At 43.6% G+C, this 144,179-nt stretch overlaps 3 protein-coding genes and 1 non-coding gene across 8 annotated transcripts; 1 reads left to right on the top strand and 3 right to left on the bottom strand.

The window, feature by feature from the left end:
- Window positions 1–1,158: 1,158 nt before the first annotated feature.
- LOC137233206 (U6 spliceosomal RNA) lies at window positions 1,159–1,270 on the bottom strand. The gene has a single exon (XR_010947368.1). It is a non-coding gene; the product is annotated as a U6 spliceosomal RNA (small nuclear RNA).
- A 4,603-nt stretch (window positions 1,271–5,873) lies between these two features.
- On the top strand, window positions 5,874–8,685 carry IL17A (interleukin 17A). Of its 2 annotated transcripts, none has more exons than XM_067755819.1 (3): window positions 5,874–5,900; window positions 7,033–7,229; window positions 8,448–8,685. In XM_067755819.1, the coding sequence occupies exons 1-3, from the start codon at window positions 5,874–5,876 to the stop codon at window positions 8,683–8,685; spliced, it is 462 nt and encodes a 153-aa protein (XP_067611920.1). The 2 variants fall into 2 exon arrangements, with proteins under 2 accessions (XP_067611920.1, XP_067611919.1); XM_067755818.1 differs by having other exon boundaries at window positions 7,027–7,229.
- A 38,791-nt stretch (window positions 8,686–47,476) lies between these two features.
- IL17F (interleukin 17F) lies at window positions 47,477–60,088 on the bottom strand. 4 transcript variants are annotated; one of them, XM_067752727.1, is made up of 6 exons: window positions 59,515–60,088; window positions 55,968–56,033; window positions 54,208–54,310; window positions 53,771–54,028; window positions 49,450–49,655; window positions 47,477–48,265 (listed from the first exon to the last, which is right to left on the bottom strand). In XM_067752727.1, the coding sequence occupies exons 4-6, from the start codon at window positions 53,795–53,797 to the stop codon at window positions 48,001–48,003; spliced, it is 498 nt and encodes a 165-aa protein (XP_067608828.1). In that variant the 5' UTR covers window positions 53,798–54,028; window positions 54,208–54,310; window positions 55,968–56,033; window positions 59,515–60,088; the 3' UTR covers window positions 47,477–48,000. The 4 variants fall into 4 exon arrangements, with proteins under 4 accessions (XP_067608828.1, XP_067608830.1, XP_067608827.1 ...); XM_067752729.1 differs by lacking the exon at window positions 54,208–54,310; XM_067752726.1 differs by lacking the exon at window positions 59,515–60,088 and having other exon boundaries at window positions 55,968–58,105.
- A 9,034-nt stretch (window positions 60,089–69,122) lies between these two features.
- MCM3 (minichromosome maintenance complex component 3) lies at window positions 69,123–86,878 on the bottom strand. The gene is made up of 17 exons (XM_067752725.1): window positions 86,567–86,878; window positions 85,455–85,567; window positions 84,821–85,029; window positions 84,220–84,350; window positions 81,798–82,036; window positions 81,225–81,333; window positions 80,384–80,537; window positions 79,913–80,044; window positions 79,102–79,310; window positions 76,937–77,111; window positions 76,469–76,595; window positions 75,515–75,665; window positions 72,938–73,078; window positions 72,343–72,446; window positions 71,751–71,836; window positions 71,252–71,321; window positions 69,123–69,876 (listed from the first exon to the last, which is right to left on the bottom strand). Exons 1-17 carry the CDS (start codon window positions 86,642–86,644, stop codon window positions 69,678–69,680), a joined length of 2,427 nt encoding a protein of 808 aa, XP_067608826.1. The 5' UTR covers window positions 86,645–86,878; the 3' UTR covers window positions 69,123–69,677.
- Window positions 86,879–144,179: the final 57,301 nt, after the last annotated feature.

Below are 144,179 nucleotides of genomic sequence, written 5' to 3'. Positions count from 1 at the left end.
CTAACAGTGTTGCCCTGGAGAGGAACACTGACACTGTCAGGCTGGTACTAAGATGATATTTCTTATTTAATAAACCATGGCAATGTCATAGACAGTAAGTCCTGATTCTTGAAAAACAACAGCTTTAACCTCAGAGCTGAGCCTCTGGTATATAACACTATTAATACTTTGAAGTTGGAGATATTATAGATGATCTAGATCTTAAACAACTAGATCTAAATCTGGATATCAGCTAAATCCTGATTTTATCAATGCCCCAAGGTCCTCCAGATGACTCTCTGTTGCAAACGTTCTCCTCTCTCAAAACCATGTCTTCCTATTATCTGACATTGCTTCTTGTCCGTTGGCCCATTTTCAAAATATCAGCCCCCAGATTAAAAACCCAAAAGGATTCTCTGCAGCTACTCATTACCTTCTCTATATTAAATCAAAATCAAGAGAAAAGGAGTTTTCCTTGTGATGTACACAGCATGAGATAAAATGATACCCATTTCTTTGAGTAGCCATTGTCTTTAAACTATAATATACAATAAGTCCCCTGCATATGAACGAGTTCCATTCCGAGAGCGCATTTTAAGTCCAGTTTGTTCTTAAGTCCAACAAAGTTAGCCTACGTACCCAGCTAACACAATCAGCTATATAGTACTGTACTGTAATAGGTTTATAATACTTTTCACACAAATAATACATTAAAAAACAAACACAAAAAATAAAGAAAACATTTTTAATCTTACTGTACAGCACCTTGAAAAGTACAGTAGTACAGCACAACTGCTGGCATACAGGCGCTGGCATCGAGTGAACAGGCAAGAAGAAAGAGTTACTGACTAGAGGAGGGAAAGGAGGTGGGAGATGGTAGAGCTGAAGGATTGTCAGCAATAGGAGACAGAGGGCAAGCTGCAATTTTACTCACGCCTGACGTTGATGGAACGCACGTTCACATCTCTGAAAGTTTGCACCTTGAAGGTTCGTATGTAGGGGACTTACTGTACATAAGTCATTAACGGTGGCACAGGGCCTCCTCCTCTACTGAGACCATTGTTTGTTTTTTAAGGCTGTAGAGTAGAAAAGACAATAGTGTCTCGATGGTAACCCCACCACCTAAGCAAGAAGTTTTTTTTACTTAACTTATTTACTTTTTTTTTTTTTTTAATTAAAAAAAATATGGAACGCTTCACGAATTTGCGTGTCATCCTTGCGCAGGGGCCATGCTAATCTTCTCTGTATCATTCCAATTTTAGTATATGTATTTAGTATATGAAGCAAGCACTATTTATTTAATTTTTTAATGACAGTCTTAATTTAAGGGATATATGTTCTTCTATCTCCCACATTGTTCTCTACTGTAAGTACAAGGGGATGCTGTTTGATGACCTAATGAAGTCAAGGAGCCTTGAAGATCATTTCCCTAAATCAAGAAGCCCACAGACACTTCACTAGGAGCAGATGAATGCTTGGCTCCCAGGAAGACTTCCCAGCCTCCACTGCTCCTCCTCTGCTCACCTCACCGAGCTCCCAGCTCCCAACTCCCAGGATGCAGTTCCCCGTTACTTTGTGAATATCTGTTTCCCAAGTCCTCCAAGAAGCAAGACTGATAAACTGGGGAAAATCGCTAAGCAAAATCATCACCCCTAATTTACTGTCCCTATTTGTTCTTTCACTATTTTCTTTCTCCGAAAACTCAGATAATCAAAGATTACCTGGTGCAAAAACTCATTTTATCGAGAGGGAAACTGAGCCTCAAGGATGTGAAATACCTAAGGGCATGGGTAGTTAATGGCAGAACCACAGTGAAAATAAAAGTGTCCTCTCCTCTAGTGTTCTGGGCACCTAATTTCCAGTCCAGCATTCCTTCTATCTGAACAGACTGCGGTCCAAACCTGAACCAGCTGCCTCTGCAGACAAATACCCTCCTTGCTCTGCACACCATCTTTGTGCTTCTGACTGTTCCTCCAGCTCAAGAGTGTATCTGAGAAACCAGTCCTACTCAAGACTGGGCACACTGAGCTCCAACCACCACCTCAAAATGGCCAGTTTTACACTTTTGTGAAAACCCACCTTGTTTCCCATCCTTATTTCAAAGCTAGGGTTGGTATTTCAAAGGACAGCACACAGGGTGTATTTCACTGGCACAGGAGGCGGGCATAGGCAGGACAACTAGAATCAGCTTTGACCCTTTGGCCAGCAAACACATTCACCTTGACCTCATCCTTACCAGACAGCAACAAGCAAGAAATCTTCTACTTAAGGATGGTCCAGAACAGGCCACAACCTTGTCACACTACCTTCAAAACGATCAGCTGGAGAGTCAAGGTGTTAGCTCAGTACGGTCACTGGCATGCAATTGGGTCCCAAAAGGAATATTCAAGATTCCAACCCACCCAAATAACATTATTTGTACTTTAATTCAGTCAAAATGTTGAGCACTTCCTATTTCCTAGACACTGTGTTAGATGATACAAAGACTAATAATAACTGTCTCCAGGTAGCTTCACAGTCTAGCAGGAAAATCAGATACATAAACAAATGACATGCAATATGATAGAAACATGCATGGACAGCTGTGTCCCAGAGAAAAACCAGCAACACAGAAGCACTCTGTGAAGACCGATGCTGTATAAAGCCGCACAGGAAGCACCAAGGGAGTTACGAAGATGAATAACACGCTGGCCTTGAAGGGTAACAGTAAAATCTAAAATTGGAAATAAACATATGTCTTAGACATACTTTTTCCAGCCAAATAAAACACAGTACAAAATGAAGCAAAAGTTACTAGAGAGGCAGGTATAAGCTATGTGTTATGGGAGCTGCTCATTTCAGCTAAATGATCAGGAGGGACCTCCAGACTTAGAAGACACATTTGAACCGGAGCTGGAAGGACAAGGCACGTTTTGATATAAACTGAGGATGGGAAAGGGCATTTCGGAGACAGTACCTAACAAAAGGCATGCAGGCATTACAGATCTTCCTTGACTTAAGATGGGATTACATTCCGACAAACCCAATAAATTCAAAACATCATGATGTAAATGCATTTAATACACCTTAACCTACCAAGCATCACGGCTTAGCCTAGTCTACCTCAAATGTGCCCAGAACATTTATCTTAGCCTACAGTTGGGCAAAATCGTCTAACACAAAGCTTATTTTATAATAAAGCATTGAATATCTCATGTCATTTACTGAATAATGTACTGAAAGTGAAAAATAGAATTGGTGTCTGGGTACAGATGTTGGTAAATATATCGGTTGTTCACCCTCATGATTGCATGGCTCACAGCCACTGCAGCCTCATGAGAGAAGATCATACCACATAGCACCAGCCTGAGAAAAGATCAAAATTCAAAATCTGAAGTACAGCTTCAACTGAATGTATATCACGTTTGCACCGTCGCAAATCTGAAAAATTGTAAGTCAAGCCATTGTAAGTTGGGGACCGTCTGTGGAAGGAGAATAATCAGGACCCCATGAGCCCAGGTCATGGAGCGTGGTGGCAGGTAAAGCTGTAAAGGTTGAAGATTTCAGATACTAAGTCAAATAATAATTTAAATGCTAAGGGGTCTGCATTTTGTTCTGAATGCAAGTGAACGATACAAGAAAAGGCACAATCAGAGCCATGCTTTGAGGATCATTATTGCAGGAATGTTGAAGGCGGGTGGAAGGCAACAATTGGGAAGAGCAAATGTGGTTATTAAAACAGTCCTAGTACACAAAGGAACCCATCTACGGAAAAGAAACAGACTCACAGACATAGAGAACAGACTTGTAGTTGCCAAGGGGGAGCGGGTTGGGGAAGGATGAATTGGGAGTTTGGGATTAGCAGATGCAAACCATTATATAGAGAATGGATAAACAACAAGGTCCTACTGTATAGCACAGGGAACTATATCTATATTCAGTATCCTATGATAAACCATAATGGAAAAGAATATAAAAAAGAATGTGTATATATGTATAACAATTGCTTTGCTGTACAACAGAAATTAAAACAACATTGTAAGTCAACTATACTTCAACTAAAAAACAAAAACAAAACAGTCCAAGTGGGTGAGCAATGAGTTAGAGGAATGGCAGTAGGTCTGGGAATAGGAAATAGATGTGAGAGACACAGATGCTGCTAAGATGGCTACGTGATCACATGTGGAGGAGGGACGGGGAGCTCACGATGACTCCATGTCTCCAAGGTACGTGGTGAGGTCAACACCAGAACCAAGGAGATCAGGAGAAACTGCATCCCACTTCCTCTTCCATCTGTATCTGCTTCGCCTACCAAGGTCATCCATCTACCATCGCCACTGAGATTTCAGCTGCTCATGGCCTTCCTCACTGATCAGTCAGGGTCTGTCTACCCAAGAAAACACCTCACTGTGGAGAACGGGCAGAGACAGGGTGACACGTCACCAGCCATGTCTGCATCCACTGACCCCTCTTTTTTTTTTTTTTTTTTCTGCAGTACACGGACCTCTCACTGCCGTGGCCTCTCCCGCTGCAGAGCACAGGCTTCGGACGCACAAGCCCAGCAGCCATGGCTCACGGGCTTAGTTGCTCCGCGGCATGTGGGATCTTCCCAGACCGGGGCATGAACCCGTGTCCCCTGCATCGGCAGGCGGACTCCCAACCACTGCGCCACCAGGGAAGCCTGCTGAGCCCTCATTTTATCAACCTTGGGATAGGCCTCAATGTTTCCGAGGAGGAGCCGTCCTCAAGGACCTGAAATCGAAGCTCACCTCACTTAGAAAGTGGAGAGAAAAAGGAGGAACCAGCTCCTTCTGTCTTTCCTTCTTTTTTTTTTTCAACGATTTTTTTTTTTGATGTGGACCATTTTTAAAGTTTTTATTGAATTTGTTACAATATTGCTTCTGTTTTATGTTTTGTTTTTTTTGGCCCAGAGGCGTGTGGGATCTTATCTCCCCGACCAAGGATCAAACCCACATCTCCTGCCTTGAAGGCAAAGTCTTAACCACTGGACCACCAGGGAAGTCCTATCTCTCTTCCCTTCTTATCCCCCTTTCCTCTCCTCCTTTCTTGTTATCATTGTCTGTTCTTGCCTGCCCTCCTTTTCTCTACCCCCACCTTCCTGCAGTCTCTACCTCCATTTTCATTCCTCTCTTTGTCCGGTTACATTTCCCCACTCCTTCTTCCTCCTGAGGAATTGCGTGAGTTAACAAGTTGCTTGGTAACATGCAGTGTTAGACGTGCCTTTGATAGTAAATCTCATGTCTCTTGAACCTAGTTATTTGTTCCTCAAGCAGAGTAGACATTCAACAAAGCAGGCATTAAATCGATGAAATAATATGTCCTGTCATCATGAAATTATGTATCCATTTTTTGTTTGTTTATATGGTGAGACCATGGGTAGTTTCTGGAACGGTCTCCACCACATCTGGCTAGGGAATCTGGTGAGGAAAGGAGTTATCAAATGGGAAATCAAGGCATATGACCAAAGAAGACTTGAATGTGAGGTCAAACTTTTATTTCCCCACGAGCCATTAAAATAGAAGATATCTCTTACGGCAGTTTCACGCACGCTCATAAATAAATGATTTCTGTGTTTCCACTCAGCTTCTGACAAGTCATAGTTCCTTGAAGAATGAAGAGAAGACATAGTCTTTAGAAGCATAAATTTCTGTCCTTCCCATTTTCCTCCAGAAGCAGATTATTGCCCGTCACGAAGGGGAGGTTTTACTCTGACCTCATTCGGGGATGGAACTTTTAACCAAAATGGTGTCACCCCTGAACTCACTCCTACACGCCAACGTAAGTGACCACAGAAGGAGAAAAGCCCTATAAAAAGAGAGAAGGTAGCGCTACACTTTGTCCATCTCGCAGCAAGCACAAGCTCATCCACTTACAGTGAACTGGGAGAAACTACCATGGCTCGTGTGAGAACTTCATCCGTGGTGAGTCCCGCACTAACGTGCAATGCTCTCGTCGATTTGGGCCAGATAGTATTTCTGGACTGCAGGCATGAAATCCTGGATTCTAGCTATGGAAATCCAAGAATACTGTCTACGTAGGATGGGAAATGAAACCCTTGATAGATACTTGTCATTGTATAGCATTTTCAAGAACTGGTACACATCAGTTTGAAAGGTGAGATTAAAACTGAAAGATAGCTATACTGGGGGCTAAACCACACAAGAAGTGTCACACGATGCTGTGCTCTAAGAAAGAACGCTTATTGAAAATCTGTTTCTCTGAGTACAAGGGATTCAATATAATTCTTCCATTTTTCTTCAGTCCAAAATGAGATGGGTCACTATCCTTGAGGATTTAATAAGTTGTGGCAGTGACTTTTCTTTCCATTGTCCTGTTATTATACTATAGTCTTGGTACGCTAACCCTATGTATTCTAACTAGACATAGATGTATAGATGGTATATGTGTGGTTTAGAGTAAATGGTCTTTATGTTTTTAAAATATTTAAGTTAAAACGTCTTTTTTGAAACCCAATTTGATTACCCAATCAGTATATGTAAATTTAGAAAACCTGGGAAATATACCTAAGAAAAACATAAGGGGGGGTCCATTTTGGGTTGGATGTTTGCCAGTGGTACCAACAGAATTTTTAACTGATACCACATGGATTTTCTACAGCCCTTTATTTCTAAGGTGTACATTTGATTTCACATAGGGTTTCACAGAATGCACGGGGCGGGATCGATGGTGCAGGAGGACATTTCTTCCTAGAAAATCAAGGTCATTACCATCCCAATGACCTGAGAGTGATGCATGTACTGACAGGTTGATGACTTGCCATCTTCACTAAAATTACTGCCAGCCGATGAATAATGTGGTTTTTCTAAGTTAGAAAAGAAAAATGTTCAAGACTGGTAGAAATGCCATCCTAATATTATTTTGTTCATCTAACCAGCTTTTCATTTAACAGACCTGAAAATTTCGTATAGATTGTCCTTGTCCATAGCATGTTCTCCACTATCAGCAATTCCATCATCACCACACTTTGTTGACAAAACCCATGTAGCACTAACCCAGTTTCCCACCTCTCTTTCCTTTCCCACCTAGTTCCAGTCACTGCTGCTGCTGCTGAGTCTGGCGGCTCTTGTGAAGGCAGGAATCATAATCCCACAAAGTCCAGGCTGCCCGCATGTTGAGGACAAGAACTTCCCCCAGTATGTGAGGCTCAACCTAAACATCCTTAACCGGAACGTGAATTCCAGAAGACCCTCCGATTACTACAAACGCTCCACCTCACCTTGGACTCTCCAGTACGTAAAAGTCCCAGATAAACTCTCTGTATTCTTCTACCCTGTATGTATCAGACTGCCAGTTAAATCACCTTGAGAATGGTATTACTCAGAATCATCCGTCAAAACTGGAAGGGCCATTGTGTAAACTCATGATTCTCAAGCTTTCATTCTACAGATTTCTTTGATAGAGCACAGCTCTCCCCAGCCCCCATAACACCTATTCTACTAGTTCTCATTGCCCCAGAAATCCGTCCAAATGAACGGCGGTCATCATTCTCATATTTACGACACCCCAAGTCTGTTGTTTATTTATTTTAAAAAGAAATAGACATTTATTGTAGGAGATTAGTGCTTGAATTCTCTTTACCAGAGCTCCCAGAGAAGATTTGTTGAAAATAACTATTAATTAACTGGGATTTTTGTGCTTTTTTGGTTGTATTAACACTGGGAAAATATAGCTTGAATACCAGTGGAAGAAGTATCATGCTGGGTATTTCCACCCTTTTTTGATTTAGACAACATCCCCAACAGACCAATATTTGCTGTGTCCTTAGTACATCTAGTATTTAGATGGATTAAGTACAAAATGTATTTTGATAATTTGATTTTAGTAAAGCAAGTAATCCTCAGTTGTATGGAGCCTACAGATTCACCTGACTGTAGGGTTTCTCGTCTTCTTACTTCTACTTACTAAGAATAGTTCAAATAAATGAATTCAGAAGTCGAAGCAGCTGGAGGGGAGAGAGAAGGTTATAAAGGGGCTTAAGATCTTGTTTGCAGCCCTTCACATCAGCCATGGGCTCTGTTCCATCAGTGTGCTGTCAGATAAAATTTGAGTGCATTCTCTGCTTCAAAGACAGACTTCATTAAGTCAGATTAACAGTTATCTTGTTTCTATACTAGTCCTTTAGTCTTTTTTCATCTATCAAATGTACCCTAAAGAAATTAACCTTTGTGTCAAATTTAAATCCTTTCTGTGGTTTCAGTCTATCTTCTTTTGTGTATGCCGGAAATTGGGGAAAACTAATCATTGTCTTTTTTTCTATAACACTTCATGGGCTTCGAAACACAAGTTTTCCCCAAACTACTTCTTTTTCAGACTAACAGCATTTAGAGAATTCACAATGCCTATCATTTGCTCCCCTGTGAATTTGTCTCCCTCTGTTTATTCCTGTTTGATTTCCTTCCTGCTCTACCAGGAATTCACTTTCTTCCTGGCTTTTGTCTCCCTTGCAGCCGCAATGAGGACTCTGAGAGGTACCCCTCTGTGATCTGGGAGGCCAAGTGCAGCCACTTGGGCTGTGTCAATGCTGAAGGGAAGGTGGACCATCACATGAACTCCGTCCCCATCCAGCAAGAGATCCTGGTCCTGCGAAGGGAGCCTCAGCACTGCCCCCACTCCTTCCGGCTGGAGAAGATGCTGGTGGCCGTGGGCTGCACCTGTGTCACCCCCATTGTCCACCACATGGCTTAAGAGCTTCCGGTCTGACCCCCACTCCCCAAATCAGTTAGGCTTTCTGGGGATTAGACCCAGCCCCATTTCTGACACAAATCACCAGGGTTCTTAGTTCATCCAGTGGAAACTTCAGAGGGAACACTGGTTTATAGATGGAATCTGAACCATTTTTCCCTTTCCCCAAGAAGGAAGTTTTAGACTGAGTACCAATTTGCTTCTTGTTTGCTTTTCTAAGGGCTTTAAGTTATTTATGTATTTAATAGGCCCCAAGATAACTTTGGGGCATGAGATTCCATTTTAATGAATTACATGCCTTATTTTGTATTTTTTTAAGACAAGATTCCAGACTTGGGAATTTTATTATTTAAAAGGTAAAACCTATATTTATATGAGCTATTTATGGATCTATTTATGTTTCTTAGTCTTTAGAGAAAGGTGAAATATATGAGTATCTGTACTGCCTAGGGAAATCCTAGATAGGATTAAATAGCAGGTGAAAATTTCTGAGTTTGTACTGCATATGGCTACAAGATTTTCTTCTCATTGTCTCTTAGGAGTGCATGACATGGCTGAAAAGAAAGACTAAACCTAGTTTCATATTTATTACCGTAACTTTGCAAATTGTTCAGGTTTCACAAGAGAGACGGCAGGTCTAACTCTGCTCTGTTAAACTCTTGTAATAAAAACAATTGATAATAATAAAGTTTGGGAAGAAAATTCGTTTCCTTATTTGTTTTCTCATTAAAAGGACTTCCGAGGGCTTTCCTGGTGGCGCAGTGGTTGAGAGTCCGCCTGCCGATGCAGGGGACACGGGTTGGTGCCCCGGTCCGGGAAGATCCCACATGCCGCGGAGCGGCTGGGCCCGTGAGCCATGGCCACTGGGCCTGCGCGTGCGGAGCCTGTGCTCCGCAACGGGAGAGGCCACAACAGTGAGACGCCCGCGTACCGCAAAAAAAAAAAAAAAAAAAAAAAAAAAAGGACTTCCATGAGCTCAGCTCTTTCATATTTGGAAGGGTGTGCAAATTTATCAATAGAGCAAAACAAAGCATGCCTTTGAGTAGCAACAACCTCCACCCACCCCAAGTCCAAGTTCTCAATGTTATTCAAAACAATACAAGATGGAGGCCCGCATACTATTATCCAATGCTGTGGACACGCGCACTCTGGAGCAAATTAAGCAAATAAAAATAATGGCCCTGGGAAAATGACATGTCATTTTTAAAGATCATATGGGGGGAAGAAAAAATCCTCCCGAAGGTATGACCTGAGGTTTGACAGGAACGAGGAAGTTCTGGGAGGAGACATTGTTTTCAGACTAGAATGGCAGTGTCTCCCCAAGCTCAGTCTGCTTTTGAAGATTAATGTCAACCAGAGATCTAGAAAGGAACATTTCTCTCTTGCTCAGGTCATACCCCTAGGACAACCTCTCCTGCCCTCGGCCTCTGATTCTGTGCACCCCAGGACACAGAAAAGAGCCACCGGGGCAAAACAAACTTCAAGCATGAGAAAAGTTCAGCCCAAGTAAAATAAAAACTGAACCATATTCAATTCCAGAGTAGTTTCAAGTTTCAAGTCATAACCATTTTCCCCAATCACGGCCCAGCGTGTCCTACTTGCCCTACTTCTGGGTGCCCCTGAGAACTCTCAGGCTGGACCCACAGGCTCCCTGCTTGTCGAAAGACCATCTTCTGCAATATTTTATTCTCGAAACTCCAGCCGTACCCAGAGGGCCATGGCTTTTCTCTGCTTCTTTTCCAATTCCAAACCCAGGGGTCATCTTCTCCAGCCCCGCTCCTTCCAGTGTTCTTGTGCCCTGAGACCTTGAGTCTCATGACCAACTCCCATCATGGTTTCCACACAAGAGATTCACAGGCAGCTGCCACTGACAGTTTCTCACAGTCTGTGCTTTAAAACCTCTCCCTGCTGTTCATTTCTCACTCTTCCTTGAATGGTAGTGGTGAAAATAAAACTGTGTTTTTCCTTTGGGACGGAGAGCAAGAAAAGGACATATACATCCACAGTCCTGAACCGTGATTTCCCACTAGACTATACTCCTGGGAATTTTGAGGGTGGGAAGAGGCAGTTGCTTTCCAAGCCTCTTCTCCCCTGATGTGGGGTGCTTTTATTCTCCCTTCATTTGCCCCAGTTAGCACCATCATTCACCCCATCATCTCTGCTAGAAATCTGCGAGGCATTCCTGACTCTTCCCTCTTCCTCTCTCTCACTCCCAACACCCACAAATCCCCAACCTCATTGTTTCACTTCCTGAAAATTCTCAAATCAACGCCCTCCCTGCCCAGGTTCAGGACTTCATCTTTTCTCATTTCCCTCCTGCTATTGGGACAGCTTCCTGTCTGTCGTTGCTGCTGATCTATCCTCCAACATCTATCTATGGCACAAAATCAGACATGACAAAAGACACCCTCTGTAACCTGGCCCTGGACGTGCTCCTGCTTTATCTCATGCTGCTTCCGCCTTGATGTTTCACCCTGCACTCTTGACTGCCACGCTGTTCTTGACCTCCGTGCCTGTGTCATGCGGTCTGCTCTACCTGTATACCTTTACCACCTTCTCCCTTCCTGCTCCTCTATTCATACCCTGCTGGTATGGTCTGAGTGTCTGTGTCCCCCCAAAATTCCTATGTTGAGTCCTAACCCCAAAAGTGATGGGACTGAGAGGCAGGATCATTGGGAGGTGATTAGGTCATGAATGAGATTAGCGCCCTTATTAACAAGGCTCCAGAGAGCTCCCTCTCCCCTTCTGCCAGGTGAGGACACAATGAGAATCCTGGACCCAGAAGAGAGTCCTCACTCAATCATGCTGGCACCTTGACCTCAGACTTCCAGAACTGTAAGAAATAAATTTCTCTTGCATATAAGCCACCCAAAATATGTGATATTTTGTTATAGCAGCCCAAATGGCCTAGGACACCTGCCCTCCGCACTCTGCCCTACCCCCACTGCTCTACCCATTCTCTCCACGTAGGTATCATCTCCTTTAAAGAGCCTTCCTGGACCTATCACTCCAGCAATCCCAAATTAAGTCTCTCTCTTCTGGGCTCCAAAAGCACTGTGGGTATCACTTATCACTACTCTTACATACGATAGGAGCTCTTTCTTTTAACCAGTTGGTGGTCCCTTGAGAGCCAGCCCATCAGCACCTGACCTGGCACATAGCAGACAGTCAATATTGAGGTAACCTTTGAACCAGTTGTCCAGAGACACCTCAAAGTCAACAGACAAAACTAAAGTCATGAGCTCCATTCCCAAACTAGCTTCTCTACTGCCTTTTTTATCGACTCAAATGATATCACCTGTTCATCTGAGCGAAAAACCTAGATTTCTCTCTGTCACTCACTCCTCTCATCCAACGAAGGACAAATCCCTCATCAGTTGTCTCATATCCTCTTCCTCCTCCCTAACTCCAGAGTCATGTTTAAAGTTGCACTGTAAAGGGGGACTTCCCTGGTGGCACAGTGGTTAAGAATCCGCCTTCCAATGCAGGGGACAGGGGTTCAATCCCTGGTCAAGCAACTAGATCCCACATGCATGCCACTACTAAGAATTTGCATGCCACAACTAAGGAGCCCGCCTGCCACAACTAAGACCTGGTGCAACCAAAATAAATTAATTAAAAAAAAAAAGTTGCACTGTAATGGGATCCTAACTGGTCTCTCTGCTTAGCTTCTTATAGTTTATAATTCAATGTCTCTCAGCTTCTTGGGGAGTCTAGTCAGGGTAAGTAATTAAGAGCTGTTGCAAGGAGCAAAACTCAAATAAACAATGTTTATTGCTTGCTCATGTTACTGTCCCCCAGGGGTCCTCAGGGAGCTAGGCTCCACTCAGACATTCAAGGACCCAGGCAGGTAGAGTTTCCCCCTCCTTGTAGCAGAACCAGAACTGCACTGTCTCATCCAGTAGCCACCAAGCACATGTGGCTGTTGAAACCTTGAAATGTGGCTCGTCCTAACTGAGTTGTGTTATAAGTGTAAAATACATACTGATTTCAATGGTTTTTTTGTTATTTTTGAGAGTAATTCTTTGCAAGAGCTCAATTATCAGTTTTCTGAGTCATAATTTTAATGTGTGGCCCACATGGAGAGGGTGCTAACAGTACACTTAGCATGTATCTTTCCTAGGTACAAAGCACGAACAGGTAGTGTATAAGATATTAGGGGGATTGTGAAAATATTCTTAATATTTTGAGGGGGTTAAGGCAGTGGAATGGTGAGATACTTGTTTTTCATTTTGGTTCCTTAGTTCTGGGGATCTGACATTTTCCTTTATTTTTAAAAAAACTGAGATGTAATTGACATATAACATTGTGTTAGTTTATTTGATATATGTATATATTGCAAACTGATTACCACAATAAGTTTAGTTCACATCTATCATCACACATAATTACAACTTTTTTTTCTTATGATGAGAGCTTTTAAGATCTACTCTCTCGGCAACTTTCAAATATGCAATACAGTATGGTTAACTATAGTCACCGTGCTATGCATTATATCCCCAGGACTTATTTATCTTATAACTGGAAGTTTGTACCCTCTTACCATTTTCACCCATCCCAATATTTTTTTAAATGTAAAATATCTGGCTAGTTTTTAAGTGAATCTGAAAATTGGGTTTAGACCAAATTAATTAAAAGAGACCATATTCAAATATATTGAACTTTTTAAATTTTTAGAAGTAAAGAAGATATAAGGCTCACACCTAGGAGGAAAATACCAAATCAGGAACCAAAATTATATTGATGTCAAACTTTTCCACACTGAACACCACGAAGTAATGGAGTAAAATCTTCAAAGCCCCAAAGGAGAGAAAGTACAGATCAGACAGCAGCTGCTCTGACAAGCCTTCTTTGACCACTAAATGATACATTTGTGACATGTTATGGAGTTATGCACTTAAGAGTTGCACATTTCTCTGTATGTATGCAATGGTTCAATACAAATTTTGCTTAAGAAAAAAAAATGTCTAACGTGTAGCTTCTCTCTCTCTCTCTCTCTCTCTCTATATATATATATATATATATGGAATATTCTTTATCCATTCATCTGTTGATGAGCACTTGGGTTGCTTCCATGTCTTGGCTATAGCAGCTACTATAGTAGATAGTGCTGCTATGAAAATTGTGGTGCATGTATCTTTTCGAATTACAGTTTTTGGTTTTTTCTGGGTATATGCCCAGGAGTGGAATTGCTGGATCATATGGTAGTTCTCCTCTTAGTTTTTGTTTTTGGTTTTTTGGTTGTTTTCCTTTTTACTTTTTATTGGAGTATAGTTACTTTACAATGTTGTGTTAGTTTCCGCTGTACAGCGAAGTGAATCAGTTATATGTATACATGTATCACCTTTTTTTAGATTTCCTTCCCATTTAGGTTACCACAGAGTACTTTCAGGTTTTTAAGGAGCCTCCATACTGTTTTCCATAGTGGCTGCACCATGAGGTGATGTGAGGACACAGCAAGAAGATGATCCAGGAGGCAGTCCTCTGCCAGACCTTGATCGTGGTCTTCCCAGCCTCCAGAACTGTGAGTTTCTGTTGTTTATAAGCCCTCTAGTCTCTGGTATTCTGCTATAGCAGCCCGAATGGACTAAAACATCACAGAATAGTTCAAGTGAGGGGTTCCTGGTCGGTGAGCATGCCTCCTTCCTGAGGAGATTCAGGAACCCAGTCTCTTTTTCATTTCATGAATATAAGGGGTATTGGGAAATGAGATCCCTGGATGAGCAGATGCATCCCAAATACAACTCTGCACGGGCCAGCTCTGCTTCACTGGCCCCAGCCCACAGCTCGCAGTGTCTGCGAATACTCACTGCTGCCCTCCCCGGATGTTCCTGCAAACTCTCCAGGCAGGTGGAGCCAGACCCTGAGCAAAATATAGAACACGGCTCCTGGGAGCCTCCCGCAACAGTGGGAATGATGTTCTCCCCTCATCAGCCAGGTTTGTGTTCACCACCTGGTTTTCCAAAACTAAGCAATATATCGTCTAAGCATGCAAATATAAGTGTGATACTATAGAGAACTATAGAGAAAAGCAAGACAAAGATGAACACCAATGTCAGGATAGTTGTTCCTTCTAGAGGGGAGGGGAGGAGCATCTGGGCAGCAAGTCCTGGAGATGTTTCACTTCTTAACTTGGGTAGTGTGGTTTTGGGTGTTTGGATTTTGTTTGTCTTTACTGAACTCTTTAAACTGTACACATACATTTTATTCATTCTTTTGCGTACATGATGCATTTCACAATTAAAATTTTTAAAAGGTACAGAAAAAAGGGAAAAAAGTGATAGATGCAGCTACACAAAACTGTAAATCTTCAATAGGTTAAAACATTAAACTGAAAGGCAAACAACAAACTGAGAAAATATTTGTCAGGAATACTGCAAGAGGTTAATATCTGGACTATGAGCCTCAGTACTAGACACACTCCCACCTCTGGAACTTTGCTCTTGCTCTTCCCTTCGCCTGACATACTCTTCCACTGAAAGCCTCACGAACTTCCCTCCCCTTATTCGAGTCTCTGGGCAAATGTCACCTTCTCAGTGAAGGCATCTCTGAGCACCCTGGCACTCCCTCTGCAACTTCCCTGATTTATTTTTCTCCATGGCATTCACCTCCTCCTATTATACTATTTCACATATTTATTCTGTCTTTGTCTATCTCTCCTCACTAGAATGGAAGCCCCTTGAAGGCAGGAATGTTTGTCTGCTTTGTTCAATGCCATATGCCCAGCGTCTGGAACAGTGCTTTCCTCCTTGTAAATGCTCACTAGACATCTGCTGACTGAATGATTATGAAAAGCTCACGTTAAATTTTTTGTTTTATTTTATTGAAGTGCAGTTGATTTATAATGTTGTGTTAGTTTCAGGTGTACAGCAATACATATATATGTATAATTTTTCAGTTATACCTATATGCATAAGTATGTATAATTCAGTTATACATATATATGTATAATTGTTTTTCAGATTCTTTTCCCTTGTAGGTTATTACAAAATATTGACTATAGTTCCCTGTTCTATACAGTAGGCCTTTATTGGTTATCTATTTTATATATAGTGGAAAAGTTCACATTAATTGATAAGATAAGCATTAAGAACATCTACTCAAAAGACAGAAGATACAAACTAACAACACAATAAGGCACCAAAATGTCTTTGAAGCACATGTGGAAATATTTACTATCACTAATAAATAAATTCACATTAAACAATTACCTATCTTTTGCCTATCGAAGTAGCCAAGTTTATCTCTTTAACTATAGTAATGTTGGCAAGAATGTGCCAAATTGAGCAATTATTCACTGCTAATTAGTGTAAAAGTATACAACATCCTGAAAAGCAAGTTTACAATTTCATTCAAGAAACTTAAAAATATTAATGCTCTTTGGACCACTAACTACTCTTCTAGAAAGTTATCAGAGCAAAATAATTTTAAAATATATTAATAAAACTGTGTACAAAATTATCATAGCTTATCATAAATATCAAGAAAACTTTTGAAATGTTTGAAATGTATTCTAAATACTTGGGTAAAAATCAGGATGAGAGAGAGAAAATAATTCAACTATCGAAAATAAGCTGGACTTCCCTGTTGGCGCAGTGGTTAAGAATCTGCCTGCCAATGCACAGGACACGAGTTCAAGCGCCTGGTCCTCGAAGATCCCACATGCCGCGGAGCAACTAAGCCCATGCGCCACAACTACTGAGCCTGCGCTCTAGAGCCCTTGAGCCACGACTACTGAAGCCCGCGCACCTAGAGCCTGCGCACCGCAACGAAGAGTAGCCCCCGCCCTCCGCAACTAGAGAAAAGCCTGCGTGCAGCAATGAAGACCCAATGCAGCCAAAAATTAATTAAGTTTTACAAAAGGAAATAAGGTATTAAAAAACAGGAAGGAAATATTAAAAATACAGGTATAAAAATACAGGAATTACTCTGGGTCATGGGGAATGGATAATTTTCATGTTTTCTTTCTAATTTCTCATTTTAAATGAACATCTATTTCTTTTTAAATAGGGATGCCTTTATGGTCTGAAAACTGGCAACTTTAAAAATAATGGTTAAAAAATAAATAAATAAATAAATAAAAATAATGGTTGTTTGGTAATTTGAATAAATCATTTCCTTTTGTTTTTTTTTTTTTCTTTTGCGGTACACAGGACTCTCACTGTCGTGGCCTCTCCCATTGCGGCGCCCAGGCTCCGGACGCGCAGGCTCAGCAGCCATGGCTCACAGGCCCAGCCGCTCCGCGGCATGTGGGATCTTCCTGGACCGGGGCACAAACCCGTGTCCCCTGCATCAGCAGGCGAACTCTCAACCCTGCGCCACCAGGGAAGCCCAATCATTTCCATTTTTAATGAAATAGCATAATGAATGGAAAACATGAGATTATATGAAAATGGCTCTAAGAGTCAGTATCTGAAACCTGGAACCTCAGACCAAAAAAATAAAATAAAATAATGTAAAATAATATAATATAATAAGAAATAAGGTAAGGTAAATAAAATAAAATAAAACTTTAAAATATCCAGGCCACCATGATCATGGCCACTGAACCCCCTTGTGGCAGGAATGCCAAGTAGGGAAACAGTAAGGTAAGAATCCACTCTAGCTGGGAAAAAAAACTGCAAAATTAACAAATAATACACTCTAAAGACATAGCTCCATGTTCAAAACATCAGGAAAAACATGTCACCCATACAAAGCAACACTGAAATAAACATATGCCTTCATTCTTTTTATGCTGTTGCGTCTATCCCCTGGGATTGAAACCTGCCGCCATAGGTATTGTTTTACACCACCAGGAAGGAGTCATCCATGTTGAAGGCACAAATTATCTACTTTGGGGCATAAATTACCCAAATGGACTATTTATCTTTATCAGTTTAGATCATCACTGCCATATCTCCATCATATGCTCAGCCTTGTGGTATCTCAGATGAAAAATAAATTCGTCAGGATCAAAAACAAGTTATGGTGGCAGTTTAGGTGGAGGTGGGGAAACGAGGAAATTGGCTTCAGAAGCTTTTAAGTATCAAAACATCACAAATCGAAATGCTAAGGTAACAATAGTAGTTTTCCACCTCTCACATCGGGAAAGGGTTTTAAACATTACAACATCCACTCTAATCAAGTTTTCCCTCCCATCATTCCCCCCAAACGGTTCCTGTCACCAACACCGGCCTCAGCTTTAGTACTTTTGTGACATCAAGCAAGTTTTTAAATGTCCCTAAACCTTCACCCAGAAAAAGAAATTTGAGCTGTGCCTGGGCAAAGTTTCAGAGTAGCTGGAGAGAGAAGTGATCAAAGCAATTGAAGGCTTAGGAAACTGATAGACAGGAAGAGAAAGAGAGAGAGAGAGAGCAGGGACATGGCATGGGGTCTTCCTGTTTCTTTTACCACAAAGGCCCATTTAGAATCCAGGTTCAGAAGCTCAGAGCCTATCACAAAAAGAGCACTGAGGAAGGCTGGTGCTAACATCAACAAGAGAGGCCTGGAGGCTTCCAGGGTGGTTGCTTGTCCTTGTGATTCCTCACATCCTCAGGCATCCACTACCACCAGGTGTACAACTTAGGGCAGAGCTGACAAGGTCAATTCTCAAAGGGTGGAGCTCTTTAATGGTGATGGAGGGGAAATCAGCGTATATCTGTGGTTAAGAGCAAGCAGCCTTCAAAGGCTCCTCTCAAAGGTGATTTGTATCTCACTGCCTCCTGCTAGAAGACCACAGGTTGGTTACCCTCATGTGTTCCTGGAGGAAGTAACAGAACACGTGGTTTGCACATACCCAGATGTGTGCCAAATAGGGATGATGGTGATGGTGACAGGGATGGCAATAAGATTTGCTCCTAAACTAACATTGATTGAGGACACCTGGGTCACTGAGCCTGCATTAATATCTTGGAAGAGGAAGGTTAAAGGGCTGACTCATTCACCTTTATCTGCCCAGGGCCTTCCTGGAGGAGAAGGACCTTAGCTGAGACTTACTGGATGATTACAAGGAAAATTATGAAAGCTTATGTTGGAAGAAAGTTTGAACAGTCTTCCAGTCCATTTCTCTGTCAAAAGATAAGAGAAAGTGATACTATGTATGAGCAAAAACATTACCAAGATTAATTTTAGACAACTTCAAATATAGACCTATCCCAATCCAGGGATTATTACCCCAAAAGGCAAGAAGTCCTTCTCATGCCCAACTGAAATCTTTCTATCTTGAATTGGGACCACGTACCATTGTATAAAAATTCATTACAACTGTTACTAAAATGGAGCAGGACCCTATGATCCTTGTCCCCCGGGTCCTCTGCCTGCCTTTTGTCCGTGAAAAACCTTTAGCCAAAGAATAAGTTTAATCAGAGAAGTGAGAACATGCAGAAACAAAGGAAAATAGTCAAAGGAGACCAAATAATAATAGTTTAGTCATTAAGCATAGTCAAGGACCTTTAGTTCCTTCTCAAGGGCTACAGATAATATCCTGAGCCATATCCTTTGAAAAGTTGTCTTATAGACACTGAAACCACCGCCAGGTGGAAGAAGTTAACTACATGATGACCAGACTGTAGCCATGACATAAGCTGCCACAATTCCAAGAACTGGCCTCGAGGAAATGGGAACAACCGACCCTGGAACTGAAGATTAACTGTACTTAAAACTCTCAAGATGACGCAGGTCAGACCACCGATGACCAATTTCAAAATGACTGTCAGAGCCGACTGTGCTGTTTCTGCATATAGCCCCCTCCGTCTGTCTATAAAAGCTCTTGCCCCCTGATTGTCAGGGGCATGGGGAGTCAGCCTATAGACAGGTGTCCGCCCTGCCCCTCCCACCGACCCGGGTGCCATCATCCAAAATAAAGTAAACTTTCCTTTCCACCAACCTGACCTCTTTAATGGCTTTTGAGCGGCGAGCAGCTGGACCCCAATTTTGGTTACATTACCTCATTATTGGGGGGGATGATATGGGATGTCAAATAAGCCACAATAACCTTACTTTTTTTTTTAACCTTACTTTTTAATTAAGAAAAAAATGGGCAGAAGACCTAAATAGACATTTCACCAAGGAAGACATACAGATGGCCAAGAGGCACATGAAAAGATGCTCAACATCACTAATTATTAGAGAAATGCAAATCAAAACTACAATGAGGTATCACCTCACACTGGTCAGAATGGCCATCATCAAAAAGTCTACAAACAATAAATGTTGGAAAGGGTGTGGTAAAAAGGGAACTCTCCTGCACTCTTGGTGGGAATGTAAATTGATACAACCACTATGGAAAACAGTATGGAGGTTCCTTTAAAAACTAAAAATAGAACTACCATATGACCCAGCAATCCCACTACTGGGCATATGCCCTGAGAAAACCATAATTCAAAAAGGGACATGTACCACAATGTTCATTGCAGCACTATTTACAATAGCCAGGACATGGAAGCAACCTAAGTGTCCATCATCGGATGAATGGATAAAGAAGATGTGGCACATACATACAATGGAATATTACTCAGCCATAAAAAGAAACGAAATTGACTTATTTTTAGTGAGCTGGATGGACCTAGAGTCTGTCATACAGAGTGAATTAAGTCAGAAAGAGAAAAACAAATACTGTACGCTAATGCATGTATATGGAATCCAAAAAAAATGGCACTGATGAACCTAGTTGCAGGGCAGTAATAAAGATGTAGACATAGAGAATGGACTTGAGGACACGGGGTGGGAGAGGGAAGCTGGGCGAAGTGACAGTAGCATCGACATATATACACTACCGAATGTAAAATAGTTAGCTAGTGGGAAGCAGCCACATAGCACAGGGAGATAAGCTTGAGGGGTGGGATAGGGAGGATGGGGGGGAGGCTCAAGAGGGAGGGGATATGGGGACATATGTATTCATATGGCTGATTCACTTTGGTGTACGACAGAAACTAACATAGTATTGTGAAGCAATTATACTCCAATAAATGTCTATTTAAAAAAGTAAACGCACACAACTGATTCAGGAATAATGCAGTGTTGGTCATAATGACATCAGATAATGATATAATACTATGTTAAATTCTATTCAGTAAGTGCGTATTGCAAAGTGGCATTACCCTTTTAGGAAGATCTATGGAAATTTAAATGGAGCAAGAACTACAAAGAAATCATTATCAGGAAGAATTCTGGAGCTATAAGTTTGAGTAGGGGTGAGGGGATGGGAGCCGGTGAATGAATGGAGGAGTTGGCCTTAACTCGGAGTACAGTCAGGTCACCCAGAGCAATAGGAGAGTAGCTGGATCCAGGTATGTGGGTATATTTTTAGGACCTATAGAAGTTCTCTTCTGGTTGCTTTTATTTTCTGAATAAAATAAGAAGCAAGGTCATCTACCCAGAGTGAAGGTGGTGAAGGAGGTAGTGGAGATTGGAAGAATATATTTATCAAGGAGATGAGAGGCGATAAATTGGTATCTGGCACCAGAAGGTAAGAGAGAACATGAAATAGTCATGCAGGGGAATGAGGGAGCAAATGGGTGTTTCAGGAGAATTACAGACCCAGCTGAGGTTAACGGTCATACATTTCAAGTAAGATTAGTCAGCAGAATTGCAGGATTTTCTCCACCCACATTCAGCAGCGTTAGGTTCAAGCACAGAGTAAGTAAGTCAAGACTTGAATTTAACTGGTGTTGGGATTTTACCAGTTGAATATGACCAAGTGAGAGAAGCAAGGGACCGAGGTCAGGTGCAAAAGGAGTGGTTATAATAGCTGGCCGTGGGATTTAAGTGGGGTAGAAAGGGAAATAGGACACAAAGGCAAGAGACAGTTAACTGATTATAGGATTTAGCAGGGGCGAGAGAGCAGGTGACAAAGATTGTTGGACCCTCACATCAGTCACTGATGACTATTAACTTTTCCATTCCACTTGCATGTCACTGAGGTGCAATTTAATCTCCTGCTAATTGGTGTAACTCCAATCCAGCCTTCAGAGTAATGGAATTGATCATGGGCAGAGTGGCCAGTTTGGGGGATGGTACGATGTGGGAGTGGAGGAAAGATCAGTTTAGGTTTAGACTCCTAACATGGGGTTTAGTGAGGAATCAGTCAAGAGGAAGTGTCCAAGAGAGAGTAAAACACTTGACTAGAAGCTGAGACCACCTCCTTGAATAGTAGTTTGCATATAACAAATAGTTGCTGAATATGTTTGAAGAATGAAATTGAACGGATACATGAATGGCATTCTCAGCCTGGACGAAGTAATTTGAAGGATATGATTTTCCTGAGGGAGATGGTAAATAGTGGCAGTAGATACAGAGAGAAGGGGTGAATTTGAGAAATATTAAGCATAAAATTAATATGACTTGATGGCGAAGTTGGGGGGAAGTAAGCAGGAATGGAGAAAGTTAATGATGGTGCCCACATTGCTAACTTGTTTAATCAGGTGGATGACAATACCCTGCAATAAGATAAGGAATGGAAGAAAGAAGAATACCAGGCTAGGGGCCAGAGGGAGTGGTGAGCGACTTTGAGCTTATTGAGTCTGAGATATCTGTCGGATATCCGTGTGGCACCGTCCAGCGGGGACATGGAAAAATGAGATCGGCCAAGATCTGAGCTTGAGGAACTTGGAGAGTAAAGCCCCTCGGTCAAAAGCAGGCTCCAGAGCACAGCGAGGGCACATACCTGATTATCAGAAGCCATGCGTTCACTGGTGTCTCCTAAAGAGAAGTCACAGGGTGAAAGGATCCAACAGCGAAAGACTGAACCCTGCAGAGCCCTGATGTCTAAGGATCAAGAGGAAGGAGAGGGCTTCCCTGGTGGCGCAGTGGCTGAGAGTCCACCTGCCGATGCAGCGAACACGGGTTCGTGCCCTGGTCCGGGAGGATCCCACATGCCGCGGAGCGGCCGGGCCCGTGAGCCATGGCCGCTGAGCCTGCGCGTCCGGAGCCTGTGCTCCGCAACGGGAGAGGCCGCAACAGCGAGAGGCCCGCGAAACACACACACAAAAAAAAGAGGAAGGAGAAGAGTCCATGAAGGAGACTAGGAAAGAGCTACCCAAGATGTATAAAGAGAAACGCCAACAGAAGAGAGAACTTAAAGGCAAGGAACTGGTTGAAGGAATCCAATGCCAAGAAATGTCGATTAAGTTGTGACCTGAAAAGCATCTGTTAGATATGAACTATGAAGCCATCAAGCCCTAGAGGGAGATGTTTCTTTGGAGGGGTGGAGGCCAAAATCAGACTAGAATAGTTTGAGGAGAGAATAGGAGGGGAGGACGTGGGAGACGCAGGAAGAGGCTCTTTTTGCAGGAGTTTGGCTGTAAAACGAAAGGTGATGGCCATGGGAACCTGTGACTTATTTGTAGGGTTTTTTGTTTGTTTTGGTTGTTGAAGATTGAAAATTCCTTTTTTTTTCAGGTTTTTATTAATTATCTATTTTATACATATTAGTGTATATATGTCAATCCCAATCTCCCAATTCATCCCACCACCCCCCTCCCTGCTTTCCCCTCTTGGTGTCCATATGTTTGTTCTCTACATTGTCTCTATTTCTGCCTTGCAAACTGGTTCATCTGTACCGTTTTTCTAGATTCCACATATATGCATTAATATGCGATATTTGTTTTTCTCTGACTTACGAAGACTGAAAATTCTTGAGCCTGTTAATAAACTGAGAGAAAATGGCCGGAGGTTAAAGATATAGGAGAGCTGTCAGAAGAGTAAGGTTCCTTGGGCAAAGACAAATCAAATATAAAGCCCAGAAAGATGTCTTTCCCGACTGGAAGCAGCAAAGAATGGTTCAGATGGAGGCATATTTCTATCTGCCATGCTATTGAAAGATGTCTTTCTTTCCCCCACTTTCTCATCACTTAATTCTATGCATTCTGGTTTCTGACTCGACTGCTTTGCTGAAATTGCACTTTCCAAATTCTCAAATTACCTCCCAATTTCAGATTCAGTGGCATCTTCTCAGTTCTTTCCTTCTAAGCCTCTGTGGAACATTCACCCTACTGAACACCCTCTCCTTCCTAAAACTGTCTTTTGCCCTGGTTTTTGTGACACTGTGACATTCTACCTCACCTCCCTATTAATTTCTTCTGTCTCCACATTGGTTTCCCTTCTTTGTCTTCTGCCCTAAATGTGGATATGGTCCGAAGATCTGTGGGTTCAGCTCTCATCTTTATGAAGATGGTATTCACAGTTACATGTCCAATCCCTGTTATATGACTTACCTGTCCAGGACTGTGTTGTTCAGGCCTCCACCCCAAGATATTTGTTTGCAATAGAGCAGATGAATCAGAGTCACTGGGCATTGTGAATAGCACGAAATCAATAAAGAAAATCAATGATGATGGGCCAAATTTTCCAACATATAGCTATGATTGAGTGACGGCGACACAAACATGAAAGCAGCAATACCCAGTATCACCTGCAGTGGGTTTAGAATAAAGACGAACGCCAACCCACCAGCAGATAAGAGAAAGACGAAAGGTGGACCATGAATAAAGGATAAAACTGAGGCCAGATTATTCACTGAAGGACACATGACAAGATGTCATATATTCTATGAAGAGAGGCTCAGAGGAATCCTCCCAAGATCAGGACAAGAAGACATAAAAGGACAGAGGAAAAATCAACTTTCCTGATAAAACATTGACTCAGATGGAACTGCCAGGACCTGGGATCAGCCCCTTGTGCATGCAGTCCCTAAGCAGTGACACCTAAATGAAGGGGCAGGGCTCTTTGGTGGCACAAGCGTGTAAATCAATATAGTGTGACGTGCCAATTAAAAGCACACTGAGATACCCTAACTCAATCACTAGAGTGACTAAAATTTAAAAACTAGCAATACCAAGCGCTGGCAAGGTTGTGGGAGCAACCGGAGCTCTTCTATGTTTCCAGTGGGAATGCAAAGTGACAGAGTCACTTTGGAAAATAGTTTGGCAGTTAAATGCACACTTGTCATAGGCCCCAGAAATTCTACTCTTAGGCATTTGCCCAAGGGAAATGAAGACGTATGTCCAAACAAAGACCTACATGTAAACTTTTCATCATAATAGCTAAAAACTGCAAACAACTCAAATGCCCATCAACTAGTATAGGAATCAATGTTAGCACATACATACAATGGGATACACTCAACAATGACAAGGAGCAAACCACTGACGCCCAGCAACATGACTGCCTCTGAAAAGCATTACGAACATGAAAGAAGGCAATTGCCAGAGAATATAACCTCAAACTACCTGCTGCTCAAACTAAGAAATCGTATTTATATTTGACAACCATACATTCAGTCTACCATTTCACTCTACCTGTGATGAGCAAACAATTTTGCCTGAGGGCAAGTTCCGGAAAAGAAGAACAAAAATATTTGCAAGCTACACATTATTTTATAAATTGTACAGTTATGTTTTCTTTTTGTTTTGTTTTGTTTTTTTATCAGGAGGTACAGTATCTGCAACTGGGCTTAAGCATTTGTTTAATATTTCTTTAACCAAGGGTTTCAGAATTATTTAGCAAAGTTTCTGAAATGACAGAGGCGCACATAGTACAGTATCTGGTTTTAACTTTTGCCCTTGAATAGATGTTGTTGTTCTGTAAAGTATTCATGAAGCTCATCACTGTCCCAGAAAACTGAGCCTTTATTTCTGTGTCATATCCAAGTCAACTCGCGCAAGCACCCTTCTCTCCAGGCTCAGTCTGCCTTGTGTCTCTGTGAGCCGTGTGGTTAACCAGACCGTCTACACCATCCTGAATGGTTGATGGCTCACCATGGTGATGCTTACCACAAGAATGTGATAACTGTATCTCTCAGCTCCAGAGAGAAAAGGTGGGGTTGGGGGAGGGGAATGCATGCACTTTTTTCATTGCAGTGAAGTAGAAATTCTCGTCTTGAATAATGTTTGAAGTTAACACAGACAGAAAGAGCTACTCCAATGCCATTCCCTTTGGAGACTCTTTCTCTTCCTTTTAAGATCCTTTGCCTGTTCTCAGCATCAGCTTCAAGTTCAAGGCTAAAGAAAAATCAAACAGGACAAACTCTTCTCTACTTCTAGAAGTGAAAGATTCTATAATCATTCATGGCTCAACCTGAAATACTCCTGAGTTGTTACCGTAGTTGTAATTTTTCCAGATTTTTTCAAACACTGGCAGTTCAGCAAGTTCAAATGGGTTCTAAACAAAAAGGAAGAAAGAGAGAGAAGGAAGGGAGGGAGGGAGGGAGGGAGGGAGGGAAAAGAGCTTCTATGGAGACACGACTGCTCAACATACATGACATTTCTAAATCCTCATTTTTAATTACTCCTGCTGAATACTCAGATGTGACCAAAAGAATCAATGAGCTTAATCACCACATTCATGTCAGCAGCAGCGCATATTAGAAAAATGGGTGCATCCACCACAAGCATAAGCATGATTCGGCCACAGCGTCCTTCCACTCTCTCATCCCTAGTCAGGTCAGTAGCAACCAAATCTCAGGGCAAATCTCAGAGATGCTTCTCACGCCTCATCTTACAGAGAGATTGTTAATGGACAAGTGCCTATGACTGACTGTATATTGTTTTATAACATGTAAATTTAACCAAACATAATATGTCTAAACATGTAAACTTAAAATAGACAATCATATAAAGTTGAGGTAAATACTATTAAGGCATGTATTAAATTCATCACTACCTCTCAGTGATTCACAAAGGCCATGATTCCTGGGTGTTCTGTCACTCGAACAAGTTTGGGAACATCTGCCCAGGCAATCCCTGTGTCTATGATACCAAAGTTTACCTTCTCTTCAAAGTATCAACCCTACCCTCATTCCCCTCCTACTCCCAGAACCTGCTTCCTGAGCCCAAAGCCTTCAACATCCACCCTTTTCCTCAGTTATAAGCTTTCCTTGTGCCTCAAAGATAGTGATAGCAGTGGGGGGGGGGGGGGGGAGAGGGAGAGAGAGAGAGAGTGAGAGAGAGTGAGAGAGAGAGAGAGAGAGAGAGAGAGAGAAGTATTTGGTGCCCAAAGGCAAACCTTTCCAGTCAGTTCAGGGCAGAGCCACCTGGAAGAAGGAGATAGGCCATGAATAAGATCAGAAGGTCCTGAGAGCAGCACCTAAGAACACAGGGGACTGGATGAACCTAAGATTCTCTCCAGGAATCTCCACAGGGAGGAGGGGAGGGCCCTCTGGCTGTCTGAACCAATTGTCATCTAAATTTCAATAGACAGGAGGACCCCAGCTGACCGGGGCCATCTTTGCTGACTTGTTTCTGTCCCCCTTGTACACCATGAGCATCACAGTGGAGAGAATGGCACCTTTGTGATCTCTGATTCCCCAGTAGCTGACACAGTACTAGACCTTAAAAGGAGGGTTTTCGGAGGATGACTGGAAAATTGAACCTACCTTACCAGTTCAATGTGTCAATCTCCCAGAGGTGTGTATTTTTCAGTAAAGTCCTCAAAAGTGATGTTTCAAAGAGAGGGTTTCAGCAGAGCACAAAGATATAGTTTGCCGGCAGAGTCTCTTCCCATGGCCCACAAATTACAGCACAGGGAATGTAGTCTGTCTTGCTAAGCCTGAGACCCAACCATAGCTGACATTCCTGGAGGAATCCCACATGAGGATGAGAATGAAGACTGAGAGGCTGTGGAAGTGGAGGAACCAGGTTTTCCTAAAAAACAGCATGCCCACAAAGACTAATAATCATCCCCCCAACCATGTTGCCCTACTGCCCTTTAATCTATCAGATTCAAAGAGTTGGATGAAACCAAAGGATTTCAACTAATCCTTAGATTAAATGTGATTGTCATGCACTGTTTACTTTTGTTTAAACTTGAACAGCTACAGGTATAGTGAAGGTCATTTGGGAGGCTGAAAATGTAGGTCGGGTTCAAGTTCGTGGAATGAGCACCCCACCAACACTGACTTCCTTCCCCTGAGGTTACTGTAAGAAGTTGCCTGTTTCAGTCAGATGGTGAGAAGCCAACTTCAGGTCCCAGAATGCTCTTCATGCATCTCCCACACAGGGCACTCAGCAGTCAAACTGAAACAGCATCCCTCTGCATCCTTTCAGACCTACCACATGAGTGAGTCAGAGGCATTTCCCTCCGAGGCCTCCACCTCCTGCTCTCATGGTTCAATAGAACGGGCCACGGGATAAAGCAAATTGTCCAGAATACACTAAAAAGAGGTCTAAGCACATGAACCTCGATTACTGCTCTGAGGCATGAACAGTGGCCAGGAGATTAGAAATGTCTAGATCATAACCAATAATTTCTAGAGTGAATGTTCTCCCAGCCCCGACATGTAATTCTTATTTAGGCTAATCAAACATCCAAGTTGATGAAGAATTAGCCATGCAAGAAAGATGTCAAAGAAAAAGAAAATCCAATTCGTTTCCTATCACTGCTATAACAAATTACCGCGTGCTTGGCAGCTTAAAGCAGCACACATTTATTCTCTTACAGGTTCACTGGGTCAAAACCAAGGTGTCAGCAGGGCTGTCCCTCCAGAGGCTCTAGGGGAGAACAGTTTCTTTGCCATTTCCAGCTTCTAGAGCTGCATTCCTTGACTAGTGGCCCCTTCCTTCATCTTCAAAGCACATCACTCCAACCTCTGTTATCAGTCATCACATCACATCATCCTCTGTTGTCAAATCTCCCTCTGCCTCCCTCTTATAAGGACATCTGATTACATTTAGAGTCCACCATAATAATGCAAGATAATCTCCCCATCTCCATAGCCTTCATGTAGTCACATCTGCAAAGTCCCTTTTGCCATTTAAGGTAACAGTCACACGTTCCAGGTATTAGAGTGTAGATATCTTTGGGGGCCATTATTCAACCTACTATTCCATGCAAGAAAGATTTTCAGAGAAGAAAACAATCAGACACACCCTACCGCACTCTTAACACAATTGAACATAATATCTCTTGATTATTTAGGAAACAATATCTAAGAACATTCTCATTATGAACATCAGTTCATCACCATATTCTAGGAGCACAGAAATGCTCGTTAGTATAGAGTTCTGGCAAATAAACGAAACCAGAGATTCAGCTCTATTTGACTTCAGAATAAATTATGAGGTATGGAATCATTTTCGTTCAGTAAGAGTGCCCTAAAATCTTTGAAACCTTAGAGCAAATAGTAGAATTTGAGAATTTATTTCCAAGAGGCAAGCAAATTTTTTGCTTTGCACTAGAGGTATCTTGAAATCCCCTATTTTTTTCTGAGAAGTGCCAACAGTTGGGCCATTTAATTATGCAAATATAAAATACAGCAACTTAGGAACTATAGTTCCTGGGGATTAACTTGCTTTTTGTAAAAGGTGATTTTAAAGGTCATTAATACTGAAGGCAGAGTTGCATCTTTGCAGACTATGTCCTTTGCACAAAAATTCCTTTCTAACTATCAATATACTTCATTGTTACACCCTGTTGTATTTTAATATACATGTCTGTGTTTGTGAGTTTTTAATTAACGTTGTTGAGGTGGCCAAAAAATGCTGCAAAGCTATAAAGGCACAATTTTTAACTCCTGCTGGACAACAGAACAAAAAATAGAATTGAACTAGGCATAGCTCAGGTTGCCTCGACTCACAGATTTAAGGCTAAATGAACATTTAGAAAGGGTAACAGTGCTGGGCTATTGCAGTCTGAAATCATTGTTTTTGGAGCATATCATAATTACTATGGCCATGTAATAAAACCCCCCAAATTTCCTGGTATAAAGCAACCATTTTAACCCCACAGCTAACATCATACTCAATGATGAAAGGCTGAAAGCTTTTCCTCTTAGATAAGGAACAAGACAAGGGTGCCCACTCTCTTCACTCCCATTCAACATAGTACTGGAAGTCCTAGCCAGAGCAATCAGATAAGAAAAAGAAATAAAAGGCATTCAAATTGGAAAAGAAGAAGTAAAATTGTCTTTGTTTTCAGATGACATGACTTTATGTAGAGAAAGTCCTACAGACTCACCAAAAAACTGTTCGATTTAATCAACAACTTCAGTAAAAGTGCGAGATACAAAATAAACATACAGAAATCAGTAGCATTTTTATACACTAACAATGAATTATCTGAAAAAGAAATAAAGAAAACAATCTCATTTACAATAGCATTAAGAACAATAAAATACTTAGGAATAAATTTAACCAAAGGGGTGTAAGACCTGTATACTGAAAGCTGTAAGACAATGGTGAAAGAAATTGGAGAAAACACAAATAAATGCAACAATATCCCATGTTCATGGATAGGAAGAATTACTATTGTTAAAATTTCCATACTACCCAAAGCCATCTATAGTTTTGATGCACTCCATATCAAGATTACAATGAAATTTTTTACAGAAATATAAAACACAATCCTAAAATTCATTTGGAACCACAAAAGACACCAAATAGCCAAAGAAATACTGAGAAAGAACAAAACTGGAGGCATCCCTTCTGATTTTAAACTATATTATGAAGCCATAGTAATCAAGACAGTATAGTACAGACATAAAATAGGCATATAGATCAATGGAATGAAATAGAATCAAAATCTCCAAATAAACCCATGCATTTATGATCAAGTAATTGACAAGGGAGCCAAGAATATACTAAATGGAGAAAAGACAGTCTCCTCAATAAATGTTGGACTTCCCTGGTAGTCCAGTGGTTAAGACTCCACACTTCCACTGCAGAGGGCATGGGTTCAATCCCTGGTCAGGGAAGCTCCACATGCCACGTGGTATGGAAAAAAAAATGTGGCTGGGAAAATTGGATAGTCACATTCAAAAGAATGAAACTAGACCCCTATCTTATACTGTTTACAAAAATAATCTCAAAACAGTTTAAAGACTTAAATATATTATAAATTTTTAAAAAGTTTAAATGTAAGACCTGAAAGCATTAAACTCCTAGAAGAAAACATAGGGGAAAAACTCCTTGACATTGATCTCGGCAATGAATTTTTGGATGTGACACCTAAAGCACAAACAACAAAAGCAAAAATAAATAAGTGGGACCACATCAAACTAAAAAGCTTCTGCACAATAAAACAATCAACAAAATAAAAAAGCAACCTATAAATTGAGAGAATATATTTGCAAACCACTTGTGTGATAAGGGGTTAATATCCAAAATATATAAGCGACTCATACAACCCAATAACAAAAACAAATAATCCAATTTAAAAATGGGTAAAGAACCTTATTTTGTGTTCCAGTACCACAACTGCACCATCTGGGCATGGGGGTTTCCCCCACATGTCTAATAAGCAATTCTCAGACACCAGCTGGTTGTCCTATAATTCAACTCAATACTGACAACACCTACCCCGAGATAGCATCAGATTCCACAGGGTAGGGGTTCAGTTCTAAATGACTCCCCCCAACCCCCCTTCAGATGACAGTCACAAGCGCTGGTTGTTACTTGTGCTTCAGACCAACTAGCTACAGATTGGGGGTTCCCATGACCTCCTTCTAGGGTTTGATTAATTTGCTAGCATAGCTCACAGAACTCAGAGGAACATTTAACTTACCAGATCATCAGTTTATTATTAAAAAAATGTAACTCAGAAACAGCCAAATGGAAGAGATGCATAAGGTGGAAACAGGGCAGAGCTTCCATGCCCTTTCCAGGCTCGCCACTCTCCCCAAATCTTCACCAGTTCACCAGCCCAGAAGCTCTCCAAAGCTAGTCTTTGGGGTTTTTTATGGAGGCTTCATTACATAGAATGGATTCAATCTCACAATATATACGTATATCAAATCATTGTGTTGTACACCTTAAACTTCTACAATGTTATATGTCAATTATATCTCAATAAAACTAGAACAAAATAAAACAACCATTTTATTTCAATCACAAAAATTTAAGAAGGGCTCAGCTGGGCAGTTTTCTCTTGGGATCACGAGCAGGCTGATTTCCTGGGTGCACAACCTGTATAGTCACATAGGGCCCTCAGCTTAAACAGGTCCTATTGTTGGTTTAACTCTCTGCTCAACATTCTGAATTTTTTAATGAGGAGTTGTGCACTTTGTCACTAGGCCCCATAAACCATGTAGCCGGCCTTGCTCACGAGGTGCCTTCAGATACTGGCTGGGGCTCCGGCCTTTGAAGACTCAGCTAGACAAAGTGAGCAAGATGGCTCCCTCACATGGCTGTCGGCTGGGAGTGCCCTGGGACAGTCACCCAGAGCATCTACACATGGGCTTTCCAGCATGGCATCCTCAGGGTGGCTGCGCTTCTTGAATGGCAGTTGGCTCTCCCCAGAATGGGTGTCCCCAGAGAACCGGGTGGAAGCTGCATAACCTCTTGTGACCTAGTCTGGGAAATTGTAGAGCCTGACAGAAATGACCAGGCCTCCACCTGCCGGTGGCTGGGCGGGGCAGAGATTGGCTGTCAAAAACCAGAAAGTTGATCAAGGTAGTGAGCATCCTCGGGGAAAATTGGAGGGAAATGAGGATGTTGCTCAGAGATTCCCAGAAACCTGTGAGGAAGAGGGCCTGGGAAAGAACTGGCCTTCCTATACACAAGCAAGATGAGGGCCACTACAATCTGAGGTATTTATGGAAGCTGGCACAGTTGAGAATCTATTGGTTACATTTCCAATGAGCTTTCCATAAGCTTAAAATTCTGCAGTTGCATGACTAAGCAAATACTGAAATTAACGTGCTCTCTCTGAACACTCACAGTGAGAACGATCCTCAGAGAAGACGCTGTGATTCAGAGATTCCAGTACAGGCAAGGGATTCCCAGTGGACCGCCTACAGCAAGGCAATGTAGCTGAGGAACAAAAGACAGGATAAGTATTGTCACCCCAAGGAAGGCACTAACTCAGTCTCTGTCTCAGTGTTCCCATCTGTACAGTGACACGAATTAATAATTCCTAATTGTAGAGTTATTACGACAAATGAGTGTGTGAATGCATATAAGTTAGAAGAGGTCTATTCTATTGTAACCATTCAACAAGTGTCAGCTTTCATTAAAAAGGGTTTCAATACTAATGAGAATACTAGGGAATCCTTTGGTATTCATCACTAAGAGTAATTAAATCAATTCTGTTTTTACTTTTATTTTATTTAATTTTTTATTGAATGATTCTTTAAATTCTATAATGCTTTACAATTTTCAAAAGTTTCACACACATGATTCTATATAATCCCATAATAACCCTTTTATCCCCCTACTTCTATATTGCCCCTCCCCCTGCCCCTCTCCCAACTGGTAACCACTAGTTTTTTCTCTGTATCTGTGAGGCTGCTTCTTTTCTGTTATATTCACTGGTTTGTTATATTTTTTAGATTCCACATATAAGTGATCTCATACAGTATTTGTCTCTCTCTGTCTGACTTATTTCACTTAGCATGATGTCCTCCAAGTCCATCCATGTTGCTGCAAATGGCAAGATTTCATTCTTTTTTATGGCTGAGTAATATTCCATTGTGTGTGTGTGTGTGTGTGTGTGTGTGTGTGTGTGTATACATACATATACCACCTCTTCTTTATCCATTCATCTGATGATGGACACTTAGGTTGCTTCCATATGTTGGCAATTGTAAATAATGCTGCTATGAACATTGGGGCGCATGTATCTTTTTGAATTAGTTTTTGGATTTTTCGGCTATATACTCAGGAGTACAATTCTTGGGTCATATGGTATTTCTATTTTTAGTTTTTTTGTGAAACCGCCATACAGTGGCCATACCTAGTAAAATTCATTCTCATATGACAAGAACTTCAATTCATCTAAATTCTCAAACCCAAATCATAGTACTTAGTGGATTTCACAAACCTAAGCAACATAGAAAGAGAAAAGACTTGTTTGCTTTTATACTTAATTCAATGTCTATGTGTTTTCAAATACAGTCACCAGAAGTTTGGCATCCCACATGCAGACACAGTCAAAAGCAAGTGGCTTTCTTAATGGACCTCACTTGAGGTTTGAGGTAACCACAGAAGGCAGTCAGGCGTTTGACAAGTGGTCTGTGGGAAATCTGGGTCTTTTTTCTCTTAGAGGTCTCTTAGGAACCTGGGAAACTCTTGCCTCATGGATTAGTATTTTCAGAATTTTTCATGAATAGCGTGTCCCTTCCAGGGAGGCTCATCGCACACAGACCCCACTCCAGCTTCAGCACTCACAGCCCATCCAGAGCTGTGCCTTCCAGATCTGGTTTCTGTCAAAATCACGAGACCATGGTTGTGGGAAATGGTTACATGGCTTCTGGTGTTGTTACCACCACAAACAAGGTCTGATCCTTGCCTTCAGGCCATGCAAAGGGCTGTGGTATGTCACCTACAGACAGCATGTAAGGAAACCACAGAGGTAAGCTAGTGGAGTAGGAAGTCTCTGAGAGAACAGAGAGAACGCACATAGAATTTTAACATGGAAGGCAGCTATACATATATAAAGACGTACACTCTTCTGTCTGTAGTGTATATATCACATTAAAAAGTTATTAAAACAGGGCTTCCCTGATGGCGCAGTGGTTGAGAGTCCGCCTGTCAATGCAGGGGACACGGGTTCGTGCTCCAGTCCGGGAAGTTCCCACATGCCGCGGAGCGGCTGGGCCCGTGAGCCATGGACGCTGAGCCTGCGCGTCCGGAGCCTGTGCTCCACAATGGGAGAGGCCACAACAGTGAGAGGCCCGCGTACAGCAAAAAAAGAAAAAAGTAATTAAAACAGGTATAAGCATTATCTAATTTTTCTAAGCAAAACTAGTTAAAGGTTCACAAATAAGGAAATACCCAAACAAATTCTGATTTGTCAACTTGAAAGAGTAGTATGTAGCCACATAGAAAACAAACTTATGAGTTGGGGGGGCTTCCGGGAAGATGGCGGAAGAGTAAGACGCGGGGATCACCTTCCTCCCCACAGATACACCAGAAATACATCTACACGTGGAACAACTCCTACAGAACACCTACTGAAGGCTGGCAGAAGACCTCAGACCTCCCAAAAGGCAAGAAACTCCCCACGTACCTGGGTAGGGCAAAAGAAAAAAAAGAAAAAACAGAGACAAAAGAATAGGGACGGGACCTGCACCAGTGGGAGGGAGCCGTGAAGGAGGAAACGTTTCCACACACTAGGAAGCCCCTTCGCGGGCGGAGGAGAGCGCAGCAACAGGGGTGCGGAGGGCAAAGCGGAGAGATTCCCGCACAGAGGATCAGGGCCGACCGGCACTCACCAGCCCGAGAGGCTTGTCTGCTCACCCACCCGGGCGGGCGGGGATGGGAGCTGAGGCTTGGGCTTCGGTCGGAGCGCCGGGAGAGGACTGGGGTTGGCGGCTTGAACATAGCCTGCAGGGGGTTAGCGCGCCACGGCTAGCCGGGAGGGAGTCCGGGGAAAAGTCTGGACCTGCCGAAGAGGCAAAAGACTTTTTCTTCTCTCTTTGTTTCCTGGTGCGGGAGGAGAGGGGATTAAGAGCGCTGCTTAAAGGAGCTCCAGAGACGCGCGCGAGCCGCGGCTAAAAGCGCGGACCCCAGAGACGGGCCTGAGATGCTAAGGCTGCTGCTGCCGCCACAAAGAAGCCTGTGTGTGAGCACAGGTTACTATCCACACCCCCTTCCGGGGAGCCTGTGCAGCCCGCCACTGCCAGGGTCCCGGGATCCAGGGACAACTCCCCCAGGAGAACGCACGGCGCGCCTCAGGCTCGTGCCTCAGGCTCGTGCAACGTCACGCAGGCCTCTGCCGCCGCAGGCCCGCCCAGCACTCCGTGCCCCTCCCTCCCCCCCCCCCCCCCCCGGCCTGAGTGAGCCAGAGCCCCCGAATCAGCGGCTCCTTTAACCCCGTCCTGTATGAGCGAAGAACAGACGCCCTCCGGCGACCTACACGCAGAGGCGGGGCCAAATCCAAAACTGAGCCCCGGGAGCTGTGAGAACAAAGAAGAGAAAGGGAAATCTCTCCCAGCAGCCTCAGGAGCAGCGGATTAAAGCTCCACAATCAACTTGATATACCCTGCATCTGTGGAATACATGAATAGACAATCATCCCAAATTGAGGAGGTGGGCTTTGAGAGCAAGATTTATGATTTTTTTCCCCTTTTCCTCTTTTTGTGAGTGTGTATGTGTATGCTTCTGTGAGAGATTATGACTGTATAGCTTTGCTTCCACCATTTGTCCTAGGGTTCTATCCATCCGTTTTTTTCTTTTTTCTTAATATTTTTTTATTTTAATAACTTTATTATATTTTCTTACTTTATTTTATTTTACTTTATCTTCTTTCTTTCTTTTTTCCTTCCTTCCCTTCTTCCTTCCTCCCTTCCTCCCTCCCTCCCTCCCTCCCTTCTTTCTTTCTTTCTTTCTACTTCTACTAATTCTTTCTTTCTACTTTTTCTCCCTTTTATTCTGAGCCGTGTGGATGAAAGGCTCTTGGTGCTGCAGTCAGGAGTCCGTGCTGTGCCTCTGAGGTGGGAAAACCAACTTCAGGACACTGGCCCACAAGAGACGTCCCAGCTCCACATAATATCAAATGGCGAAAATCTCCCAGAGATCTCCATCTCAACACCAGCACCCAGCTTCACTCAACGACCAGCAAGCTACAGTGCTGGACATCCTATGCCAAACAACTAGCAAGACAGGAACACAACCCCACCCATTAGCAGAGAGGCTGCCTAAAATCATAATAAGGCCACAGACACCCCAAAACACACCACCAGACGCGGACCTGCCCACCAGAAAGACACGATCCAACCTCATCCACCAGAACACAGGCACTAGTCCCCTCCACCAGGAAGCCTACACAACCCACTGAACCAACCTTAGCCACTGGGGACAGACACCAAAAACAACGGGAACTACGAACCTGCAGACTGCAAAAAGGAAACCCCCAAACACAGTAAGATAAGCAAAATGAGAAGACAGAAAAACATACAGCAGATGAAGGAGCAAGATAAAAACCCACCAGACCAAACAAATGAAGAGGAAATAGGCAGTATACCTGAAAAAGAATTCAGAAAAATGATAGTAAAGATGATCCAAAATCTTGGAAATAGAATAGACAAAATGCAAGAAACATTTAACAGGGACCTAGAAGAACTAAAGATGAAACAAACAATGATGAACAACACAATAAATGAATTTAAAAACACTCTAGATGGGATCAATAGCAGAATAACTGAGGCAGAAGAATGGATAAGTGACCTGGAAGATAAAATAGTGGAAGTAACTACTGCAGAGCAGAATAAAGAAAAAAGAATGAAAAGAACTGAGGACAGTCTCAGAGACCACTGGAACAACATTAAGTGCACCAACATTCGAATTATAGGGGTTCCAGAAGAAGAGAAAAAGAAAGGGACTGAAAAAATATTTGAAGAGATTATAGTTGAAAAATTCCCTAATATGGGAAAGGAAATAGTTAATCAAGTCCAGGAAGCACAGAGAGTCCCATACAGGATAAATCCAAGGAGAAATACGCCAAGACACATATTAATCAAACTGTCAAAGATTAAATACAAAGAAAACATAGTAAAAGCAGCAAGGGAAAAACAACAAATAACACACAAGGGAATCCTCATAAGGTTAACAGCTGATCTTTCAGCAGAAACTCTGCAAGTCAGAAGGGACTGGCAGGACATATTTAAAATGATGAAGGAGAAAAACCTGCAACCAAGACTACTCTACCCAGCAAGGATCTCATTCAGATTTGATGGAGAAATTAAAACCTTTACAGACAAGCAAAAGCTGAGAGAGTTCAGCACCACCAAACCAGCTTTACAACAACTGCTAAAGGAACTTCTCTAGGCAAGAAACACAAGAGAAGGAAAAGACCTACAATAACGAACCCAAAGCAATTAAGAAAATGGGAATAGGAACATACATATCAATAATTACCTTAAATGTAAATGGACTAAATGCTCCCACCAAAAGACACAGACTGGCTGAATGGATACAAAAACAAGACCATATATTTGCTGTCTACAAGAGACCCACTTCAGACCTAGAGACACTTACAGACTGAAAGTAAGGGGATGGAAAAAGATATTTCATGCAAATGGAAACCAAAAGAAAGCTGGAGTAGCAATTCTCATATCAGACAAAATAGACTTTAAAATAAAATGAAGACTATTACAAGAGACAAAGAAGGACACTACATAATGATCAAGGGATCGATCCAAGAAGAAGATATAACAATTGTAAATATTTATGCACCCAACATAGGAGCACCTCAATACATAAGGCAAATACTAACAGCCATAAAAGGGGAAATCGACAGTAACACATTCATAGTAGGGGACTTTAACACCCCACTTTCACCCATGGACAGATCATCCAAAATGAAAATAAATAAGGAAACACAAGCTTTAAATGATACCTTAAACAAGATGGACTTAATTGATATTTATAGGACATTCCATCCAAAAACAACAGAATACACATTTTTCTCAAGTGCTCATGGAACATTCTCCAGGATAGATCATCTTGGGTCACAAATCAAGCCTTGGTAAATTTAAGAAAATTGAAATTGTTTCAAGTATCTTTTCTGACCACAACGCTATGAGACTAGATATCAATTACAGGAAGAGATCTGTAAAAAATACAAACATATGGAGGCTAAACAATATACTACTTAATAACGAAGTGATCACTGAAGAAATCAAAGAGGAAATAAAAAAATACCTAGAAACAAATGACAATGGAGACACGATGCCCCAAAATCTATGGGATGCAGCAAAAGCAGTTCTAAGGGGGAAGTTTATAGCAATACAATCCTACCTTAAGAAACAGGAAACATCTCGAATAAACAACCTAACCTTGCACCTAAAGCAATTAGAGAAAGAAGAACAAAAAAACCCCAAAGTTAGCAGAAGGAAAGAAATCATAAAAATCAGATCAGAAATAAATGAAAAAGAAATGAAGGAAATGATAGCAAAGATCAATAAAACTAAAAGCTGGTTCTTTGAGAAGATAAATAAAATTGATAAACCATTAGCCAGACTCATCAAGAAAAAAAGGGAGAAGACTCAATAGAATTAGAAATGAAAAAGGAAGTAACAACTGACACTGGAGAAATACAAAAGATCATGAGAGATTACTACAAGCAACTCTATGCCAATAAAATGGACAACCTGGCAGAAATGGACAAATTCTTAGAAATGCACAACCTGCCAAGACTGAATCAGGAAGAAATAGAAAATATGAACAGACCAATCACAAGCACTGAAATTGAAACTGTGATTAAAAATCTTCCAACAAACAAAAGCCCAGGAGCAGATGGCTTCACAGGCGAATTCTATCAAACATTTAGAGAAGAGCTAACACCTATCCTTCTCAAACTCTTCCAAAATATAGCAGAGGGAGGAACACTCCCAAACTCATTCTATGAGGCCACCATCACCTTGATACCAAAACCAGACAAGGATGTCACAAAGAAAGAAAACTACAGGCCAGTATCACTGATGACCATAGATGCAAAAATCCTCAACAAAATACTAGCAAACAGAATCCAACAGCACATTAAAAGGATCATACACCATGATCAAGTGGGGTTTATTCCAGGAATGCAAGGATTCTTCAATATACGCAAAACAATGTGATAAACCATATTAACAAATTGAAGGAGAAAAACCATATGAACATCTCAATAGATGCAGAGAAAACTTTCAACAAAATTCAACACCCATTTATGATAAAAACCCTGCAGAAAGTAAACGTAGAGGGAACTTTCCTCAACATAATAAAGGCCATATATGACAAACCCACAGCCAACATCGTCCTCAGTGGTGAAAAACTGAAAGCATTTCCACTAAGATCAGGAACGAGACAAGGTTGCCCACTCTCACCACTATTATTCAACATAGTTTTGGAAGTTTTAGCCACAGCAATCAGAGAAGAAAAGGAAATAAAAGGAATCCAAATCAGAAAAGAAGAAATAAAGCTGTCACTGTTTGCAGATGACATGATACTATACATAGAGAATCCTAAAGATGCTACCAGAAAACTACTAGAGCTAATCAATGAATTTGGTAAAGTAGCAGGATACAAAATTAATGCACAGAAATCTCTGGCATTCCTATACACGAATGATGAAAAATCTGAAAGTGAAATAAAGAAAACACTCCCATTTACCATTGCAACAAAAAGAATAAAATATCTAGGAATAAACCTACCTAAGGAGACAGAAGACCTGTATACAAAAAATTATAAGACACTGATGAGGGAAATTAAAGATGATACAAATAGATGGAGAGATATACCATGTTTTTGGATTGGAAGAATCAACATTGTGAAAATGACTCTACTACTCAAAGCAATCTACAGATTCAATGCAATCCCTATCAAACTACCACTGGTATTTTTCACAAAACTAGAACAAAAAATTTCACAATTTGTATGGAAACACAAAAGACCCCGAATAGCCAAAGCAATCTTGAAAACAAAAAACGGAGGTGGAGGAAATAGGCTCCCTGACTTCAGACTATACTACAAAGCTACAGTAATCAAGATAGTATGGTACTGGCACAAAAACAGAAATATAGATCAATTGAACAGGATAGAAAGCCCAGAGATAAACCCACGCACATATGGTCACCTTATCTTTGATAAAGGAGGCAGGAATGTACAATGGAGAAAGGACAGCCTCTTCAATAAGTGCTGCTGGGAAAACTGGACAGGTACATGTAAAATATGAGATTAGATCACTCCCTAACACCACACACAAAAATAAGCTCGAAATGGATTAAAGACCTAAATGTAAGGCCAGAAACTATCAAACTCTTAGAGGAAAACATAGGCAGAACACTCTATGACATAAATCACAGGAAGATCCTTTCTGACCCACCTCCCAGAGAAATGGAAATAAAAACCAAAATAAACAAACGGGACCTAATGAAACTTCAAACCTTTTGCACAGCAAAGGAAACCATAAACAAGACCAAAAGACAACCCTCAGAATGGGAGAAAATATTTGCAAATGAAGCAACTGACAAAGGATTAATCTCCAAAGTTTATAAGCAGCTCATGCAGCTCAATAACAAAAAAACAAACAAGCCAATCCAAAAATGGGCAGAAGACCTAAATAGACATTTCTCCAAAGAAGATATACAGACTGCCAACAAACACATGAAAGAATGCTCAACTTCATTAATCATTAGAGAAATGCAAATCAAAACTACAATGAGATATCGTCTCACACCAGTCAGAATGGCCATCATCAAAAAATCTAGAAACAATAAATGCTGGAGAGGGTGTGGAGAAAAGGGAACCCTCTTGCACTGTTGGTGCGAATGTAAATTGATACAGCCACTGTGGAGAACAGTATGGAGGTTCCTTATAAAACTACAAATAGAACTACCATATGACCCAGCAATACCACTACTGGGCATATACCCTGAGAAAACCATAATTCAAAAAGAGTCATGTACCAAAATGTTCATTGCAGCTCCCTTTACAATAGCCCAGAGATGGAAACAACCTAAGTGTCCATCATCGGATGAATGGATAAAGGTGTGGCACATATATACAATGGACTATTACTCAGTCATAAAAAGAAACGAAATTGAGCTATTTGTAATGAGGTGGATAGACCTAGAGTCTGTCATACAGAGTGAAGTAAGTCAGAAAGAGAAAGACGAATACCGTATGCTAACACATATATATGGAATTTAAGAAAAAATAAATGTCATGAAGAACCTAGGGGTAAGACAGGAATAGAGACACAGACCTACTAGAGAATGGACTTGAGGATATGGGGAGGGGGAAGTGTAAGCTGTGACAAAACGAGAGAGAAGCATGGACATATATATACACTACCAAATGTAAGGTAGATAGCTAGTGGGAAGCAGCCGCGTAGCACAGGGAGATCAGCTCGGTGCTTTGTGACCACCTAGAGGGGTGGGATAGGGAGGGTGGGAGGGAGGGAGACGCAAGAGGGAAGAGATACGGGAACATATGTATATGTATAACTGATTCACTTTGTTATAAAGCAGAAACTACCACACCATTGTAAAGCAATTATACTCCAATAAAGATGTAAAAAAACAACAACAACAAAAAACTTATAAGTTGGGGCAGGAGGAGGAATAAATTAGGAGTATGGAATTAACAGCTATACACTACTTATATAAAATAGATAAACCACAAAGACTTACTGTATAGCACAGGGAAATATATTCAATATCTTGTAATAACCTATAATGGAAAAGAACCTGAAAAAGAATATATATACATACATACATACATATATATATATATATATCTTAATCACTTTGCTATATACCTGAAACTAACACAATATAGTAAATAACTATACTTCGAGAAAAAAAGTGATATGTTGTTATTGTGGGATAATGGATGGTTTTTCCCTTTCTTAATAACACACCAGACAACACATGCCAGGTACTATGCTAAGCACCTTATATATATTATCTTATTCTAGCCTCTCAACAATCCTGTGAAGTAGGCACGGTGATCATCCCCATTTTACAACTGAGAAAAGAGGAACACAGAGCGGTTAGGTGACTTGCCCAAGATTATTAGTAATTGGTGCAGCCAGTAAGTGTCAGAGCTGGCATTTGGCTCCAACACCTACATGCTTAGTCATTATGGTGTGGTTTCCGATATTGCTATGATGCTCATACAACTTAAAAGAAGAGATGAACATTCTGCAGGTAAGAAGTCTTCGTGCTCTTTTTTTTCTTTTTAGTTTTGAAATATTTTCTCTTCACTACTGAGCAAAATTCTCAAAATCAGCACGGGTAAGTAGCTGCTAGTGTGCCAAGTAGGTCACAATTTTTAAAGCATACATTTCACACAGCCCCTGTTATAAAATTACAAGACCGAGGTCACACACCTGCTACTAGCAAACAGAGGTGTGTTTCTAGAAGGACATCAAGAAGTGCTATTTGTAGATCAAGGGTTAATCCTGAGACCCTCCAGTGACCTATGTAAGAAGCATGTTAATCAGTCTTCATTTCCAGATAGGAAAAGGTTCCAGTGAAGAAATATTAATACACTTACCGAAGTTTACCCAGATAAACTGATTAGATGATCAGGCAATAGGAGATCCGATCTGTTGTCCAAGATACCGGAGTTTAAACCTTGAGGCTAATATTTTACTAGCTCTTGTGACCTTGGGTAAGTATTTAATTCCACAGTTCCCTCATCTGTAAAACGAGGATAATAATATTTCCAAACTCACACCACTGTTGTGAGGACTAAGGTGCGTGTAAAACAGCACAGTGACTGACACACACAGCCAACACTCAATGTATACAAGCTGCTGTCATTGTTATCATTTTCATTCTTTTTAACAACCCTCGATAGAATTGTTATTGGGTTTAGCTTCCTGGGTCATATTAATACTCCAGATACGAAAAGTAAGATTCCGTTACAAATACCATTAAATCCTATCACAAACATAAGAAGATGCAGAATTATGACTTGGTAAGTACAGCCCCCCTGATTTTCAGATTCACAGATATAAGGGATAAGCGCTTCTCCCCACTACCCCACACCTGATCTCTCACTGACTGGAGGGACTCTGTTTTCCTGGGTACTCTTTAGGGAAGAAGGAATGTTTTTGTAGTCTGTTATGACACTTGGAGATGCACAAGCAAGGCTTAGAGCTCGTCAGCTTCAGAAGCTACCTTTTTTCCAAAGATTCTTTCCTTGGCACCAAAGAGGGTGCCAAAAAAAAAAAAAAAAATGATGTCTCAGTGTTTGAGAAAATGTGTGCTCCTTTGTAACCTGAGGGGAGTCAGGCTGAACAGGTACCCTTTCCGCAACTTACTGAACCAAAATGCTTTGTATCTGTGGAATAGGCTACAAAGTCCATTTGGGACAAAGGGGAATTTTTTTAATGTATTAAATCTATAGCTTCCTCCATGGAGAAAGAGATCAGATTTGCAGTTACCAGGAGGCGGGGGAGAGGGTGGGAACTGGATGGTAGTCAAAAGGTATAAACTTCCAGTTATAAGACAAATAAGTACTAGGGATGTGATGTACAATGTGATAAGTATAATTAACACTGCTGTATGCTATATATGAAAGTTATTAAGAGAATAAATCCTAATTTTTTAAAAAATTTATTTATTTTATTTATTTATTTTTTGGCTGTGTTGGGTCTCTGTTGCTGCGTGTGGGCTTTCTCTAGTTGCGGTGAGCGGGGGCTACTCTTAGTTGCGGTGCGCGGGCTTCTCATTGTCGTGGCTTCTCTTGTTGCAGAGCATGGGCTGTAGGCATGCAGGCTTCAGTAGTTGCAGCACACAGGCTCAGTAGATGTGGCTCGCTGGCTCTAGAGCACAGGCTCAGTAGTTGTGGCGCACGGGCTTAGTTGCTCCGCGGCATGTGGGATCTTCCTGGTCCAGAGCTCGAACCCGTGTCCCCTGCATTGGCAGGCGGATTCTTAACCACTGCGCCACCAGGGAAGCCCTTAAATCCTAAAATTTTTTATCACACACAATTATGTTTCTATTCCTTTAGCTTTGTATCTATCTGAGATGATGGATGTTCACTAAACTTACTGTGATAATCACTTCGTGGTGTATGTAAATCAAATCTTTATGCTGTACACCTTAAACTTATACAGCGCTGTATGTCAATTCTATCGCAATAAAACTGAAAGAAAAAATCTATAGCTTCCTCTACTCTTTTCAACTTAATTTAAGGTGTTTAAACAAACCATCTTTATAATAATAACATACTAACAATATATAGATCATTGGTTTAAACTACCGTAAATTATATATTGAATACATGTGTACACAGAGAGTAAATAGTATAAATTTAATAACCACGAGGAATATTATAACTGTGGTGTTTAAGCATAAAAGTTGGTTGTGAGTTTCCTGGGGCCAAGCAAAATGGGAAACATAAGTTCTGTGCCTCTTGGGGTAATGACTACCGGTAACTAGGTGCCTACCATTTCCTGGGTACTCAATTGTCTTTTACGTTTTTTGTTTCGATTATATTACACTACTCTTTAAAATAGCTATTATCCCCACTTAACACATGAGGAAACTGAGTCTCAGAACCACTAATTGGCCTAAATTTATACAACCAGAAAATAGTAGAACCAAGATTCAAAATCAAGAGCTGTCTAAATATTAAACGCATTTTTTCTACCTCTCCTATTAGAAAAAAAGACAAACCAATTTCATAACCGTTTTCCTCACTGTAAATTACATGCGAAACTTCTCCCATGTGACGTCATCCATGTTTGGGGAGGAAGAGAGAGGGAGAGAGAAAGAGAGAGATTGAGAACGTGTTTTTCCCCTCAGCCAAGTATGAACTGGATATCAAAAGAAAATTCTATATGCTTTCAAGCTGCCATGTGGAAAGAAAAGTTCCTCTCTCCACATACTATATGGTGATTGGATTTGGACGCCTGAACCATTCAACTTGACCACTTCTCCTACAGGCAAAACAAGACACCTCCAAATCCCAGAAAGCTGGGCGCAAAGCTAAGGAGCACAGGAGGGTCTCAGGTGGCTGCCAGGTCCCCCAGGAGGGAGCCATCATTCCCTAGGCACCTATGCTTAGGGAATCTGGGGACAAACTGACGCAGTGTGCCACTCTGTGAGTGGGAGAAGACCTGCAATTTCCTGAACAGCAGCCAACCGTGGAGGGAAGCTGTAACTCAGGGCTCCAGGCTCCAGGGGGCGCCATGTACAATGTACCTGGAGATGTGGGCTGGGGAGGTCCTTCGTCAGGGCTCCCAGAGTCCTTATTGGAAACGCTATAGAACCAACATGAAAAGTCACGAACTTGGAGTCAGTGAACCTGCTTATGTCACTAACTACCCAAGTGATCTTGAGCAAGCCATCTAATTCATCTGGACCTCATCTGCAAATAAAAAAGGTTGACAGGTGATCTACAGGTGCCCCTCCAGCTCTAACTACGTGTATCTACCACAGGAGAAATTGCCTTCCCTCTGACCTTGTAACCGGCCTTCTGGTTTCCATCCCTTTTATACAATTACCACCAAAATTCTCTTATGAAATACAGCTGTGCTCTTATAACATCTGTAATGGAGCATACAAAACAATCCACGAGGGGGCCCTCTGCCTACTGTCCTTTGCCTACTGCCATGTTCATTCATTCACTCATGTTTTCAATCGTTCTCTCAAGAAATATTTATTATGTATCCTCCACTGTGTCCCCGTGTCCACATTATCCCAAGCATATGCTGTTCCCTTAACACACCAAGCTTTTTTGTGCCTCTGCACTTTTGTTTAGACTGTTCCCTTTGCTAGGAATGCCCTTCCGTCATTTTCCTCTAGAGCAACTCTTATTTAATCCAGTGCAAAAGTCATCTCCTTTCTGAAATTTCCTGGTGAGCTATCATCCGCTGCGTCTTCTTTAAATCTCAGACCTTGATCATGGTACTTAGCACATCGTTTTGAAATTACATGTGACCACATGTAACAAGATAATATCTTGATACATTCAGAGGCACAATTATTCCTCTGCAATGTCCTTCACCTCTATACTTCTCTCACCACTCAGATTGAGGCTTTTCGTGTGTACTACCTTCAGGGTAAAGCTATTACTGCCAAAATGAACAGAGAAAGGAAGATTCATTGCCCAGATTTCTGCACCAGTATGGACTTATGGGATTCACAGCAAACTTACAAAGCTGATAACTAGGAGAGAAAATGGTTTTTAGATTCCAAGAGGCTGAGCATTTTAAGTACCAACGTCAATGTTTATACCATAAGTGAAAGACTCTGAAGCAAAGAGAAGAGCCCACTTACCAGCTCCTCCATCCCCACCCTCACCTACAGACTAGGTAAAAGTTGCCCCCACTAAAGAGTTAAAAATGGGTGCCAGGCTCCTGCCCACTGCCCATCCTCAAGCCAAGTTGCAGGTGGGAGTGAGAACTGATGCCCCATCCCCTCTCCAGAACTGAAAGGCAGCAGAACACAGATGTGCCTAGTGTAGCAGTGAAGGAGAAAATGTGGTGCATCTGGGCGAGAGAGGGACCAGTGAGCCTCTGAGTGGTAGGGAGACCAAAATCTGGAAGCCCCTGTGTCCTCAAGAAGCACAAGAGATTCATGAAAGTCCACTAGTGATTCCAGATGCAGAGTGACTGCCATGGCCCTAGTGACCAGGGGGTCTGCAGGCGGCCACTACCAAGACCATGGCCCCCGCCATGTGCATTTGTTACTTTTCTTCGTGTCTCCAGTAGCTACCACAGTGGCCAGTAGATGTTCACGTTGTAAAATAATATAGCCAGGAAGACAGAGCAGTAAAGAGTCATAGGGAACACGAGCCCTGTTTGCACCATTTTCTTTAACTCTCCTCCTAACCCCCAAGAACCATTAATAATAGAGGAACTCTCCAAGGCATGGAAACAGAGAGGAGATTGCTGGTTGCCAGGGGCAGGGTGTGGGGGAATGGGGAGATGTTGGATGAAAGGGACACACTTTCATTTATAAGATTAATAAGCTCTGGGGATCTAACGTACAGCCTGGTGACTGTAATTAACAATACTGTATTGTATTCTTGAAATTTGCTAAAAGGGTACATCTTGAATGTTCTTATCACACACACACAAAAAGGAATTATGTGAAGGCATGGAGGTGTTAAGGAACCTTATTGTGGTAATAATTTCACCATATATACATGTATCAAATCATTACATTGTTATCACTTAAATTTACACCATGTTATTTATCAATTATGTCTCAAGAAAGCTGGGGGGGGGGAAGCTAATATCACCAAGATCACACACAAATAATAATAATAATAATTCTGACACTAGCACTCTGATGAAATACGAAAAAACAGATGACAGGTGTATAGAATTTCATAGTCTTCAGGTCCACAAGGTTCGTGAGTACAAGCTGAGACTGGAAACAAACAACTAAAGTATTTTTCAATCATCAATACTTTATTATATTAGTACTTGATATATTAATTTTTCTCCTACAATTTCATATAATCAATATATCATAAATACATGAACAGTTTCCCTAGAGGTATAAATATCAGGCCAGCCTCATCTATATTTAGCAAATGCTTAATAAACAGGTGCTGGATCCTTATCTCCATTCTTCCCGCCCACCCCATCCTGCACAGACCCTCCCACACACTCTTACATTGTGCTTATTTTATTTGTTGCCTTTTGTGGAGCAGAAGCCCATTTTACCAACAGGGCCCCCATCCAATGACGGCATGGCTGGGAGGTGGTCATGATAGCACATAAGCAGAGTAGGTGAGGGTCCTACATTCTCTTCCATCTATTTTCAGGGGGGTGGGACATTGGAACATCTCAGGACCGTATAAAGATTCTGAAGCCCCAGAAAGTTACTCTATCTAATACAGAGCTTTGAGAGTCCCATGCAGATCTTATGAAGAGACCTGGGAAGTGGAGAGAATTGGGAACCACACAGGACTCATGGCAAAGTGCTGGGTAAAGAGGGGCGTTTCTACAGCTTCTTCAGCTGAGCTGATCTGCCGCCCTCAAGCCACGCACGTAGCGGACGATGGGGGTGACACAGGTGCAACCAACAGTCACCCGCACCTTCTCCAGCCGGAAGGAGCGAGAGCAACCCTGGGACTCCCTCCGGAGGACCAGGAACTCTTGCTGGATGGGGACGGAGTTCATGGAGCTGTCTTCCTTCCCCTCGGCGTTGATGCAGCCAGTGTGCCTGCACCGGGCCTCTGCGATCTCGGAGGGGTATCGGTGGGGGTCCCGGGTGACGCTGCAGGAGGAGCAGGGAGAAGCCGATGGTGAGACCGGGGGTGGGAGGCGGGGAAAGATGCACAAAGGATGGGGGCCCCGCGGCACTGGGCGCCCACTTGCAGGGAGGCGGTGCCGTGCAACTCAGAGCGGCAGCGCAGGCGCGGAGCAGACAACCTGGACTCAGACGCAGGCCCGTGGCGGGTGCTACACTCCTTAGGCCTCAGTTCCCTCAACTTTAAAATGGGGGTTCGCAAATTCGTTTCCTGTGGGATTGTTACCAACACTCGGTGATACAAATGCGTATGAAACGCCACACCGTAAAACGTTGGCATTCCATACATGTTAGATCTTTTAGTTCATTTTCCTTTTCCTTTTTATTATTATAATCATCATTCATCCTTTGGTTAGAGGCTGAACATCACTAGGAGGTCCCCCAGTACACAGTCTACAAAGCCTGCTGCTTGGGAAAGAAAACCAAAGCCCCGGGGGGTTGGTGAATCCAACGCCTTCTTTCAATTTCTCCCTGAATAGCCCCCTTGCCGGGGGGAATAAAGGCAGCAAAGCCAATCCAGCCAGCTGGCAAGCGTACACTCTGGCTTCCCAAGGCAAGCAGTGCGGGCAGCCCTGGAAGCACTGCTAATGGCCCTCGGGCTCTGTTTTCATACTTATATTTAGAGCATATAAATGAGTGCTTCCTCTTCCGAGAACCTCCATGTGAGACAAAATCCCAAGTCTGTACCCTGAACATCCTCAGCTAGCATCCCTTTCCCAGACTGGCCTTTCTCCTCCACTCTGGCCTCCTCCACACTCCTTGAAGACTGAAATCCAATCTGAGTGGCTCTCTCTGAACTGACTTTTCTGGTTCCCACTTATCTCCATGCAGAGACCATTATGTGGGCTGCTTTAAAGAGTCCTCTCTTCCAGCACAGAAAGTTTGTAAATTCCAAATCCAGGGCTGCATGAAGCAGAAAAGGGCAAAGCGTTGATGAGAGTTTGGAAGCAAAATAGACCTTCGACCACATAGGAGGACTTAGCCCAAAATAGCAAGAAAATGTGAGCACCCAGGGAAAGGGGAATTTCCATTTTTCAGAGTGAATGTAAGGACTATTATTTTTTCTATATTTTTGAAATTTTCTACTTATGGTTAGAATAAATTAACATGTTTTTCAAAAGAACGTGGAGGTCAGTCTCCTTGGCACATACTTGTAATCCCAGGGGGTGCTGGAGCGGTTCTGGAAGCCGTGTGAGAGGGGAACGCCCTGATTCTGCCTGAGGATGCGGATGTCAACCCTCACAGTGTGGTCCTCCGGAGGGGGGCAGAGGGCAGGATCCCCAGCTTTGGGGGTTTTCCGACCTGCCACCTCCCCCAGGAGGGTCAGCCCCAATGTCAACAGCAGCAGGGACTTGACCTGGAAATAGATGAGAATGGAACTGGTTAGGGACTCTGGTGCCACTTGCTGACAAGAGACAGGTCATGCTTCAGCTGAACTCAGCATCCCTGGGATGGGATCAGGGCTCCTCTCTGAACCTCAGATCCTCACCTGACAACAGGAACAGTCATAATAAGATACCAGCGTACCAGCCTGAGAACTAAACTCATTAGCCTGGTGATTGAGCCCTCCACAGTCCGAGAGCTCCTGAACAGGGAGAAAGACAGATGTCAGGATCTGGGACTGGGTTTAAATCCTGACCTGGTCTCCTCACTGAGCCTCTGCTTTCTCTTCTTTCCAGCCAGAGCATAACACTTGCTTCATAATAATATTCCCAAGATTAAATAAAACATTCTTTGTAAAGCACCTACAATAAAAATAGGGGCTTAAGAAATGATAACTCTTGCTTTTAATTTCCAACCTCACATCCATGAATCCTCCACAAAACTCTTTGTCCCAGCCATCCCTCCACCTGAAATACACTGCCCCACCCCTATCCATCCAAATCCTCCCCTTCCATCAGGGCCCCACTAGGACTCCGTCTCCTCCAGGAACTGTCCCGAAAGTAGTTCATTCATAAAGCTTTTACCATCTAGCACTCAAGCAGCCCTTCTTTATTGTCTGGACATGCAGTATTTGTGTTCATACAGATCTACACCTATTAGATGGTAAGTTCCTGCAGGAGAACATGTCATAGAACAGGTGTTCCAAAATACTTTCTGGATGAATGAAAGAGCGGGTGAGTGAATGCATGAACAAAACAATCCATTTAAATTAACAACACAGTTAAGCTCAATGCATTAAGAAAAACACCATGCAAAACCAACTATAGCAGAGTTCCAATGACCCATGCTGACTGAAGGAAGCAGAGGCATTAGGGATGCGCAAGAGAGAAATGGAAACTATTTCTCTTTAGCTCCAGAAAATATATTTTTTATACTTACATTGAAATATCCGTTTATCTGGTATTACAGGAGTACACAAAGAAAGCGTTCAGTGAAGACCTAACTAAAATAAAGGAAGAGCTAAAAATCTCTCCAGCTTCCCTTTCTCACGACCTGCTTTGCTCACCCCACAGTGACCACCGACCCTCTCTGGCGATGGACAAGCCTCATCACCAATACTCAACATAATGCAGACCCAGGGCTGAAAGTGAGTTACTTTCATCCTCAGGGCTCAGTGTCGTTCAGGCTCACACCTTCCATGAGTTAGGGTTGGGAAGGTGCTTAGACATGTTGATTTAAAGGACCTTCTTTTTATCTTTTGCAAGTGCTGGAGGCAAGAAATGATAAGAGTAAACAAAAAGGTCATGGTGTCAAGTGCTGTACTAATGTAGCTGATACTAAAAAGAAGCTGAAAGCAAGATTGACCCAGATAAGCCTGAAAGAGGCTGATTTCCCTCCAGATAATCAGCAGGTGTCTACTTTTGTCTCTTGCAATCATTCATTCATTCAACAACTCTTTCCCGTCTCTGGAGTCAAAAGTCCTGGGTCCATAACTCAGTTCCAGGACTCTTACTAGCTGTGACTCAGTTTCCTCCACCAGCAAATGTGGAGATTAAATGGTAGGACCCATATATAGCATGAAGAGCAGGGCTGGGACGTGGAGAGTATTCAGTATAGGTACTATTGTTAAGTCTACATTGTCCTAATGATACACAGTGGACGGGAAAGATGTGGAATTTGCCCTCACGTAACTTCTGTCTAGACAAAGCACTATGACATTTTAAAAAGTAAAAGGATGCCTGCTTAGACAAGACAGTCCTTAGCTTCCCAACATGCTCAGCTCAACCTTTTACTTACTGCACTGTGAACTCCCGTAAAGAGAACATCTGAACACTTGTCTCCTGAACTCACCTGTGATTCATGCTCACCCCATGTAGGAACATGCTCCAGAACCCGGGCAGCTCCTAGCCCATAAGAGTTTGCCTTACCACCGTATTGAGGAGGTCCTGTGTGCCTGCACCTCCAATTTCTAATCCTATTCTAATGTCCTTTGCCCTGTCATGTTTCTTGCTGACAGTACAACAGATTTCTTCAAAGAAACCAAAAATAGACGTGGCTTTAGAACACAAAACTATCCAACAAATTTGTTTAAACACAATGGCTTTAAATTCAGAAATCTTGCTTCTGAACCATTCAAGGAAAAGAATATTACTTGGAGCCAGTAAACCTAGATTCATGTCCTCATTCTTGGGCATACAGTATCCAGTGATGTTAAATCACTTAAATTCATTGAGCTGTTGTTCATCTGCACAATGGGGAAAGTCGTCCCAATCCACTCCCCTGGATTGGTGCAAGACTCAGAGGTAAAAATAATGACATCATTAATATTAATATTTAACATTCTAATTCGAAAAGATACATGCACCCCAATGTTCACAGTGGCACTGTTTACAGTAGCTGAGACATAGAAGCAACCTAAATGTCCATGGGCAGATGAATGGATAAAGAAGATGAGGGGTGTGTGTGTGTGTGTGTGTGTGTGTGTGTGTGTGTATATATATATATATGTATGTATATATAGTGGAATACTACTAAGCCATAAAAAGAATGAAATAATGCTATTTGCAGTAAAATGGATGGACCTAGAGATTATCATACTAAGTGAAGTAAACCAGAAAGAGAAAGACAAATACCATATGATATCATTTATATGTGGAATCTAAAATATGATACAAATGGACATATTTACAGAACAGAAACAGACTCACTGACATAGAGAACAAACTTACGGTTACCAAAGGGGAAAGGGGGTGGGTGAGGGATAAATTAGGAGTTTGGGATTAACATATAGACACAACTATATATAAAATAGATAATCAACAAGGACCTACTGTATAGCACAGGGAACTATATTCAATATCCTGTAATAAACCATAATGGAAATTATGGTTTATTTATTCACTTATATATAACTGAATCACTTGCTATATACCAATGTTGCTAATACAACATTGTAAATCAACTCTACTTCAATTAAAAAAAATTTATTGAATGCTTTCTCTATCCTTATTGGTTGTTATATTAAAATGGCCAAGTTAACTAAAAGCCATGCCTGCATATATCTGCTATTTCAGAGAATAGGTTTAGTCATTCTCAATGATATCAATTAATCCTTCCATAAGGGAGATACCGTTATTATTCCTCTGTACAGATAAGAGGAATAAGAATGCACAGAGAGGCTAAGTAACTTACCCCAAATCCCACACTTGGTAAGTGGTGAGGCCAGGTCTGTCTGACTCCAAAGCCCATGCCCCCTAACTACTGCACTTGGCTGCATTTCTTACCATCTCTAAAACAATATATGAATATAACATAGTATTATCATCACCATATGCCATGACCTCTTATGAAATCCAATCTCTTTTAAGTTGCATGGCTTGTAAAAAGAGAGAAGAAAAGGAGTATTTAAACCAATAATATGGTGAGTGGTTTCCCAAGCCCTGCTTTCATGCTGCTGTATTTTAAATTCTTCGAAGGTCTTACCTGACGAATGCCAGGTGAGATTCTAGACCCAGGGGATGCAGATTTCCATCACATTAACATCTTCCTCTCCTCCAGGAGGAAGGAGACAATGCAAAAATGATCATCTCTCAGAGATGTGTCGAATGTCTCTCCCATAGGAGCTGTCCAAGTGCATCACCAGGTGGTTTCACTCCCTGCATCCAGGGCACTCCTTGTCATCTGCTCATCTTGGGGGAATCATTACCCCTATTGGGGCCCCAGCTTCCTTGGTTAAAATCAACATGTACAGATCCTAAAAGTCTGGCTAAGCTCCCCCATGAGATGACAGCCAACTTAACTCTACAATGGTGGCCACAAGAGAGACCATGTCCAGTTTGTGATGTCAAGAACTTCAAAAGCTAACACCAACTATGCCAGAGCCATCGGTGAAGAGCTATGGTTTTACACCCCATTATAATTTCTGGTTATTTTTTCTTTTTCTCCACCAGACAAGGATTAGTGTTAAAGTCAGCTCTGTTTTTTAAAGAAATGACCCCCCAAAAGACCCCAATCTAGCATCATTCCTTATAAATCTGCTTTCCTGAAATCCTAGGGATGACCAACACAAGAATGATCCTGACTACTCACCACGGCCACGTCACGCAGGAATGTCATTGTCACTTTGCTCTGGTCACCTGTTTCGTGCAGGAAGCTCTTTCTGTGCTGTGTTGCCTTCTGTGTGCCCGTGTGGTGTCAACGAGAGCACTGTTGGTTTTATAGCAATCTCTGTCCTTGTTTCAGTTGACCTGCTTACTGTCTAACTTGTGGTTGCCCCAGAGTTACTGACGAATGTAGTGTTTTTTTTTTTTTCTATTCCACTTCCTGAAGGGGAATCGAAGGGGGACCCTAAAAAGGGATGATGAAAAAAGAATCAAATCTTCCTCTTCTTCTGCCCCACTCCCACCCCCATTGTCCTCACACTACAGCAAATTTTCTTATGTACTATAGAGATGAACCAAGTGACAAACTGCTGTCATGATCTTTCATGTTCTTCCACAAAATGGCTAAGAACTCTAGTCACGCACCTTACATTCTACTTTCCAGTCATGCAATGTAAACTGAGATTTAAGTGGATAAGTCATCCTTCGAGGAGGCTCGGTATTAAACAGAGGACTATCTTTAGCTCCGCTTCATGAATGGAAAAAACAAAACCAGAGAAATGAATGGCATCAGTGAGAGATTCAGAAATTATATCCCAGGCAGTTAGTTTCATGGTCTCCCTGAACTAATTCTGTTTTAACCCCATGGTTAGACTCCTACCAGTGTTTGATAGATTGATAATCATTACTTATACAACATATAAACAACTATTATCTTGGCTGTGTCTGACTGAAGATGGTTTGATTTTTTAAACTAAATAGATTAGCAAGTAGAACCTTTAAATGCTCTGATGTGTAATTTTAAATGACTTGCAAAAATGTTAATTTATCTTAGTTCAGTTCAGGTCAACATTTATTAAGCACTTGCTGTATGCTGGGCATTATAGCCTAGGGATACACAGACATTTCTGAAATAACAATAACTTACTCTTTTTAATGCCCATTAAGATCAGGTAAAATTACACATGCTCTGTTAATAAGGCAGGGCACATTCTAGCAGGGTGAGGTTACTCTCCTCCATCACGTGTTTGAACAAGTTTGCCCCATTTTCTTTAAATGTAGGAAATAAAGAGGAAACAACTCTTGGGCTCATGAAGCCCCTCCGAGATTGATCAAAATTCTTCTGTGATCATGAGTCTTTCACCTGTGTTTCTCCTCCCCATGCCTGTGCGTTCTTCTCTACACCTCTCTTCTGGGACAATCAGAAATGTAACCCCCCTAAGAAGACCTCCTTGAATCACCGTTCCCTCCCTCATTACTCTGTGCTTATCTTTAGTCTACCTCACACTTGCTTATATGTTTTAGGATGGTTCTCTGGGGTCTTCATGGACTTGGGGTAACTTCAGTTCCCCCCAGTAATCTCTGCCAGCATCCTTCTCTAAATATATATCCCCAAGTATACAATCTAAATTAAGACAGTGTATATATACAATGGAATATTACTCAGCCATAACAAAGAATGAAATAATGCCATTTGTAGCAACATGGATAGACCTGGAGATTGTCATACTGAGTGAAGTAAGTCAGAGAGAGAAAAACAAATATATGATATCACTTATATGTGGAATCTAAAAAACAAAAAAAAGTGGTACAAATGAACTTATTTACAAAACAGAAATAGAGTCACAGATGTAGAAAACAAACTTATGGTTACCAAGGGGGAAGGGAAGGAGAGATAAATTGGGAGATTGGGACTGACGTATATACACTACTATATATAAAATAGATAAGTGGTAAGAACCTATTGCATAGCACAAGGAACTCTACTCAATACTCTGTAATGGCCTATATGGGAACAGAATCTAAAAAAGAGTGGATATATGTATATGTATAACTGTTTCACTTTGCCGTACAGAAGAAACTGACACAACATTATAAATCAACTAAACCCCAATAAAAATTAATTTTAAAATTAATTAATTAATTAATTAAGACAGTACATTTTCTATGCATACACCAATTCAAGACAAGTCCCCTAGGCAACCCCCTCAGGGGGTTTCCCTGAGCCCATCTTATAGAGAATTTTCAAGGCCTCTCTGGATACATTCTTCCATATACTCCGTGAAGCTGACACCGTGAAATCAAGAGTCATGTTTTCAGATTTGCTTGTATCACACAAGCTATCAAAGCAATATGTGCAATAGACCCTTAAAAGCATATTAAGTTGAGTGGGCTGAATCACTCACTTTCTGCAGCAGTCTCTTCTCCATGCAGAGCCATACCTCAATGCAGAGAAGACCACAGCAGCTCTCCTGAAAGAAGAAACAAGGAAATCACCTTGAATTAAGAATGCCTGATTCAATACAGAAGGATTTGCTGGTTGCAGAGAAAATTAAATAATTTTTTTTATGTAAGAAGGAAGCAACATTGAATTTTTATGTGCCCAATGGTCACAAAGTTTTCCCCCATCAAGGTAAAACTAACTAACTTATCAGGATGTCAAACTAGTAATCAACCATCACCAAGTTTGAATTCCATCAGTGGATCCAGATCATTCTTTCTTCTAACAATAATAAACCCTTCTTATTTGGGGACCCAGTAATAAATATACGATGAACACACAGCTGATTATGGTGGAAGCCCTTCACTAACTGGCCCTGTACCACTTGTGGCCCAAGCTGCTTCTGGCTTTAAGAGTTTCAATAATCCAAGTGGAGCTATCATTCAACACACCAACAGCTACAGCACTCTACACACAATTCCAAGGGCCCACAGAAAAAGACAGCAGGAAGCTCTGTAGTGGTATGAATGAGTTACACACAGCCTCCATGTCGTAAAATATTACAGCTGTTCAAACATTCAATTAAGCAAGATTTTTGTATGCCCTCCCATGTTCTGGAAGCTGTGCTGCATTATAGGTAATAGACTGTACTAGTAGAGTCTCTACCTTAATGAGTTTAAAATATAGTTATGGAACGAAAGCAAACACACGTATATTAACCAATAAGATAACGACACGGGATTGTTGGATATATTGAGAGCTAAATGAACACATTTAGTTTTACAAATCCAACCCTCAAGAGGTTCCATCTTCACTCAAGAAAGGGGAGTCTAAACATTTGCAAATATTTAATTTAATGAGGACATACATTCATAATTAAAATCTTTTTACACCGTAGTTTGAATTAATGTATTTTATATTATTTTGCAGTAAAACATAATTCAGATTTCTATAGGCCTTAAAACCACAGACAGTGCTTCCTATTTGAATTGTCTTCTCTAACAGATTTCACTAAAATTGGACGAACTTGAAAGAAAGAAAGAAAGGAAGGAAGGAAGAAAGAAAGAAAAGGGAGTCTAATCAAGAAGTGTTGGCACAACCTAGCAGTATACATGTGGATACAGAAATCAATGCCTAGAAGTGAGGGGCTTCCACAGCAAAAGGCTGAAATGGTGGCATTGTCCATGGTGGTCAGGTGGTAGGCTGTGATGACAATGAAATTGGAAGCTAGATAAATGATGACCAATGTTATGAATGGCAAAACATTTGGTAAAATTATTGCCTGCAGTAACTTGAGAGGCAGATATTGTACCTAGAGGTCCAATAAGAGCTCTAAAGGAGGACACTGGGAACAGAATGCCAGCTATGTGTGTTGGAGGTTATTGTCTGCATTTGGTGAGGTAACACAAGAAAGACATCAGCTCAGGAAAGAGTAGGCAGGTTTGCAAACAAAAATGAAAGAGAATGAAGAGAGTCCAGAAATTCAGAGCCTTGCAAGGTTGGAAAAAAACCAACTATTTCTATCCCCCCAAAGCAAAAGATACGATTGGAAAAGCCTCTGAAGTAGAAGTGCCCAGTAAAACCTTTCAACCAAATACATTTCCTACAAGCGGGAATCAAAATGAAGCATCTGGAAATCCCTTTACGTAGGTAAGAGGACTCAGGAAAAAACAGTGTAAGGGTAGAGTTCTAGTAATCTACCATTAAATCAAGACAGGGAGAGTTATACTTGCCATCACTATTTCAGATGCAGCCAAAGAGCATATTGGGGGGAAACCTCCCAGCTGGGTGGAGCCAGCAACCACAAAGAGTACTGGGGAGGTGAGCCCTGCTCAAAAAGCGGAATCTGGGTCTAATCAAAGCACATCCCACATGCCCTGGCTAAGGGAGCCCCACAATGTTAGCCAAACAGGATTCCAAGCTTGTAACAGATCAAACCTACTGCGTGCACCTCCCATTCTTTCTCTCTCTAAATGGAAGTGTTTCATCCTATCTAAACTGACTGAGAGAGACCATAAAATTTTTACAGGATTTTCTGCTTATTCTCACTGTTTATCAGAGCTCTGACTCCTTATTAAAATAGCCAGTTAAACAATGTTATCATATAACAGGTTTAAAGAATATTGATAAAGAATTAAATGCAAAATATAAATTATCACTATCTCATTATCATTATCATTCACTATCTTATTCACCAAACAAAAGCTATTAGTATATAATTTACTTTAACTCCACTCTTTTTTCTAAATGATATTAAAACACGCCTTTCTAATTTCCCTGAAGCACTGATTTATGTTAGAGTCAGACCTTCTGAATATGGGTTAAAACATTAGGTCAGAATGGCCTCAAAGCATTATGGCTTTTATTCCCAACCTTCTTGCAGCTCTCCTCGTCATCAAGCACAAAAATTCTTCCCCCTTTTAGGCTATTCAAACTAATTAAATATAAGGTTTATTTGCCTTTTCAGTCCCTAGATCATTTAGAAAGTCCATGTCCCATTCCCTTTCATAACCCTACTTCTCCGTCCCCTATTGAAGAAAAAACATGGGGCATCCTTAAAACTATAAAGCCACAGACCCTACAAATCCACATAATTCTTTTTTTTTCCCCCTTTTAATACAAACGACTGTTTCCAGTTTCAGGATTCTTTGCATCCATTACTTCATGTTTACCTATTTGTTTGAGTCAAATATTCAAACCTATTATGTACTTAATAGAACCTCCATAAAATCACACTCCATAGCAACCAATTCTTTTTTTTTAAAGGTCAACATATTTCCACTGTGAAAAGATTTTCAAGAACAAAACAGCTTTACTTTTGGGTTAAAAATCAGAGTTCATTACAATGATTATTTTTCAGATGAAAATGCTGCGCCAGGGTCTTCACATGCCGAGGTTTGTGGGCATAGGAATTATTTGGGGCTTAGACACAGAAGCCTTCTCTCTCTCTCTCTCCCTCCCATCCTCCCTCCTTCCCTCCCTCCCTCCCTCCCTCCGTGGGGGTGTGTGTGTGTGTATCTGTCTATCGTCTAAAAAACAGTGTAATTCCTGATCTTCTGATGAAAAGGTGAAGAATCTATGAAAGAGTTACAGGGAACAGAAATGAAGGGAGGGGATTGGAGGCAAAAGCTGAAAAAGAAAAAAAGTATCAGGTTGGGGGAAGACTTAGGAAAGCAGTTTCCCAGAGTGCTGTGTGAGAACCCTGGATGGAAGAGGGTTGAGGTCACTGGAGAAAGTTCCAGAACAAAAGCAGAACCCCTCAATTCTGAATCTATTCTATGAACCGTGGAGCTGTGTGCACCAGAATTTTATCTCCTTATTAACAAAAACACCATTTATTAAATGCCCACTCTGCGCCAGTCGCCATGCTGGGTACTTAACATGGATAAGAAGAAGAAAAATAAAAGTACTATCCATAAAAGAAGAAAGTCATCATGACAGTGTCCTCCATCCAGCAGTGCCGTGAACTTCATGTTAGACAAAATGACACTTCTGTTTTGGAGAGAACTTACCTTAGGCCTTTTTGGAAGCATAAAGATAGAGCCTATCTCTATCCAGGGTAAACACAGAGAGGGAAGTTCTATTCTTCCACGGTGGAAACACAGAAGGAAATCACTCTACATACAAATAACAAGAACTTGAGTTATCATCAGAGAGAAGAGAAATGAAGAGAGATACCAGTTAGAAACTTCAGTAGCTGACACAGCAAGGGAACTTTAAAGAGTCATGAGCCTAGTATTCAAATTGTTTCCATGTCTACATTGTGCCTTAATTCTCTTCCATTATTACCACATCTAAAATAAAATTCTTTACATGCAAAATGGTCCTATGATGTCCACACAGCAGCAAAGAGATGTGGAAAGAAAAGGCAGCCTCAGGAGAGGAAGCAGCAGAAATGGGTCAACAAGAATTTGGAATGAGAAAGTAAGCACCAGCCCCACCCCTGCCATCTAGCTTGCTAGAACCTGGGAGCTTGTTAAAAAGGCAGAATCGCAGTTGATGGTTGTTAACCAGACTTATCGTGGTGATCATTTCACAATATATACAAATACAGAATCATTGTTTTATACCTGAAACTAATATAACAGGTCGGTTACACCTCAATTTGAAAAAAGAAAAAGTAGTAAAGTTTGCATTAGAAGAAAATAGATAATAAATATGTGAAAAAAAACCCAGTTTAACCTCAAAAGCAATCAAAGTAATGCAAACTAAAATAGAATTCCATATTTAGGCTATCAAACCGGCATAGATTTTTAACCATGAATATTAATAGGAGAATAGGAAAAAGGGGCACTTTCAGGTATTACAGCTGGGAGTGTATTGGTACAACTTTTGTAAGGTATTTAATAATATGAAGCAAAAACCTAAAAAAAATGTTCTACCCCTGGGAATTGTTCTGAAGAAATAGAGAAGTACCCAAAGACCCACACACAAGGACATTCAGTGTGGGAAAATTGAAAACACCCTAGATTTCTAACAGTAGAATAATGTCGATAGTTCAGTGAATTGTTAGCATGTATATATGATAAAACCTATGTAGCCACTAGAAACTGCTTTCCAAGAAAATTTAATAACTTTAAAAATACCTTTTTTGTAACAATTTTTGAAAATATTAAGATACGGTTCTTCATATAAAGCATGACATTCCTTTGATGTAGATACAAACACACTACGTACATGTATATGTATATTTGTATGTGTGTGTATATGTGTAAATAAATGTACGCTCAGAAAAAAGCCTGAAAATATATGCAAAAAATAAATGCAGAATCTCGGGCCCTCACCCCAAACCTATTGAATCAGACTCTGCCTTTTTACAAGATTTCCAAGTGATTCTCATCACATGGAAGTCTGGGCTGCGCTGCTTTAGGGAACATTAAAGAAAGTGCGGGATTTCCTATAGAATTACAGCAGGGCTCACTGGACACATTCCGTTTTCCGAAGCTGAGAAATTGAGAGTCAAGTACACTTGAAAAGTGATTGGGATAAGAAAATCAGAGCCTTAAATCTCAGAGCTGCACTCCCTCGAAGCTAAGAACCATACCCCTCTTCTACTCTGCAAGGTTCTTTGGCAAGGGTGGGGACGGAGAGACCAGGAAATTGAGGTCTTTCCATGTCGAAATTCAGCAGCAGCTGCTTTGGGTTGACCTGATCGAGCCACCCACAGGCGAGCTACAGGCAACTCAGGGTTTCGTGCAGACTTTCACTTACTCATCAGCCAAGCTATTCAATAATTTCCTGCATCAAGGTGAATGGAATTAGTCAACTGACGACCAGAGCGTCATGCCCAGGGAAAGCCCAAGTGGGTGTCTGTCAAATGCTGTCCCGTGTTACTGGCTTCCTCCCATGAAAACCCTCAGCTGTTTCCACCAGTGTTGTACAGGAACCAGGGATCAGCAACGTTTGCTCCTGGACTTTCCCCCAGTCCCATGCTGACAACCCACAAAGTTCTGGGGTGGTGAACTGGGACGGAGGGTCTTGCCCCAGAAAGATGAGCTTGTACTCTACTCTTGCCTCTGGGTTGGATGACCAATTCCTTAGACATTGGCCTAAACCTGATGCATGGCCCCAACCCAGTTTGTTAAAGGAAGTCACCCTCCCAAACCTTCCGCATGAAAGAACCTCATTTTCCAGCTTCTGCTCCACAAAATGTGTGGTATTTCTGAGGCCTCATCCTCTGCAGGTCAGGTCCTTTTTCCTGGAAAGTTCATTTCAGTTCTTCTGCTCATTTAGGCTCTACCCAGACTCCTGGACTGTTCCTCAAAGTCTGTGTCCTCTGACCCAAAACCCACTAGTGTCTGTCCCTCTTCTGAACTCTCCACTTGCTCTCGTGGAATTTCATTTAGCAATTACTAGAGACAACTTTTCTACCATCCACTTGAACAGCTATTTGTGTGTGCTTTGGCTTTTTATGTTTTCAAATGCTTGTTCCTAATCTGCTCTCTGGATCTTAAACTCTTTAAAGGAGACAGCCGTGGCTTCTGCACACCCCCATCCCAGCAAGTACACTACCCATGGCTGGTGCTCAGTGAAGACTTACTCACTTGACCCGATTTAATTTAATGTTCATACTAAGTTCTTAGTATGAACATTAATTAATTTCTTCTTCCACCCACTTTCTCGCTAAAGAGGGGGATCAGAATATGCCACCACAACAGGCGCCACTTTGGCATAAGGATTCATCTGAGCTGAAGGCAATTGAGAAACAGCAGACTCAGGAAAAGCTCTCGGCCATCCCCCTTTCTGTCTAAAAACCAGGCATAAATTTCCTTTTGTAAAGGTAACAACTTTCCATTTGTAAAGGAAGTTTACATATTAGAAAGAGGGGGACAACTCTTATGGATGGAAAAGGCACTAACTTGAGTCTGCATAATAAACCTTACTAAATAACCCTTATCTTTGATTAGCTTCCCCCATATACTTATCTTCCCTTAATCTACTTCCCCTAGAAGTTCAACACTCCCTCCTTCCTTTGTCTAGTTATCTATCCACAGTTTATGACTCTTTGTTAAAATGGTATCTAAGCTGCTGGGTCTAACTGCTTCTTTGAATCTTCACTTCTTTTCTACAAAGGCCTCTGTACGCACACATAATAAATTCTTTCTCTGGTGATCTGGTTTTGTCAGTTTAATTTGCAGGACCCCAGGGACTAAACCCAAGAGGGTAGAGGAGAAAGTTTTTCCCCTCCTTCATTACTTTCAATTCCTAATAGATCAGATAACTTTTAAAAAATCTTATTTAAAGGGGGATATTTTGGAGAAAAGAAAACTTACAGACACAGAATATTATTTTCAAGTATTTAGAAAATTTTTAAAAGGGAGAGGGATTGGACAGTCACCAGAAGGTCACACTAAAGCTTGATAAACATATGGTAGTGACATTCCAGAGAGGAATGGTACACCAGGGGGCTCTGTTTGAACGGGACCATCTCCAACTTCTCTTTCAATTTGGGGATCCTATGAAAACCAAAAAAATATGTATTGATATTTTAATTAAACACACCCACAATCTCAGACTTAGGAGTAGAGGTGTGTGTGCATATCCGTTTTTGTGTGTGCATATCCGTGGGAGATAGAGACTAACATAGCTTCAGTTTTCTCCTCTTTTACTGGAAAGCAGTCGCATGACTCAATTCGAATAATTCTGTGTCATCACTGCATGTTTCCCATGAAAATACAGGCTAAGAAGAGAATAAAATGGAGGGGAGGAGGACCAGAAAGAAAGGCACTGAAACAAGCACACTTCTGAGAAATGTGTCACTTTCACTCTTGCGTGGACTGACTCAGAAGGACGAATGAATCTCGGGGTTCTCCTACTGTTCCTAGAAACGCTGTAGAACGACAGGATGAAATGGGTTTCCCGTGAGAGGTAGTTCTTCATCCTTGCTTGCTGAGGCAAGGGGATGAAGGATGCTTGAAAGAGAAGGTGGAGGAGAAGGAAATCAATATCTACCTTACGTGGTAGATAAAGCCACACAGCTTACAAAGCATTTTCATGTCCACGATTTTATCTGATTCACACAACAAACCCATAAATCTCTCCATTTCACAGGTTAAGAAATTGAGACAGAGTGCATGGAAACTGTCCAAAGCCACACAGCGATTAAATAGCAGAGCTGAAATTCAAACCCAGGGCTTTGATTCTGAGCCCAGAGAAGGATAAATAACTTTCTCCAGATGCAGGCTGGAGAAAATTTGAAACACAGGCACCCAGGCCATGGTGGAGAGTGAAGAGTTGTCAGAGGACCAGACTTGCAGGGTGAGCAGCATCTTCCAAGCGACGCCTGCCCTGGAGTCAGGACACCTGAGCCACTCTGCCCATCCTTTGAAGAGGATGGGAAATGAAACCAGTCTTCTTTTTTTGATCCTGAACACTTTTTAGCCTTTGCACATTGTCTTACGCACATTTATCGGTGTTTTAACAAGATAAATGAACAAGCAGCCAGATGGTTTCAATGACAGCTCTTAAGATGCCTCACTCTACCAACTTTTTACCTCTGGTTCTCAAAGATTATATAGTGGTAGAAAGTTGCCTTTTCTGCATTTGCTATGTGTAATGATAGGAAGAATTTCTAAGCCACTTACATATCACTGAATTGCAAGTGTTACTGAAGGTATGATATGAGAAGTGAATGGTATGAGATCATAAAAATTAATTTCAAATTCTAACCAGAGTAAATTTGGCAATTTTAAAAAGGTGAGAGTGGGAGTGGAAATGATATCCAATAAACTGTAATGGAAAAGAATATGAAAAAGAGTGTATAGGGACTTCCCTGGTGGTCCAGTGGTTAGGACTCCACGCTTCCACTGCAGGGGGCACGGGTTCAATCTCTGGTCAGGGAACTAAGATCCTGTAAGCCACATGGCACAGCCAAAAAAAGAAAAGAAAAAGAATGTAAATATATGTATAACTGAATACTGTGCTGTACAGCAGAAATTAACACAACATTGTAAATCAACAATACTTCAATAAAATTTAAAACAAAAATCAAATGGCCTTGGGTTTAGATCTAGAATCCACCATCAACTAGCCATGAGACCCTGGGCAAACTATGTAATCTTACTCTAAACCTATTTCCTCCTCTGTAAAATTCGGATCATAAAACCCACCTCACAGGATTGCAGGGAAGATTTATGGAGATAATTTATGTGGTGCCTAGTCTATAGTAAGCCCTTAACCATGATAGTTGTTATTAGCAGGGCCAACCCCTTCCCACCTGTCCCAATCACCAAGTGCACAAAGAAGCTGTTTCTGGGAGTCAGAGTTTGCTTGGAACAGCATGCCTAGGTTAACTCTAACTTGCTTAATTTTTTTTTTTATCAACAAAGTTCAACGTGACAGGTTGAATTTTTGCACTTCTTCTGTAGTAAGATTTTTAGAAATCTGACTTTCAGTTCAAAGTTTTAAAACTACTCATCCCTAAATTCCTGTGGTATATGAATCTCAGTCTCAAAACACCTGATCTCTAACTTGCTGACACCACTGGATATGTTGTGAAGTGTCACCTTTAAAACTGGTTTTAAAGTTCACCCAAAGTAAATTATAGTAGTTATAGTAGGGTATGTTGTGAAGTGTTATGTTGTGAAGTGTCACCTTTAAAACTGGTTTTAAAGTTCACCCAAAGTAAATTATAGTAGTTATATTAGGGTGGTAAGATAATTTTTTGTTCTCTGTTTTCCTAAATACTCCATGTTGTTTTATTAGTCATAATTATAGTTTTTTTAAAATAGAACTATGCCCATAGTTCTAAATTCCAACTTCAGGCTATGTTTTTGGAGATTTTACCAGCTCTGTCATCGCTCTCATTCAGGACTCCATCTACTTAAATTAGTAGAATAGCAGCACGAGCTGACCTTTCTATGTCAAGGTTAAATGTTGGAAACTTAAATGTAAGAAGGCTTAGCTTGCTACAAAAGTACTTGCTGGGAGAACTATTATCAGAAGGGTAATTCTTAGCAGAGGCTAATATCCTCCTACAGGCTATGGAAAAATACTCAGAATTTCATAGTAAAAATATTTAGGAAAAGAATTTAGAATCTTAATTCTCTCCCTTGAGGAATAACTGAAGAGAATGAGGTAGGATTCCATGCTGGTTAATAATGGACCAGGCAGAAACCAGCATTCATCACCGAGGCAGCAGACCCAAAAAAGAAAAGGAACTAGGTTTATATTTCAGCAAATTAAAATGGGGTTAAACAAAAATTAATTTTATTCTAAATTTTTTCTAAGAATTAAATACAATTCCTTGAGATAATTGGAAACATACTGGAGTTCCACCCACAAAATCGAGAAGCACAAATATTACTACCCTCAAAAAGTGTGTTTAACAGGATGGTCGACTCATTCTGATCTGCCTGCCAGGGCTAACATGTCTTCTGGGTAGAACTGACACTGGGTGTCTCATGCATTACCAGAAGGGACCTCAGAAATCACCTAGTTCAACCACCTCCTTTTCCAGATAAAGAAACCAATAAGGAAGCGGCTTGGCCAGCCTGGCACGTTAATCAGCCACTTACTGCCAGAAAGGAACTCAAATGCAGGGCCCCTGCTGCCCAGCGCAGGGCTCACTTCCTCTGCCAGCGTTAGGCTCTCTGGCGAGATTTCCTGCGCATACAGAACCAGGGCAAAATGCCCCACCTCCCCTCTCCCCTCCTGGGGAGCAGAAGTGGTGGCACGTGGCTCCTGGGGAGGGCGGGGAGAAGATGCGGGGAGGGAAGGACTCAGAGCTGGTGTGAGGATGGAACAGCCGGGCAGCCAGCACACAGGTGACCCTGGCACCTGCCTGATTCCACGAACTACACCCTTTGGGGAAACTTCACCCCAGAAAAAGTCTGGAGTCAGTAGGACAGCTGGTGTAGTTTGAAAACTCAGGGAAAATGAGGACAACCTATTGATTCTTTGGTTTCGGGGAGCCCTTCTCCTCTTTTTTTTTTTTTTTGTGGTACGCAGACCTCTCACTGTTGTGGCCTCTCCCATCGCGGAGCACAGGCTCCGGACGTGCAGGCTCAGCGGCCATGGCTCACGGACCCACATGCTCCGCGGCATGTGGGATCTTCCCGGACCGGGGCACGAACCCGTGTCCCCTGCATTGGCAGGCGGACTCTCAACCACTGCACCATCAGGGAAGCCCCCCTTCTCCTCTTTTTCTTCCTCCTCCTTCTTGTCCTGATGACCCCACCTTGCAGGGCTCTTCTGAGGCCTGAGGTGACACTGCCCACCCGGGGCAGGCTTCTGTCCCTGGGAGACGGCTCAAGAGCCCATTGTCACAAGCCGAGGCAGGGGTCCTCCCTGCAAGACGGGCCTGAGTCAGAGCCACAGGGACCATCGAGGAAAGCGTGGAAAGGCAGGGAAAGGGACCGAGCTCGGGGATTCAACACAGGGAAATCGTTTTAAATGGTTTTGATCAAAGGATTGTGGGCTTTTTAAAACACATCAAAATGAATCACTTTGGAAAAAAAAAAAAAAAGAATCACTTTGTTTTAGTGGAACCAGGAATTTGAGGTGATAATGGCAGTACCCTGGAGTATTTCCCTGCCGGCTAGCACCTACCAGCTGCCCTCAGTCACCTCACAAGCACCCTGCAAAGGCAGGAATTATCCCCATTTTACAGATGAATTAACCAGCAGTTCAACACTTGAAGTTATTCGGTAAGCGGCAGAGGACTAGATTCCTGCCACACTTACCAATTGTCTGTTTTGACAACTCTCTCATACTGACACTTCATTTATCCAGGAGGGTTAAAGAATAAGGATAAAATTTTTCAAGATACAACTGATTTCTCAAAGCCCCACAAATTATTTGAACTCTTTCAGATGGCAAACCTAAATGGAAACAGACTTCTCCTTTGGAAGGAAGCACGTGGATAAGGAAGCGTGTATTCCCCCCCCCCCCCCCCCGGTGACTCGGGGCCACCACCGTGATCTCTGTGAAGCCACAGTGATGCCCTCAGGGGGCACTGACCCGCAGACCAGTTCACCCCTGCCCAGCAGCCTCGTTCATGTTCCTGCAGCAGGAAGATGGGGCCTCTGGACAATGAGTAGGAATATTTCCTTTAAATGCTTAGCAACCTTCTTATGTTGCTTAAGTTGGGAAACAACACACACAAGTTTTTAGAAGGTCAACGTGAAGATTCACTGAGTTCCTAAGAGTCAGGTTATTTAGTACAATTGACATCCCTTTTGACGACTGAATACAGTGTGCTACCTTCCGTTCTTGTGGCTAAACGTGGCATTACAGCTGTTGCTGAATCCGGTATGCACCTAATTACTCTCCCACCCTGTGCCTCAGTTTCTTCAGGTGTGAAGGAGAGAGGACAAAAGTCCTATTGACAAAGCGTTTAGCCTTTCAATAAGGAAATGCTCATCTGAGGGGACCCTAAAAGCCCCTAGCTCTTCTTCCTACAGCACCCCATCGGAAGCTCCCGCCTCTTCCTGATAGCCTCCCTCATGGCCCCTCAGTTCCTTCCGCTCTCACTGTGTGCACTCTCCTTTGACATATAAATCATATTTTGTAGTTTTCAACTTTTCACTGACACATTAGACGTATATATACCCCCAGCCTGGAGGTCTCCAGAGCATCAGGTCCTCCATTTGCACCCAGCACAATGCAGGACTCGCTGCCGGCGTGCAATTGCGTCCAGTTCCTCCGCTGGCACCACTGCCCGCTCCTTGGACTGTACTCTCTAGGGCTCTCCCAACAGGACTTGGATTTCACATCTGTGGAAAAACCAGGAAGATGACCCTGAACTCTCACCTACTGCCTCATGGCCTCAGGGTAACAGGCTGCCCTCAGCAACAAGGAAGCAGCTCCCGGATCTTATGGCTGGGAACCTGCACAGCCTCTCCTCAGAGCAGTTCCAATCCAGGTGACCCAGGCCCGTCATCAAGTCACACTTTTTTTTTCTTTTTATTTAAGTAACCTCAAAAGTTCTTCAGAAGCTACCTAAACCATACAGAGGATAGAAGTCCTGCCCTGGCCCCTCCACAAACTTCTGTGCAAACAAACTAACAAACCCTAAGGGCTGGACAACAGGTGTTAAGAGGTTTCATAAAGGGACTTCCTTGGCGGTCTGGGGGTTAAGACTTCGCCTTCCAAGGCAGGGGGTACAGGTTCCATCCCTGGTCAGGGAGCTAAGATCCCACATGCCTCTCAGCCAAAAAAACAAAACATAAAACTGAAGCAACACTGTAACAGATTCAATAAAGACTTTAAAAATGGTCCACATCAAAAAAAAACCTTTAAAAACAGAAACGTTTCATAACGCCCCTGTAAGGGGATCTCTTAACGGGCAAGAATTCACATGATTTTGAGGCATCTGATGTATTGGGTATTATTTCTCCATGAAGGGGCTTTGATTCCTGCTCAGAAAAGCCTGGCAAAGGGTCAACTCTCCCGGACTTTCACTCACTGGCCTCCTGCGGCTGTTTGGGTTTGCAGCTTTAACCAATAAATGCTGGCATCCCTGAGGAAGAAATCTGCCCAGAGAAGGCCTAGCCCCCAGAGTGCAGTTGCCTGCTGCCACCTTGTGGTGACTCAGGCCAAACGCGGGCAGCCCATCCCACAGGGCGGAGCTTTCAAGGAAAAAAAACACAATTAAATATGTCCATAAAATCACACAGTATTAAGGTCACAATGGGTAAGTTTATTCAACGTCTTGGATATTTGAGTCTAAAGTATGTATAAGTCAACTAGTGCTACTGCAAAGCAAGCTTTCTTGGCCTTAGGACTTGCCTCAGAGCTGCTCTCCATCAGCACAGAAACACCCAAAGTCTGTTCTAGACCAAAGTGCTCGGGGGTGGGGGGATAAAAAGCCAACACAGAAAGGATGAACAGAAACCAGCTGTGCCCCCCAAAATACTCAGAAGTCATGTTACCTACAGCGAACAATGGTGTGGCTTGTTTGGGGAGGGGCCGTGAGGAGTGTGGTCCAGTCTTTTGCAGTGAAGATGCATCGTCTTCATCCTGCGCACCTTCTGCTTCTCTTAACCCTGAAGCAGCTTTCATGACCCATCCCCAGGCTTCCACCAAGCACTGCCTCCGCTTGGTCATCCGTCCTCCACTTCAGTTCAATTCAACACTGACATTCAGGGAATGAACGCATAGGCTGGGGGGAGGGGGAGGAGGAAATGGGAAGAAACTTTCTTGGCCGAACCCCACCGTCCACAGACAAGGGCCCTCAGATGAGGAAGACGATGCCCTCGGAGACCATGACCTGGTTGTCATCCTGCATCCTGCTCAGCGCAGCCTGGATCTCCGCAGAGGAGAAGGGCTCTTCGTTGTCCCGATTGATGGATTCTGTGAGGCGACTCATGCCCACCGACTGTGCGTGAGCTTCCTGGAACACCTCCAGGAGCGCCGCCTTGAAGGCCTTCAACCTGCCCAGGACAGGAGAGACAGGGTGAAGGAGCAGGAAGAGGCCCACGTGCTCTCAGGCCAGATCGATGCTGCGGTCCATCAGCACAGGCATCCTCCAACTGCACAGCCTGCCCCGGCTGCTCCACGCCCAAGCTTCCCCCTTAAAGCTAAGCTGTTGTAGTACAGAGCTTCCTGCACAGTGAGAAATAACAGCATTTTAAAAACCAGAGGCCTCTGAGCATGTGCGAAACTGGCATCCATATACCATCGGCAGAAACGCAAACTTGGATGGCATCTTTGGGAGGCGAGTTAGTCACATGTACTACAATTTTAAAGTGCATCTCCTTTGACCCCAGGAATCCATTCCTAGAAGCTAACCCCACAGCTCTTCCCCCACCACTGCACAGTGATAAATGTTAAGAATGTTTTACTGTCAACAGCAGTCTTATGAAGGGTAAATGTCCACCATTAGAAAACAAAAATAAAAATTTACACATCCATACTATGGAAACCCTGCAGTCATTGAAAAGAGATCTCCATGTGCTGATTCAGAAAGTGCTTTAAGATATAGTTCAATGGGGCTTCCCTGGTGGCGCAGTGGTTGAGAGTCCGCCTGCTGATGCAGGGGACACGGGTTCGTGCCCCAGTCCGGGAAGATCCCACATGCCGCGGAGCGGCTGGGCCCGTGAGCCATGGCCGCTAAGCCTGCGCGTCCGGAGCCTGTGCTCCGCAACGGGAGAGGCCACAACAGTGAGGGGCCCGCTTACCGCAAAAAAAAAAAAGGAAAAAAAAAAAAATGTACTTCAATGGTTGTCCTGGGGGATGGAATTATACTTGATCTTAATGTTTTTTCCTAAATACTTTTCAATTTGTTCAAACTTTTTTCAGTGAAGACACTGTTTGAGTCTGTTAAGGTATTAAAAGAAAACAGCAAACCTTAGCCGTGGACTTACTTTGAAATCCAGGAAACAAAATTTATAGATAAAACTTTCTGAACCTCTAGTGGTAAAAATTCTTTATCTCAAAACAAATGACAACAGTTCAGTGAGGAGAAAAAAAAAAAATATATATATATATCTCCTACTGAGAGGAACCCAAGGTTACAGTGAGACACAACTTGTCCTTGCTCTACGACCCTTCTTCCTGAACTCACAAGGGTATTGATTTAAAATTCCCAGAGAGAATTATTTATAAAGCAAATGGTAAAACATAAACAACTGGGGATTCTGAGTAAAGAGTGTAAAGAATTCTTTACACTATTTTTGCAACTTTTTTCAAGTTTGAAATTGTCATCAGAGTAGAAACTGTTCTAAAAACCCTCGGGCCTCTAGTTCTGAGCTCCGTTGATAACAGCTTTTTTTCCTACCATCCCGGGGAGAGGTCTTCCCTCCTCACCTGGATTCACTCAACTCCGCCTTCTGGGACTCCTTGGTCTCCTGTGAGTCTGTCGCCTTTGGAGTGTGCACTTGAGGGGGAAAGGGTGGCAGAGAGTGGGAGGACGACAAGGTGAAGCCATGTCCACAGAGCCCAGAGGCCCCTCTCCAACCCCGCCCTCATGAGCCTGCAACACTCACTCCTGGGGCCCTCGGGGGCCAGCCAGGGCAGGCAGGGAGAAAGGCCTCAAGTCAGACGGGGGACCCTCAGCACATGGGATCTGGGACGCTCACACCAGGCTTGGCAAGGAGCACAGTTCACCGGGGAGGAAGCAGACAAGGGGGCAAAGCTTATTTCCAAAGTTCTGACTGAGTTTCCTGGGATTCTCGTGGACAGACCTCTTAGACACAGGGTCCCAAGTGGGGAGCCCACTGGGAGCCCACCAGCAAACGCAACAGGCAGAGCACTGAAGGGTCAGCAGTCAGCGACCACCTCGTACCACTAGGGGCCGCTCGCTTACCCTGAGGCATCTCCTCCTCCGTGTCGCTGAAGTCGTAGGGGTCATAGGAGTCCCCATCCTTGGCATCCGAGTGACGGGTCTTCCTCCTAAAGTGCCCACAGCAGTTAAGGGACGGGCTTTGGTGAGCTCCGTCCTGCACCTCTGACCACAGAGAACCATCTACATACAGTCCAAATGGAACACTAGGCCCAGGCCTGTACAAACTGCTGCCTTTTCTGAAAGAGACCAAACGTCTCTGGACTAGAGCACGAGCAGGCCCTGCTTCCCAACGCTCTTCTCTGTCGCCCACCCTCATAAATTCAACCACAGGTGTGAGAGGAAAAGATAACCTGGAGGAAAGACTTCTGAAATGTGGACTCAACAGCCTCCGCGCGGGTTACTGCTCCTCTACTTAGCCCTTCCCTAGCAGGAAAGAGGCCAAAAGCTTCACACCGAGGACAAAGGGGCTGTCACCCTCTCTGCTCGAGTCACCTTCACACTCTGACTCACTGCAGCACAGGTCTGGTCACCCCTCCCCGCAGCCTTGACCCCCTCCGCCCCTCCCCAGCCCTAATCTAAGTCTTTCATCTCCTTCCTCGGTGCCTCATCCGACCTCTTCCTCTTCTGCTCTTGGTCCTCCTGGCTTTTCTCCACTTCATCTTCTGTCTCCGATTCACCCTCACTTTGCTTCTTACGTTTCTTCTCCTTCTCGAGAACCTAGGACACCAAGCCACACGTGGGTGTGCAGGAGGGTCACAGATGCCAGAGACTGAGTAAAGAACAGTCCTTCCTGCACCAACGATAGCAGTGACTCCCTGGGTCTGATGACCTGGACTCTCTCATTCCTGAGTCCAGGACCAGGGGCAGGGGTTGGCTGCGACCCATGCTTGAAGCTGCTGGAAGCTGGGTGCCATACCCTTCTCACAGTATGTGCTCAAGGAGCATTCACTGAATACAGAAATGAATGGAAAAAAGTCTATCCCGTAATGGTTAAGTGAAAAACAATTCATTTCTTTATAGATCAGGTGTTTAGTTTAAATTTAAGACAACCCCCATGCTAGCAAAGAGATTAAGTCAGGGGAAGGCCAGTGGAAAGACGCTGCTTTCCGCCAACAACCCAGATACAGGTGTCAACCGTGCACAGCTGTGAGGCACGAGCTCCGACAATTCATTCAGAGGAGCCTCAGGCCCAGCACCTGGATGCTCACCTTCTTGAAGTAAGCGTACTGGACCAGCTCCACAGCCTCTTCTGCATCCTGCATGTCCACGGTCTTGCTCATGCGGGCCTTGGCGTGGGCCGTGGCCAATCGAATCAGAGTTTCCAGTGTCCGGGCTGTCACTGGAGACGTCTGGGGGAGAAGACAAAGGGGCCCACTCATCCAAGTCCCCCCACGGCATGCCGGTCATGCCCGTCACTCCCACCGCACAGAGAGGGAAAGACTCCACCAGAAAAGCTCTGGAAAAACCAAGCCATGGAGCCAGAAAAAAGTACGTAAAATTCAGAAAGATAAAAACAACCAAGGAAACATGACTGAGGGCTGAGGGAGGGAGAACGAGGTGAACAGGGAAGAAAACCATCCAGCATCTTACAGCTGGAGAGGAAAGTGAGGAAGAACCTTTGCCGCAGGCCTGCAACGCGCCAGGATCCTGCTTTTATGTTCACTGTGTCAGTCAACAGCCTTAATAACCTGGAGCAGCTTTAGAGATGAGGAAAATGGGACTCAAAGAGCTTCCAATAATTTGTCTAATGTCATACTACATGGGGGTGTGAGAGAGGTTATCTGAGGACAAACTTTCTAAAGTTGGGTAAACCCACTTAGGTCCAGAGGAGAAGCACAATTCTGACATGTTCTTATCAAGTGGTTCCCAAAGGGGTGGGTGTTATCCCAAATGGGGGGGTGGGGGGTGGTGGAGGGTTCATCTTTTTAAAATGCTATTGTCTGAATGGCATCCCTGGTCTAATGGATCAGAATGTCTGGTTTAAGAATTCATTCCCTGTTGGTACAGTGGTTAGGACTCCACACTTCCACTGCCTAGGGCACGGATTCAATCTCTGGTCGGGGAACTAAGATCCCACAAGCCGTGCAGTGCAGCCAAAACAAAAAAAGTTTCAGATGATTCTGATGTGCCCTCCTAGGTAAGCAGCCCTGACATTATCCAACCTTCTCATTTTATGGGTTGAAAAACTGCGACCTGGGAGGTGAAAGGATGTGCACAAGTTGCAAACGTTACTGAAGCCCTGGGGTCAGAGCCCAGGGCTGGTCTTTCCACCACACCTCCCGTCCCCCATCCTATGATGCTTCAGGGATGTATCTGGTCACTTCTGCTTTCTAGTTTTCTAAATGATCACTTACAGCCAATCTGACATTCAAAAACAAATACATTCATATTTAAATAAATTCACCAATTTTTTTAATGATTTAGAAAGCTACCAGAGTATGTAGCTTATACATTCCATCGTAAACTCCAATTCTTGAATAACCTAAAGCTGATGAAATCCTAGCCTACACGAGCAGAACTACAGAGTCCAAACTGAGAGATTTACCAATCCCACTAAGACCACAACTAAGATAGTGTATTGTATTCAGTGAGAGGGCCTTTGACACACTGGAACATGTTCATGTGACAGGAAAAACAATTAAAAAGACAGGGGGCTGTTTAATCTGAAGAAAATAAGTCATACACAGTCTCCAGAAAACAAAATTAAGGCCCATGGGTAAAAGTCATGGAGAAGCAGGTTTAAGCTCAATAAATAGAAGAATATTCTAACATTTCAATGCAGTGATTCAATGTAGTGATTCAATGCAGTGATTTCAATGCAGGCATGCTGTCACTGGAGGTGTCAAGGAAGTCCCAGCAGGAATTCCAGAAGATGGAATTCTTGTCTGGGTGTAAGTCTGGAATAGATGATCTGGGGTCATGTCTGAATCCAAGAGTCTATGTCTCTATCACATCACGATGGTTTGGGACTTGGGTCTTTCTGCTGTGAAATCCTACCTATATAAACTACACTGCCCCAAAAGACTTCGATAAATTCACGGGCAGGTGTATTAGGTTTCTAGAAATAGCCTTGGATGATCATCATGGCTACGCAACTCCTAATTTTTTTCGAAGTCCAGCCCAAATATCATACCCTTTGGGAATCCTTCCCTGACATTCATATCCCTTCTGGAAAGTCTAAAGGAAAAATTAACAGCTTCTGCATCTACACTCCAACTGTCTTTCACATTCATTCCCCTTTGGGTACTACACTGTGGTATATAATTATAGGTATATATGACCTTTTCATCTACTTTCTGCCTCCCGGGCCCAGGACTGAGCTCTTGGGGGACTGCACGTAAGAACAGAGACTCATTCAGTTCCCAGAAGTCGCTCACGTTTGCTGAATGTTTTTTTCTTTTTTTGGCCGTGTGGCACGGCTCGCAGGATCTTAGTTCCCCAACCAGGGATCGAACCCGTGCCCCCTGCAGTGGAAGCGCGGAGTCTTAACCACTGGACCACCAGGGAAGTCCCACATGTTTGCTGAATAAATCACAGCTTCTGGAGGCCAATGTCATCTGAACTCATGAGAAACACATTAGCTCTGGGGTTCACATTGCATTTTCCTTTGTAAAAGGAAATGATTACAGCAGTGTAACAGGAAGCCCTTCAGGCCACAAAGAAAAAGGTAAGGAATCACTCAGTTAAAATGCTTCCAGTGCTCCCAGGGAGCAGGGACTCCCTCCCCAGCCTCATCCTGAGGGGCTCCGGTCACCCTCCGGTCACTGTCCCACAGGCAGGCTCACCCTGGCGGTGTCCGAGCTCATGCTGTCCTGGCTGCGCAGGCATGAGTACTCCTCTGCGATGTAGGCGGCCGACTCCTGCGTCAGGATGGGCTTGATGATTTTGGCCACGTGGATGTATTTCCTCATGAAAGCTGCACTCACCATCTTCTCCCTGCACCCGCACACGGCAAATTTCACTCCCCTGCCACAGCCCAGCACCTGCCTGGGGTCGTAGCCTTGCCCCTCCTCAGGGAAGTCAAGGTCACGTGACAGAGCAGAGCTACAGCCTGGAACCCAGTGTCACAAACCCCATTCATACACAGCATGTACAAGACCCTCTCACATACTTTTATTTAATTCTATGGTGTTACTTAGGTATTACTTGTGAAGTAGGTAGTTTAGGTACGAAGTGTAGGTGTTATCTGTCCTATTTTATCAGTGGGAAAACTATGGCTCAGAGAATCTTAAGTGGACTCAAATTTCATTTTCTGACTCCAAATTCCACATTCTTAAACCAACAGGTTTGAAGATTACACTATGCTTCCAACTGCACCAAGGCCAAAAATAGAGGAATGGGATCTCACATGTCAGGCACTGAGCACAAGTCTCCTTTATCCAAATCCACTTGCAACATTTCCAGTGCTTGCGATCTACCGCCCCTTCAACAAAAGCTCACCACGAATGGCCACGAGACTTGTGCAACACTTCACGTACACGGGTAACATGACACACCCACCATCAGTTAGGTGGGCGTCAAAGCCTTCCATTTTAGGAAAAGACCAGAACCTAAGCTTGATCACCCACGAACATTCACACGGCAAGTGGCCATGAAAAAGGGTGCATCTGTGGATCCAGAAGAGAAAACAGGCCCCCATGATTACGACCCCAAGCATGATCTTGGCCTGGGCAGCACATATAAACATGCTCTACACAAATCTCAGGTTCCCTCCAGGAAAAGGTGTGAAGAACGCTCACTTCTTTTTCTTGGCCCCATGCAGAAGGCTATCATGCTTCTCGTAGATCTGGGTGTCCTGCTGGTCTTCCTGGCTAAAGTTGGGATCCTCCGTGGCCAGGATATCCACGGCACTCCCTAGAGGCATAGCTGGAAAACCAAGTCAGGAGAAAGAATAAGAAAGAGCTGAACCCAGGGGAAATCGCTTCTTCTGAAGAGATACAAGACTCTCAAAGCAAGGACCCAGAAGGAAGCAGACACGTGAGCCCCACAAATAAGGAGGCAGAACCACCTGGCCCACAGAAGAGGCTCAAAGGTGTTCCCAGACCCTGAAATGGACGAGAGACACACCGTAGGAACCAGGGAGGCGAGGGCACCTTCCACATCACCCCAGATGCTACCACGCCCACCAACGCCAGGCTGGATCTGAGAGTGCGGCCTGTGTCTAGGTGCCCTCCCCTCAGTCAGGTTTCCTCTTCCCCCGGCCTCACCGTCACCGTCCTGCTCGCCAGGTGCCCGGTAGCGGTGCATTCTGAGGACGTGGTCTGAGATCTCCCTATCGTGCTCGGGATCCATCTGATCCAGCATGATGAAGAGGAGGTCGAATCGGGACAGCAGTGAGTCCTGCAGCCCGATGTTCTCCATGGGGGTCTTGTACTGATCGTACTGGGTGGGGAACACGAGAAAAAAGGAGAGTGGAGACAACATCAATGCGAAGAAAGAACAAGGAGGCCGGATCGGTTAGGTGAGTGAGAACAGAAGACCAGACCTTCAAACGCAAAGCGAATAAGCAGTGAAGATGTAAAGCATTTCCAGGCTACTAAGAAACTGAATTCATTTCCTCTATGTGCAGCCCTCCTCTGACGCTCAGCTGACCTGAGCAAGCTCAGAGCCCCACGCCCTTCCTTCCAGGTAAACAGAGCCCCACCTCCTCGCTCCATTGCCTCTAGCAAACTGACTGTGGGTCTCAAAACCAGCCTTCTCCTCCCCAAGCTTCACTCTGCTCCTCAATCAGAGGCAGGACTAGCTCTGGAAGATGAGTCCCTCTTCCCTACTTATTATGAAGACATGACAAGCTGGCTAAGCCAGAAACACCTGGAGCCTCTGGCTTCCTTACTCAGAAGGTACTGGGTAAAGTCTCAACAAAAACGCGTGATAATCTATAAACTATAATGTTTTAAGGATCAAGGGAGGTTTTCCTGGGACTCAAGAACGCCTATACTCTTATCTTTCAACTCCCAGGCCTACGAGCTGACGCCTCCCCACGTCAGTCAGAGGCCTGACAACCTCGTAGGTAACATTAACGATTCTGGCCACGTTCACATTCCAGGACCTGCCATCTTCTCCCTACGTTCCCCAGAGAAATTCTTCAGAATGACGTAACACATGTTACCATTAATCTAAAACTGTATGGTTCTCAACCCACACTATGCATTAGAACTAACCTACGGAGCCTTTCTAAACCATAGCTACCAAGAGCCCCAACCCAGAGATTTGGATTCAGAAACTCTGGGCTGGGGACTAGGCACCCGTATGTTTAAAAAATGCCAGCAAAACAGGTATTCTCATTCACTGCGGGATCATAAGTTGTCAGAGCACAGCATGGGCTCTGGGTTCGAATCCTCTCTGCCATTTTCTAGTTTGTGACTCTTGAGCGAGTTACTTAACCTTTTATGCCTTCATTTTCTCATCTGTAAAATGAGGATAATACCTACCTCACAAGGTTATTGTGAGAGTGAAAGGAGTTAATAAATATAAAGCATCTGTAAGTATTAGTTAATAGTATTATAATGGTACAATCTTTAAAAGGGCAATTTGGCAATCTCTACCATAAAAATGCATGTAACTGTTAATCCAATGATTCCATTGCTAAGTATTCATTCCCAAATGCTTAACAAAATGCACATAAAGGGATGTTCACTACAGTTTCATTCATAATAGCAGAGGGGAAAGGGAAAACACCAAATGCCTATCATTTGGAGACTGGTTAAACAAATTATTATAAGTCCATACAATGGAATACTAGACAGCTGCTTAAAAGAAAACAAAAACAAAACCCCTAACCTCAGCAAACCCGAAGCTGGATAAATATAAAAGATTACACCTAAGCACATCATAGTCATACTAAAAAACAAAGATAAATAGATTAATTCTTAACAAGGAGATAGTGTATTTACTGGCACATGCTAAGTTTTGTTTTTTTGTTTTTCTTTTCATGCTAAAGTTTTTGTTTCCTGAAACACTCAAGAGCCGTCAGTGGTCATCTCTTGGGAAAGGAACAGGAGAGAGAAGGCAGGCTATTCATTTCCTTATTATCTCTCTCTGCTCTGTTCATAAATCCTCCGACCATCTGCATGCAGTACTTTTATTTCAGTGTCAGTGTAGGTTACCTGGGTTGTGAGGCTGCAGGTCACTTTTGTTTTCTTCTTTGTATTTTTAAAAACTTATTTTAAATAAATAACTTTCCAGGGGATTCTGACATGGATGAACGGGTGAGGAACCACTGCCCTAAACCAGGGACAGTAACAAGATGACAAGCTTACTTTGGTCTGTGGCCTGTTGCTCCCCAGGTCACCTGGAATAAACTTTGCAGCCTAGTCACTCAGCAAAACCAAATGAAGGTGAGGACAACAGTTGAGCGCCTGATTCCACTCACCCTGCCGTAGACAGGGTTGGCGGCTGCCAGAACACTGCAGCGGGCATTGAGCCGAGCGTGGATGCCGGCCTTGGCGATGGTGACTCGGCCCTGCTCCATCACCTCGTGGATGGCCGTGCGGTCCATGTCAGACATCTTGTCAAACTCATCGATGCAAACCACACCTCGGTCAGCCAGGACCATGGCCCCCGCCTCCAGACGCCGCTCCCCTGGGAGGTGGGGAGGGAAAAACACACACTACCATCCAGGTTGTAGGGGACGGGACTAGATGTCAGTCTCCTTCCTAAGCACCTCGCACTGCCATACATGAGAACGAGAGTGTAGTTAAGAGGTGTCAGCACCTAGACTCAGAGGAAACCCTGAGGAAGCTTGTATCTGAACAGTATTCCTTGTCCCACTTTGATATCTAAGCAGCTAGCCTCCAACACACTTCCTTCACAGATTTCCTCTCTTTATCCTCATCTTCAAGCCATTTCCCAACTAGATCTCTGTTCTCTTTTCACTGGTCTTCAAATCCCTTCCTCTAACGTATAAAGCAGTACAATCTTCTTCTTTATTTCCCTTCAAATGTCAAAAGTTGCTCCTTCACAGCTCTTTCCAACAGCCTTCCAGGAGACATTCTTGTCACTAGAGGGCCACCCAAACATTTCAATAATTCACCCATTGTTGCCAGATACTTGGTCCTCTCCAATCTGGCCCACACTAACCTCTCAAGTGTATCTTCCCAATACAGGCCAGCGCCTGGAGCAAGCTCAAACCATCTATGCTCATCTCACTGCTGGACCTCTGCCAAGGACCCTTCCACCCATACCTGTTTCCTGGTCTGTGGTGACAGCGGCCGTGAGACCCACTCCAGACGAGCCCCGGCCGGTGGTGGGGATGGCCCGAGGTGCGGTACACAGTACGTACCGCAGAAGCTGGGACTTGGCGACCGATGGGTCTCCTGTAATGGGACGGGGCAGCAGTGACTCTTGGAAACTCCCTTGCCCCCCAGCAAGTGCTGCTTTTCTAGCACAGCTCTTGACACAATAGAAATGTATAGTAACAGGTTGTTAATATTATTTCTTTCCCTTTCCCTTTCCCATTCACAGAAGAATATATTTTAGACATTATAAATCAGGAACCTCAGAAATAATAAAAATAATTTTAAAAATTCATTTTAGACTTTTGCCCTTTGATGGGACTGAAACACAGCCAGGTACAGACACACAATTTGACAGATGATAGATTCCTGCAACCACACCCCACAGGGGGAGACCAGGAGACTAAACCAACACCGTACCTATTAGAAGGATATTGATGTCCCCACGGATGTGGCTGCCATTCTCTAGGTCTCGTTCCACTCCTCCCAAGAGCAAGCAGAGGATTGCCTTTTTGACATAGTCATGCCCATGGATGCTGGGGGCCAGCGACCTGGCCAGCTGGTCAAAGATATCCTGGAGGAAGAACAACCACGGAGTGAAAAGCCTAAGGAGCCTCCATGGGGTTGGATGAACTCACTTCAGCCCACAGAAGATGGTTGAAGAAATACACTGTTCTTAACTGTAAAAGCTTCTTCTCTAAGACTTTCACACCGATCAGAGCATTATCAGAACAGACACAGAGGAAGCCTGGATTCCAAAACCTGCTCAGAGCTTTAATCTTTAGGAAAAAAAGTGCTTCCAGGCTCAAAACATTTTAGTTTTAATAAGACTATGTATTGTGCTTCAGCAGTAACCTCTGTCACACATGCATAGATTTTGTTCAATTCTGAATGAGAACATTCTGTCTTTAAAAGGAGAAATTTTTTAAAGAAAAATAAATTAGAGAACTAAAACAAAAATAACATATTTTATCTTTAAGTAACCATGTATCACTGGTGTATTCCGTATAGACTCCTTGGTACACTAACATTCTAACTCCTAATATTTGTATTAGGTTCACTTAGCAGGTAGCACAACAGAAATATTAAAGAAAAACAGCAAAAACACCCTTTTGCTTACTGACTCAAAACTAGAAGCTGGCACCAAATACTTCCGAGAAAAAGCCTTGACCTTCCTCCTGATGCAGTACAAAGATGGCCATGCCCAAATACGACCCTAACAAATCCATCCCCACCCTCAAATCCTCAAAGGACGCCACACCTTGGAACGGGTTTTACTGAACTTCTTGATCTTGGCTATGTCCTCAGCAGAGAAGGAAGGCTGAACGTCCTTGCTCATCTGCTTCACGTTACAGGCAATCAGGACAGTCCTGGGACAGAGAGGACAGTAAGAGGCTATTTTCAATTCCTAACACCAAAGCCTTCTTAGGCTCCTAACCTAGAACAGCAAATCAGAAAAAAAATAAAGAAAAGAAAAAACAGAGAAGCAAAGCTGTTCCGAATTCAACCACTGATTCTCTTCATCTATGACACAAATATGTTGATGGTGCCTCACCCTGGGAATTTACCTCCTGCTGACCCACAGAGCTTGGGACAGTGTATGGGAGGGAGGTGGGAACATGCAAGAAACCCCCAGGTAAGCCAGGAGGCTGTAATATGTGATCAGTAACTCCCACTTCTAGCATAAGACTGTATGGCGAGTTTTATCTCCCAGGCAGGTAGAGTGTTTCACCAGTCCAATGTAACTCTGGGGAAGATGGCAAACTGGAGAAAGACTGCTACCAGAATGTACTCTGCCAGCAGCATTCCAAACACCTCAGGACGAACCATCTACCTGAAGGTCCCTGAGGTGTAGCCTCCCTTCTTTCCAGGAAGGCAGCGGTAGGTCCCCACCACCTGGACCCGGTCACCGGGCTTCACTCTGTCCACCAAGTCATTATCCAGTATGACGTCCACGGAGCGGGGAAGCTGGCCAGCGGGAGCCTTCTCTGGCATCTCCTGGATGGTGATGATCTGGTGGTCTTTGTAGACAGAAAGGCCATATTCTGTCTCAAGGGGATTGTTTTCCTCATCCTGGAAAAGTCACACAGAGAGGCAGTCATCTCGACCATGTCTTAGAATGCCACACTCGTTTGTTGTAGGAAACAAATATAATTTGTAGATAAACCGCACGAGATTAGTATCCAGGAACAATAAACGCCAAATATCTTCTCCAGTTTTTTCCATTCCTGTCTGTTCTAGTTACAAACCATCTAATGGAAGGGGTGATCTACAGCCAGAAGGGACCATGGCTGCATTAACATCTATACTGAGATCCTTACTTCCCCTATGCTATGACTCGGTATTTCTACTCCTAGGTAATACCCAACGCCAACGTTCACCCAAAGCCACACACTACAATGTTCACAGCAGCACTATTCCAAATAGCCAAAATCTAGAAAATATCCTAATGCCATCAACAGAATGGTTAAATAAGTGTGGTATAGCCACACGAATGAATACTACACAGCAGTGAAAATATATGGAGTACACCTATACACATGGATGAAACTCAAAAACGTATGTTGAACAAAAGAAGCCCAACACAGATGAGCATTTAGATAAAATACAAAAACAGGGAAAAGTACTCGAAGCTGCTAGATGTCAGGATCTCGAGAGCAGTGTGGCTTCAAGAGGGACTTCTGAGCACTAGTAAGGTGCCGTTTCCTGGTTTGGATGCTGACTTTATACAGAGCTTGTAAAATTTCACTGAGCTTTACACTTATGTAAGCTTTTCTGTATATTAAACTTCAATAAAAACATTTCAAAGTTTTACTTCCTTGCCATTTGAATTTTCTAGAAACACAGCAGCTATCACTTGTGGAGTACCTACTATGTGCAAGGCACTGTGCTGTAACTTCACAAAATTATCTCATGTAATCATCACAACTCAGTCCCAAAAGCTGGTATTTTCCACATTTTACAAACAAGGAAACTGAGGCTGGGAGAGGATAAAGAAGTTCTCCACGGTCCACCAAAGCCCATGCTCTTAAGAACCACACTAGACAACCTCCAGGAGACCTGGTCTGGTGTATTTCAGGTCCTGAGCAAAGAAGCTTGGCCACAGCAATCAGCAGAGTACCCCTGAGTAACTCCTGGAGAATAAATTCTAGAAAGTAGCGATCTTAATGAACAAGAGAGCCAGGTGACTGAGGAAATGCAACTGGCCTGAGAGTAAAAAGACAGGCTCCTGTCCTCAGGGCCATCACTAACTGGAACATAAGTAGTTCTAACTGGAGGCTCGCTGAGCTTCACATGTCACCTGAGATAGACTAAATGGTTCTCAAGTATGACTCAGTTACAATTCTAAGAAACTCAGTCTTGTTTATGTTACGATTCCTCCACCAGTTGATAAAACTGTAGACAAGGACTGGGTCTTCTTTACATCTGTGTCCTCCTCAGTGCCCGACAATCCTTTGGATACAGTCGCTCTCAATTAAAATTTGATGGCAGGGGCTTCCTGGTGGCGCAGTGGTTGAGAGTCCACCTGCCGATGCAGGGGACACGGGTTCGTGCCCCGGTCCGGGAGGATCCCACGTGCCGCGGAGCGGCTGGGCCCGTGAGCCATGGCCACTGAGCCTGCGCATCCGGAGCCTGTGCTCCGCAACGGGAGAGGCCACAACAGTGAGAGGCCCGCGTACCGCAAAAAAAAAAAAAAAAATTTGACGGCAGGGACACGCAGAGATAAAATGTGTTCAGACATCAAGTAATCAGTATTAGTCATCTTCTCTTGTCTCTAAGAAGACTTCGCACCATCCTCAATGCAGACCAATCTGAACACCAAGACTAAAGCCATTCTCCATGTCAACCTTCTCTCAAATCCACAGTAAAATATTTGCAGAGATTTCAGAGATTTCAGAGTAACATTACTGCAGAAGTATTTTTCCATATTACTCTAAGTAGATTACAAAATCATATGATATTATAACTTTGCTAAAAGATCAACGTACATTAGATGACTTTTGTTCCTTCTTTCAATTCTTCCATAATTTTCCAAGTTTTCTAAAGAGAATATTTTTTCTTTAAAAAAAAAAAAGAATTGTGGACTTTCCATATTAAACTCTGACTAGCAATCAATCTTTCCTTCAAATTAATCCTTACTTTTCATCTTATTCACATCTAGAAGAAAGACTTCAGATATTACCCAATTACTTGCATTAAAACAGACATCTTTGAGCCCAACCTCTAAAGAGGTCCAATCAATTCATTCTCCTCACCTTGGTAGGATAGACAGAGCTGGATGGAAAGGCCACCAGGGTGGTGAGATCAGAATAATGTCGCTCTATGGTCTTCTTGGTAGCAGGACAGTAGTGAACACTGCGGACGACTTTGGGACGAACTAGAGAGCCTATAGGAATGGAAAGTCACCCAACTAGACAGTGAGAAGGAGGATGTAACCCCGGCAAGCCCACGATGACTCCAAATACTGTGTTCTTCCAACTAGTTGAGCAATTTCAATACTACTTGTCATTAATTCACCTTTATACCTAGAACAACACCATAATCCAAGTAAAACTTCAAGTACAGCTGATCCTGACTGAGAAGTAGTAGGAGTTCTCGGTCAGAATGAGGAGACTGCCAAGAGCCACGACTCCTCCACTCTCAGCCAACTTCATCATTCTGCTGGCACAGGTGGTCACTCAAAGTCCCCCTAGTTACTGTGCAATACTTGAGCTCCTCCAAGTTTCACCCCGTAATTTCAGTGCTCCACCTTTCTGAAGCCATTAGCTCCCCAACTCTACTCCACCTCTCCTGCCTTCCAGCCCCCCAAGCCTATGCCACCTCCATTCCTTTAGTCCCCCACTTTAGCCCACTCACATTTAGTGACAATGCCCTCCACACAGACGACACAGCTAAGGAAGCAGGAGGTAAGAGTCCGGGGAGAGACATGCTTGGAGCCAAAGCTGCCCTCCAAGCCTATATAGAACTCCTCATACTGCTTGGCATATGTAGCATCAATGGAGGCCACAAAATCCTTCAATGCCCGCTGGAAGGCAACCAGCTCCTCAAAGGCATTGCTCAGGAGGCTGCAGACGGGCGAGAGAAAGAATCATTAGGCAGACAGGGCAGAACTCAAAAAATGACCCACAAAACAGAAGTGGACATTCTCAGATCATCAAAGCTTTGACGGCAAAATCTAGCTTCTACTTTCTCCTGCCATCCTACAAGGCCCAGTACAATACATCAGAACTGAGGGCCAACTTTTAATTCAACGATGGAGAAATGATACTCAGTTAAACATGGAACAAGGAGCTCTTGAGAAGAAAATGTCCACCACCTACTTTGGGAAGAGAGGTAAAAAACATAGGAGCTGGTGAGACACTAAGGGCTTCAGGGTCAAAAACATTTCATCCAGGTCCTCTCCTGTGAAGCCTGTTCCAATCCAGGGAAGAGAGGGGAGCCATTCTCACTCAGGGCCAGGATGTGCCCTTGGAGACCCCCAACCACTCACCGGTTAGCCCTTTTCTCGTTTTTCCTACGCAGGTCATTCACGTTGACAATCAACCGGTACTGGTTGTCACTGATCAGCTCCCGAACTTTGCTTTGATAAATTCCCTGGTCTTCCTGCAAAATAGCCACCGCATGCCACAGCAGCCACAAATTCAAAAATCAGATGTTTTTAAACAGAGGCAGCTCTCACAGCAAGAAAAATATATCCATCTCTGCGGCACATCTGAACCCCAATTTCTCCCACGTTTTCACTCACTAGCCTCGGATTCCAAATACGCCCTAAGAGGCCAGTGTATGAATTATAATGACTTCCTCAAGGTCCATATTATTCCTATTATCACCAACAGCTCTTCTGTGTGCAGTCATTTCTCAACCTTTAATGGGGAATTAAAACGAGCTCGTAAGTCTACGAGGACAACAAATAAAAACTTTGTCAAAGTGTAAATTAAACGGACTTTTAATATGCATATCAAAGTGACTTTTCCTTGCAGAATTTTGTATGGAATGAAAATATTTCATTTCCCTATCATCTGTATAATATACAAAGAGTTCCTACATCCGGACCTAGGAGTAGGGAGCCTTAGCTACATTTACAAACAGCACTATCAACACTTCAAGATGTTTTTACCAACGTTCCACGGCTGTCAGTCTTAAATTGCCTGTAAAACCCCCTTTATCTGCATACCAATACTCTTTCTCCGCAACCCACTAGATATGGAAAAAGATTGCGGCCAAATCTCCGGTTAGGAAGTCGGTCACTAAAACCTGGGGACCCTAAAATGCGGCGGGTCACTACCGTTTTCCTGCCGTCCTTCCCCTCACCCTCCCTTCAAGTTAAGAGAGCAGGGAGTGATCAACGTGGTCTTTGCAGCTGGTTTGCACTTGGAGGAAACCTGTTGCCTTTCGCGAGAACGGCCACCATTTGTACCTGGGAAAAAGTCACAGGATCGCTTTTAACCACTGACTCCGCCTCTAGGAAAGCTACGAGATAAGGGCGGAAGGTCCCGAGCCGCTGCCCCGCAGCCGCCGCCTGAAGGCCCGCGGCCTCCCTCGGCCCGTGCGCGGCCCTAAGGCTCCCAGCGCCCTAGTCTCGCGACCCGGCGCCTCTCTCACCTCGTCGTCCAGGAAGTCCAGGTAGTCTCTCTGCGCCTCTCTCAGCTCCACATCGTCCAGCACCACGGTCCCCGCCATGCTCGCCGCACGGAAACTTCTGCCACCGGAGCCGTGCTGAGGGCCCCTGGCTGACCCTGCCCCAGCGCTAAAACTTCCCAACTTTTCCCGCCAACAAAAGTAACCTTAAGGAAGGGGCGGGGTATCGTGTAGGGTATTTACATTCTGATTGGCTGAATCCTCTTACGCAAGAATAGAGAGTATCCAATCGAGAGCTGCTTCTTCTCCAAGTTTTCCGCGCGGCGCCTCGCTGTGGCGGGAAAAGTGCCATCCGGGGCCCTCTCCGCTCCGCCCTTACTGACGGGAAAGCTGACCAATAGGACGAGAGGATGCTAGCGGAGCCCGTTCATTGGGCAGCCGGAGGGCCGGCGAGACCTGGGAGCACTGCATTCTGGGAGTCATAGTCTTCCCCCTTATTTCCGGATGTTTTATAAGGGTTTTTTTTTTTCAAGTTGTGGTTTCCTGACCTGCTGCAGAGTAAAGAAACTCAGCCCGGAGATTGAGCTGAAAGTAGACTAGACGTCAGAGCATGGAGGTTTAGAACGCAGGGAAACAAAAACATAAAGGCAAATCGTTTTAAAAATATATTCAAATCAGGTATGTTTTTCAAACCACCAACCTCTAGTGGCATCCAGGGGGAAAAAGTGAATTTCGAGAATCTGTGGGTGGAAAATAGAATCACAGCATCTTTGGGAGAGGTTCTTTAGTTCAGTGAGACCCGTTTGCCATCTGAATACCGTGGCTTGAAGTACCCCATAAAAAACGAAAATCTGGACGTAATTACTACACCATCCTACTTGCCAACGGGTAAGTTAAAGGTTTTCTCGCCTTATGAGAAGATCACAAGTTCATTTTGAAAAACTTAGTTTATTGAAAGATATTTAAACACAAGGAGAAACAAAAAAGGTGTTTCAAGCCACTCTTAAGTATCGATTAGTAATTAAAATATAGCAAATCTGAAATGATAAATAAAAGACCAATTGCATATTGCGATTTTTTTCTTTTCTTTTCTTTTCTTTTTTTGCAGTACGGTACGCGGGCCTCACACTGTTGCGGCCTCTCCCATTGCGGAGCACAGGCTCCGGACGCGCAGGCTCAGAGGCCTTGGCTCACGGGCCTAGCCGCTCCGCGGCATGTGGGATCTTCCCGGACCGGGGCACGAACCCGTGTCCCCTACATTGGCAGGCGGACTCTCAACCACTGCGCCACCAGGGAAGCCCTGTTTCGATTTTTTAGCTTTATTTTTGAGGTGTAATTTATATACAGTAAGATTCACAAATCTTACATATACAGCTCAATGAATTTTTATTATGTATACATCCCCGTAACCACCCAGTGCACAGTAAGGAGCAGTCCCATCGTCCCTAAATGGTTTTTTTGTTTGTTTGTTTTTTTGCGGTACGCGGGCCTCTCACTACTGTGGCCTCTCCCTGCTGGGGCCTCTCCCGTTGCGGAGCACAGGCTCCAGACGCGCAGCCTCAGCGGCCATGGCTCACGGGCCCAGCCGCTCCAGGCATGTGGGATCTTCCCGGACCGGGGCACGAACCCACGTCCCCTGCATCAGCAGGCGGACTCTCAACCACTGCGCCACCAGGGAAGCCCCCTGCATGTATTTTTAATTTTACTGAACAGGACTAGACACCTGGTAATTCTATATTTGAAATTTAGGCCAACTAATTATTAAATTATGTTTGAGGGTCTCCAGGACTCATTGTGCTTAAGTATTATGTTTGAGGGTCTCCAGGACTCATTGTGCTTAAGTACTTAAGTATTTTAAGTATAAGCTGCCTAAACAATATCAATATATATGCCTTCTATTTGTATGTGTATATATATATATTTAGTTATTATACAGTTTATAGTTAGCATTTTTTGTGTGTCATCCTAGCGGGCAGATACATCAATCCTTAGTCAAAGGAAAAAGGCTGTCATCTGCCTGCTCGCTTTATATATATATATATATATATATATATATATATAAATATATATAAACAGGCAAAAAAAAAGAAAACAGAAAGAAAGGAATTCTAGATGAAGATTCTGTTTGCAATTATGAAGTAAGAGATAATTACTCATTAACTTGAGAATACCATTATCACTTGATCATACTGTCATTTTGTGACTGTATTGAAGGTAATGCTGACAATATTCTCTTCTCTGAAAACAACTTGAAATTAACACTAAAAGAACCTGGAAGCTTAGTTCAAACAAGAAATCAAATTATTTCCAATGGAAAGTCCAAAGGAGTAGAAATATAAAAACCAAACCTTTGACTCTAACACACTTTTCTGTGGGCTTTAGTTTTCTCATCTAAAAGATGAGGAAATTAGAAAATCTGTAACATTCCATGAACCTATGGCAAATTTGGAAACTGTAAAGACAATTCCTTTTTTCTCCCCCACCCCGTGCCATGGGGCTTGTAGGATCTTAGTTCCCCGATCAGGGATTGAACCCGGGCCCCCCGGCAGTGAAATCACGGAGTCCTAACCACTGGACGGCCAGGGAATTCCCAACAATTCCTTTTAGAATTGTGGAGTTCAGCACATGGAACCATCCTGCCGTGGTTCTGGATAAAGACTTGATTTCCCTTAATGTCTTTATCTTCATCTGTGAAGGACATTCAGATTTATTTTAAATTTTTATTTTATATTGGAGTATAGTTGATTAACAATGTTGTGTTAGTTTCAGGTATACAGCAAAGTGATTCAGTTATACATACACATTTTTCTATTCTTTTTCAAATTCTTTTCCCATTTAGCTTATTACAGAGTACCGAGCACAGTTCCCTGTGCTATACAGTAGGTCCTTGTTGGTGACACTCAGATATTTAATTGGTATTTCTCCCTTTCATTAGGGCGTGAGATCTTTGAGCAGAGAAAGTGTTTCCTTCGTTATTCCCTGCTCCTCCAAACTGCTCAGAAAGGACAATCAATCAGGTTGCTAAAAGAAAAAAGTTAGGGGCATTCATATGTATGTCATAGAGTCCGGTGGAGCCAGCGCCCTCCTCTACCAGAATGAAGAAGCAGGTGTCACCTGATGAAGCACGGCATCTATGGTTTCCATATCTGCTTACATTCTTGCTTTTCCTCTGCATCCCTTTTCATTCCACCCTAGACCTAAACCAGTCTCACTCCTTGTAGAGCAAAAGTATGCAGGAAGCTGGTGAAAAACAGATTGCAGAGTATATGTAATACTTACAGTTTTCCATGTCCTCAAGGACCAAAAAGTCCCAAAGGCACAGAACAAACCCATAATAAATATTATTTATACTTACCAAATGATATATATCTTTGTTCAAACCAATGAACAATATTATAAGTTGCAGAACTTTTCAAACAACACCTGTGATTAATAACTAGTATTAACAGCACAGGGAATATAGTCAATAATACTGTAATAACTTTGTATGGTGACAGATGGTAACTAGACTTATCCTGGGGATCATTTTGTAATGTATAAAATGATCAGATCACTATGGGGTACACCTGAACTAATATAATATTGTAAGTCAATTATACTTCAATTTTAAAAATAAATAAATAAAAGTGAAAATAAAAGGAATATCTGGAACACACAAAACCCTAGCTTTAGGCACTCCAGAAGTGCCATAATCCATTATAGCTTTTTGACATTAAACTCAAAGACCACAAAATTTTGAAGGTCAAAAACTACACCTCTAGGTTTCAGAGCAGCTTAAGGAATAACCTACAGGTCCAGGCTTTCCCTAACCAAGCAGATCTGTTTTCTTCTGTGATATGGACCAATCAGAAGCTTCTCCCGATGCTGTAGCTAGGGTCAACAGCACCAAGACAAGCAGACCCATTTCTTTTTCTGACTGCTCTACTTACTAGCTGTGTGACTGTGGAAGCCCTCTTAACCACTCTGTACCTCGGTTTTCTCACCTTCAAAATTAGAACAGAAGTAGCATCCAGCTCAAAGAATGGTTTGCATATTCAGTGAAGTCATAGCAAATGGAAAATATTGAGAAAAATGTCTGGCATATAGTAAGCACTAAATAAATGTTAACCATTGGTGGTGGTGATAGTGGTGGTGTTGGTGGTAATTAGTGTTTGGAGAGGGGTCAAGAGATGTTGGGGAGAAAGGAGGGAAGCACACCAGCACATTCTGGAACAATTCAAACAGCCAAATTCAAGCCCCCTTTCCACTCCCACCCAAAGTTTACAGTGGAACCAGTTCACACACTTCTTTGAGTGAGACCGTCTTTGCTGCAAATTGGCTAAAGGAGTATTCATAGAGTATTGGTTGGCTCAGGTTCTGCCAGTGTTGAAAGCCATCAGAGGCGTTTACTTCATGCTTAAGGAACATTATGGAAGAAGACCAAATGGTCCCTGGAGTTAGCCAGCGTGTCTGGTAAAGACAGGAGAGCCCCATAGCCTCTGCCCCATCTTTTGCTTCCTGTAATCTTTTGGATTAGATATGCTACAAAGAGCAGGAAAAGCCAGGAACCAGAGAGCATCAGTGATCCGATTTGCCCGTTAGATTTGACAACATAGTTGACCTGCCAATCAACATAGTTGATTCATTGTCATTTGCCAAGGTTAATTTCAGCAGCCAGGTTTCTTAGTCCCTGAAAAGTCATCTTCGTTCTTTTGGGTTTTTTTTTTTCAGTTTTATTGAGGTATAATTGAGAAATAAAAGGTCATCCCCATTCTTAATTGCACAAATTTCACAGAAGCTCTGTTTGAAGAGGTTTGCTTCAGTCCTTAAAGACTTACAGGGAGAAATTACCAAAAACTTGCTGAGTGAATACAGCATATGAGATTCTCTATTAATAACTCCACTCTGTAAATCTGTCTAGATTTGTGTGCAGTTTTTAAAAAAAATAGTCCTTTAAGCTTTTAACTGTGCCAGTGTGATGAAATGAAGAGATTTAGCCATGTAAATCAACCAATCAAATATTAGTTGAGCACCTATATACCTAATTCTGTCCTTGACCAGAGACTTCAGGTCAGCACTGCCCAACAGAAATATAATGCAAGACACGTATATAATTTAAAATTTTCTAGTACCTGCATTTTAAAAAGTAAAAAGAAACAGGTGAGATTAATTTGGCAATATGTTATTTAACCCAATATACCTAAAATATCATTTTAACATGTAATCAATGTTTAAAAAGTATTAATAAGGTGTTTTGCATTTTTTATACTGACTTTTAAAAATCCAGTGTGATTTTTATACCTACCCACATCCCAATTCAGATTGATTACATTTCAAGGGCTCGATCACCACGTGTGGCTAGTGGCTACCATATCAGACAGCACAGCTTTAGAGTATAAAAATCTATCTCTTGAAATAGCTTATGATTTAGCTTGAAATAATAGCAATAATTTATTGAACATATACTCTATGCCAGACACTATGCTAAGTACTTTACTATGTAATCTTATTTAATCTTTTCAATACCTTGTGATGTGGTTATTTTTAATCCTCATTTTACAAGTGAGGAGACTACAGCTTAGAAGATCCCAGAATCCCACCAGTAATGGACAGAGGCAGGATTTGGCCCCAATCTATATGTCTTTATCAAATAGCATTTAAGAACAAATGAGTATGTTAAGATCCAAATGCAGAATCTAACCCAAAAGACTCAGTAGAATTTACTTAAATATTAAGCAAACAGATATTTTATATTTTAAAATACTTTACTTGAGTTAAAAAGACAGTGGATTTTATTTTTACCTTAGTACATTATAGTTTTTCTTATTCGTTTTACCGTTTAAGGTGTAGAGGGACCTTTCTCTGGACACGATGGATAGTTTAAGATGGCATAGCATCACACAACATTGTAAATCAACTATACTTCAATTTAAAAAAAAAGTTGGGCTAGCATCTGTATGTGTCTTGTAACATTTGTTTATTCATTCATTTAATCAATTATGTGTGAGCTATGTATGAGACAGTGAATTAGATATTATTTATAATCAGTTTTTATTCTATCTTATCCTTCAACTAAACTGTACATCATTATTTTGAAGTTTCAAAATATTTCAAATGCCTGTCTTTATTCATCCAACAGAGCTTTGAGATGCTGATATTTATTCATACTATAAATAATATTACTGGTATTTTATTGTATGCAAGATACTTAGGGGGATACGGAGATGAATAAGATGAAAAGTTTACAATCCAGTATGGAAAATAAGGCACAAACATAAATAACCATGAGGAAAGGCACATGTGTTCTAGGCGTGGTACAAGGTGCCATATGCATTAAAAATGGCAGATTTTTATGCGTATGTTTGTGAGGCATCTTGGGGTACAAGCTGCAGGCATAAATTTGCACAGGAGTGATGAGGGGAAGCTAAAGAAAGGGGGTAGTATTTGATTTGAGGATCAAAAGGTGGGCAAGGGCTTCCCTGGTGGCGCAGTGGTTGAGAGTCCGCCTGCCAATGCAGGGGACACGGGTTCGTGCCTCGGTCTGGGAAGATCCCACGTGCCGCGGAGCGGCTGGGCCCGTGAGCCATAGCCGCTGAGCCTGCGCGTCCGGAGCCTGTGCTCCGCAACGGGAGAGGCCACAGCAGTGAGAGGCCCGCGTACCGCAAAAAAAAAAAAAAAAGGTGGGCAGTATTTCCTCTAGGGAAATGTGACAGCAGTCACATTCTAAGCAAAATGTAAAGGCAACAATGACCAACTCCTTGGGAGAGACTGAGGTGGCTGGAATGAAGGGTCAGTGGGACAGGTGGGTGCAAGTTAGGACTGGAAGCAATCAGGTGTATCGGGCCTGACTGTAGAAGACACTCACCAGCAGAGTAAAAGGACTGTGCTGGAGTTAGTAGGCAAAAGGGAGCCATGGATGGCTTTTGAGCAAAGGAGAGACAATATTAAAGTCGTGTATCAGGAAGTTTAATCTAGACAGAGAATGTGTAGAAATGATGATTTTAATAAGATAAAAAGAAAGGAGGCCTGGAAAGCGTATTCAAAGAAGGGACAGAAAGAAGAGGATGAGAGTGAGACATTCCAGAGTAAAAATGGACAGATCTAAAAGCTATTTGGATGGAAGTGGGAATGACGGGGAGAGAGAGCGAGAAATTACATATATGTAGAATAAATACATTCTCATACACAGGCCTCACACATAGTGCCTCAAGGGCTTACAAAAAGCATATAGTTGCTAATGATCTTTAGTTAGAGTGAATAATTATTTTGCAGTTAAGACACAGAAAAACCAACTTAAGAGACAAGCAGGTATCCTTAAAACACCAGTAGTTGGGAGAGGAATACAACTGACATTTAGTTCCACAACGTTTTCTAGGACAGTATGGAAAAGGAAGGAAATTTATATCTTGTTGAATTTTAAAACAAGGTATATATAAACTATACCTTAGTAAAGTGAAATATATATAAATTATGCCTCAAGCAAGTTTATTCTAAAAATCTAAACAAAGAAAATAAATCATTAAAGCACCATGACTGCGTGTGGTCAGCTAGTGGGCAGGAGAAGGGCCGGTGCTCTTTGAAGCAAGCTAAGTATTACTTTTAATTGGCTCCATGCCATTTGCCTAAAAACCCACAGTTCCAGTCCACAGCATTTAGAATCAGTTTGATAGACCAGAGGCCAGGGTTTGGAAAGACTGAATCTCATTGCATCCTCTACTCACTGAACATTCGACAACATAGGAGCAGAATCTGAAAGCTGTTTGTGAAGCACCCTGGTATACAAGCTTCAAAAATGGTTGTTCTGATCACTCATCTGCCCTTTACAGAAATATACTAAGATCGCCTCCTCCATGCCCCATCCCCCAACTCATACCCACAGTTCACTTCCAGTACCTTCCTACATTCTTCTAGCTCAGTTGTGGGAATCTTTAGATAAAAAGAAATACAAGCGTTAGTTATCCTTTTTCCAGCCGTGCACTATTCTGTTGGTTTTAGGAGTGTAGAAAAACCATTAACACTCTAATTTTATATGTTAAGTGCTACAATGCTCAAAACAAAAATCTATGAGAAGGTGAGAGGTTTAGTGTTCACTTCTTTCCCAAGCCTTTCATTGGATTCTTTGATAAGCCTCCAAAAAATATCTCTGATCTGAAACCAAACCCAGATGGATATTCTTCCTGGCCTGTGTTCATCTGGTTAGCCACCTGTTTCTCTCTGTGCTAATACAGGAAGGGGATATGAGAAAATGGAAGGTGTTGGCTTGGAGCCCTAGAGGTCTGGGGAAGGTGGCTTTTAAAATAATTATCCTTTATTCACTGCCACTTTCCAATGCCACCTTCATTAATGGAAATGCAAAGTGTGCCAACAATGTTCATTAAAAATAAATGAATATCAGGGTGTATGCTAGAATTGCAGAGCAGGAAGTCAAGTTAGAGGTCATTTAGTCTAAAGCCTCATTTTATAATCTAGACAGCTGAAGTCCAAAGAAATCCAGTTAGATTCTAAAATCAATATATTAAGTAGAGATTTTTTTTTAAGGTAAAGAAATACTTAGGAGACAACAAGACCCTGAAGGAAAGGTAGATTTGAGCAAATCAAACATTTAGAATTGAACAGTATAGTTACTGAAAGAATAAATCAAGACTGGTTAAAAGAAGAGACACATCAAAAAGAGAAATAGTAAACTAGAAGACGGAGCTAAGAAAATTGCCATATGCAGCAGAATGGGGAAAATGAAAAATATTAGAGAAGTTAAGGGAAATGAATGATAGAAGGAAAAGGTTCAAATATATCTAGTGGGGATTTCAGATGGAGAAGAACAAAGGAAATAATAGCTAAAATTTTTCCAACATTGATCAAAGAATCCTCAGGTTAAAAAATCACAATGGATCCTAAGCAAGGAATATTAAATTAAACCTTCACTTAGACACACTGTAATGAAACCCAGAAATATGGGGAAAATATTAAAAGCAATCCCAAAGAAAAGAGGAACATTTTAGACTGACAGCAGATTTCTCAACTTTAATAACAAAGGCCAGAAACAATGGAATAATATTTTCAAAGGTCCAAAAACAAAAAACCAAAAAAACCCTAGAATTCTATACCTTGTTAAACAATTTTTTTAATTAATTTATTTATTTTTGGCTGCATTGTATCTTTGTTGCTGCACGCAGGCTTTTCTCTAGTTGCAGCAAGCAGGGGCTACTCTTTGCTGCAGTGCGCAGGCTTCTAATTGTAGTGGCTTCTCTGGTTATGAAGCACAGGCTCTAGGTGTGCGGGCTCTAGAGCGCAGGTTCGGTAGTTATGGCTCACGGGCTTAGTTGCTCCACGGTATGTGGGATCTTCCCAGACCAGGGCTCGAACCTGTGTCCCCTGCATTGGCAGGTGGATTCTTAACCACTGCGCCACCAGGGAAGTCCCTATACCTTGTTAAACTATTACTAAAGAGGCAAAATACTTTCAGAATAACACTTTGGGCCCTTGTTGAATGGACTCTGTATTTGTCTGCTAGGACTGCCATGGCAAAATACCACTGGCTGGATGCCTTAAACAACAGAAATTTATTCTCACAGTTCTGGAGGCTGGAAGTCCCAGATCAAGATCTGGAAGGGTTTGATTTCTGGTGAGAGCTCTATTCCTGGCTTGTACATGTCCACCTTCTTGCACATGTCCACCTTCTTGCTGAGTCCTCACATAGCCTTTCCTTTGAGCATGTGCAGAGAGAGAAAGAGCTCTCTGTCTTACACTTCTCATAAGGCCACAAGTCCTAGTGGATTAGGGCCTCACCCATATGACCTCATTTAACCATAATTATCTCCTAAAGACCCTATCTTTAAATACAGTCAAACTGGGGACAAGGGCTTCAAGATATGAATTTTGAAGGGACACAGTTCAGCCCACAGCCAACTTCCAAAGGATACATTTCAGAAAGAAAGTAATTGAATACAGAAGTAGGGAATGGGATGCAAAAACAACAGTGAGTGAAGAAACTGGTAAACATAAAAGTAAATCTAAAGAAGTCAATACAAATCTAAATAAGTCAAATCTAAAAAGCAATAAGGGTACAAATGAACTTATCTACAAAATAGAAATAGAGTTGCAGATGTAGGAAACAAGCTTATGGTTACCAGGGGGTATTGGGGGGAGGGATAAATTGGGATATTGGGATTGACATACACACTACTATATATAAAATAGATAACTAATAAGGACCTACTGTATAGCACAGGGAACTCTACTCAATACTCTGTAATGACCTATATGGAAAAGAATATAAAAAGAGTGGGTATATGTATATGTATAACTGATTCACTTTGCTGTACACCTGAAACTAACACAACATTGTAAATCAACTAGACTCCAATAAAAATTTTGAAAATAAATACATTAAAAAAAACAAAAAAATAAAAGCAATACTGATAATAATGACTAATTTGGAGGGGGCAAAAACTAGATGGAAATAACTAGCATTGTCCAATAGGACCTTCTACAATGATGTAAATATTCTATATCTGCTCACTTCAGTTTGGTAGCCATTAGCCACATGTGGCTACTGAGCACTTAAAATGTGGCTGTGTAACCAAGGAACTGAATTGTTAACTTTACTTAACACCAATTAATTTAAATTTAAGTAGCCACATGTAGCTAGTGGTTACCATATTATACAGCACAACTTTAGGTATAGTAACATGGCAAATTCCTAGAGCTGATCAAAGTTAAATATTTTAAGGTCTTTATTTATTTGGAAGGAGAATGACATTTTGAAAGCAGTTAGGTTAAAAATTTAAGGGTAAAGACTAGAAAAATTGAAATAAAATTTATCACTGCCAAAGCAATAAAAGGAAAAGAGGAATAAAGAAAACACTGTTGATACACAGAAGACAGGAAAAGAGGTGGGGAAAAAAAGAAAAGCTGGGTAAATAGAAAGAATAAGAACTATTATAGAATAAATAAGAAATGAATTGGTTTATTCTTATAATGGAATACAGAAGTTCAATCAAGAGAATGCCGAGTGAAAAAATCAGGTAACGAAAGATACGTACTGTACCTTTTATATAAATTATCTCCTGGCCTCTCGTTTAAGCCCTCCAAGCCTTTCCCTCTTGCTTCACCACCTTCATGGGTCCTCTCTGAGACGTTCAAAAATTGAAACCTTGGGGACTTCCCTGGCGGTCAGGGTTAGGACTCCGTGCTTCCACTGCAGGGGGCTCTGTTCGATCCCTAGTCGGGGAACTAAGAACCCGCATGCCGCGAGGAATGGCAAAAAAAAAAAAGTTGAAACCTTGAAGCCTTTTCTTCCTCCAGCCCTAAGCTGGGACACTCAAACTAACTTCTGGGGAGCTTTGTCAGGAAAACAAGGGAGACAGACTAAGGACAAAGTCTGGAAATGGGAACTTTTTGGGGGGCCCCAGAAGCACCACAGAATCCTGCAACTGACTTGTCTCACTGTGGGAGCCACGGCAGGGAGCCATGGTCAAGAGACTAGCAGAAAAGGATGTGGCAGTTCCTGACACCTAGGGTTCATGCTTTTCCTCCCCTGTGTCCCCGCTTGAAATGTGGAGCCCCCAACAGCCTTTGCACACCCAGCCTTGGCCTTCCAAAGCCAGCCCTAACAGTCCTCTCTTTTCAAGAGGAGTCAGCTGGTGCTTACAGCTGTGGGAGGTATCTTAGCAGAGACAGCAGTCTGGCCCAGCAAGATATTTCTGTCAGCTGTGCTGCGGGAGCTGATCTGTCCTGTTTGATTTCCATTGAAGGGATTTTCCAGCAAAGATGTTTGTGCAAACGGTGTGATGGAGGGTGACTGGCCCCACCTGCTTCCTCATTGGCCAGCCAGCAATTGACCAATTTTAGCCTGGCTTCTGCCTGCACTAGGCTGTGTCCCTAAAGGGGACCCCAGCCTCTTGCTGTCTTTGCTCAAGAAAATACAGTGCTGCCAAACCACAAGATATATATAGTCCCAACCTACATTGCCAAACTGTTTTCAGTTATTTTCCATTCACACCCCCTTCTGTAACTTTCCATTTCCCCATAGCCCCCTTTTTAGCTCCCACAGTTTTCCCTAGCCTCTTTTTGTTCTCCACTTTCACTTCCCTATAGCTGCATTTAGTTACCTCTGTTCTCCCTTTTAAAACTTCAGCCACCTTTGTCTTAGTTGGAGTTGAGCCCAGTTTATTTTGGGTCTCGCTTCCCTACTGCAGTAGTCTGAATAAAATCTGTCTTACGCCTTCAACAAGTGTCTGGTGCTATTTCTCTTTAACAGGGCCAGTCCAGGACTTCCACCGATGGCTTCAGCCCTCACACCCCCAGGCCAGGAGCCAGCAGGACATCCCAGGCACCACAGCACGATCCATCTGGGGTCCACTGGGCCCCAGCAGAGAGCTGACACCTGCTTGCCATCATGGAGGAGCCTGCTGTCAAGAGGCGCCTGAAGATGATTCAACTCAACACTTCAGTCTGTGAAGATGTGGCCGGGTGTCTTCCGGTGCAGAAATATGTCTCGTATACACACCACTGTCATATCAAGTTCAAGGCCCTCAGGGTGCCTACAAGAAGGCCCACATGGCTATTCTGTGCTTTGGGCCAGCCCCTCAGGACTGCCCCTTCCATGAAGAGATGGATTGGGTGCTGCAGATCAAGAGATGGATTGGGTGCACCAGCCCAGCCCACCTCAGGGAGCAGACCCGGCCATGGGATCTTGACCACCACAACCAGCTGACCCAGCAAAGAAAAAAAAAGTCATTAGCAGAAAGATGGGCCAGAAGGGTGCTCTCCTCAGCAGCAGCAGCAGCAGAGGCACCAGAACCAGAGGTGGAAGATGGAGACAGAGCATCAGTTTAAGCTAGAAATGGAAGTGTTGGAGCTGCCCACGACCTCCGACTTGAAAGCCCGGCTGGTACCCAGACCAACAAGACAACCGAGATGGAGATTAGCCAGGATGCCTAAGAAACTGGGCCAGGTAAGTGGCCAAATGTGTTCTACCAAAGCCCTAATGCCATGGGACTGGGTGGAGAGGGAAGTCACAAGTGATAAAACCCAGGTTGAGATCCCCTCAAAGGACCTGGAGCTCCTGAAAATTTAAGAAAGCATGGTTTCACTGCTGGTGTTGGAGCCTACTTGTTAAAGCTGGAAAGGACACTGGGAGACGATCTTTTTTTTTTTTTTTTTTTTAGATGTTGGGGGTAGGAGTTTATTAATTTATTAATTTATTTTTGCTGTGTTGGGTCTTTGTTTCTGTGCGAGGGCTTTCTCCAGTTGCGGCAAGCGGGGGCCTCTCACTATCGCGGCCTCTCTTGTTGCGGAGCACAGGCTCCAGACGCGCAGGCTCAGTAGTTGTGGCTCACGGGCCTAGTTACCCAGCGGCATGTGGGATCCTCCCAAACCAGGGCTCGAACCCGTGTCCCCTGCATTAGCAGGCAGCTTCTCAACCACTGCACCACCAGGGAAGCCCTGGGAGACCATCTTTGACTCTTACATTTTACAGATGAGAAAACTAAGCCAGGGGAAAGTAATTTGCAGAAGGTGACAGACACTACAAGTTAGTGCTAAGGCTGACACTAGAACACCAGTACAGTGATCCTTCCACTGGCTTATAACTGACTCTTGCCTTCAATGTACTTTATAATGGGGCATCATGGTAATCTCTTCCAGTCTTAAAACTGGGGCTTGGATAAAATGGAATAAGGAGAACAGCTAGTATTTCTCTCTCTCCTCCAACAGAAGTCCAGAGGGGACCAGTCTCCAGACAGAAACCAGCCTCAGAGAGAAACTTCGTCATCAGCTCCTGGGGTGTCTACAGTGCCCCCTAGAGCACAGGTAAGCCAGTGCGCCAGCTCCAGCCCAGAGCCTGACCCTCAGGTGCCACCTGACTGTTGTTGCCATGATTGCCACTGATATGGCAGCGAACAGGCGCCTGGCCAGTGAACTGGCCTGGGAATCAGCTGCCCGGCTGCAGGGCCACTGAGACCAGCACAATTCCCACATGGCCGTCCTGGTCCAAATGGTCCACCTACACCCAGCCCCAGGAGGCAGTAGCCATTCTTCAGGACAGAATGGGCTGAGGGTGACAACTAACTGCCTGAACCTACACTGGAACATTCTCTCTTTTCTTTTTTTCTTAAAAGATATAATTTTTATTTATTTTTGGCTGCGTTGGGTCTTCGTTGCTGCACGCGGGCTTTCTCTAGTTGTGGCGAGTGGGGGCTACTCTTCGTTGCGGTGCATGGGCTTCTCATTGCAGTGGCTTCTCTTGCTGCCGAGCGCAGGCTCTAGGCATGTGGGCTTCCGTAGTTGTGGCGTGCGGGCTCAGTAGTTGTGACATGCGGGCTGTAGAGCGTGGGCTCAGTAGTTGTGGCGCATGGGCTTAGTTGCTCTGCACATGTGGGATCTTCCCGGACCGGGGATCGAACCCATGTCCTCTGCATTGGCAGGTGGATTCTTATCCACTGTGCCACCAGGGAAGTCCAGAACATTCTTAATTGTGTGATATTATGGTAAGCATTTGTGTATGAATTTTTTTAGTCTTTGTAAGCATAGATACCGCCTATTTTAGGCCTTAAGGTCTCAAAGCATCCTTGGTGTCTTATTTAGGATGATGTAGTAAAGAGAGTAGAATACACAGATAACTCATAATGCTCACCTCCAGCTACTAATCCATGGGGATAGGTGTTTTAGTGGATATTTTCAAACTCCCTGAAGGGAAGACAGTTACCTGTGATGCTCTATCACCAAATGATGGTAAAGCCATGTGCCTTTGACTGTCTCAACCTCTGCTCCATTGTTCAACTCCCCCCTCAGCCCAGGCCTCACTGAGGTCATGACCAGACCTCTAGGTAGGCACCTGCCTTCTGTGGTTCCAGAAGGTTGAGAATGGCAGGGACAGGAGAAGCAGGGCCCCTTCCCTCTTCCCTTCTCCTGCCACCCAGCTCCACCCAGGACCTGGGACTGATTCTGATCATCAGCCAGACTCTCTGAGGCTCCAGAGAACGCCGCTGGGTCTGCAGTGAGCAAGCACAGTGACATCATTTTCACACGGGCAGTGGGGCGGTGCCAGAGCTCCCTGATCTCAGTGGGGCTCCCTCATGTTACGGAGAGAGAAGTCGAGGCCTGGAGAGATTCCAGGACCTTGGGGTCCTAGGAGATGGGCTTCCCAGTTCAGAACTTGTCCAAGCTGAGGGTCCACCCAAAGCTTACCTTAATCTCAACAGACCCCCAACTACTATGTTCCCAGCAGTATTCTCTCGGCAGAGGGCAGGTGCAAGTGAAACATGGGCCTGAGGTGTGCTTCTACTCTCCCGATCCAAGCTTTGAGCGCCACCCTTCCCCACTGGTCACTGATTCCAGCTGTTTAGGGTTCTGGGGCCCCAAGACCAGCCTTCCTCTCACCTCAAGCCTGAAACAGCTCAGGCCTAGGCTTGTTCCTCTTCCTTCTGAGCCCCAGATTAGTAAATAAACACCTGCCGCATCTCAGCAGTGTCCCCTAAGCAAAACAAAGGCTTCCTTCTCTGCCTTATTTTCATTGTTAATATTAAAAACCACCTATTACCATAGCACCACCGCTCCCAACCGATAAACCTTAAAGGAGGTAAAAAGAGTAAGAAAACTCTTTTTAAGTTACACTTTTTAACTCCTAGAGCTTTCTCACTGTGGTATAGTCTTCACCCTGTAATCCTCCCCACACCCCACCACCCACTTTCCCACCCTCCCTCCACACCCACCCACCCTCCAGTGAGGTTTTTCACTTCTAGGACGTTGTGTGAGGGAAGGAGAAAACTGGAAAAGGGGAGGGGCACGCGGTAAACACAGCAAAATCAAATTACAGCTGGGTCTGGGTGTTGTCCAGCTCCATTTCTAAAGATGGGGAAGCCGAGGCTCCTGTCCAGCTCTGCAGAACTCCAGCCCGCGGTTTGCCTCTCACTCTTGCAGCTCAGCATCAACTGGGTGGGCGACAGTGGGCCAGGAGGAGGGCTGCCTTCTGAAAACTGCTGGAAAGGGTAGGGCAGCCTCTCCCTGTAATCCCTCAGGTTAACCCAACCTGGAGAACGGGCAGCCCCATCGTCCAATGAACTACTGGGCTGCAGTCCTAGGACCAGCACGACATAAAGAATTACTGAAAGGGGCTTCCCTGGTGGCGCAGTGGTTGAGAGTCCGCCTGCCGATGTAGGGGACACGGGTTCGTGCCCCGGTCCGGGAAGATCCCACATGCCGCGGAGCGGCTGGGCCCGTGAGCCATGGCCGCTGAGCCTGCGCGTCTGGAGCCTGTGCTCCGCAACCGGAGAGGCCACAACAGTGGGGGGCCCGCGTACCGCAAAAAAAAAAAAAAAAAAAAAAATTACTGAAAGGCACTGACATCTGTTCAGATAGTTCTTTTACGTGTGCTTCCAGTAGCCCCAGCACACATCGGGGCCTCTCCATGACCTCCTCTAGGTCAAGCCACCTTTTCTGGAGGTGCCAAAAGGTAGCACAGATGGAAACCCCGATGTCATGGAAGACACACCAAGCCCTAGATCTACCCACACGGTCAGAGGCACCGGGGAAGCCAGCCAATACGGTCCAACAGCTGCTTTCTGCGGCACAGAGGGAGGCAATTTCATGTCCAGTCACCACCAGAAGAAGGTGGGTGCTTAACAAGGAAGAAGTTTCTGTGTGTTCTGATCGAGTACCCTCCGCACACATGGCCGTACAGTTGAGTCTCCAGCCCTCCTGCATATTCCTGCTCACCTCCTAGCTGGTCCTGCTGCCCCCAGCTGCCTCTCCTTCCTCTCCAGTTCATCCCTCTTTACTACTAAGTGTTATCTTTTTTAAAGGCCAAAGTGATCACGTCATCCCCTGATTAAATTCCATCAGTGATTCCCTTTGGCTCTTAGGAATACGTTCTACCTCCTTAGCTTGGCCTGTGGCCCCTGCCTGCCCCTGCAGCCCCATACGTCCCCTCCCACTCCCACCATGCCCTCCAGCCTGCAGAACTGCCATTCTCCCAGAGGACAACAGTGTGTCACCCCTGTGCCTTCTGCAAGTCCCACTTGTGTTTTAAGTGGCTAAGTTTGTGGCAATTTGTCATAGCAGCAGCAGGAAACGAATAAAGATTATTCTTTGAACAGAGCTGGTTCAGAGAAGAGCAGGTTTGTATGCACAAGTGTAAGTGTAGATAGATAGACAGATAGATGATAGATAAACGTTTATGGCTTTATGGATGATAAAAGCAGTGCTCAGGAAAGTTAAAGTTGATAGATGGGCCACTATCAACTGCTTGGGCTATAAAGCAGCCATGCCCGTGAGCAGCCTGCATGCCCTCTCCAGGCACTTTATAAAAAGATACAACACCTTGGAGCGTTAAAAACATCAACAACAGAATAATTCTTAGGAATGGAAAAGGGAGGGAGGGTTAACATGGAAAGAAGAAAGAGGTTCTGAAGGTGGAATTCAAGTGAAAAAGCAGGATGGATAGTCATCACCCCGAGTTGGCCTGGCCTGGAATGCCAGGTGCCAGCTGATGGCTTGATGCACCTGGAACCTGAGCCGCCTTTGTGCCTCATCCTTTGCCACTCTGCAGGCTGGTTCTGCTCCATGCCATAGTGAGGGTGGAGGCTCTGGTCCAGCTCTGGGCATTGGACCTCTCCTCAGACAATACACAGATTGTGGAGCCAGGAGCAGCCAGTGACCACCTCACAGAAACACGCTGCTTCCCCATGCCTTACCCTGGCCACACTGCTCCACAGTGCCCCAGCCAGCCAAGAGCGCCTGTTGGAACACAGGTCCTCGGGGGTGATGGGTTGCTGGAACCAGGCTGTCAGCCCCTGATGGAGAGGGCATGCTCCACCACCCACTGGGACAAGCCTTGCGGTGCCCCCGTTTCTTTTTTTGGACAGTGGATAAGAGAGTGCCTGCATCTCCCCTATGGCAAAGCTGACTTGCTTCCAACACATGTGAATTATGGCTGGATCACGGGCAGCTGACAAACACTTGGCTGAAATGAAGGTCAGGACCAGCACGACATAAAGAATTACTGAAAGGCACTGACAGCTGTTCAGATAGTTCTTTTACATGTGCTTCCAGTAGCCCCAGCACACATCGGGACCTCTCCATGACCTCCTTGGTCAAGCCACCTTTTCTGGAGGTGCCAAAAGGTAGCACAGATGGCAACCCTGATTTCGTGGAAGGCACACACAAGCCCTAGATCTACCCACACGGTCAGAGGCACCAGGGAAGCCAGCCAATACGGTCCAATAGCTGCTTTCTGCGGCACAGAGAGCGACAATTTCATGTGGGCGGGCTCCATTTGAAGCTGGGGGGCCAGCTTTTTGCAGATGCGGTAAAATGTCTCCTGAGACATCCGGAAGGCTTGCTTCCATCTGTGGGGCTTAGTCTACACACTCAGAGGTCCTGCCAAAGATGAGGCAGTGTGGAGAGAGCCCTGGTCCTGGGGGCTCTTCTTCCAAGGAGGTAGGATACAGTGGCTCTATAAGCAGGGTGTGGATGACCACGGATGGAGGATGGCTTGATTCAGGTGGGTCAGAGCAGCCACCTGTCAGCCTCCCCACTGTCAGCCACAGTGTGGCAGCCATGCGGCCACTCCCCAGCTGGATCACCAAGTGTGCTTGGGAGTTATGGCCATCGCTGAGCTGAGCTGAGCAGCGGTGTGTGGGTGTGTATGCTTTTCCTCATGATGGTCAGTGACATTCTTCTCCCCCAGGTGGGTGTGGGCACCAGGGAGCTCAAGGCTGAGTTAGCTGATGAATATCAGGCTTGCCATTATGAACCTGCTAAGGGTGTGAATGTAACTACATCTGTGTAAACCACACATCCGCATCCTCTGCCCATTTTCTTACAGACTCAGCAATACAAGAGCCAGGATAAAATGGCTCAGAGCAAATAAAACTAGGTTCTTAGTGGGGATTTCAGACTGTCTTCTTTTCTTCACAGACTTCCTCTCCTTAATGACTCCTTCTAAAGGACTTTAAATTTCACCAGGCCTTCTGACTCTCTTCTCCAAGCAAACACATTGGTGAAATTCTATGGAAAGACCCCTCCCACACACTAAAATCAAACAGTGCCCTGAAAAACCAGACTATTTCACAGGTTTTACTTGCCCTGATCATGCAGTGCTCCCACAAGGAAACACATGAAAAGTAGTACTTTTTTGGACAAAAAGACAAGATCATTTTCAATCTCAGGTTCCTGGCTTTTAGTTAAAATTTTAACTCTGGATTTTGACTTCATTATTATGAAGAAGGGCCTGCTTCACAGGAATGCAGAAAAAGGACAGATGAATTATTCCTTAGAGCCTTCAGGATGAACAACCACAAGGAAGAACAGACTTTAATATTAGCACTGGCTATTTCTAGATCTGAGAGTTCTGGCATTGCCAACTCACATGGAATGCCCTTATGAGCTCCTAGAGCTGGAGCTAAGAGGCTGCAAAGGACTTCTGCTCACACCACTGCAGTGCCTCTCCTGATACTTTTCCTCCTAATGAAAATCGACTTCCATAATATTATGTGTCCTTTAGGCTGCTCTTTCTCTAAGAGCTAGTGTCCATCCTAGACAGGACTAGGAGTCAGAAGATGATGCATTTGTATCCTAGCTCTACAGGCTGTGTGATCTTAGGAAAGTTACCATCCCTCTCTGTTTTTCAAGAGAAAACAAATAGGTTAACTCACCTAACCCTAAAGTTCCTTGCTGCGCTAACATCCTCAGGTTCATTTCAAAGTCCAGATCCCACATGATGTCAGCTGAGAAGGTGGCTGAAATTCTACATCTCAGAGCTTGTCTCCAGGTAGCTTAATAAATATAATATGGTAAACATGATTAACTGAACAGTGCATTCCACAAATATTTATTGAGCCTTATTATGTTTAAGAAATTACAATAGGCACAGAGGATAAAGTGAAATAGCCATCATAGATACTAAATTTCATGTTGGTTATTGGATCAGCAGCTTGGAGAAGGAATATGCAGTATTTAGTCATCCTCTTCTATGTAGCTGTTTGTAACTGAAAAGTCGCTTGCTGTTAATTTTTGACTTGGGCAGGACTGAATATTCTGGCACTTAAGTCTTTAATGATTTAGATGATTCCTTTTATGGAGTAATTAAACATATTTCCTAAAACTCTATCTGGGGAAGAGTTTATTGGTCACTGTCACAACCTTGGAGCTGACTGTAGTCTCATTGTAATAGCATATTCCCTGCCCAACTGTCAGGAAAATTACTCTCACTAAACTTTTGGCATCTTCCACTTGGAAATGACAATGTAGCTAACCCCCACTGATCAAGAGGAAACGTGAGTTTCTCTTCCGCTTTCTTTGCCTTATGATTTCCTTTGGTGTGAGACGTCCTCATGATCCATCTTCCGCAATACCTGCTCCTAACGTGTTCACAACTCCGGGCTTCCTCCTTACTTACTACTAACACCTTATTATCCTAGATGTCAGGGCTTTTCACAAATCATTTAAACTTCCTCTGAGCAGTCCCAGACTGATCTCACTAGACCCTATGAGGAGAGATGGAGGTGAAGGGGAGTTTCCAGCTAATTTTCTCCCTATCCCATTGCCTACATACGAAGCAAGTGCTTCTGCTGCAGCTGCTAATAAGCCGCTTTCTACTAATTGGTTGGTGAAAAGAGAAAGGAAAATGAAGGTTCCTACCTGGCCCCGCCCCACACCTTAAAAAAAAAAAAAAGGATGAAGACGGTTTAAGAACTTTATTTTCCCATTTAGGTTCGAAACTTCTCTCAGAGAAGCTGGTCCCCAGATCCCCTTTCTCAAATCCCTCCGTTCTGCCAAAGGTTTCCTTTCCCTCCCCATACCCCGCCGCCCACAGTTTCTAAAGGAAAAAGTGTTTTATTAAACTTGAAAACCTGCACTACGTCTTTGCAATGCAGGTGCCACCGATGAACAGAAAAGACTGACCTAAAATGCCTCGCTTTCCCTCCTCCCTGGTTCACCTCGAGAGGGACTTAATGTTCACCGAACTTGAGCTTCAGCCTCCAAGCGGAGGCAGGTAAGAACCCGCGGTCCTCGCCCCGCCCACAGCGCCCCCATCCCCAAGGCACTGGAAGCCAGTGGTCCTAGAGGGGTCCACCCGCAGCCCGCACCCACCCTGCAGCCCAAACTGCCCACCAACCCGCTCCTCCTCCTACCCCCGCCCCCCACCCCCGCCCGTACCCCCGCTCCTCCCCCCACCCCTCGCTCCTCCTCCTCCCCCAGCCCCCCACCCCTCGCTCCTCCTCCTAATCCCGCCCCCCACCCCCCCGCTCCTCCTCCCCCCGCCCCATACCCGCGCCCCTCCTCCTCCCCCTGCCCCCTCCTCCTCCTCCCCTGCCCCCCCCGCTCCTCCTCCTCCCCCCGCCCCCCACCCCCCGTTCCTCCTCCTAATCCCGCCCCCCACCCCCACCCCCCGCTCTCCGCCAATCCTCCTCCCCCTGCCCCCAACCCCCAATCCCCTCCTCCTCCCCCCGGCCCCCACCCCCCAACCCCCTCCTCCTCCCACCCCCAACCCCCTCCTCCTCCCACCGCCCCCCACCCCCCACGCCCCGATCCACGTCCTCCCCCCGCGCCCCCAGCCCCACGCTCCTCCTCCCCCCACCCCATACCCGCACCCCTCCTCCTCCCTCCGCCCCCTCCTCCTCCTCCCCCTGCCCCCTCCTCCTCCTCCCCTGCCCCCCCACTCCTCCTCCTCCCCCAGCCCCCAACATCCCGCTCCTCTTCCTCCTCCCACCCCCCAAACCCCTCCTCCTCCCCCCGCCCCCCAACCCCCGCTCCTTCTCCACCCCCCACCCCCTCAATGCCCCAATCCACCTCCTCCCCCCGCCCCCGACTTCCGCTCCTCCTCCTGCTCCAGCCCCCCACACCCCCTGCTCCTCCACCTCCCGCCCCCCGCCCCCTCCTCCTCCTAATCCCGCCCCCAACCCCCTGCTCCTCCTCCTCCCGCCGCACCCCTGCTCCTCCTCCTCCCCTGACCCCCACTCTCCACTCCTCCACCTCCCACCCCGCCACCCACCCCCCACTCCTCCTCCTTCTCCCCTAGCCCCCACCCCCTGCTACCCCGCACCCCCGCCCCCCGCCCCCACTCCTTCGCCCCCCGCCCCCTGCTCCTCCTCCTCCCCCCGCCCTCCACTGCCCTGCTCCTCCTGCTCCCCCCACCCTCCGCTCCTCCTGCTCCCCCCACCCTCCGCTCCTCCTGCTCCCCCCACACTCCGCTCCTCCTCCTCCCCGCGCCCCCCACCCCTCGCTCCTCCTCGTAATCCCGCCCCCCACCCCCTGCTTCTCCCCCTGCACCTCCTCCACCCCCCACCCCCCACCCCTCCTCCTCCACCCACACCCCCGCTCCTCCTCCCCCCCGCCCCCACCTTCCGCTCCTCCACCTCCCACCCTGCCCCCCACCCCCCACTCCTCCTCCCCCAGCCCTCACCACCCGCCCCCCGCCCCCGCTCCTCCTCCCAACCCCCTCCTCCTCCCACCGCCCCCCACCCCCCCACGCCCCGATCCACGTCCTCCCCCTGCGCCCCCACCCCCACGCTCCTCCTCCCCCCGCCCCCTACCCACGCTCCTCCTCCGACCCCCGATCCTCCTCCTCACCCCACCCCCGCTCCTCCTCCTCCCCCCGCCCCCCACCCCTCGCTCCTCCTCCTAATCCCGCCCCCCACCCCCCGTTTCTCCTCCCCCCACCCCCTCCCCCCGCCACCTACCTGCGCTCCTCCTCCTCCCCCTGCCCCCCTGCTCCTCCTCCCCCCGCCCCCCACCCCCCAACCCCCTCCTCCTCCCCCCACCCCCCAACTCCCAACCCCTTCCTCCTCCCACCTCCCCCCACCCCCCCACACCCTGATCTACGTCCTCCCCCTGTGACCCCGCCCTCCGTTCCTCCTCCCCCAGCCCCCCCACCCCCTGCACCTCCTCCTCCCCCCGGCCCCCACCCCCTGCTCCTCCTCCTCCCCCACCCCCTCCTCCTCCCCCACACCCACCCCCTCTTCCTCCCCCACCCCCTCTTCCTCCCCCTGCCCCCACCCCCGCTCCTCCTCCCCCGCCCCCCGCTCCTCCTCCTCCCCCCGCACCCCCACCCCTGCTCCTCCACCTCCCACCCCGCCCCCCACCCCCCACTCCTCCTCCTCTCCCAGCCCCCTCTCCTCCTCCTCCCCTGCCCCCCCACACCCCGCTCCTTCTTCTCCCCCCGCCCCCCTCCCCCCCACCCCCCACCGCCCGCTCGTCCTCCTCCCCCCGCCCCCATCCCCCGCTCCTCCTCCCTCCCCCTCCACGCCCCCCCACCCCCCGCCTCGCTATCTCCGACCCTCCTCAGGTTCTCTTCTCTCCCTCTCATTCTTCGTTTCCCTCCTCCTCGCTTTCTCCAGGCCTACCTGAGTCACTTTTTTAAAGTACCTTTTTTTCTTTTTTTAATTTCCAGTTAACGGGAAGGTTTCAAAAGGAGTCAGAGGAACCCCCTCCTGCCGTTTACCTAAATTCGCCAATTGTCTCCTTTTGCCCCATTTGCTGGCCTTTACCCTCAGTAGTAGGGGCCCTCTCTCCCTGACCAGGCCACCTGGAGGTCTGTCCCGGCCACCCACTGAGGGCCCTGCAATTCCAGGGATGGGAAGTTGACTTTGACGTTAAAGAAGTTAAAGAACAGCAAAACCCTCCTCAGGAGGGAACAGATGACTTCGAGTACCTTCTTAGACCTCGAAACCCTGGGCCGCTGACTTTGCCGCTATTCACACTTGAAGTGAGTTTATCAGCTTTTCTCCAGTCAGACTCGTAGCTGAAAGCAGATCCTCGTGCAAAGAAGAGTTGATCCTCAGAGATAGGTCCAGGGCGAGGGTGTCGCCCGTCAGGGACCACCTGAATTGGATTCTGCAGTTTGGGAACTTGGCGCTCACCAAGGGAAAGCTAGAATGAAAAAAGTAGAGAACAGGGAGAGAAAAGAGAAAGAAGTTCTCCAAGGAAAGAACAAACCAAGACCTAAACAAAACAAAACCTACACGTTCTGGCTTCCCACTTCCTATCTTTGCAGTAAAGGTTTCCCTGAGCGACTACTAAACAAAATTCACGTAAGTGATAGTCCTTGGTGCAAGAAGTCGGCCACCAGGGGACGTAGACTGTCGGAGAAACATAGGCTTAAATTCAGCCTGTAACGACAAAATTACTCAGGCTTTGTCAGCGCTGTTCTAGTTCTGTTGCTTCTACAACCAGCTGTGTGGCTTCCAGAGTCCAGTGTAGACGACTGGGAGGCTGTCTGCACCTGGGACGTTGAACAGTCTCAGAGTCCAGGCTCATGGGCCGGTGGGCTCAGCCTGAAACCGCACCCCTCGGTTGGGACTCGAACCCACAGTCTTCCAACTGAAACCACACAACTTGTCTCAGGAATTAATGAAGCTCAGGTTCTTCATGTCTCGGCACAGAAGGAATTCAGTGAGAGGCAAAGTGATAGGTAAGAAATAAATTTATTAATAACCTTTGTAAAGAGGTTGCAGGAAAATAGGGTGCAAGAGGATGGTCATGCCCCATGTCTCAGATGAGTCCCTGGAACAGGCCGTCAAGTGAGGTCCTTGGCTTCAGGCAGGAACGAATTCAAGAGCAGAGCCACGGTAAAGTGAAATCAGAGATACACGTTCTATAGACAGAATGTGGTCCTTCTCAGAAGGCGAGAGCGACCCCAAAGAAATATGGGATAGTTAGTCCATAGGCTAATGAGTAGGAGGATTATTCTAACTATTTGGGAGGGAGGGGTAGAGATTTCTAGGAACTGGATCACCACCCACTTTTTGGCCTTTTATGGTTGGCCTCAGAACCATCGTGGTGCCTGTGGGTGTGTCATTTAGCATGTTAATATATTACGAGTGTATAATGAGGCTCAAGGTCTACTGGAAGTTGAATCTTGCCACCATCTTGGGCCTAATGGGTTCGAACCACTTTATGTCATATCGTCAATAGCTATGTCATTCTTTTAAAGTTTGTGCCCTGCCCTCCTACCTCCTGTCTCCAACATGCCTGTAGACTTGTTTTCTTTTTTTTTTTTGGCGGTACGCGGGCCTCTCACTGTTGTGGCCTCTCCCGTTGCAGAGCACAGGCTCTGGACGCGCAGGCTCAGTGGCCATGGCTCACGGGCCCAGCCGCTCCGCGGCATGTGGGATCTTCCCAGACCGGGGCACGAACCCGTGTCCCCTGCATCGCCAGGCAGACTCTCAACCACTGCGCCACCAGGGAAGCCCATCTTTTAATTTTTAAAAATTAGTTGCTAACCTTAAAATATTAGATTTCTTATAAAAATCTAGATGTTCAACTTTGGGGGGAAAGAAAGATTCATTCTTTCCATCAACACTGGACCTTTATTCCCCACGTATTAGCAAAAGACAGTTATTAGATACGTTAGATGCAGTCCTTACTGCATCTGCAGCCAGATGCACACATTGCTTCCTGCCAGGTCTCTGCGAGCATTTGAGTGTGGGCCTCTGCCCTACTCCTCTGCTCCCTGGGAACACTCCTCCCCAGAAGGCTGACCTTCATCTTCTGCACTTAGCCTACTCTCATACCTCCCAGGGACTCTTTGGTACCTTGACCTGCCTCTCCCAAATCATGAGAAAATATTTTGGGAAGCCAGGTTGAAGCCATCAGTTGATATAGAATGTATGGAAACTGAGTGATGAGAAAAGGAAGTGAATATGGTCATAGACAGTTAAACAAATTTTACTTCATCAACATAGACGAAAAGGAGTTGATAAAAGACTATCAGAAGACATATGAGAGGATATGGTTGTGATTAACATTGGTATCCTGTGCTTCATTCTTTCCCTCTTCTAGTCCCATGACTTTAAATAGTTTATTGAAAATAATAATAATAATTACAGCTCTATTTATTGAATATTTACCATACACAAGGAACAGTGAGGTTAGTACTGTTAATATCCCCATTTTGTGGATGAGGAAGCTGATGCCTAGAGAGGTCAAGTTCCTTTCATATGTCACAAAGCTAGTGAGCACTGGTGGAGCTGGGATTTGAACCTGGGGTGTGATTCCAGATTGGGAGCTCTAGTGTCTGTGCCTTGGAACATCCTGAGGTCAGGGAACTGAGTCTGCCTTTTTGTATCTCTCCAGAGAGATATAGATGCTCAGAAACTATTAAATGATAGGAAGTAAGGAAAGGAGAAATGGGGGTGGGGGGGAGAGAAAAGGAGAAAGAAAGAAAAGAAAAATGGTGGTGAGAGGGATAGAGTTATCTTTAGGAATATGTAAAGCTGCCCTCATTCTGATTGATTACCTGGTAAATACCTACTCTTATTTCCAGTCCTAATCTCAGTGGTTCCTCCTCTATGAATCCTTTTCTGACTCAGATGTTAAGTGGCTGCAGCGCTGCACCTAGTTCATGCCTCCATTGTTGCACTTTTCGTGATTACTGTAAATTTACATACCTGTGTTGACTGAAGAAAAACACAACCTAAGAGTTTCAAGTTAAGTTTTATTCAGGGACCTGACTGAGGACTATAGCTTGGGAGACAGCCTCTCAGATACTCTGAGGATCTGCTCCAAAGAGGTGAGGGAGGAGCCTGGATATATAGTTTTTGTTGAAAAAAAAAAAAAAGCATCAAAAGATCACTGCTAAATACAAAAAAACAGAAATCTCAAATTAATGATTTTAGTGCTTTTCTACATATGGGAAGATGCAAGAGTCTGGGCTCATGGAAATTATTCCTTTGATATGCATCTTAACTTTGTAGGGCCAATATCCTGTTTTTCTCCATGCTGAATTCCCTAAAGGACACACCCTCAGGGTCAGCTGCAGTGGCTGATGGCTTGATTGTGGGCAACATACATTGTTTACTGGAATGGCAGGCAACATTCCCTTTCCACACCTCTCTCCCATGCTAGGCTCTGAGCTCTTTGAAGGTAGGGTCTCTCTGGCTGCTGCCTAGTACTTAGTATGGGCACAAAATCTGTAAATCAATGAATGGCCTTTTATGGGGCATGATCACATATTAACAAATAATACCCTTCTATCCTCTTACTACTCAGCACCCGCTTTTTGTATGGTTTGAAGTGAAATTTGGGAAGCCTACAGAGGAGTAATGATGGTCGCCTCCATTTTATATTTGTGCATTCAGAACCCACGAAGTCAGAGAGAATAGGAAGGAAAAATAGGAAGAGGGACGCAAGGCCAAGGAAGCTTCAAAGCTGTATATGCCACAACTTCTACAGGGAGCCTGTTTATTCATTCCACAACTATTAAGCACCTACTGTGTGGTGATGCTGTGCTTGGCAGTCAGATACAGCTGTAAGCAAAACAGTCAAGATTTCTTCTCTCATAAAGCATAAATGCTATGGGGGGAAAGAAATAATAAACAAGTAATTAAACACATACATAAGATTTTTTTAAAATAGTAGGTTCTATGAAAGAAATAAAGCAGGGAGGTGGAGCAGAGTGAGCAGGCTGGGTACTCTAGGATGGGTGATCAGGGAAGCCTCCCCTGTGGAGGTGACCTTTAAGCTGAGACCTGAATAATGAGATGGAGCCAGACCTGAGTATCTGTGGAGAAGAGTGTTTTGTGCAAAGGGAACAGCAAGTGCAAAAACACTGATTAGCAGGTATACTATTTTTATTTTTACTTTTTGGGGCCACGCCACGTGGCTTGCAAGATCTTAGTTCCCGGGCTTCCCTGGTGGCGCAGTGGTTGAGAGTCTGCCTGCCGATGCAGGGGACACGGGTTCGTGCCCCGGTCCGGGAAGATCCCACATGCCGCGGAGCTGCTGGGCCCGTGAGCCATGGCCGCTGAGCCTGTGCGTCTGGAGCCTGTGCTCCGCAGCGGGAGAGGCCACAACAGTGAGAGGCCCGCGTACTGCAAAAAAAAAAAAAAAAAGATCTTAGTTCCCTGACCAGGGATTGAAGCCAGACCATGGCATTGAAAGCACCAAGTCCTAACCACTGGAACAACAGGGAATTCCCTGTTTTTAAATACAAGCAATATGATCCCTGATATTCAGGCCATTTATAATGTAGCTATGCATCTTATCTAACTAACCTGGTTATCTCTTCTCTCATTAGCCATTCCTCCCTTTAAAAGACCTAGTGCCCTCCCCCACATCCAAAATTCATCCATGTCTCTGATTTTTTTTTCACTCTTCTTTCTTCTGAAATATTCTTTTCTCTCCTTTGTCCTTCAAGGCTTACTTAAAATTCCATCTCCATTAAAAATTATTTTTCACATGGAGCTATTCAGTACCTTGATTGTGGTGGTGGATAGGCAATACTGCATGGGTGATAAAATTGTATAGATTTTAATACACAAACACACACACACATGAGTACAAGTAAAACTGGGGAAATCAGAATCAGATCAGTGGTGTCAATAATCTGATTGTAAAATAGTACTATAATTTTGCAAAATTTAACTACTGGGGGAAATTGGACAGTGTACAGAGGAGCTCTCTGTTTTATTTCTTACAACTGCATGTAAATCTACAATTGTCTCAATTTTTTAAAGTAGATAACCCAAAACATTATATTTTTCCTGGAAATGAGGAAATTTTAAATTCTTTATTAATTAGAAAAATATCGGTTTTCAATTTGCTATGAATCCATGTCCTCCAGTCTACACATTTCTAACTTGCTGATTATAATAAGCAAAAGGCATTGTCTAAATAAAAACATACGAGTCTTTTACCCTATCAAAAAACCATTCCAGCAAGATTCATCTGGAATAATGTCTTCTCAGGGAAAACTTGCTGGCACCTAGTAATGATTTCCTTCCCCCTGTTGATGTCCACATATTGCCCTTCAAGAACTTTGGCCAGGACTGGCTCCTACAGTCTGAAGAATCAACTTTCTTCCCCTTTTCCCAAACTGGAACAGTGTGTACCCATCAACAGTCCTCTGGCACCCCTCCCTGGCTCCATAGTCCCTGGACACCTGCCAACAACCTTCTCATATATAAATTCTATTGGTACCCCAGCTGGAGTTGGTCCAAGCTTGGAGACAGCTCATTTAAAGGCAGGCATGCACTCTCTTACAATATCCCATTCATTTCGTGCTTCAGTATCTTCCTACTGATATCTGTATGATGTGTATCCAACATCACAAAAGTTAGAGCAGGTAAGCTGGTGTTCTGAGGTGGGAGCCAGGAGGTGCTGGATGCAAATCCATATCCCGTAATTTTCTAGCAATACGATCTTGGGCTAAGTAATCCAATTCTCTGAGCTTCAGTTTGCCTATTTGTAAAATAGAACTAATAATAGTTGCTATTATTATTAGGTTGTCAGATAACAGTGAAGAATGAATGAGAAAGTATTTGTAAGAATGGATAGCAACAACAAAGCAGATGAGGTGAATATATCTGCTTCCTCATCAATGTGTGAATTTATGTGAATTCATGGGACTTCAGAGCTGGAAGGTTCTGCAGAAGTTGCCCAGACCTTCCTCCCACTCAGTGAGACCAGTATTCATGAAACATTTCAGCATTAAACGGCTGCTTTCCATCACCCATTACCATCACAATTTATGCACTTGAGCAACATATCTGTACCTTCCGTGCTCCATCAAAACCTGGAAAAGCCCTTTTCTCTGGTCCAGGTACTCTAGATTCTCTACCTCGTTAATTCTTACAACAATCCTATAATGCACGCCCACTTATCTCCATTTTACAGCCATGGAAACTGAGGCCTAGAGATGTTAGGTAACTTCTCCAAGGTTACATGGTTAGTAAATGAGATTCAGTCCAGGTCTGTCTGACTCTGAAGCCCTTGCCCTTTTCTGCACTATTACACTGCTTTAGGATAAAAAAAAAAAAAACACACATTTTTTTTCAAGTCTTGTCCCTTTTTAGGTATATACTTTTGCTATAAACTGGATAATGTCCCGCCCAAATTCTTTTGTTGAAGCTTTAACCCACAATATGATAGTATTTAGAGATGGGCCTTTGGGTGGTATTTAGGGTTAGATGAGGTCATGAGGGTGGGGTCCTCACAATAAGATTAGTGCCCTTATAAGAATAGGCACAGAGATTGGTTCAAGATGGCGGAGTAGAAGGAAGTGCGCTCACTCCCTCTTGCAAGAGCACCAGAATCACAACTAACTGATGAACAATCATTGACAGGAAGACACTGGAACTCACCAAAAAAGATACCCCACATCCAAAGACAAAGGAGAAGCTACCATGAGATGGTAGGAGGGGCAAAATCACAATAAAATCAAATCCCATAACTGCTGGGTGGGTGGCTCACAAACTGGAGAACAATTATACCACAGAAGTCCACCCACTGGAGTGAAGGTTCTGAGCCCCACGTCAGGCTTCCCAACCTGGGGGTCCGGCAACGGGAGGATGAATTCCTAGAGAATCAGACTTTGAAGGCTAGTGGGACTTGATTGTAGGACTTTGACAGGATTGGGGGAAACAGAGACTCCACTCTTGGAGTGCACACACAAAGTAGTGTGCGCATCGGGACCCAGGGTAAGGAGCAGTGACCCCATAGGAGACAGAACCAGACCTACCTGCTAGTGTTGGAGGGTCTGCTGCAGAGGCAGGGGGTGGCTGTGGCTCATCATGAGGACAAGGACACTGGCAGCAGAAATTCTGGGAGGTACTCCTTGGCGTGAGCCCTCCCAGAGTCCGCCATTAGCCCCACCAAAGAGCCAGGTAGGCTCCAGTGTTGGGTCGCTTCAGGCCAAACAACCAACAGGGAGGGAACCCAGCCCCACCCATCAGCAGACAAGCAGATTAAAGTTTTACTGAGCTCTGCCCACCAGAGCAACACCCAGCTCTACCCATCACCAGTCCCTCCCATCAGGAAACTTGCACAAGCCTCTTAAGATAGCCTCATCCACCAGAGGGCAGACAGCAGAAGCAAGAAGAACTGCAGTCCTGCAGCCTGTGAAACAAAAACCACATTCACAGAAAAGTAGACAAGATGAAAAGGCAGAGATGAAGGAACAAGATAAAACTCCACTTGTACCAGATGAAGGAACAAGATAAAACTCCACAAAAACAACTAAATGAGTGGAGATAGGAAGCCTTCCAGAAAAAGAATTCAGAATAATGATAGTGAAGATGATCCAGGACCTTCGAAAAAGAATGGAGGCAAAGATCAAGAAGATGCAATAAATGTTTAACAAAGGCCTAAAAGAATTAAAGAACAAACACCTAGAAGAATTAAAGAACAAACAAACAGATGAACAATACAATAACTGAAATGAAAACTACACTAGAAGGAATCAATAGCAGAATAACTGAGGCAGAAGAACGGATAAGTGACCTGGAAGACAGGATGGTGGAATTCACTGCTTCAGAACAAAGAAAAAAGAATGAAAAGTAATGAAGACAGCCTAAGAGACCTCTGGGACAACATTAAACACAACAACATTCACATTATAGGGGTCCCAGAAGGAGAAGAGAGAGAGAAAGTACCCAAGAAAAATATTTGAAGAGATTATAGTTGAAAACTTCCCTAACATGGGAAACGAAATAGCCACCCAAGTCCAGGAAGTGCAGAGAGTCCCAGGCAGGATAAACCCAAGGAGAAACACGCTGAGACACATAGTAACCAAATTGAGAAAAATTAAAGACAAAGAAGAATTATTGAAAGCAACAAGGGAAAAACGACAAATAACATACAAGGGAACTCCCATAAGGTTAACAGCTGATTTCTCAGCAGAAATTCTATAAGCCAGAAGGGAGTGGCATGATATACTTAAAGTGATGAAAGGGAAGAAACTACAACCAAGATTATTCTACCAGGCAAAGATCTCATTCAGAGTCGATGGAGAAATCAAAAGCTTTACAGACAAGCAAAAGTTAAGAGAATTCAGCACCACCGAACCAGCTCTACAACAAATGCTAAAGGAACTTCTCTAAGTGGGAAACACAAGAGAAGAAAAGGACCTACAAAAACAAACCCAAAATGGTCATAGGAACATATTAAGAAAATGGTCATAGGAACATATATATCGATAATTACCTTAAACGTGAATGGATTAAATGCTCCAACCAAAAGACACAGGTTCGCTGAATGGATACAAAAACAAGACCCATATATATGCTGTCTACAAGAGACCCACTTCAGACCTAGGGACACATACAGACTGAAAGTGAAGGGATGGAAAAAGAGATTCCATGCAAATGGAAATCAAAAGAAAGCTGGAGTAGCAATACGCATATCAGGTAAAATAGACTTTAAAATAAAGAATATTACAAGAGACAAGGAAGGACACTATATAATGATCTAGGGATCAATCCAAGAAGAAGATATAACAATTATAAATATATATGCACCCAACATAGCACCCCAATACATAAGGCAACTGCTAACAGCTATAAAAGAGGAAACTGACAGTAACACAATAATAGTGGGGGACTTTAACACCTCATTTACACAAATGGGCATATCATCCAAACAGAAAATTAATAAGGAAACACAAGCTTTAAATAACACAATAGACCAGATAGATTTAATTGATATTTATAGGACATTCCATCCAAAAACAGCAGATTACACTTTCTTCTCAAGTGTACACAGAATATTCTCCAGAATGTTCTTTGTGACCCAAGAAGATCACTTCTTGGGTCACAAAGCAAGCCTCAGTCAATTTAAGAAAATTGAAATCACATCAAGCATCTTTTCTGACCACAACGCTATGAGATTAGAAATCAATTACAGGGAAAAAAAAGTAAAAAACACAAACACATGGAGGCTAAACAATACATTACTAAATAACCAAGAGATCACTGAAGAAATCAAAGAGGAAATCAAAAAATACCTAGAGACAAACGACAACGAAACGCAATGGTCCAAAACCTGTGGGATGCAGCAAAAGCGGTTCTAAGAGGGAGATTTATAGCAATACAAGCCTACCTCAAGAAACAAGAAAAATCTCAAATAAACAATCTAACCTTACACCTAAAGGAACTAAGGAAAGAAGAACAAACAAAACCTAAAGTTACTAGAAGGAAAGAAATCATAAAGATCAGAGGAGAAATAAATGGATTGGAAGAATGTTCTTGGATTGGAAGAATCAATATTGTGAAAATGACTATACTACCCAAAGCAATCTACAGATTCAATGAAATCCCTATCAAATTACCAATGGCATTTTTTACAGAACTAGAACAAAAAATCTTAAAATTTGTATGGAGACACAAAAGACCCCAAATAGCCAAAGCAGTCTTGAGGGAAAAAAACGGAGACACCCTGACTTCAGACTATACTACAAAGCTACAGTAATCAAGACAATATGGTACTGGCACAAAAACAGAAATACAGATCTATGGAACAGGATAGAAGGCCCAGAGATAAAGCCATGAACCTATGGTCAACTAATCTATGACAAAGGAGGCAAGGATATACAATAGAGAAAAGACAGTCTCTTCAATAAGTGGTGCTGGGGGAACTGGACAGCTACATGTAAAAGAATGAAATTAGGGCTTCCCTGGTGGCGCAGCGGTTGAGAGTCCGCCTGCCGATGCAGGGGACACGGGTTCGTGCCCTAGTCCAGGAAGATCCCACATGCCGCGGAGCGGCTGGGCCCATGAGCCATGGCCGCTGGGCCTGTGCGTCCAGAGCCTGTGCTCCGCAACAGGAGAGGCCACAACAGTGAGAGGCCCATGTACCGCAAAAAAAAAAAAAAAAAAAGAATGAAATTAGACTATTCCCTAACACCATACACAAAAATAAACTCAAAATGGATTAGAGACCTAAATGTAAGACCGGACACTATAAAACTCTCAGAGAAAAACATAGGAAGAACACTCTTTGACATAAATCACAGCAAGATCTTTTTTGATCCACCTCCTAGAGTAATGGAAATAAAAACAAAAATAAACAAATGGGACCTAATGAAACTTAAAAGCTTTTGCAAAGCAAAGGAAACTACAAACAAGATGAAAAGACAACCCTCAGAAGGGGAGAAAATATTTGCAAATGAATCAATGGATAAAGGATTAATCTGCAGCTCAATATTAAAAAAACAAACAACCCAATCCAAAGATGGGCAGAAGACCTAAATAGACATTTCTCCAAAGAAGATATACAGACTGCCAACAAACACATGAAAGGATGCTCAGCATCACTAATCATTAGAGGAATGCAAATCAAAACTGCAATGAGGTATCACCTCACACCAGTCAGAACGGCCATCATCAGAAAATCTACAAACAACAAATGCTGGAGAGAGTGTGGAGAAAAGCGAACCCTCTTGCACTGTTGGTGGGAATGTAAATTGATACAGCCTCTATGGAGAACAGTATGGAGATTACTTAAAAAACTAAAAATAGAATTACCATATGACCCAGCAATCCCACTACTGGACATATACCCAGAGAAAACCATAATTCAGAAAGACACATGCACCCCAGTGTTCACTGCAGCAATATTTACAGTAGTCAGGTTATGGAAGCAACCTAAATGCCCATTGACAGATGAATAGATAAAGAAGATGTGGTACATATATACAATGGAATATTACTCAGCCATAAAAAGGAATAAAATTGGGTCATTTGTAGAGATGTGGATGGTTCTAGAGACTGTCATACAGAGTGAAGTAAGCCAGAAGGAGAAAAACAAATATCATATATTAACGCATATATGTGGAACCTAGAAAAATGGTACAGATGAGCCAGTTTGCAGGGCAGAAATAAGAGACACAGATGTAGAGGACAAACATATGGACACCAAGGAGGGAGAGTGGCGGGGGGCGGGGTGGGGTGGTGTGATAAATTGGGAGATTGGAATTGATATGTATACAGTGATGTGTATAAAATTGATTACTAATAAGAACCTGCTGTATAAAAAATAAATAAAATTCAAAAAAAAAAGGAGAGGCACAAAAGAGCTCTCCCTCTCCCTCCCCTCCCCCTCCCCCTCCCCCCCACCCCGTGTCCACAAAGAAGAGGTCCTGTGAACACTCAGCGAGATGGTGCTCACCTACAAGTCAAAAGTCAAGAAAGGAGGTCTCAGAATGAAGCTTACCTTTGCTGACACCCTGATCTTGGACTTCTCAGTGTCCAGAATGTAACAGATAAATGTCTGTTGTTTAAGTCACTCAGTCTGTGTATTTTGTTCTGGCACAGTCTGAACAGTCCAGACAGACTCAGACACTTTTGCTGCATTCATGCCCTCCTTTTTCAAACCTGACCTCAATCAAGAGTCTCTCGGCTCGCAGCTTCCTGTCCTTCCCATTGTCCATTGTATCTTCATGTTGGGTTGTGACTGTTCTCTTACCCTCTGGACACATCCTCCTGTTTAGTGTCTCTGGCCAGCTAATCAGACCTATGTTTTTTTTCCTGAATGGTTGACATTTGCCTTTATAAAATCTGTGTCTGGGCCTTCCCTGGTGGCGCAGTGGTTGGGGGTCCGCCTGCCGATGCAGGGCACGCGTGTTCGTGCCCCGGTCCGGGGGGATCCCGCGTGCCGCGGAGCGGCTGGGCCCGTGGGCCATGGCCGCTGGGCCTGCGCGTCCGGAGCCTGTGCTCCGCGGCGGGAGAGGCCACAGCAGTGAGAGGCCCGCGTACCGCCAAAAAAAAAAAAAAAAAAATCTGTGTCTGTTCTTGGGTACTCCAAACTTTAAAAAGACATGGTTACTTTTTACCAAGACTCTGAGTGCTTCCAGTTGACCTTCTTATCTGCTTTGGGGTCCAAGTTGGGCCCAGATGAGCAGTGCCTCTTACTTCCTCTGTCTCCTGGGAGCTACAGCTGTAAGTGAGGCAAGTCACAGGTTACCTGCTGTTTGTGACAGCATAGGGACCCTGAGCGCATGGTTCTAAGTGACAAGTCAGACAGAGAACAAGTATGACACCACTTATATGTGGAATCTAAAAAAGTCACACCTGTAAAAACAGAAACAAAAACAGAATAAAATGGTGGTAATCAGGGAATGGGGGTTGGGGAGATAAGATTGATGGTGTTTAAGGGTACAAACGTGTAACAAGTCCTAAATAAGCCATAGAGCTCTAATGTATTGAATATAGATAATAATATTATACTATAAATACATAATATGATAAATATCGTTACAACAGCAACCAAATTACAAGATATAAATGTATCAAAGTGAAACAAAACAAAACAGGTAATGAGCCTGTTTTGCTCCCACTCCTACAGCATGTGAGCCTTCCTGCTCCTACTGATGTCTCCTTTCCCTGAATCCCTGTAGCATTTGTTGTTTGTTCTACCCCTTGATCACAGGGTCTGGAACCTATTACACAAAGTGCTCAAGACCTGCAGTTCTTTCTAGGGTCTAAAGAAATGTTTGAGACCAGGAAAAACTTGACTTAAAAAAACTTGCAAAATCAAAATTAATATATGTGTCTTTAAATGTCCACAAATTTAACATTATGAAAAGCAACTTCAATTCAACTCTAGTCTTAGGTGGTAACATATAAATAATGTTTGATGTAAATTGTAGGTTCATTTTAACATGTTTTGAGTGATGTAGGGTAGTAGGGCCTCTGAGAATAAGAGTGCCTGGGACCTACCAGAGTCTTAAAACAACTCTGCTTGATTATACATTAGTTCATACTGTATTATAATTTCCTATGTCACTCTCGATGTCTCAGTAAGACTATAAATCAATAGGTAGTCCAATCCTTCAATGTGTTGGTGTACCTACTGTGTGATAAGTACTGTGCTCAGTACTCAGGGTGGAGTGAAGGGTGATAGGCAAAAGATAAAAAGGGGTCCCCTGGCTTATGGCGTTCAAGGTCTAGTTGGTAGGAAGCGGGCTTTATCTTTCCCATCTTTCCTTTGCCTCCCCAGCGTCTTTCAGTTCCTCAAATTCCCTGAGCTCCTTCTTTCCTACCTTAGGACCTTTGCAGATGCTGTTCCTTAGAATAATCTTCCTGCCATCTTTTTTCTGGCTGCCTGACTCCTATCCACCCTTCAGTTACCTGTTTAAATGTCACTTCCTCAGAGAACTTCCCTGGCCACACCCTGCCTTCACCCTCCACACCATCTAATTTAGGTCCCACCCCCACAATTACTCTTTCATAACTTCCTAAAGTTTGGGGGATTTTTTGTTTTGCCTTTGCAGCACTTATTATTTGAAATTACTTTATGTTTGTTTGTTTGCTTGTTTACTTATAGTCTATCTTGCCTCATTGACTTTTAACCTCTAGGAGGGTAGAGACTGGCCCTCTTTTGTTCACTGTTGTATGTCCAGTTCCAGTCATGGTGTCTGACAGACAATAAGTGTTCATTAAGCATTTGTTTAATAAATGAGAGTGGAAAGGCATATACTCCTAAAGCAGTTAAATGGTAATGCAAAAATGCCTAGAATTAAAAGGAACTAACAAGACTCTGTATATAGTCTGTATGGTACTATAATGGTGGATGCATGTCATTGTATTTTTTTCTAAACCCATAGAATGTACAACACCAGGAGTGAACCCTAATGTAAACTGTGAATGATGTGATTATGATGTGTCAACATAAGTTCATCACTTGTAACAAAGGTACCACTCTGGTGGGTGATGTTGGTAATGGAGGAGGCTATGCATGAGTGGAGGTAGGAGGTATATGAGAAATCTCTGTACCTTCTTCTCAATTTTGCTGTGAACCTGAAACTGTTCTAAAAAATTAAAGTCTTAAAAAAAAAAAAAGGAAACCAGAAAAGAGACATGTATATATAAGGGAGGAGTTGAGAGAGTTTCAAGGAAGAGGAGAGATGGACAGGATTTGGGTAGATGGAGGAGGGGGCTGCATTCTGAGTTGGGGCAGCACCATGAGAAGCCTGGACTGTAAAGATAGGTTTGCTGGTCTCAGAACAGTTGAAACACTAGCCTGCCTGCCTGTTTCTCCCTTGGAAATGGTGAAAGGCCAACTTGGGTAGGGAGGTTTAGACCATACTGTGGAGGGGCTTGAAAGCCATTCTAAGAGAAAACATGATGAAAGCAGTGGGAGATGCAGTGCAAGGTTGATGGTGAACTGGGCAAAGAAGAGAGACAAGGTTTGAGGAGATCAGCTAACAGACCCCTTTTCCATGGCTGACATTCTAAGGGCTCCTCAACAGCAGGGATCCTATTTTTTATTCCTTTATAGCCACCACTACGCCTTATTAAATTCTAAGCATTCAAGGTTTGAACCATAGCGGACATAGATGAGAAAGCACAGATACTCTGACATAAATACACTAAATAATCTTTAACTGGAAAAAATGTGAAAAAACAAGCACATATTTCCTTTGAAACTTCAGCACAATTTGAACCATGGATTTATCTTTTTTATCATCAAGTGTCTGAGGTAATTAGAGCATGAGTTTACATTTTTTCTCTCTAAATCAAGAGATAATTTCTCAATCCTTGTTGCATAGATGGAAAATAGAGGGAGAGAGTCAGGACTGTATTTTGTGTTTCTTGCCCAAATATTGCTGCCATGTGCCTCATGCTGCCTGATACAGCATCACCTGCCCACTGGACACTAATCACTAATTATAGAGAGGCTCTGGCAGCCACTGGATTGACCACTGGCCTCTGTGACTGAGCATCTCCATATATTTCCTCATCTTGTCTAGTTCCTTAAAAGTTTCTCTTTGAAACAAAGCTTTAATGAGGTGAGAAAAATTCTTACTCCATGTAAAACATAAAGCTGATACTAAAATGGCATTGAATTAAAGGAGAATGTGAAATATCAATGTCCATGCATTTGTTAAAAATGACAATGTTGTCTGTATTTTTTGATGTGGAAGAAACCCATGTGGCAGAGACCCACATGTCCATTCTCCCCTTGGTCCATATAGCAAACCCTCAGTGATCACTGATTACATGGCCACTAGGAATAAAGACTACTTTTCATGCTCTCTCTTGCAGCTGGGTACAGATATGTGTCTAAGTCCTTTATATGTCTATTGTAACATCTTTATATAAGAATAGCTTATATTTTTATCATCTTTTTCCTAGAAAATCAAAGCTTCTTAAAAGTTTTTTAAAAATAATACCTCTTTCATTAATCAGAATTTCAGCATCCATGGTGTTCAAGGTATTGTAATATTTTTATTACCAAAATACTTTACAGTTGTTTGTAAAAAACCAGTGACTTTCCAGCTCACTCAGAGACATTATTTTGGGAATTCCCTGGTGGTCCAGTGGTTGGTTCAGTGGTTAGGACTCAGCACTTTCACTGTGGAGGGCCCGGGTTCAATCACCGGTTGGGGAAACTAAGGTCTCATAAGCCGCGTGGCACGGCCAAAAAAAAAAAAAAAAAAGACATTAGTTTTTCCTATTTTAATACCTATAGATTTCTTTGAAAGAAAATAGAAGAAGAAAGAAGCAAAGTGGCCTGATTTCATTTTTAAATGTGCAGTAATTTTCTTGGTAATTATTTGCAAGAAAGATAATTAGACAACCTACTTAACATTTGAATACCCAACTTAGGGTTAGTAATGTTTAATTAACACTACCCACATTCTACATGAAAAAAACCTGATGGATGAGAAGTTATGTATCAGGATTCTCTGTAGTAAGCAACAGTAGCCAACTCTGGCTAATTTAAGCACAAAAGGGATTTATTTTTTTTAATATTGGGAAATTCATAGAATTTTCCAGAGTACAAAAACCAGGCTAAGAAACCACACTGCAGAACAGACATCCCTGATGACATTTAGATTCAGTAGTCTTCCATGTGGACCACCTAGTGGAAGTGAAATATCCTGGCTGAACCAGGACATAATTTGGTGACCTTGGCATAATCTTGAGGGATAAAGGCATACTTGGCTATAAAAAATGGGAAAGCACAGCCTTGAGATTTAAGTTAAGTCTACATGATAGATGATGACCACTATTTCTAATTTAACTCAAGTACAGACACATCCACCATCTCATAAATCTTACAAAATTGAATCCACAGGACACTGTAAATAATGTATCTATTCTATCAGTTGTATTATAAATACAGACTAACAAGCCCAATATTAAATAGCCACCTAATTTATTTGTGCATATTTAAGGCTCAAAAGTTGACCCCCAAACCCTCACCGGCATTGAAGCAGCTTTTAAGAATTTAAAGGGGATTAAATATAATGGATTTAATCCATTAAAATGGGTTATTGGTGGCCATTCAGACACAAGGCAAGGAGCCAGTTCTGACATTCTGACTGCGAGGTTTGCAATACAAAATAGCTCACTAATTCTTCCTCCCACCAGAGCAGAAAGCACCTTTGTCCCCCATGCAGATGGTTGTTATAAGTCACTAAGCTACCTTCACCTCTGCTGGCTTCAGATTAGAGAGACAGGGTGCGAAACAGATGGTCTTCAGACACCCAAGTCTTGGTTTCGGTCACGGCCTTGGGGTCTAACTTCCATTTTCTCAGGATATCTGCGAGGAATGTCTACCCCTGAAGTGTGGTTTCACTGTTATTTGCTGCTTGTGAGAGAGGAAATGCCCCACCAATGTCCCCCATTGCACCATCACGCTACTTTTAAAACAAGAGAGAAAAGTAATAGTAACACAAAATCCCAGCGCTTATTGAGCAGACACTATGTGCCTGGGATTGGGCCAGACACTTAGATGCTTTATAACCTTTCATCCCAGTGAGAATTCTGTGCAGAAGGCACTGCTACATCTCTGTTTTACAAATGAGGAAACTGAAGATCTGAAAGGTTGTGCAACTTCTTCAAGGACAAACACACGAATAGAGAGCGAGCGAGCCTGGGCTTAGAATCCAGCCTGTGATGGGGCCGCCTGCCTTGCATTGCTCCTTTCCTGTGGGATTCTGGCTTTTCTTTCCTTCTTAGCATTTTTACTAAAAAGGACTGCAGTCTCTCAATGCCCTCCAATCCCTTGCATGCCTCTCTCTCTTACCTTAGTCCCATGGCAATGCCCTTGGAGTATAATTATTAGTGTGGATCGCTGCCAAGCCTCTATGTTCTTACTAGCACGTCGCAGAACCAGCCACAGAATACAGTTGACCCTTGAACAACATGGGTTTGAACCCATGTGTGGGTCCACGTATACATGGATTTTTTTCAATAGTAAATGCTACCGTGCTACACAATCTGAGGTTGGTGGAATCCATGGATGTAGAGAGTCAACTATAAATTACATGCAGATTTTTGACTGCAGTAGGGTAGGTGCCCACATTGTTCAAGGGTCAACTGTAATGAAATTAACAAACTGAGCACTATCTTAGGGGCCTCTATGCATCTCCCACCCCACCTACTCTGAGTTTGTCTCCCAATGGCATATGTCATTAGTAGATCAGCTTGCTAATTAAATCAGGGTGGTGGTGACTGGATTAAATTCAGAGATTAATTTAGAGAGAACAGACATATTTATGACGTAGAGTCATCGTCCTCTCCAAGAATGTGCTTTGACTTTCCATTTGTTCAAATTATCTTTTGTTTTCCTCAGTGGTGTTCTAAAGTTTTCTTTATATAGGTTTTATGTACCTATAGTTAAATTTATACCTAGCTATTTTATCTTAAAAAAATTTTTTTTTGTAAGTGGGGTCTCTTCTGGGTATTTCTGACTGGTTGTTTGTGTATATGAAGGTTAATTATTTCTGTATATTAATTTTAAATGCAACCACCTTATTATATTCTCTTATTGCTTATAATAGTTTTTTAGTTGATTCTCAGGGTTTTCAGATATGCAGTTTTATCACTTTCGGATCACGACATCTTGGCCTCTTTTCCAATTTTTCAGCCTCAGATTTCTTTATTTTGATTAACAATCCAAAGTACAAGATATTTTAGAACACTAGAACTCTATATAATTCACAACAAGACAGTCATTGAGTATACTTTGACAGCTGTGGTTACTACACTGTCTTATAGTTATAATTACATGTAGTAGTTATAATCTTTTTTTTTTTTTGGCCACACTGCTCAGCCTGTGGGATCTTAGTTCCTTGATCAGGGATTGAACCCGGGGCCACGGCAGTGAAAGCGCCTGGTCCTAATCACGGGACCGCCAGGGAGTTCTCTGTAGTTATAATCTTTCAAGTGGTGGTCTCCACTGTTTACTTAATGATCCTCTTTGAGGAGAGGACTGTTTTATTCCTTTTTATATTTCTAGCACTTAGCTTAGTGCCTCAATAAATGTTTATTGAAAACTTTTTAAAAACCAATACTCTAATCCTAAGTAGGCTAAAATAACTGTTATTTGCAAAATCTGTTAATGTCAACTGACATTAATGTCAACCGGCATTAATGTCAACCAGCCCTATTTCTCTTAAATGTTTTGAGACCGTGGAATATAAAATAATGTTTTTAGATCAGAACACCTTCCCATCTTAGCTTAGTCCTCTGTTTTGCCAACAAAGTGTCCACTTCAGATGCCCACCAACCCCTCCATCACCAAACGCTATCTGCCTAAGACTGAGTGAGCTGTGCTGGTCAGCCCCAGGGCCCTGGACAACATGGAAAGTTGAAAACTCCAACCTCCAGGTAGGGGGCAGAAATAATGAGGATACTTCTGGGTATTGCTTGATACAGCATTTTGCAGAGCAAAAAGGGAGACTGAAATCCTTCTGAACAGCTTCTATTTTTGTTTTCTGTCATTCCCAACCTTCTTTGAAAAAAAAAGGAATCAAAATAGGGCCTGGCCTACTTTGAGGTCTCTCCATTTTATTGGTGGTCTAAAACATTCTCAAATTAACACAAGTAGTAGCTGACTCAGCCAGAACTCGAGGCTACATCCACTGACTCCAAGTCCAGCACTCTTTCCAATAGATTGGGAATTTGCTTCTACTTGAATTTTACTCATCAGAAACCCTTTCACTAAGTTGGCGATGGAGGTGACAGTGTGCCTTCCAATTTATAAAAATGTCAGTATTCCCGGGAACAGTAATACACAAGAGGAAATTCAAATAACAGCAAACATAATCTCAGCCACAATTTGCCAAAAAGATACCAAGAACAAAGTAATACAATAATGAGGTACTATTTTACATTTATGAAACTAACAGCAAATTCTATAGTGATCATTTCTAATGATGGGAAGATTATGCCCAAATCCTCCTTGAGACAGCAAGATAAATTGCTATCATTTGGGGGGAAAGCACTTTGGTACCAGATACCACGGGGCCTCGGTAGGTGGTTCACACCCTTCCACTGGATCACTTGAGTATGCAGAATTTATATAAGGAGTTAAGTCATTTGAAGAAGATAGCCATCTTAAGGAAGATATTAACTTTATGTAAGATGTACTCTATAATAAAAATAAACCTAAATGCCCAACAATAGAAAGATGGTTTTAAAAAATTGTGCTACAGCAAATGAAGGAATGTTATATGAACATTAAAGTTGTAATTAGAAATACTATGTAATAATATGTGAAAAGAGTGCTTTATGACAGTGTTAAGTTAGAAAATAAGAAATAAACACAAAAGTATATGTACACAAAGATAACAAACAACCAAATATATATATATATATATGTGTGTGTGTATATATATATAGAGAGAGAGAGAGAAGAGATGGAAATTTTAATGCAAGAGGTTTTTTACCTCTTGATCCCTTAAGATCAGCACCTGAGGGGGAATGATGGCAGCAGAAGAGGGTGGAGGGGAAGTTGGACTGCAGTGGAATTCCAGGAGGAGCTCAGAAGCTGGGCTGGCCCTGGGAAGCAGCAGTGGCTTTGGGTGAGGCAGCTCTCTCCAGCCCAGTGGGCATCTTTCCTTGGGAGAAACTTCTAAGAGGAAGGTTAATGGGAAAAACTAGAGTCTCCAACGCTGCAGCTGGTCTCGAGACCCACGTCGTAGTCAATTATCTCCCTCTTCTTCTATCCATGATGGGGTCCCCTCCCCGCCAGCTAGCACTTTCGCTGGTCTAGGTGGCTTTCCTAAGTGGGATGACCAGAACTCTCATGCCTTCAGGGCCTGAGCTCCTGATCACCTTGCCCTTCTCAGGCTAAGGCTGCTGCAAGGGAGCATCAAGTGGATCATCTAAGGTCAAATGTAGTCTCCCATGCCTCCATTATATAGCAACGTGCCTACCTCCAGACGATTAGGGTCCAAGTCCTACTCTGGAAGGGGCAATAATTCGTCTTGACTGGAATCAACAAATATTCCTTGGGGGAGGGATGGATTTGGAGTCTGGGGTGAGCAGATATAAGCTATTATATATAAAATGGATCAACAAATAAACAAAAAAATGGATAAACAACAGGGTCCCTCCAGAACAGGGTCCTGTTTCAGCAGGTGATTTCTTTCCCAGCCTGATGATTTCTTGACATGAGGAAGCTGAAGTGACTGGGCATCAAACAAAACTTGAATGGGGTTCGTGCGCTGCACCCTAGTGGAACGTCCTCTTCCTGGGACCCAAGATCTGTAAACTCTCAGAGCCCAGAGTTTCAGGAACAGGAGAAAAAGTACTCCCAGTCGGTCTCTGGTAGTTTGGGGAGACAGGGCCACTCCTCTCTACCCCTTGGTTCTCAGACCCGTGTATTCTAACTATTAGGGACACTGCACCATAGAATGGTGGTTGATCTAGGGAATGTACTCTAAGGTCCACCTCCCAGCTGGCCTCTCAGTTGCATCTCAACGAGCCATTCCATTGCTCTGTGTGGTGCAGTTCGGGATAGGGCCACGGATCCCATGGTCATGCATCCACTACCACACCTTGTTTGCTACAAAGTGTGTCCCTTATTCAAATGTGATCTTTTGTGGGATCTCCTCTTAGTAGATCAAACATTCTGTAAGCCCTTGGATAATAGTGCTGAGGCCTGTAAAAATTTAATAAACAGAAACCTCAGTGAAGTAGAGTTGGGAGACCAGAAGGGGGAGCTCTCACACCCTGCTATGATAGCAGAGCCCAACAGGAAGAAGACAAGACTCCTCTTCTTTCCTGGCAAGGACTCGGCCAATGAAAAGCCTCAGACTCTTTGTTTACTACAGCCCTCCTTACTTCCTTTTCCCCCTCTATAAAAGGGGTCTCCTTCCCTTGCTGTGCTGGGACTTGCATGTGGCTGGCCATGTGGACCCCAAACTGCAGTTCTCTGCTGATCTGAATCAACACATCTGCTGGAGAAATATCTGGCAGTCTGTTTGTTTCAGGGCAACAGGCCCTATAAATAGGAAAGGCAAACTCAGAGCTGTAATATTTAGGTTTTTTAAAAAAATGTTTTAATTGAAGTATAGTTGTCTACAATGTTGTGTTAATTTCTGCTGTACAGCAAAGTGATTCAGTTATACATATATATACATTCTTTTTTCATATTCTTTTCCATTATGGTTTATCACAGGATATTGAATATAGTTCCCTGTGCTGTACAGTAGGACCTTGTTGTTTACCCATTGTTTTTGTTTACTTGTTTATTATCCATTCTATATATAATAGCTTATATCTGCTAACCCCAGACGCCAAATCCATCCCTCCCCCCGAGGAATATTTGTTGATTCCAGTCAAGATGAATTATTGCCCCTTCCAGAGTAGGAGTTTAGTGAAGTTAATTTGCCATTAAATGGCGGGTGGGTCTTCTCCAAGAGGTGGTACTATATCAGGGTCATAGAGCTGGTCTTTACCCTGGCAGGTTGGAACTTTGGTAGCAGCTGCAGCTAGAGCAGGTTTGCTGAGTGGAGCTGGTGCTATTGAGCCTAAAACTGTGGCTACTTTGTTGTGCCAACAGATGAGGCTCAACAAAGAGGCTGGCTGATGTCAACTGGCTGAGTCATTCTGTCTACTTAATGCTTAGGCTCTTTTGTAGTTTAGTTAAGAGTTCTGGGTATGAAAACTGACTCAGATATGGAAACTGTGAGGGATTATGACTTTGTATTGGGGCAGCTGCGCTTAGCCTCTTGATCATTCATCCTTGATTATTGTGATTGGGAATATTGAACAATACTTTTGTTGGCTGCCCATCTGTCTTGCCCATAAGCATGCTCTGTTCTATTAACCATTTCCACAGCTTTCTGTGGGTCAGGCCCTTCTTGCTGCCTCTCCAGCCTTGCCTCTCACTGCAACAACTGAACGCACTTTGCTTCCAATGGTTAAAGCACTCCTGTGATCTCTAATATCTCAGGCTATTATTATTCCCATCAAAGAGCCCAGTTCTATAATGCCATCGCTTACCATGAGCTCTGGACTATAAAGGAGAGCCACCATTACGTTTCTCAGTGAATCTGATATCCCTCTTACCAGATCCTGCCTTGATGCTTTGGTAAATGGAGGGTCCTCTTAGCCCTCACATGGTAAATAGTCCTCTGGTTCAATTTCCAGCCTCGGGCTTCCCTGGTGGCAACGTGGTTAAGAATCCGCCTGCCAATGCAGGGGTCACGGGTTCGAGTCCTGGTCCAGGAAGACCCCACATGCCACGGAGCAACTAAGCCCCTGCGCCGCAACTCCTGAGCCTGTGCTCTAGAGCCCACGAGCCACAACTACTGACGCCCGCGCGCCTAGAGCCCGTTCTCCGCAACAAGAGAAGCCACCGCAACAAGAAGCCCATGCACCGCAAAGAAGAGTAACCCCCACTCACCGCAAATAGAGAAAGCCCACACGCAGCAACGAAGACCCAACGCAGCCTCAACTAATCAATTAATTAATTTAAAATTTTTTCCAGCCTCAACTAATAAATCCACACAAGCATACCCCCTCCTATGAGACATTTGGTTCCTTTTTCCACTGTCTGCAAGAGAAGTTTGGCATTTATTACTCATTGAGTGTGGGCATCATTTTCTCCAAGTGTCAAGGAGCCATCTTAGCAGTGTGTGCTGGGGTCCTGCCAGGTTCTAATAATACTATCACCTAGGGAGTTTTCTGGCGGTCCAGTGGTTAGCTTTCCATGCTTTCACTGCCGAGGACCCGGGTTCAATCCCTGATTGGGGAACTAAGATCCCGCGAGCTGTGCGGAGTAGCCAAGAAAAAAAAAAAAAAAGAATCCCATCGCCTAAAAGAATGCTCCCATATCAATTAACACTCTCATAGTCAACTTTATATTCTGCCTCCCCTTTACCCCACACTTGCTCTCTTATCTCTGCTGGTACATATCGACCATGTCCTGCCGCTCCTTCAAGGAACGGTCCCTTTTCTCCTCGGCAGACCCAGTATATCCCTGATGGCATTCGTTCTGAATAGAGGGTTATGCTATTGGCTATGATGGGTTAGGATGGGTTTCGTGTCAGGAAGGGAAATGTGGCAGATCCTGATGGGGCCACATGTTGTCTTCCAGTGTAGAGACCTCCAGACCATTCTCAGGTGAGTGAGGAGCACAAGCCTCTGACAGGAAGAAGTGGGCTGTTTCTGGAGGCCAAGAGGCTTCAGGGAATATGCAAATTGAAGACCTCATTGCATCCACCCGAACATCCACATCCCTTGAATCAGGGCCTCACTCTTGCCCAGTGAGAGCTTGGATTTAGGTGTAGCAGCCTTGCCAAGGGGAATCCAGTCTTTTCTGGAGCCTGCTACTTTATGCTTAAATCCTGAGCCTGAGCTTCTGCTTCATCTGCCCTCCAGCTATATGAGATGCCAGTCCCACTGCAGTCTGCCAAGGAGGCCCTCTGGCTTTCATCTTGGCCTTTAATTGCTCATTCACTACCCTACCCTCGGCCTTTCCTTGTCTTTCTCCAGAATTTCTTTTGCCCCCAGCAACAGCTATCCGATACCATTATCCTTATAATTACTAACTTGCTCACGCTTCTCCAATACTGGTTCCATTGCCCCAGCCGAAGCATGCCCTTCCAAAGGCATGTCCTCCCAGAAAGCGCCACCAATCTCACTGCTGCTGCGTGCCTGGCTTTACCCACGCTCTGCCACCCGCCCACCACGGGATCCTTATTTCCAGCCATCTGGTGGGTGACCCAGCTTTAGCATCTGCTTTCTTGCATGCAATCCTGCCACCACAAGCTAGGTTTCCTGAGAGGCAGACTCTGTAGTGGAGATCAGCACGCAGGAGATTTATCTGGGGGGTGCTCTGGGAGCAACATCTGTAGGGGTGTGAAGAAGCAGGATTGAGCAGAGAAGGAAGCCCGTGAGTCTGTCACTGCAGAGGGCTCAGCAGATTCTGTGAGGGTCCTACAGAGCTGTCCTCAAACTGGGGACGTGGACCAGGCTTTGGATATGGGCTGTCCCTGGGAAGAAGACATAGTTGTGGATGAAGCTGCTCACTTCAGCAGAGGATGATCGGGGTCGGGGAGGGGGGGCTTCGATGGGATCTGCCAGCCATCCACCCTTCGCCTCCAAGCAGCTGGAGGAAGAGGTGTGAAAGGAGGAGCTGGATTTGGGCAGCACACTACAGTGTCCACTACTACATTTTTTTAAGTTGTTATAATTGCCTTTTAGTAGTAAAAAAAAAAAAATCAAGTCATAAAAAAATGCTCAGGAGAAAAATGGTGACATCCTTTGAGTTATTTTGTCCACAGAGACTTCATGGTTTGTCCTGGGGAAGTTTCCCCACCTAAAGAATGGTCCAGACGTCCCATAAAATAAATAGAAACTTGGGAGAGGCCTGGTCAGTGAAACTGTGATAAGGGGTCATAAATGACTGGTCAGCCTGGCATGACTCACCTGCCCCTAATCTACCCAACCCAGACCCGAAACAGGTGCATTGGGCGTGGACACCAGGCTGCTCCGTAGCTGGACAAGCAGGCAAACCTGTGTGACCAGAACAGACACATGGAGGCCTGAGAGCTTCTGCTTGGAGAAGGAGAAGTGGCACCCACAATAAAAGAAGCATAAATCTGACACGCTAGACCTTGAAAAATTATGTCTTCACTGAAGCCTGGTGAAAGTGTGCAAGGACGTTTTATCATACTTCCTTAAAAAATTATAGTTCCTAAAAATCCTGTTTCAACAGCACTGTCTACAAAAAAAATTAATTCATAATCAATCTAAGAAAGAAATGGAAATCTTTATTTGAGCCAACCTGAGGATTATAAGCCAGAGACAGTCTCTCAGAGAGCTCTGAGGACTGTTCCAAAGAGGTAAAGGGGGAGGCCAGTATAGGTGTGATTTTGGAGAAGGGGGTACGCGCAACCAAGCACGCATCTTGGTAGAGGTGACTGCTATTTGCGAGGAACAGGTACCTTAGTTAATGGTTTTAGTGCTCCTCTAAGTATGGGAAGATGCAAAACACTGGATTCATAAAATCTTCTCCTGAAAATATCTAACTACCTGAGGGCCAGTTCTGTCAGTTTTCCCTCAGCACAAAAGGCTTCGTCCTGACCTTCGCCCTGAATTCCTTTCAGGGTGTTCTGCATAGGTCAGCGACTGCAGTGGCCAATGACTCGATCCTTGTAGAAATGGATGGTGGCAACATTCTTTGTCTTACACTCCCTTCCCTTTTAGTCTTAATTTTGACCAAGGTTTAGGAGGCATTCCGTGAGCACTTTGTCCCACAGCGCTAGGAATGCTCATTCCCAGGTCAGGCGAGGATTTGGTTGATAAGCCACTCAGTGTGCTATTACTGGACTAGGCCCTGTTACCAGTGGCCAAAAGCCTCTGGATCACCTGTCTTACATTCCGTTATGGTCCAGGAAATGGTTCCCTCTTGTCGTTTCTTCCCATACCTAGAGTTACACTGTGACAGTCATTGATCTTATGAACTATATATTTGGTCAGTCATTTCAAGTCACCCAATCATCATTAATTTTATCGGAGGCTCAGTCAGACATTTGGTAATGCAAGAAACAATAATCTTGTACAATAAGCAGAATACAAGCAATATAGCTAGTAGCATTAATAATGTCATAAGTAAGTATTTAAACAAAGAACTTCCATTAGTTGCAGCCCAGTATCTCCCCAGGTCGTCTGACCTGTCTGTTTTGCATCCATCCCTGTCTTTAAGGGAAATGATATATTGTTGTTGTATGTAAAGTTCACTAAAGATGTCTGTAGGTGCGAGGTGAGTGGTGGGTCATGGTGACCCCTTAAGGATTGAGGAATGTTAACATTCCTCAAAGGAATGTTATCTTCTGAGGAGTTAGGTGGCTGGTGTCAGAAGAAGCAGGTATTTATGTTTGAGCAGGTATTTCTGCCATTGGGGAATCTGGTTAATGCATAATGCAGATGCACGATGCACCTAGTAGAGGGGAGGGAGGAGGCCAAAGGGCAAATAACATTTTTTATGTTTAAAATTTTCTCATCTTGCCTTAAAATGTGAATTTTTACTTCATCAGCTCATTCCTAGGTTTCGTTCATCCAAGGCGTTGCTTTACAGACCTCTCTCCTATTGCTGGCAAACTCCGAAGACCTTTTCCTCTACCTGTGGACTTAGTGTTTTCTTTCACAAGTATGTATGCAAATCAATTTTATGTATGCAAATCAGTTTAGGCTTTCTCTGCACTTCTCCCTTCTCCTGTCCTCATTACCCTCAACAGCATGCAAAGGGCAAACATAGAGTCATTAACCTGGTTGGGGTTGGGGGAAACTGTAAACTTGGACCCTGTCACCCTTGAATTGGCAAATATGTTGTATTTTTTAACTCTGTATTTTACATGAAACACTTCACCAGATGAGAAGAACCCAATAATAATTAAAATGTATGACTCACCTCTTCTTTGGAGCTGCCATCTCATATTCTTATGAACTCCTATCCCCTCCTCAGTCTCTTCACTGTCTATCAAAGTGTTTGTACCATGTTTTGTCTGGAATAAACCTGGCTGTTCCACTTGTCCTTTTTTTTTTTGTGACATAATTTGTACCTTTATTTATTTATTTTTTTTATTTTTGTGCTTTATTTTTTTTTTTAACATCTTTATTGGGGTACAATTGCTTTACAGTGGTGTGTTAGTTTCTGCTTTATAACAAAGTGAATCAGTTATACATATACATATGTTCCCATATCTCTTCCCTCTTGTGTCTCCCTCCCTCCCACCCTCCCTATCCCACCCCTCCAGGCTGTCACAAAGCACCGAGCCAATATCCCTGTGCCATGCGGCTGCTTCCCACTAGCTATCTACCTTACTACGTTTGTTAGTGTGTATATGTCCATGACTCTCTCTCGCCCTGTCACAGCTCACCCTTCCCCCTCCCCATAACCTCAAGTCCGTTCTCTAGGAGGTCTGCGTCTTTATTCCTGCCTTACCCCTAGGTTCTTCATGACATTTTTTTTTCTTAAATTCCATATATATGTGTCCACTTGTCCTTTTAAAGAATGCTTGTCGACTTGCCTGATGAGAACACATCAATGTGAGGTACAGGCTTGTGCATATACACAAAAACAGAATTTTTCATATAATTTCAATGAGTTCATGGACCCCTGAATAAGTCCCAATTAATAACCACTTAATTACTTTCTTTGTTGAACTCTCTCTCAGTTCATACAATTCTGACCCCCAAATTTTAGCTAAATACACTTGCCCACGACAAGATACAAAATCCATTTTCTTTTGGATATTGGCAAATGAATAATCCTTATAAATTTCATAAATCATACATAAATTTTGTACCAGAGAAGCCAACATTTTTATTCCTTCCTTCCTTCCTCTGTTTGTTAGTCACTCATTTAACAAACATTTGTTTGCTGAGTACTTACTATTTTGGAGTAATACATTCATATATAAAATTAATCTCCAACTTCAAGAATCAAAGCAGTTAATGGGAAGAAGTGATATATAAATAGACAACATTGATGAAAAAATTCATCACTCATCAATAGGGCTTTCCTGGTGGCGCAGTGGTTGAGAGTCCGCCTGCCGATGCAGGGGACACGGGTTCGTTCCCGGTCCGGGAAGATCCCACATGCCGCGGAGCGGCTGCGCCCGTGAGCCATGGCCGCTGAGCCTGCGCGTCCGGAGCCTGTTGCTACGCAACGGGAGAGGCCACAACAGTGAGAGGCCCGCGTACCGCAAAAAAAAAAACCAACAAAGAACAAAACAAAAAAACCCCAAACAACAACAACAAAAATTCATCAATAGTCATTCTGAGAAAGACATGGAAATTTTTATTGGAGACAATTTGAGGATTATAACCTGGGAGACATTCTCTCAGAGAGCTCTGAGAACTGTTCCAAAGAAGTAAAGGGCGAGGCCAGTTACATGACTTTGGAGAAGGAGGTACATGCACTTAAGCACGCATCTCGGTAGAGGTGACTGCTATTTGTGAGGAACAGGTACCTTAGTTAATGGTTTTAGTGCTCCTCTAAGTATGGGAAGATGCGAAAAACTGGATTCATAAAATCTTCTCCTGAAAATATCTAACTACCTGAGGGCCGGTTCTGTCAGTTTTCCCACAGCACAAGAGGCTTCATCCTGACCTTCGCCCTGAATTCCTTTCAGGGTGTTCTGCATAGGTCAGCGACTGCAGTGGCCAATGACTTGATCCTTGTAGAAATGGATGGTGGCAACATTCTTTGTCTTACACTCCCTTCCCTTTTAGTCTTAATTTTGACCAAGGTTTAGGAGGCATTCCGTGAGCACTTTGTCCCACAGCGCTAGGAATGCTTATTCCCAGGTCAGGCGAGGATTTGGTTGATAAGCCACTCAGTGTGCTATTACTGGACTAGGCCCTGTTACCAGTGGCCAAAAGCCTCTGGATCACCTGTCTTACATTCCGTTATGGTCCAGGAAATGGTTCCCTCTTGTCGTTTCTTCCCATACCTGGAGTTACACTATGACAATCATTGATCTTATAGAACCATATATTTGGTAAATCATTTCAAGTCGCCCAATCATCATTAATTTTATCGGAGGCCAGTCAGACATTTGGTAATGCAAGAAACAATAATCTTGTACAATAGGCAGAATACAAGCAATATAGCTAGTAGCATTCACAAGGTCATAAGTAAGTATTTAAGTGAAGAGCTTCCATTAGGTGTGGCCCAGTATCTCCCCAGGTCATCTGACCTGTCTGTTTTGTACCAATTGCTATCTTTAAGGGAAATGATACATTGTTATTGTACATAAAGTTCACCCAGGAAGTCTGCAGGTACAAGGTGAGTGGTGAGTCATGGTGACCCCTTAAGAATTGACAAGTGAATGTTATCTTCTGAGGAATTATGTGGCTAGCGTCAGAAGAACAATCGATCTTTATGTTTGAGCAGGTATTTCTGCCATTGGGGAGTCTGGTTAATGCATAATGCAGATGTACAATGCATGGTAGAGGGGAGGGAGGAGGCCAAAGAGCAAAGAAAAGTTTATGTTTAAATTTTTCCTGTCTTGGGACTTGCCTCGTGGTCCAGTGGGTAAGACTCCATGCTCTCAGTGCAGGCGGCCCAGGTTCAATCCCTGGTCGGGGAACTAGATCCCGCATGCATGCCGCAACTAAGAGTTCGCATGCCGCAACTAAAAGATCCCACAATGCTGCAACGAAGATCCCGCGTACGGCAGCTAAGACCCAGCGCAGCCAGAATAAATAAATAAATAAACAAAATTTTCTTGTCTTAAAGTATGAATTTTTATTCCATCATGCATATACACACAAACACAAGTTATATGAAGTTTTTCATATAACTTCAGTGAGTTCGGGACCCCTGAATAAATCCCTGTTAATAACCACTTAATTACTTTCTTTGCCGAACTCTCAGTTCCTAAAATTCTGATCCCCAAATTTTAGCCAAACTAAAATACAGTTGGATGCCCACGACAAGATAAAAGATCCATTCTTTTTGGTTATTGGCAAATGAATTGCCCTTATAAATTGCATAAAGCATATATGAATTGTGTACCAAAGAAGCCAACATTTCTATTCCTTCCTTCCTCCCTCTGTTAGTCACTCATTCATTTCACAAACATTTGCTTGCTAAGCACTTACCATTTTGGAGTAACACCTTTATGTAAAATCAATCTCCAACTTCAAGAATCAAGGCAGTTAATGGGTAGGACTGATGTTTAAATAGACAATTACAATTGTATGCTGTGACAGGGACCCTGGAGGAGCAGGAAAGAAAGGGGTGAGGGGAGGTGTCGGTGGCGAGGGCACCGAATTCAGCCTGGGAGTTGGATATGGCTGAGTGGTTTCAGGGAGAGCTCTTTGGACAAGGAGGCACATGAACTGTATCTTAGGGAATTGTTGGAGTTTTCAGATGACAAGAGTGGGAGAAAGATCTTCCCTCCAGAGGGGATAGCATTCTCAAAGACCCAGAGGCAGGAGGAAGCACAGGAGAGCTTGTCACTGCTGTGTTTGGGCTGGAGTGGAGCGTGGCCATGGAGACTGTCGCGAGAGGTGAAGTAAGGGTCAGTTCGCAGAGGGCCTGCAGTGCTGGTCTCAGGAATTTACTCCTTAAGCTCAGTGGGATGTGGAGCCTCTGAAAGGTATTTATCAGGGCATGTTGTCATCAAATTTGCATGTGGCTTGGCAGTGTGTTTTAGTACTCACGCCTATGCGTAGAGATTGCTTCTCTATCAGACGCTTTTAAACCCTGAAAACAATAATAATGAATGGAAATGATAAATGACTTGCTTTTAATGCATTCAAATAGGTACTTGGTTGTACCTTTACATAACAGCACTCTGAGCTGCTTGCTTTTAAATGTTCTTTTGAATGGAGTTCAAAAGAACTCCAGAGCCGTGGGTGTAGCATGCATACCTCGCATCCAGCTTATGGATGTTTCAAGTTGGCACCTAATGCAACCCCTAATACCAGCGGAGATTCAAATACTGGGATTGTTTTTCATTTTACATTTTTCCCACTTTCTTTTTAGTTTTATTAATGATTATATTTTTAGTTTAAAACAGAGAGAAAATTTTAATGAAGAAAACACGCCTAGAGCATCAATATCCTTAAATGGATACTTTATTTACTCACGTATTTATAATATGCTTTTATGAATATAATGCCCCTTCCCTGATTAGCCTGTGGTCTATTTGCTTTACTTTCCAGCTAAATTTGCGTCAGAATTTAGGTCAACTCAAAGGAGTAGATAATGCCTGCGAATGTCATTTGTTATGGTATATTGCAACAGGAAAAAACATTTAAATCCAAGCACTGATGGGGTAGTAAGAAAAAGACACATTTTGGCAACAGATTTGGGTTCAAGAACCAATTCTGTTAGTTACCAGAGATATAACATCGGGCAAGATACTTAACCTCTCTAAATCTTTGTTCCCTTTATGTAAAATAGAGCTAATAATAATTTCCTTGCAAGATTGTTGAGGTAAGTGAAAGAACATGTATTCAGAGCCTTGTATAGGTGTTCCAAAAGTAGCGGTTAAACAAACAAACACACAAAAAACTAAAAAGAAATAAGTAAAAATTAATAATAAATAAATAATTTAAAAACAACAAACAAACCAAAAAAAGAGAAAACAAATAAGCAAACAAAAAGGGGTGGTTAATAGTAGAAAGATCACTGTGAAGGTGATTCGGGTGTGGATTCTGAAGTTGGGTTGCTTACCAAGATTAGATACAGAAGACTTACTAATAATAGGAGCAGTTAGCTCAGGAGGCAGTTGCAAAGAGGAAAGAGAATACCTTTAGAAATATTCAAAACTTGATGATTACATTAGGGTAACCTAACTATTGTCAACCCCCAAATCTCTATCGTATAATATAATACAGTTTTTATTTCTCACTCTGTGTTAGTTCGGATCTTCTGAGAGCAGATGCCAGGATGAGATTAGACATACAAGAGATTTACTGGGGGAAATGCCTGTGAAGGATAAATAGGAGGATGCCAGGGGAGGCAAGGAGAGCTTTCAGACCACAGTGAAGCTCTGACACCTGCAAAGGAGAAAGCCAAGAAAGGAGGATGGGTAGGAAGCCTTCTGGACTTCAGTGTAGTCCCAAGAAAGACTCAGCCAGACTGATGGAGAATCCATAGTCAAAGTCACCTGCTGGAGGAATCCCAGGTCTTGCAGGAATGGGTCCAAATCTGTGCTCCCACTAGGCTGTCATTGGCAGAGACCAGCCCACGGAAAGTATAGGCTTGGCACAAACACAGAGATAGATCCAGTGGGGCAGATAGATCCAGTGGGGCAGATAGATCCAGTGGGGCAGAAGCCATAGTACATCTTGTTCCCCCCAGCAGGAGATCTGAACAGCATGCTTTCATGACCCCACACCCACCTCATCATTGGTCTCATGCGGATCAGTTCTGGGAGTTGCAGATTTCCATCAAGTCATTCAGGGACCCAGGCTCCTTATTTGTATGTCTCTGCCCTCCTCCAGGTTTCTAAAGATCTCTCCATTCAGTTGGCAGATACTGCATGAAAGGTTTCCATGGGTTTCACCTGGACTTTGCTCACACTACCTATGTGCAGACTACATTGGCCAGGATGCAGACACATGGCTCCACCTAACTGCAGGAAGACTGGAAAACACAGACCAACTGCATACCCCAAAAACCTTTTTCACAAGGCAGAGGAGAGGCAGAGCAAAGTCCCCAGTTTCTAGCTTGGATTACTGTATAGATGGCGGTACCACTTGTTGAGATGGAAAACACTGACTTCAGAGGAAGAGGAGCTATCTGGTAGCCAGCTACACATTCAGATCTGGAGCCCAGGGTTAGAGATAACCCAGCTGGTGGTTGACGCCATGAATTGACACGTCTCAGCACCAGAAAAGAAAAGGACAAGAACATAAGTCTGAAGAATACCAAAATATAAGGGACTATGTGACTCAATGCCTATTTGGATCTCCTTTTAGCGTGCCTTCCTGTACAGCAAAGTTGGAAAGCTTAAAACGTCATTTCCCAGACTCCTGGCAGCTAGGGTTTCCAAGGATGTGATTTAGGTTCTGCCAATTAGACGCCCTCATGTAAGACTCCAACTGCCAAGTGGAATGAGTGGGGCCAGGCAGGGCGAGGGCACCCGTTTTGCTGGTGCTGAGGGCGCGGCCCTAGTTCTCAGGTGGGCGACCATCCCAGCAGTCTCCTGGTTCAGCAGGCACTTCCCAGTTGTGGCAGGAGCTGCAATTCCCTTGGCAACTCGGTCCTAACATCTTTGTTCCTAGTAACTCAACTTAGGGTCTTCAGCCGCCCATGGATTCTATAAGCCAATGAATACCTTGTAATGATCCCTTTCCGCTTAAACTAGCCAGGGTGGGTTCTGCCCTTTGCACCTAAACCATCATGGGTATGGTCACAGAAACCTTAGCCTTTGAAAGAGGCTGAGAAGGAAAGGCCAGAGAAATAGCACTAAAACCAGAACAGACTGCTGCCCCCAAATCAAGGGAGGGGAGAATTTCAATAAGTGGTCAGCAATTAGATGCTGCAGAGAGGCCAAGAGAGATACACATGTAAGGTAGAATAACACAGCCAGATGGTCACAGGTGATCCTGACAGGAGCAATTTCAGTGGAACATAGTAGGGAAGGAAGCCAGTTGCAGGAGGTTTAGGAAATTCTTCTGTTTTATTTGGACTCAACTTACGAAGCAAGAGGAAGGTATTATAGTCAGGCATTACTGTATGATTTGAGAGGTACAAGGAAGATTATTCCGTGCTTATTTTTTTCGTATAAATTTATTTATTTTTGGCTGTGTTGGGTCTTCGTTGCTGCGTGCAAGCTTTCTCTAGTTGCGGCAAGCGGGGTTTTCGTTGCGATGCGTGGGCTTCTCACTGCGGAGGCTTCTCTTGTTGCAGAGCACGGGCTCTAAGTGCGAGGGCTTCAGTAGCTGTGGCACGCGGGCTCAGTAGTTGTGACTCGCGACTCTAGAGCGCGGGCTCAGTAGTTGTGGTGCACGGGCTTAGTTGCTCCGCGGCATGCGGGATCTTCCCGGACTAGGGCTCAAACCCGTGTCCCCTGTATTGGCAGGTGGATTCTTAACCACTGCGCCACCAGGGAAGTCCCTATTCCTTGCTTATTACCGTGAAATCCAACACGGCAGTCCAATCCCTCTAGATGGAGTAATTTGTCTTCTGGTATCATTTACTCGAGGGGGCTCTAGCCCCAGCTCTA

The sequence above is a fragment of the Pseudorca crassidens genome, chromosome 10 (assembly GCF_039906515.1).
Source record: "Pseudorca crassidens isolate mPseCra1 chromosome 10, mPseCra1.hap1, whole genome shotgun sequence".
NCBI lineage: Eukaryota > Metazoa > Chordata > Mammalia > Artiodactyla > Delphinidae > Pseudorca > Pseudorca crassidens.
The sequence above is the reverse complement of the archived record's forward strand: the minus strand, read 5'-3'. Positions and strand labels throughout refer to the sequence as shown.

Coding starts and splice junctions, on each gene's coding strand:
- IL17A (XM_067755818.1), top strand. CDS start 5,874: ATGGCTCGTGTGAGAACTTCATCCGTG. Junction 5,901..7,026: donor GTGTGAGAACTTCATCCGTG/GTGAGTCCCGCA, acceptor TTTCCCACCTAG/TTCCAGTCACTGCTGCTGCT. Junction 7,230..8,447: donor ACCTCACCTTGGACTCTCCA/GTACGTAAAAGT, acceptor TCTCCCTTGCAG/CCGCAATGAGGACTCTGAGA.
- IL17F (XM_067752727.1), bottom strand. CDS start 53,797: ATGACATTCCTGCGTGACGTGGCCGTG. Junction 49,656..53,770: donor TCCTGCGTGACGTGGCCGTG/GTGAGTAGTCAG, acceptor ATCTATTTCCAG/GTCAAGTCCCTGCTGCTGTT. Junction 48,266..49,449: donor AGCACCCCCTGGGATTACAA/GTATGTGCCAAG, acceptor CTCCTCCTGCAG/CGTCACCCGGGACCCCCACC.
- MCM3 (XM_067752725.1), bottom strand. CDS start 86,644: ATGGCGGGGACCGTGGTGCTGGACGATGTGGAGCTGAGAGAGGCGCAG. Junction 76,596..76,936: donor TGGCGAGCAGGACGGTGACG/GTGAGGCCGGGG, acceptor TTGGTTTTCCAG/CTATGCCTCTAGGGAGTGCC. Junction 73,079..75,514: donor TGAGCTCGGACACCGCCAGG/GTGAGCCTGCCT, acceptor CTTCTCCCCCAG/ACGTCTCCAGTGACAGCCCG.